We start from the raw sequence: 144179 nt of genomic DNA, 5'->3' as shown, positions 1-144179 counted from the left end.
GACTTCAAACTGAAGGGTCTCTCCCAACTGGAAATGGTTGCTTGTCCGGCTGAGTTTTCCCTATATGGGACGGATTAATCCGGCCAGTTAAAAATATCTGATATATTATTTCGCTGCAAGACCGCCCAACTGAGGCCATCGCTTGTTATTGTGATATCTAACGCCACCCAGTGAATCTTCAGACTCTGAGTCCAGTGTGATTTGCAGGATTGATTCCCTTTAACGTTGTCATAAATGTGAAACAGATCAGTGTAAGATAACGGCGGACTTTCCAGTTATACAGCCATTATTAAATCGTTTAATTTGAACGAGTCAAACATAACAGCACCCATGCTCCCCCAATGTACATCCCCAGAATCAGGCCATTCGGCCCACATGCTCCCCCAATGTACATCCCCAGAATCAGGCCATTCGGCCCACATGCTCCCCCAATGTTCATCCCCAGAATCAGGCCATTCGGCCCACATGCTCCCCCAATGTACATCCCCAGAATCAGGCCATTCGGCCCACATGCACCCCCAATGTACATCCCCAGAATCAGGCCATTCGGCCCACATGCTCCCCCAATGCACATCCCCAGAATCAGGCCATTCGGCCCACATGCTCCCCCAATGTACATCCCCAGAATCAGGCCATTCGGCCCACATGCTCCCCCAATGTACATCCCCAGAATCAGGCCAATTCGGCCCACATTGCTCTTGGTGATCCAGTACCAATTCTATATTATGATATCACTGCTGGTTCTTTATAAGGATAAAACACCGAATGAAACAATATGCCCAATGTACACAAGTACTTTCCGCCCAATGCACTGGACGAGCAATACTTTCGCCCCCAGCCCAATATCGACAGAGAATAGTGCGTCAAATTAGATTGCGTCAGATCGGCCCATTTTCTCGACAAAGGGGAGATGGTTAAAAGTAAATCTAAAGCCACATCTTGTAAGATTATTGTGATGTGATCCGGATCTTCTCCGTTCCACACTTTGCTTTCTGCATTTTGCTTTCTGCTTGCTCAGCGGAATATCTCCTTCTTCCCCTGAGCTGATTTGCTGTTGGAGAAAGCCGACGTCGACGAGTTTACTAAGGTAAATTTACAGAGCAAGTAACATTAACATTGTTGCTGCTGTCGAGGTCAGAAGTGGAGGTTGTCCACAAATAAAAGCCGAGGTAAGAAAATGCATTGTTCCTTAATTACAGCAAAATCAGGGATTGGAATGAATAATGTGGACATGCTTTATTTCCAAACTTTATCGACGAAATGTGCACATTTGATGTTCTTTTCTCAGCACTTGAAAATTGCAGTAAGCCAACTCGTCCTTTGGTCAGATAAGCAATAGATCTCCTGGGCCTATTCCGAAGCCAAAATGGGAAAGCCTTATAATGTATTGGGGATTGATAGGCGAATTCGCAGACGTTTGTCGGATGTGCAGTTTGCGTAGGCAAAATGATTGGCGAGAAACCCCGAGTTTCAATCAGTTCAACAATTTCTCCGTTTTGAAACGGGGGAAAAAGTAGTTTATTTCAAGTGGAATTTACATTCAATAAATGTCTTAGCAGTATGAAGATGTAACTTTGTTCACATACCGAGACTCTGACATCCGTAATTCAGTTAACCACCAAAACTATTGTCTGATAAGGTCGTTAGTTCACTTGCACAGTTCTTTAGTGGTTTGTCTACATTTTCAAAAAATCAAATCAGCACATTTTTGTTTGGTAAAAGTCTTGAGAGGTAGGAAATAAAACGGTTAATCAGAATTGAAGTACAAATCGGTCGGTTTATTTGGACTGAAGGGACAGGCTTTGGGACTAGATATGGAACACCCTGTTCCTTTATTTATCCTAATCATGGAGTGCTTCAATGCTTTATTGCTCTGTTGATTTAGGGATATTTCTTTTGACAAAGGTCTCTTGGCTGTGTGTGAAATCGGAGGACCAGTGGGTCCTTGTTGTACAGGTTAAGTAAAGCTGGAAGGGATTGTTGTTTTTTTAAAGACTTGGACATTTCCACACAATGCTCTGAGAGTTTCATGTGTATCAGCGTACCACTGTCAAAATTAAGCAACTATATTAGAGGATCAGACCCAAAGGAACAACTAAAGGGAGATGGAATTAAAAAGGATGATTGTAATCAGACTCATTGGCATATGGACGGCCATCATTGTCAAGGATTCAGTGGGCCAATTATTTCAAAGGTACAACCACAGATGAATTTAACCATTTTTACTTTGAGTGATTCAATTACTGACTTTCCAAAGTCTCTCTGAGAGAAGGTATTTCAGGAATATCCCTGGAATATTGTTCATTTGCCTGGATCACTAAGAAACATTGATGCCTCCCAGAATAAAACAATCCCCTTGATTGGCAGTCCATCTCCTACCTGAGAGATCTCAGCCTCCACGTTGCCTGGTCATACAATGCAGTGGGTCAACTTGCAAAGGCTTTTTCAATAACATCTCCAAACACGTGTTTTTTTTAAAAAAATCATCCATAGGTAAATTGGAATATGCTGTATCTGCTCATATTGAATGGCTTCTTCAATTCTTAAAATGTCAAAATCCTGGAAGTAGAATGCCTTTATTGCCTTCCCACAGAAAGACACTACAAGTTGTCTAAGATAATATTCCCTAAATTAGTATTCAAATGGTTGAAGTTGATATCATTCAAGGAGCACTAGTTCAATTATTGGATTATCTTTATTCATCTTTTTTGGATATTTGAAATACTGGACCGCAAAGATTGCGAGGCCATATTCCACATGATATGGATCTTGCATTGGAATTTGGCCAAATGTAATAAAAGAAGCAGTCCAGAACTGCTGAGAACTTCTGAGAAGTTTCTGAACAGTGGAAGGAAGGATCTTTAAAAGGTTACAAGATGTAGTGCAATGTGTGTGTGCTATATTTAGTCAGAAATATTTAAGACTCTACTGCTAGAACTACCATTTATAGAAACAGATTCTTTGACTGAAGCCTATACTGGGCTAAGATAGGGCAGTGATCTAGTGGATCACGGTATTTACTGCTATGTATTGAATTTGCTTAGCAGTAAGAACCCTGATCTGACCTATACATTATCAGGCACATTAGAGTCATTAGCTTTTGGTGTATTTGAGTATATCTGGTACTGTGCAGGTCATGCAGAGGAGAATTTGCTTTTTCGAGAAAGTAGAATATCCTTCAAAATTTAAATAAGCCGGGAAAATTCACTGCAGAATGATTTAGGAACATCACATGATGTGGGGTATCACTTCCACCTTCTACTGGGTTTGAACAATGGTTAAATATTAACAGAAATCAGGGAATTAAAATAATTGACTCTGAGGTTTGAGGAGATAAAGGACATACATTCCAAATGTTAAAATAATTCATATTTAATTTCCTTCTTTGAGGAGGCAACAATGATGATTCATGAGAGGAATTACAATAAGTGCTGCATTGACTTATAGAAGATATTTCGGAAGTCCCAATGCTGGTTAGCGAAATTGGGTCCAATTGAATTAAAGATGCAATAGATTTTGGAATATGAAATCACCTCAAACTCAAAAAGCAGGGAGTAGTTGTAAATTATTTTCCAGACTGGAAGATAGGGAACAGAATTGTTCCCCAGGGGTTAATTTTAGAGCACTTATTTTCTCATACATATGAATGACTTACGGATGAATATGCAGAATAAATTTTTCAAATTTACAGACGACACAAAGATATTTTGTGGCAAACATGGAGGAAATTAGTAATATATTGTTTAGAGACACAAGAACAAAAATAATAAGAGCAGGAGTCGGTCATCTCGATTGTCGAGCCTGCTCTGCCCTTTAAAAAGATCATAGCCTATCTGGCCATGGACTCTGCTCCTTACCTGCTTTTTTCCCCACAATCTTGTGTTCCCCTATTCTTCAAAAATCAATCTATATTTGTCTTAAATACAGATAATGCTTCCGTAGGTAGAGAATTCCTTAGATTTGATACTCTCTGGCAGAAGCAGTTCCTCCTTATCTTAGTCTCAAATCTATTCATCCTGCATTTTGAAGCTACGTCCCCAAGATCTATCTCATCTACCAGTGGAAACAACCACTCTGTTTCTATCTTATCTGTTCCTTTCATAATTTTATGTGTCCCCACCCCTCCATCTTTCTGAACTCCAATGGATATGGTCTCAGGCTTCTCAAATTCTCCTCATAAGCTAAGCCCCTCACATTCTTTCTCAAGTAAGGAGACTAGAACTGTACACTGTATTCCAGTTGTGGCCTCACTAGTATCCTATACAGTTCCAGCAGTACCTCCCTGCTTTTAAGTTCAATCCCTCGAGACACTTTAACAGGGAAAATAATGAGAGTCAATATATTCTGAATATTCCACAATGGGAACAGAGAACATGGTGTTACATGCTTTACTTTTTGAAAGTTCAAGGAGGTTGATTTGAGTGGTTAGTTTTATATACGAATTCTGATATTCATACATCAAACTTGGATTAAACTTGTATTTAATCTGTATGCAAAATGGTTAGGCTTCAACCCAAGATTCTGCTCAATCTGAATACACAATGGTGCAAAAAAAAAATTAGAATGGTCCTAGCTGTCAACAAGAAAAGACATATTGGAAACACTTAATAGGTCTGGCAGCAGCTGTGGAAAGAGAAACAGGGCTTCTGGTTGTCAGTTCTAATGAAGTGTCCTCAGCCCTATAATGTCAACTGTTCCCCTTTTTATAAAAGCTGGCATTTGTTTTTGTTTCAGATTCCCAATTTCAGCCTTAAGGTTAGGTTGGGGTAGCTGGGCTTGTTCTGCTTGAAGGTGAGAGACAGTATTTGGAGGTGCATGAAGTCATGACAGGTTTAGCCTGGGCAAATAAAAAAAAAAGTTGTTCTCATTAGGAAACAATTGAAGTAATTGAGAGTACTAGAGAGATGAGTGTACTAGAGAATTGTACTACAATTGAGTAATATAACTCTTGTACCAATTGTACCACAGTTGAGTGTACTAGAGAGTTGCTGACTGAACACAGAATTCAACATTCAGATGAATCATCACTTGAAATGGAAACCCGATGAGATGTCCATCGACCATGATCTAAATGAATCTGCTTTGAAGGATTAAACTCCTGTTCTATCAATGCTGGAAGCCAGACTTTAAAAAAAAATTAAGACAATTAACTAAAACAACACATTGGCTCTCTTTAATTTCTGGAATGAATAAAACAATAGTTGAATATTTTGGGTGGAGATCAGATGAACTTTATCAGTTTTCTGCAGTGGCTTACTGTGAAGTGAAATGTGACCAGATAACTTTGCTGCTAAACAAACATTGGATGGAGATGCAGGAGATTTTTAAGTCTGGCTTCTTGCAGTCATTTATTGTATCAAAGAGGGTACACAATTAAATGGTATCAGAGTCATCTGAGCCAAAGGAGCAGAATAAAAGTCAATATGGATTTTTAATGGACATTGGATTCACTCGAGCTAAGTATAATTGTGTCTTTGTCCAAGTCATACAGCACAGAAACAACCCCTCTAAGTCTATGCCGTCCATCAACCAAGCATTTACACTAATTCTGCATTCTTTCCAGTGATTACTCATCATCTTCCCCCAGATCCTACCACTCACTTAGGCACTCATGGCAATTTACAATGACCAATTAATTTACCACCCTGCATGGTTTGGGATAGAGAGGAAACAGAGCACCTGGAGGAAACTTGCATGGTCTCAGTGACAGCATGCAAATTGCACAGAGACCACCTGAGGTCAGGACCGAACATCAATCTCCTACTCTAAGGCAGAATCTCTACTAGCTGTGCCACTGCTGAAACCATACGATGGTATCAATGGACATCTTTTTTAAAAAGTGCTCACAAGGCATCTTGCTCTTGACTATATTATAAAACATTTCAAATTCAAGTGTAAGTTTATTATTATCATGCATTTGTAAAATACATCAGGACAAAATGGCATTCTAGTGTAAAAAACACGCACACAAATATATAGACATAAAACACATAGTGATTTACAGTATATATAAATAAATATTAGAACCATAGAATATTACAGCACAGAAAAACAGGCCATTCAACCCTTCTGGTCTGAACCAACCAATAAAACTAGCTAGTCCCACTGACTTGCTCTCATTTCCATAACCCTCCAGACCTCTCCATCCATGTATTTAATTTATTTTTAAAACTCAAGATTGAATCTGCATTCACTACATCTCATTCCACACTCTTACCATTCTGAATGAAAAACTTTCCCTTGATTTTTCCCCTTGTACCTCTCCCCTTTCAGCCTAAAGATTTGACCTCTCATATTTATCTCCCTCAATCTAAGTGGAAACATTCTATTCACAGAGTAGATACTCTGTCTATACCCCCCATAATCTTATAAACCTCTATCAAGTCTCCCCTCATTATTCTTCATTCCAATGAATATAGTCCTCACCTTTTTAATCTTTCCCATTAACTCAACTCCTGAAGATTTTAGTAAATATTCTCTGCATTCCTTCAATCTTATTGATATCTTTCCTGCTGCTGGGTGACCAGATCAGAACTGCACACAATATTCTAAGTACAGCCTCACCAATGACTTGAATAAATTCAACATAAAATCCAACCTTCTATACTTGATCTACTAAGGTTAAGATGCCAAAAGCTTTCTTTACAACCCTGTCCGCATGCGACGCCACATTCAGGGAGCAATGCATATGTATCCTCAGATCCCTTTGCTCCTCCACACTCCTCAAGGGCCTAGCATTTACTGTGTATGGCCTACCCTGATTCATTCTTCCAAAGTACAACACCTCACACTTGTCTGCATTAAATTCCATTAGCCATTTATTGGCCCAATTTCCCAGCTGGACCAGATCTCTCTGCAAGCTTTAAAAATCTTCCTCACAGTCCATTACACCTCCTATCTTTGTGTCATCAGCAAACTTGCTGATCCAATTCACTACATTATCATCTAGGTCATTTATATAGATAATAAACAATAATAGTCCCAACATAGATCCCTGAGGCGCACCACTCAACACAGACCTCAAGTCTGAGAAGCAACCATCCACCACCACTCTGTTTTCTCCCACCAAGCCAATTTTGAATCCAGTTTGCAACCTCTCTCTCTCTCTCTCTATATATCTCTATACCTAGTGTCCTAACCTTCTGAACCAACTTCTCATGTGGAGCCTTGTGAAAGGCCTTGCTAAAGTCTATATAAATAACATCCACAGCCTTCCCCTCATCACCATTCTTGGCAACTTCCTCAAAATACTCTACAAGATTTGTTAAACACGACCTACCACACATAAATCCATGCTGACTGTCCTTAATCAGCTGATGATGGTCCAAATATCTATATATAATTTCGCTCAGAAATCCTTCATATTATTTACATAGTAATGTCAGGCTCACTGGCCTATATTTGCCTGGTTTACTTTTGGAGCCCTTCTTAAACTGCAGAACAACATAAGCTACCCTTCAATCCTCTGGCACCTCCCCTGTGACTAAGGGCATTTTGAATATATCCGCCAGGGGCCCTTAAATTTCAGCACTTGTCTCCCTCAAGGTGCGGGGGAATGTCCTATCCAGTCCAGGGTATTTGTCTACTTTTATTCATTGCAAGGCAGCAAGCACCTCCTTCTCCTTAAACTCCATATGTTCCATGACACTTTTATTTGTTTCCCTTCTACCCTTATTCACGATGCCAGTTTCCTGCGTAAATAGTGATGCAAAAACAAAATTGTTCAAGATCTCCTTCATTTTGTGAGGCTCCACACACAGTTGACCACTCTGATTTTCTAGGGGTCCAATTTTGTCCATTTCTATCCTTTTACTTTTAATATACTTGTAGAAACCTTGAGATTTTCTACAATATTATCTGCAAAAGCACCTTCATTTCTTCTTTTTGCCTTCCTAATTTCATTCTTAAGTATTCTCTTACATTTTCTATTCTCTGTAAGGAGCTCATTTCCTTCTTGTTGTCTATATCACATGTATAGCCCCCTCCTTTTTTTTTAACCTGCTCTCCAATATCCTTTGAAAACCAAGGTTCCCCATGTTTGTTCACTTGGTCCTTATTCCTTGTAGGTATTCCTTGTAGGTTTACCTATCTCGGCTGCACCATTTCATCAGATGCAAGGATCGACAATGAGATAGACAACAGACTCGCCAAGGCAAATAGCGCCTTTGGAAGACTACACAAAAGAGTCTGGAAAAACAACCAACTGAAAACCCTCACAAAGATAAGCGTATACAGAGCCGTTGTCATACCCACACTCCTGTTCGGCTCCGAATCATGGGTCCTCTACCGGCATCACCTACGGCTCCTAGAACGCTTCCACCAGCGTTGTCTCTGCTCCATCCTCAACATCCATTGGAGCGCTTTCATCCCTAACGTCGAAGTACTCGAGATGGCAGAGGTCGACAGCATCGAGTCCACGCTGCTGAAGATCCAGCTGCGCTGGATGGGTCACGTCTCCAGAATGGAGGACCATCGCCTTCCCAAGATCGTGTTATATGGCGAGCTCTCCACTGGCCACCGTGACAGAGGTGCACCAAAGAAGAGGTACAAGGACTGCCTAAAGAAATCTCTTGGTGCCTGCCACATTGACCGCCGCCAGTGGGCTGATCTCGCCTCAAACCGTGCATCTTGGCGCCTCACAGTTCGGCGGGCAGCAACCTCCTTTGAAGAAGACTGCAGAGCCCACCTCACTGACAAAAGGCAAAGGAGGAAAAACCCAACCCCAACCAACCAATTTTCCCCTGCAGCAGCTGCAACCGTGTCTGCCTGTCCCGCATCGGACTTGTCAGCCACAAACGAGCCTGCAGCTGACGTGGACTTTTACCCCCTCCATAAATCTTCGTCCGCGAAGCCGAGCCAAAGACAAAAGACATGCAATCTCTGCACTCTCAGAATTTTGTCCTTGAAGGCCTTCCACCTGCCAGATGCATCCTAGCCAGAAAATAACTTATTTCAATTGAGATCCTTCCTAGTTTCCTCAAAATTGTCCTTTCTCCAATTCAGAACCTCAGGTAGAGTCTTGGAGGGTTTTGTATGAGTAGTTCATCAGTCATTGGCCATTCAACAGTCTTATTGCCCATGGGAAGAAGCTGTTCCTCAGCCTGGTGGTTCTGGCTCTGAATATTCTGTATCTCTTTCCTGACAGGAGTAGCTGGAAGATGCTATGTGCAGGGTGGTAGGGGTCCTTTATGATTTTGTGAGCCCTCTTCAGACAATGATCCCATTAGATCATGTAGATGGATGGAGGGAGGGAGGGAGATTCCAGTGATCCTCTCTGCTGTGCTTATGGACCTGTGGATTGACACCTGATTCATTTCTCTGCACCAACCATTCCACACTGATGCAGCCAGACAGGATGCTCTCACTATAGCTACTGTGGAAATTTGACAGGATGGAGGCCAGTGGCATTGCCCACCTAAGTCTTCTCTGGAAGTGCAGTCGCTGTTACACCTTCCTGACAAGTGAGGAAAAGTTGTGTGACCAGGATATGTCATTACTTAAGTGGGCTCCAAAGAATTTGATGCTCTCTATCTCTCCACTGCAGAGTTGTATCTCTTCTCTTTCAGCCAATGACCGAACAACAAGCAGACGCGAGGTCTTACCTCAGCGAAGAAATGATCGCTGGTGAGTAGGAGAAATTTCAGTTGACTGAATATTTTAATAATAATTAAAGAGTACAGATTCCACTGTTAGCCACAGTAGTCACTCTATTCTATGAGAGTTGTTGGAATTTGTGCACTAATCTTTTGTCCTTTTCACTTCAGATTAAGAATAACATTCTCACTTCTGCAGATTTGAGAGTCAATGTTTATATTAGTCTCTGCAGTTCCACAAAACTCTTGTTAGACCACATTTAGAGTATCACAATCAGTTCTGATGGCCTCATTATGGGAAGGAGTGGAAACTTTAAAAAGGCTAAGAAAAGATTTACCATGATATTGCCTGGATTGGAGATCATGACTTTTGAAACAAGTTTGACTGAGCTAGAACTTTTTAATTTCAACCAACAAAGGACAAGAGATGACCTAACAGAGGTATATTATGATAGGCATAGATAGGATGGACAACCAGCATCATTTTCACAGGGTGACAATAGCCAAGATCTGAGGATATCTGTTTAAGATGAGTGGAGGAAAGTTAATGGAAGATGACAAGTATATATTTTTTTCTCGGAGAGTGATGCATGCCTGGAATGCATTGCTGGGAGTGGTAATGGAGGGTCATACAATAGAGACATTTAAAAGACTGAGATAGTCATATGGATGTAAGAAAACTAGAGGATTATGGGCTGTGAGGTAAGGAAGAATTAGATTAATGTGAAGTAGGTTTATACAGGTTGTCACAACATTGAGCCAAAAGACCAATACAGTCTCTGTTCTTACTCAAACAACATGTGAGATGCTATTTAAGAATGTATATTCTTAGAAATACCCAATAATCAGGCTTCTTTGGAAGTAAATGAAGTGAGACAAATATTTGCATTTCTTTCCATAGAGTTTAAGGCTGCATTTGATATGTTTGATGCTGATGGTGGTGGCGACATTAGCACCAAGGAGCTGGGGCAAGTGATGAAAATCCTTGGGCAAAATCCTACCAGAGAAGAATTGGATGCCATTATTGAGGAAGTGGATGAAGATGGTAAGATGCATTTGTTCATTGCACTTAGCATTTTTAACCAGGTGGCTGTTTCTCAAATGTTTACGATGAACAATGAACCAAGCTGTTATAATTTACTGTCATTTTACCTCAGGAAGTGGTACCATTGACTTTGAAGAGTTCTTGGTTATGATGGTGCGTCAGATGAAGGAGGAAGCAAAAGGAAAATCTGAAGAAGAGTTGGCAGAATTCTTTCGCGTGTTTGATCAGTGAGTTTGACCTTGTACGACCATGATAGTTGAAAGCAGCTAGTCTCTGCTCAAAGTTTCTGGGATTCCTTCCCTGTGAAGCAATCACGTTTAGTTGGTTTCTTCCATACTTCTCTCCTACCAACTGCATTAATCCATGGCTCCACATAAATGTGCGGTGTGACCCCTGGTGAGAATAGCTAAATTAAAGGTTAATCCTAATTAGGAGGATACCTCTTATTGTCTTGGTTTATATTTTTAGATTCCCACACAAGAGTTATTTGAAATCTTGGCCTATGGTTACTGTGAGAAAAGATATTTTCATCACTTGAAATAGAAATATTAGAAATAACCATATAACCATATAACCACTTACAGCACAGAAAAGGCCAGTTCGGCCCTACTAGTCCATGCCGTAATAAATTCCCACCCTCCTAGTCCCACTGACCAGCACCCGGTCCATACCCCTCCAGTCCTCTCCTCTCCATGTAACTATCTAGTCTTTCCTTAAATGTAACCAATGATCCCACCTCAACCACATCTGCTGGAAGCTCATTCCACATCCCCACCACCCTTTGTGTAAAGAAATTTCCCCTCATGTTCCCCTTATAATTTTCCCCCTTCAGTCTTAAACCATGCCCTCTAGTTTGAATCTCCCCCACTCTTAATTGAAAAAGCCTATCCACATTTACTCTGTCTGCCTTTTTAAAATCTTAAACACCTCTATCAAGTCCCGCCTCAATCTTCTACGCTCCAGAGAAAAAAAGCCCTAGTCCGCGCAACCTTTCCCTATAACTCAAACCTTCAAATCCTGTCAACATTCTCGTGAACCTTCTCTGTACTCTCTATATTTTGTTTGTATCTTTCCTATAATTTGGTGACCAAATCTGTACACAGTACTCCAAATTTGGCCTCACCAATGCCTTGTACAATTTCATCATAACCTCCCTACTCTTGAATTCAATACTCCGATTTATGAAGGCCAACATTCCAAATGCCTTCTTCACCACACCATCTACCTGAGTATTAGCCTTGAGGGTACTATTTTACCATCACTCCTAAATCCCTTTGTTGCTCTGCACATCTCAATAGCCTACCATTTAATGCATATGACCTATTTAGATTGCCTTTTCAAAATGTAACACCTCACACCTATCTGTATTAAATTCCATCAGCCATTTCTCAGCCCACACCTCCAGCCTTCCTAAATCACCTTTTAATTTACGGTAATCTTCCTCACTGTCCACAACACCACCAATCTTTGTATCATCCGCCAACTTGCTTATCCAATTCTCCACCCCTACTTCCAGATCGTTAATATATATAACAAACAATAGTGGACCCAGGACCGATCCCTGAGGAACTCCACTAGTCACCGGCCTCCAATTGGACAAACAATTTTCTACCACTACTCTCTGACACCTCCCATCCAACCATTGCTGAATCCATTTCACTACCTCCTTATTTATACCTAATGCCTCCACCTTTTCTCCTAACCTCCTGTGGGGAACTTTGTCAAAAGCTTTACTAAAGTCTAAATAGACAACATCCACAGCTTTCCCTTCATCAACCTTTTTTGTAACCCCCCTTGAAAAACTCAATAAGGTTTGTCAAGCATGATCTACCCCTGACAAAACCATGCTGATTATTCCCTATCAATCCCTGTACCTCCAAATATTTGTAAATACCATCCCTCAGAACATTTTCCATCAACTTACCAACCACAGTTGTCAGACTCACGGGCCTATAATTCCCAGGTTTACATTTGGACCCTTTCTTAAACAGTGGAACCACATGCGCCACCCTCCAATCCTTTGGCAGTACCCCCATGACCAGTGTCCACAAGCCTCCCTTAGTGTCCTTGGGAATATTTTGTCCGGTCCCGGAGATTTATCCACCTTTATCTTTTTCAACACAGCCTTCACTACCTCCTCGGTTATCCTTATATGCTTCATGTCCTCCCCACTATTTTTCTTTACTTCAACTGGTTCAATATTTTTTTTCCCTAGTGAATACCGAGGCAAAGAAATCATTCAAAATTTCCCCCATTTCCTCTGACTTCTCACTCAGCCTACCTTCGCTATCTACAAGGGGTCCAATTTTATCCCTCACTAATCTTTTACTTTTAATGTACCTATAGAAACCCTTTGGATTTATTTTTACTCTGTCTGCCAAAGCCTCTTCGTGCCTTTTCTTGGCCTTTCTAATTTCTTTCCTAAGATTCCTTCTACACTCCTTGTAGTCCTCCTTCAAACTCTCAGCTCCCTGCTCTTTATACCTCTTGTACACCTCCCTTTTTCTCCTAACCAAATTTCCAATATTCCTCAAAAACCAAGCCTCCCTATGACTTCCAGCCTTTCCTTTGATCCTCACTGGGACATATCTAGTCTGTACCCTCAAAATTTCTTTTTTGAATATCCTCCATTTTTCATTTACATCCTTACCTGAAAATATCCTGCCCCACTCAATACTCCCCAAGTCCCTTCTTATTCCTTCGAAATTTGCTCTTCTCCAATCCAGAACCTCAACTTTAGTCCCCTCCTTGCTCTTCTCTAAAACTACCCGAAAACTAACAGAGTTATGATCACTAGACCCAATTTGTTCTCCAACATTAATGTCCGATACCTGACCTAGCTCATTCCCTAACAGGAGATCTAGTATTACATCGTCCCGAGTCGGTTCTTCTACTAATTGATTTAGAAAACAATCTTGAACACATTTAACAAACTCTAGCCCATCCAGCCCTCTAACTGTATGGGTATCCCAATCAATGTGAGGGAAGTTAAAATCTCCCATGATCACTACCTTATGATTCTCACACATATACGTTATCTCCCTACAAATTTGTTCCTCTAATTTTCTTGGCCCATTTGGTGGTCTGTAATACACCCCTATTAGCACCCTCATGCCTCCTTCACCCCTCAATTCCACCCAAACAGCCTCACTGGACGATCCCTCTAGACCATCCTGCCACCTCACGGCAGTAATGTCCTTAACAAGCAGAGCAACTCCTCCCCCTTTTTTACCCCCTGCTCTATCACATCTAAAACAAATGTTTCCTGGAATATTAAGTTGCCAGTCCTGCCCCTCCTGTAGCCAGGTCTCACTAATTGCCACAATATCATGACCCCCAAGTAACTGTCCATGCTTTAAGCTCATCTACCTTGTTCACTATGCTTCTTGCATTAAAATATATGAAATAATAAATTGAGAACATACTTGTCTTATTAATAAGAAGTGGGCCCAAACTAAATTATGAGAATTGGAAGTTTACCTGGTCATTGAAAACTGGCAGGTTCTGTTCGATCTAGAAGTACCTTTTTGCATCTGACGTCCTCAAGGACAGGGTCCAATTATGGCTAAGCTTCTGTTTTTGGACTTCATGTGTGCGTGACATGCAGCTCACAGAGCCATGTATAAAACCAGACCACCATTATTTTGCAACACTGACTCAGGTTGTGAATCAAGTTGGGAAATCTACTAACAAGGCAGTAATGCTGAATGACCTTGTTTAAAAACCTTCATGTCATCAAAAATTTGATTAGAATGAAGAAGAAATAGTGACTGAAAGCAGTAATGACTTGATTGCCAGGACTTGGGTACAGCAGGAGGCCGAGGTAATTAAGATTGGCCAGAAAAGTATGTACTGTGTGAGAAAGTTGAGGGACTTGATGAGTCTTCTGCTTCCACCATGTTCAGCATTTTGTGATTTCATTTTGAATTTCCATCACTAGACATGTAGATCAAAGGTAGGGGTGATATGTACTGTCAGTATTGAAAGCCTAATGTTTTTGGATTAATCAATTTGAGTAATTTCCATCTTAATACAGCAAATGCAATGTAAGGAAGTAACATTTACTTTAAGTTTATGCCTGTAGTTCCCAAAGCACTGTACCACTGGAGTATTGTTGTGAATATGTCTAGGTCAGTTGCAGCTAACAGGTTCACAGTGTTAATATGCATGACCACTGACTATTATATGTTATATGTCAATGATCCATATTGTGACAGATTATGTTGTGTTTGTATTATATCTAGATATGTTTTTTTTTGAAGATAAATTGGGATAGGTTTTTTTTAGTGTAGATCTTATTTAAAATACTGGAACTCTGCTCAAGCCAGACAGGACAGCTCCTAGGGGCCTTTGCAAAAACTTTGGGGAGTGCCCAAAAGACTTCACTAATGGATTGTTGTTTTTAAAAGCAACAGATGAAAGAGATCGGCGGAATAGTTCAGAGCCGTAGGCTGTCTGGAGTGCAGCTTGCTGTTCTAAAAGGGTCATGTGGTTTTGCAAGCAGAGAGAGAGTAAAACAGGCTTTGTGTGTGTGTGAGAGAGAAAGAGAGAGAGAGAGAGAGATAATTCAGTTCTGTAGTTTTACAGTTCAGCAGCAGCTGGGACTGGGACAGGACAAGCTGGCAAGCCTGTGTAAAAACCCCATTTTTGAAGACTGATTGTGAGTGTTTAGTTCAGCCTGGTCAAAGCCCTTGTGGTTCATACAAGAGGAGAGGACTGGTTGCCGAATGTTTCACTTGAAGTAAGAGAAACAAAAAGGTGACCAAAAAGAAAGAGGTTATTATCTGGAAAACCCTGATGGGACAAGTTTCTTCGGCAAGACAGTGATGTGGATGATTAAAAGGGATCAGTTTGTGTCCAAAAAGAACCTTTCTGAACTTGCATACATATTACATACACGTGTGCTTAAAATTAGAAGGGGGTTAAGTTAGGTTAGTTAGGTCAATAGTGATAAATTAAAGTGTGATTCTGTTTTCATGTTTAAAGATAATTAAAAGTAACTTTTGTTTAAGTAACCATTTGTCTGGGTAAATATCTAATGCTGCTGGGTTTTGAGGTCCTCTGGGCTCGTAACAATATAATGGAATTGATGACTTTGTGGTCAAATTTGTGAATGATACAAAGATAGGAGGAAGGGTAGGTAATGTTGAGGAAATACTAAGCCTACAGAGAACTCAGATAGATTAGGAGATTGGTCTTGGAAATGGAAGATGGAAATGTAAAAAAAAAAGAGTATGATCATGCACTTTGTTGGAAGGAATAAAGATGTAAACTATTTTCTAAACAGGCAACGGGTTCAGAAATCAGAGGTACAGACGTGCAAGATCCTCTTAAGGTTAACTTGCAGTTAGAGCCAGTGGTCAAGAAAGAAAATTCATTGCTTGCATTAATTTCAAGATGGATATAACTTAAATATCAGAGATGTAATGTGGAGTCTTTATAAGACATTGGTCAGACCACACTTGGAGTATTATGAGCAGTTTTTGGCTGTTTATCTAAGAAAGGATGAAGTGACATTAGAGAGAGTCCAGGACTCCAGAGAAAGTTCAGTTGAATGATTCTTGGAATGAAGGGGTCATCATACGAGGAGTATTTGATGGTTCTGGGATCGTACTGGCTGGAGTTGAGAAGAATAAAGGGATGTCTCATTGAAACCTATTGAATAATGAAGGGAATTGAATAGAATGGATCTGAAGCAAGTTTCCAATGATGGAGAAGTCTGGGACCAGAGGGCACAGCCTCCAAATACAAAAACATTCCTTTAGAACAGAGATGAGGAGGAATGATGTATCTATGGAATTTATGACTATGGAGGTCAAATCATTGGATATATTTAAGTTTCTAGATGAGCTTGATCAGGGTTACAGAGAGAAGGCAGGAGAATGGAGTTGAAAAGGATGGTAAATCAACCACAATGGAATTCGGTGGGGGGGGGGGTGAGGGGAAAGAGGAGAAGGGGTCACACTCAATGGACCAGATCGCCTAATTCTGCTCATATGGTCATGTCACATGACAACAAAAACAAAGTAAAAGGGTGTTTTTTTTAAATCATCTAATAACATTCAAACTAAAGCAGCATTTCTGATTATGCCATTTGTCCTTTTTATGCTGGTTCAAAAGAAGAACACAAGAAAATAGGAGCAGGAGTGGGCACCTATGCCCCTTCAAACATGTCCTGCCCTTCAACACTCAAAATTCCGGAGAAATTCAGCAGATCACGCAAAATCTATCAAAGGCAATAGATAGTCAACATTTTGGGCCGAATCTCTTCATCAGGAATTAGTTTCCTTGTGGGTTTTGTCCCAAAATTAGACTATTCCAGTTTTCCATAGCTGTCAATTTCCCAGCATTTCAAAATTTGTATAGCTTCTCTTTGAATCCGTCCATTTCCCAATCCTCAAGGTTAGAGAATTCCAAAGATTATAACTTTTTTTTTAAATTTAGACATGTAGCATGGTAACAGGTCATTTTAGCCCATGAGTCCATGCTGGCCAATTTACACCCATTAACCTACATCCCCAGTATGTTTTGAATGGTAGGAGGAAACTGGAGCCCCTGGAAAAAGCCCATGCAGACATAAGGAGAATGTACAAACTCCTTACAGACAGCGCAGGATTTAAATCCCAGTCCAGTCCCAATCACTAGTGTTGCAAAGGCATTGCCCTAACCATTATGCCACCATGCATTCACTGACTTCTGCAAGGAAAACTTCCAACATAGCTCATTTTTAAATTATCACCCTCTTATCCTGTAATTGTATATTCCCTTGTTCACGATTCCTTCACTAGTGGAAACATTTCAATAGCTACCCTGTTACATCTCTTTAGAATCCTGTTTCAATAAGACCATTCCTCATTCTTTTAGATTCCAAAGATTACAAATCCAACTTTTTTAGCTGTTAGTTAAAAGTTAATCCTTTCATCCCAGGAACGAGACTGGTGAATCTCTTCTGAGATTACTTTCAATAGAAGTGTATTCTTTCTTAAATTAGGGACCAAAACTCTGTACAGTATCTTGCGTGGGGCTTCGGCAACCATTTTAACAATACTTCTCTATTTCTAAACATCCCTTGCAATAAAAGCCGTAAACATAAGTACTTCCTGTGTATATTTGGTAAAAATTTTTTGTAATTCACAAGAAATCTGGGTCGCTCTGTACCTCCTTATTTGGAATTGATAAAAGTTTGCTTTTCAATTCCTTTTACTGAAGTGCAGGGGCTCTCACTTTCTAGGATTAAACTCCATTTGTCAAGTTTTCACTCACTCCCTCAGTCTTTGAGGGTCCGAGTATTCTTGTTACAACGGGCTCTCCCATTTATTCTCTCACTTATCTTCGGAAAACTTGGATACTTTGTGCTTTGCTGCTCTTCAGTGAGCATCGGGGCACTCCACTAATTATATCCTTCAAGCCCGTAGAAAGACTCATCTATTGTGACTCTCTTTCTTTTCTGGGACAAAGTGGCTTTGAACCAATGCTAACACGTTTCTCTGTGCCTAGGAATGCTGATGGTTTCATTGAACGGGATGAACTTAAAGCGATAATCATGTGTGGTGGAGAAAAAGTTTCAGAAGAGGAAATTGATGAGCTCATGAAGGAGGGGGACAAAAACAATGATGGAAAACTGGACTTTGATGGTTTGTATACAAATAACAACATGATTACAATTCTGATTGAAATATTTTTTTTCTGTCAAGTCAGTGGAGTACTTTTCAGTCAAGCCTCTTTTCTTTGATTCCTTTCTTCTTTCCAGAATGGGTGAAGATGATGGAAAATGTCCAGTAAATGACCAACATTCCTCAAAAACTGTCAACATCTAATTTCTTAAGCAACCTGTTCAAGTACCATCTTCTTTCTTTGGTGCAAAGTACATTACTCCTTTTGGCTCTTGGCTCGTTCTTGCCTCAAGATTACAAACATTAATCTTTGAAATAAATGATGACAAATATTTCATTGTGCTGCATCTCCTATCACATTTTTCATGCCCTTTGCAACTAACTGATCAAAATCCTGACAGGATTGTGGTTGCTGCAGAGAATTGCATAATCTACTCAACAGGACTGATACTGGCTAGCATGGTTGCTGCAGTTTAGTCAAACAAAGGAAAGAACACAATTCTATGTATGAAACTCTTAGTGATTTTGCCAGCAGTATGGAAAGCTGCACCATATATTCCAAACCTTTCCTAATAAAGTTAATGTAATTTTTTCAGCCAGTTGTTGTCACATTTATCAAGTGCATGACATGCTTAACATGTTCCAGATTAATATTCTCAATAGGTTCCAAAGTTCAATTACAATAATATAAAGGTCTCCTCTGTCTTAGTATTTCACAGACTTCAGTGTTTGTGAAAGTTTATTCAAGTATTTGTTATAAAATACTGGGCAATTCAATTTAATTTTAACGTAACCAAACAGATGCTTCAAAGTTGTGTTTACTGAAAATGTTCAAATGGAAGTTCTAAATATGAATATATTCACTAAGATTAAATTCACCTGCAGTTCTATGGGTGTCAAATTTTGCTTGGAATAACTGACCTTCTGCTCCACTGCTGGACACATCAATAACTGGCTAAGATGAGAATTTGCAATACAAAGTGTCAGAGCTGGCGGGGTTAAGATCTGCATTCCCCTTTCACCTGGTCCTGTGAAAAAGATGTGAATGTAAGTTTTTAAAATTTTACTTCTTAAAATCATTTGCTATCATTTTACGATGGTTTTAATTAAAACTTTTTTTGGATTTATTAACTAACTTCATTCATTACTTGAAATTTAAAAATAGTTCCAAAGGCTACTCCCAGCAGGGAATTTGTGGACAGGGCAATGGCATACACTGCTGGAGGCTATCCCTAAATTAATAGCACTGGAGGATGCCTCTCTGCTAGAAAATGAATGCAGTCATCTCCATCCTCCATATCTGAAAGAGATTGGTGTGGGAGCAGGATCTGTGGGTACTGACTTTGGTTAGTGGGTTGCATCCAGCCTGATATGGTACACTCAGGACTTGTTTGGAATCTGATTTAGCAAAAATGTAATATTCATTTCCTGAAGTATCATTTCATCATGTCTGAATTAATTAATAACTCCTAATCCTTGCACTCTTGAAAAGACAAACTTCAATAGTCAGGTTCATTCCAATATTAATTCAAGCAAGTGTCATTGCTGGAATATCCCAGGAACATTGAATGTTCTGTCAAGTACATTCAAGTTGGTACATTCAAATACAAGATGGCAACAGCATTTCCTGATGTAATTTTGAATTTATGTGCTGCAGTAATGTTATAGAGTTTAGCAAAGTTACAGATGCATCCTGAAGACTGATTAAGTTGCCAACAATTGTTTCTATTAGGCGGTAAATCAAATAATCTTGCTTCTGATCATCATCCATTGGCTCACACTGCTAAAAAAAAATCCGATTAAGTGGAAATCAGATATGAATAGGAGAAGCTTGTCCAAAAAGTGGCTGACATTCATTGTACAAATTTGTTTATTATTATCTGTGTATATATAACCTGATGAAACAGTGTCTCTCCAGATTATAGTAAAAGTGTAATGCTGGAGAAACTCTGGTTAAACAGTGCACTTTATATAGCAAAGATACATAACCAACATTTCAGGCTTGAGCTCTTCATCAGGGCTCATGACCAAATGTACACTTGCGGTATCGGAATATCTTTATGCTTAGCCTGGTGAGTTTCTCCACCATTATGTTTTTACTGCAATCATGATGTCTGCAGACTCTTCTTTCCAGACTATGGAGCACACACAAAAACACACAATACACTGTACATAATGATCACATAAAAATCAAAATAAATATATATAGATATTTGGGATGATTTCCAGTTATAGCATACTGTTCATCAGCCTCACAGCCTGTGGGAAGAAGCTATTCTCCAGTCAGGCAGTCATGATGTTGATGCTCTTGTGCCACCTTCTTGATGTTAGAGGGTTGCTGGATGGAAATAGCCCTCTGTTTTTCCTTGAAACATATTTAGACAACATCCCCATAAATGTTGTCTATAAAAGACACTCCCAATAGTGCTCCTGTAGAGGATTGTTAAGGTAAGAGCTGGCAGCCTTGTCCTCCTCAGTCTGCTTAGAAAGTGTAGGCGCTGTTGCACGTCTCTGACTAATGAAGAGGTGTTATGAATCTAGGATAGGTTGGCCCTTCCTTACATGCTCGTCAAGGAACTTTGGACTCTCCACTCTCTCCATTACAGAACTGTGGGTGTAGTAGAGAATGTTCGACCTTTGTCCTCCTGAAGCCAGCATTCATCTGTCTTATCCACATTAATACCCAAGTTGTTGTTCTCGAACTATTTTATGAACCTTTCAACTTCCTCTCTGTAATGTCACTCGTGTCGCTATTGAGGCCAACTATCATTTGGAAATGTTATGATTCTGTTGGAACTGAATGCGGGATTGCAGTCGTGAGTCAGCAGCGTGAACAGTAGTGGGCTGAGCTCACAGCCCTGAGGTGCACCAACTGAGGTTCACACATGAAATGGGATTTTCTTATCAATTCATAGATAGGTTGTGCGTATCAGTGGCAAGGGTAGTTAATTGCCCCCAGAAGGTAGTGAAAACTATTTTCTTCAACTGGTTCAGAGCATTTGGTGAAAGTATTCTGACAGTGGTTTCATTCCAGAATTTAGATCCACCATGGAGAGAAGGATGGTAAATTTTCAAGCAATTATGACATTTGTCTTTGGTTGGATGGAATGTGGTGGGAAGCTGAAAGTGGTGGTGTTCTCATACACTTGTTATCTTTTTTCTTTGTGAGAGAGGGCCTGTATTTACTAGGATCTTTGAAAATACTTTGTAGATAAGTCACTTTTCGACTCTTCAAAACCTCAACATACCATTCTGCAAGAAACCCAGCATTAAACTTGACCCTGTAGCCACAGCATTAATGTATTTGTTCTCAATAACATGACATGAGAATGTCTTCCCATATTCATCTTAAGCCATCAATCAATTTTTTTGTTCAATTTGGTTACCTCTAAACTTGTAAAAAGATGCAGTATGACACTCAGTTTCCTAAGAATCAGTCAAGTGAAAATTTGTTGTGCTCTGTTACTGATCATTCACCCACTCACCTGATGTATTCTCTTGAAGCCTCTTCACACTTTCATCACCATTCACAATCTACTTAGCTTTGTTTTATTATCAAACTTGCAAATGCCTCCGCCAAATCAAATACTTGGGCTCCAAGCACTAGTCGCTGTGATATTGGTTGTAACTTTTCATCTGAAGAAATAGACAATTATTCCTTATTCTGACTCTATTTAAACAACTATCAGTCCATGTAATGTCACCTACAATTCCAGGAACTCTAACATTATTCAGCAACCCATTGTGTGGGGCCTGCGAAGATTCAAATGCAACAGATCCATTGCTTTCCCTTATCTACTTGAAATACCCTCAAAGAACTCCAACAGATCAATCAAATACTAGCTCCCTTTTTAAAATTAATGTTTTCATTGCTCAACCATATTGTTAGTTTCTAAGGATCTTAACATCACTTCCTTCTGTTTATAACAGGGGTGTCAAACTCAAATTCACCGAGGGCCAAAATTAAAAACTTGGACTAAGTCAAGGGCCGAACTAAATATTTATTGAAAATTTTCAACAACATCTGCATGTTTTCTCTTCTTTCAACATATGTAATGTTAAACTTTTTCTTATTAAAATAAATGTTTAATAATAGTTTTGGATAAACTCTTTCCAGAAGCATTAACAAATGAGAAATAAAATATTCAATAAATAATATTTCTCTATAGAGGATTTGTCAAATATTGCTAATGTGCTGTCAAATAGTAAAATCTGAGGGCTATTGAGAATGTGGGAGAATAACATGATTCCTTAAACAATCAAATGGGTGACTGATTGTGGGCATGAACTCTAGCAGGGTTATTTGCCATGCCCTTTTTCCATTGGTACAGATATCCTTTGATTTACACACTTTTCAAGTTTTATGCCTAATGAGCTTGTATCCAGGTGCAGGACCATTTTTAAACCAGGAATATATTTATCACTGTGACATGAAACTATTGGAAGATTGTTTTATCCTGAGATTAAAGTTCATAATACTTACTCAGGCCTGTGTGCGGGAGGGCGGGGTTTGCGGGCGATCGGGTTGGACAACGATAGTGCGGGGGCATCGGCTCTCGCTGCAGGGCGGTATCTCGGCGGATCAGCGGCCCCGTCACCGTGAGACGCGGGTCGGCCTGCGGCAGGGAGGGGGAGTGGGCAATGGTTCTGGCGAGGTCAGGCCCAAGGCCTCTGGTTCCGGGTGCTGGGAAGCGGCCTTGGCTTCCCCTGACACTGGCCAGGCCGCGCTGCGGTGGGGGAGCGGGCGGGGGAACACGACAGTGCGGGGACATCGGCTCTCGCTGCAGGGCGGCATCTCGGCGGATCAGCGGCCCCGTCACCGTGAGTCGCGGGTCGGCCAGCGGCAGGGAGGGGGAGTGGGCAACGGTCCTGGCAAGGTCAGGCCCGAGGCCTCCGGTTCCGGGCACTGGGAAGCGGCCTTGGCTTCCCCTGACACTGGCCAGGCCGCACTGCGGTGGGGGTGCGGGCGGGGGGACACGACAGTGCGGGGGCATCAGCTCTCACTGCAGGGTGGCATCTCGGCGGATCAGCGGCCCCGTCACCGTGAGTCGCGGGTCGGCCTGCGGCAGGGAGGGGGAGTGGGCAACGGTCCTGGCGAGGTCAGGCCGGAGGCCTCCGGTTCCGGGCGCTGGGAAGCGGCCTTGGCTTCCCCTGACACAGGCCAGGCCCCAAAACCAGAGTCCACAGTGAGACCCTGCAACATAAACAGAGGAGGTGGGGGCGATTAGTGGGCTGACGCCAATGCATTCTGGGATTTATAGTATTAGCTGTGCATGCGCTATACTGGCACGGCGGCCAGCGGGCCACCCCTTTCGAAACTTTAAGATCTAGGTCATCAGCTCCTTAGGATTTATTAATGTTTATTATCATTAACATTTCTATTGATATTTCTTTGCCACTTTATTTTACTTCCTCTTTTTCATTGGATCCTTGGTTCACCATGTTCCATTATGTTGTTAAGTCTCCTCTAATTTTCTCATTTATACTTGCTCCTACATCACTCTTCTCCAATTGTAACACCTCCTTCAATAATGTTGTCTGCCCACTGCTGCTTTTGAGCTCTGCCCGGGCTCATTCCAACACCACACTACCTTCCTAACTACCGTTCTAATTTTTATTAAAAAATAAAAAAAAAAACAGTAAATAGTGAAAAGCTGCAGCACTTATGGAAAGAGAAGCAGAACTAATTTTTTAGGGCTCTCTTTCTGCAGATGCTGCATGACCAACTTAGTGTTTCCAGTACTTTCTATTTTTTTTGGATTTCTATTACCCTGAACTACTTGTTTCAAGTCAAACTGTTCCAATAGGAACAGTGGCATCTACCCAATTATGTGGAAAATTACATGGTTATATTCTGTTTATAGAATGATTCTGATACATTCCAGATAGCACCAATTGAAATTAGCCTAGAGAGTGTTATATTTAAAATAATATTTTAAATCATTAAGAATAATATAACAACTTAACTAAACTTATCCCCCCCAACTATGCATGAATGTGCTTGCGGAATGCCCTTGTCACTACAGCACAGGCCTAATTCTAGAAGGGAGTTCAAAGTTCAGTCTCAGAAAATCCAATGTTGACAAGCAGGCTTTAGAGCAATGCAAATAAGTTCCAAAAGTAGGAGGGAGAGACTGGGGATGACTGCGTATTAACTCATAAATCCTTGTTGATTGCTTCCAGAGAAATGTCCTTTTCAGTCAAGTGACAACCAAAACTCCTGTTTTCCTTGGCATAGGGACCACAAAGCAAGTGATTTTCACTAAGCTTCCACAAACTCTTTCATGGGTCAGCCATTCCAAATGAACCTCACAATGGTCACAATCCAAATGCAGTATTTTCCTGCTTCCAGAAACCCTTTCTGTGGATCAGCTGTTCACAGTGACCTTCACCCTTTTGATCACAGTGATATTCTCATTCCTCTCTAACATGGAAAAATCAGACAAATTGTCCATTACCGCACGAGGCCACATTCAGCATAGTATCCCTTCAAAGAATTTTTCTGCAGTGTTGTCTTCTTAGAATGGCCTATAACATGGAGAAATCAAATTGTCTATAACCACACACGAGGCCACTTTATGGAGCAGAGCTCTTGGAACTAATAGCACTGCTTCCTTAAAATGGCCACTGAGCAAACTGAGTATTGGCTTGAATCTGTTGGTCACGTGGTCTCTGCTCCTAGGTTTTCCAGGGCCCTTTCTCTTCAGATTTAACCAATTTCAGAACATGTTGTCCTCAGCTTGACTGTCAGCTCACAGTCAAACTCCAAAGTCTGCAGGGTTTTGTTAAATTTGTTCTCTTAAAATGACAGTCCCACTCAAATGAAAATGAACTGAAAATGGGAGCACACAATACAGGATACAGGCAATCCATTTAATTACCACCCAGTCTGTCAAAAGAAAAATGATGGGAGATATTGTTGACAGTGTATCAAGCAGCATTTACTTGCTCACCATTGCTCAATTTGATCAGAATTGCTCAGTTCTCGTCTGCATCAGTGTTAATCCAAATATGGACTAAAGAGCTGAATTTCACAGGTGAGATATGAATAGCTGTCATCGACATCAAGAAGCTTAAGTAAAACTGGAATTCATGGAAATCCAAAAATTGGACTCCTAACTTGCACAAAGGCAAATGTATGTGCTTGTTAGAAGCCAAAATTCCTCTAGTAGCTCATTCAGTACCTATCATCCACTGCGTAAAACATAAATTTCCCCTCGTATCTTTCCCCTCTCACCTTAAAACTATGCCCTCAAGTTTTAGACTTCCCTATCTCCAAAAATGGTATATGACTATACACCTTGTATGCGAACATCAGGTTACACTTCAGTCTCCTACGCTCCAGTGAAAAATAGTCACAGTCCATCCAGTCACCAGTCCTTGTAGTATCCTTGTGAATATTCAATGCAACCTTTTCAGTTTAATGATATTCTTCCATGGTGAGGTGACCAGAACTGCATATAATACTTACAACCATAGAAAATTACAGCACAGAAACAGGCCCCTTTGGCCCTTCCAAACGGCACCAAACCATTTTTTTGCCTAGTTCCGCTGACCTGCACCCAGTCTATAGCCCTCCTTACATTTGCCATCCAATGTACCTGTCCAAATTCTTCTTAAATGTTAAAATTGATCCCACTTTCACCACTTCAGTTGGCAGCTCATTCCATGCTCTAACCACTCTCTGTGAAGAGGTTCCCCCTTCATGTTCCCCCTAAACATTTCCCCTTTAACCCTTAATCCATGTCCTCTGGTTTATATCTCACCTACCCTTGTGGAAAAATTCTACCTACATTTACTCTGTCTATCCATCTTATAATTTTAAATACTTCTATCAAATCTCCCCTCATTCTTCTACTCTCCAGGGAAGAAAATCCTAACCTGTTTAACCTTTCCCTATAACTCAGTTCCTAAAACAACATCCTAGTAAATCTTCTCTAGATCATATTGATATCTTTCCTGTAGTTCGGTGATCAAAACTGCACATAATACTCCAAATCTGGCCTCACCAATGTCTTTACAACTTTACTATAACATCCCAACTCCTGTACTCAATACTTTGATTTATGAAGGCCAATATGCCAAAAGCCCTCTTTACAACCCTATCCATCTATGATGACATTTTCAGGGAACCTACCATTTACTGCATATGTCCTTTCTAGGTTTGCCCTTCCAAAATGCAACACCTCACACTTATCTGCATTAAATTGCATCTGCCATTTTTCAGCCCATTTTCCAGCTGGTCCAGATCCCTTTGCAAGCTTTGAAAATCTTCTTCACTGTCCACAATGCCTCCAGTCTTGGTATCATTTGCAAACTTGCTGATCTAATTAGCTACATATCATCCAGATCATTGATATAGATGGCAATCAGCAATATCCCAGCACTGATCCCTGAGGCACACCACTAGTCACAGGCCTCCAGTCTGAGAAGCAATCAGCCACCACTACTCTCTAGCTTCTCCTGTCCAGCCATTGTCGAATCCAGTTCAGTACTTCACCAAGAATACCTAGCATCTGAACCTTCCTGACTAACCTCCCATATTGGACCTTGTCAAATGCCTTTTATTAAAGTCCATGTAGACAACATTCACAGCCTTTCCTTTGTCAACTTTCCTGGTAACCTCCTTGAAAAACTCTATAAGTTTGGTTAAACATGACTTACCATGTACAAAGCCATGTTGATTATCTCTAATCAGTTCCTGGCTATCCAAATAATTATATATCCAATCTCTTAGAATACCTGTACTGTTGTCAGGCTCACTGTCTTATTTCCAGTGTTACTTTTGGAGCCTTTTTTAAACAAAGAACGATGTGAGCTACCCTCCAATCCTCTGGCACCACACCCGTGGCTAAGGACATTTTAAATATTTCTGGTAGAGCCCCTGCAAATTCTACACTAGCGTTCCTCAAAGTCCAAGGGAATATCTTGTCAGGCCCTGAGGATTTATCCACCGTTATTTGGTTTAAGACAGGAAGCACTTCCTCTTCTTTAGTCTGTACAGGTTCCATGACCTCATTGCTTGTTTTCCTTACTTCCCATGACTCTACCTGTTTCCCGAGTGAATACTAAAGAAACAAAAAGTTTACGATCTTCCTCATCTCTTTTGGCTTCAAACAAAGCTGACCACTCTAATCTTCAAGAGGACCAATTCTGTCCCTTGCTATCCTTTTGCATTAATATACTGTACTTGTAGAAACCCTTAGGTTTTTTCTTCATAGTGTCTGTCAAAGCAACCTCGTATCTTCTTGCATCCTTTCTGATTTCTTGAGGTTTTTCTTGTATTTTTTGTACTCCTCAAATACCTCATATGCTCCATGTTGCCTAAACCTGCTATACACCTCTCTCTTCTTCCAAACCACATCCCAATATCCCGTGAAAAACAAGGTTCACTAAGCCTGCCTTTAATCCTGGTAGGAATATACAACTCTGTACTCTCAAAATGACCCCTTTGAAGGTCTTCCACATCTTTGCCTGAAAACAGTTTATCCCAGTTCATGCATTCGAGATCCTTTTTCATTTCCTCAAAAGTGGCCTTTCTCCAATTTCTCAACCTGAGGCCCAGACCTATCCTTCTCCATAATTAACGTGGAACTAATGGCATTATGATTACTGGCCCAAAATGTCTCGCTATGCATACTTCTGTCACCTGTCCTGTCTCGTTTCCATTAGGAGATTGCACTCTCTCTTGTTGGTCCCTCTATATATTGATTTAGAAAACTTTCTTGAACACATTTGACAACTCCAAGCCTTCCAGTCCTTTTACAGTATGGGAAGCGCAGTCAATGTGGAAATTTAAAATCTCCTACTATCACAACCTAGTGTTTCCTGCAGCTGTCTGCTATTTCTCCACAAATTTGCTTCTGCAATTCTCATTGACTATTGGGTGGTCTACAATACAACCCCATGAGTGTGGTCATACCTTTCCTTTTCCTCAGCTCCACCCATTTAACTTCAGTAGGAGAGCCCTCTGGTCTGTCCTGCTGAAGACAGCTGTGATGTTTTCCCTGATGAGCAATGCCACTCCTCCCCCTTTCATTTCCCTTCCCTCCCCCCTCCCCGTTCTATCACATGTAAAGCAATGTAAGCCTGGAACACTGAGCTGCCAGTCCTGTCCCTCCTGAAACCAAATTTCACTAATGGTCATAATGTCAGAGTTCCACGTGTCAATCCATGCTCTAAGTTTGTCTGCATTTCCTAGAATACTTCTTGCATTGAAATAGATGCACCTGAGAATATTTCCATCACATATACCTGTTGACTTCTAATGGTGCATGCAATTTTCACATCATCATTTCCTTCCTCCACTCCTCTATCTGCTCTGGCACTTGAGTTGCCACCCCCCCCCCCCCCCTGCAAATCTAGTTTAAACCTGCCTGAGCAGCACTAGCAAACCTTCCCACAAGGATATTAGTTCCCCCTCCAGATGCAAACCATGTGCAATCTCACTAATGTCATGTGCGGTAGTAATGCGATAGCCCAGGTCAGTGCCCTCAGTGTGCAAATGCATTTTTTCACTTGCATATCTACCCATGTTGCTACTTTCTGTGTATCTATACCTCAAGACTTCTACAGCATTCACCAGGGCCCTGCCATTTATGGATGCCCTGGTTTAATTTATCAAAATATAACACCTTGCACTTCTCCAAGAGTCAATGCCCCATCCACTTTCTAGATCTGCTATAATCTTAGACTGCTAGACCACCAAATCTTCATGCCATCTGCAAATTTTCTAATAATGCCATCTATATTCTCATCCAAATCGTTAATATATGTGACAAATAAAAGTGGATCCAGCACTCATTCTGTGGCATATTATTAGTCGCAAGTCTCTAATCTAATAAACAACCTTCTCACTCCAATCACTAAGCCAATTTTGTATCCAATTGGGTAGCTTACCCTGGATCCCATGCAATGTTCCCTCTAATTTTTAGTCATCAGTGTGGGCAAAAAATTTGTTGGGCAAATATTTTTCCTGTGACAAAAATATGTGCACACTGAATATTTATACAAATCTAAACTTGAAATTTTTTCAAGATCATTTTGGCACAGGCTATCTCATAGCTAATAAAACTGTATTGGCATGTTTTAATATAATAGAAGTATGATTGCATTTTATAAAATAACATGTTTAGTTAAGATCTTATTCTTTTTAAAATATTTTTATTAATATTGATTATAACACAAAAAAAAGCAAAAGTACTAAAAGCAATTGAGTGTTAAATATAAATAACAGATTAAATCATTAAAAAATACAGAATCATAGGTCATAGCCAGAATTCATAAACATATTAATAATTTTATTCCAATTAAAGAGAAATCCATATCATATCCCTACTTTATCAATGTTGTATGATAATAAACATACTTAATTCTTAAAATTAAAATAGAGTAAAAAATAAAGATCAAGCATGTGAAAGACTAAGAAAATGACTCATAAATGGCCTCCACATCTTGAACCTGAATTATGAATTGAATAATGAGCATGAGTTGGTGGGGCAGCATCCTTCCATCTAAGTAATATTGGTCCCCTAGCCAAAAGAGAACCAAAGGATAGAGTTTGACATTTAATTGAAGTTAAAAGAATATCATCCTTTCCTGTTGTTCCAAAAAGAGCAACCAAAGGATTCGGTTCTAAATTTCTGTTAAGAGTTAAAGATAAAGTATGAGAGACATCCATCCAGTATTTTTGCAGACTAGAGCAAGCCCAGAACATATGAATTAAAGAAGCTTCTACTCTCTTACATCTATCATAGCAATAATTTATCTGAATTAAAAATGAGATAATTTATCTTTGGACATGTGTGCCCTATGTACAACTTTAAATTGTAGTAAATACCTGTAATGACATGCACATAATGATGCGTTATTGACCATCTTTCTTAAAATTTAAATCCCCAAAAAAACTTCATATGATATTGAAAGGTTTAAATCCTGTTCCCAGGCATTTTTAATTTTAAATAATGGAACCAATCTTAAACATAGTAACTTATCATAAATAATAGATATTAAACCTTTATGATAAGGCTGCAAACTTAAAAAAAAAAAAAACCTCATCCACAAAGTTCGCATCAGGAGCTCCATAGAAATCAGAAATAAGAGATTTGAAAATGCCTAATTTGCAAATATCTGAAGAAATGAGTTTGGGTAAATTAAACTTTTCAGAGAGTTGCTTGAATGGATACAAAGCTGTTGTCAATAAAAATATATTTAAAACATTGAATGCCCACTCTGTGCCATCCTCAAAGACAAAGTCATGTAAAGAAGGTTGGAAAAAAAATGATTATATAAAGTAGGACTTGAAAGAGAAAAATTGTGAAATCCAAAATGTTTTCTAAACTATATCCATATTCTTACAGAATGCTTAACAATAGGATGATCAATTAACTTAGTTGAAAGAAGTGAAAGTGAAAATCCAAGAAGTGCTAACTTGGAAATATTTTTAGCAGAATTCAATTCCATTGCTACCTATAATGGATGGTCATTATGATTATAAAACCTAGATATTTGCTCCATTTTGCAACTGTTTGTAAGATGTGCATTCAAATGCTGCCTCTTTGCCCATTTCTGAGGCCCACTCCTGAAATGGTGGTCCCCCCAAATTCTTCCAACCTCCAAATATAATTTGTCTTCCTGCAATGATACTTGTCTGAACTTAATTTCGAGAGAATTTATCCCCAAATAACTCGTGTGTCTCCCAAGACAAAGAGTTTGGGGCCACATAAATCTGTCCACCATGAGCCTTTGTCACCTGGATATAAGGGTGAGCCAAACCATGTATGGCGTCTAATACCTTATGTTGCCAGGTAGTTGGGACAATTGGCTTCGATTGTCCAGTGGACACATAAAAAAGCAGCGTGGAATTTGCTAGTTCAAACTTCACATCTTCTAATTTCAGGCCCAAGATGGCAGTGCGATATGCAGCCATTTCATCGTCTTCTTGTTGTGCCGCTGCCAAAGCCATATGGTCTATTCCCGGAACCGGAGAATGGACTTACACGGTAGTTGTGTGAGATAACATGTCAGCAAACAGATTGTCTCTCCCTGCGATGTGCCATTTAGAAGTTGTGCACTTCGAGATGTTGTTGCTCTTGGGTTGACCATGAATCTGACACCTTGGTGAAAGCGAACGTGAGCAGCTTGTAGTCTGTAAAAACTGTGAAATCTCTGCCTTCCAGAAAGTAATGAAAATGTCGTATGGTAAGGTAGAGAGCGAGGAGTTCTCTGTCAAAAGTGCTGTACTTTTGTTCAGGCTGCCTCAGGTGGTGATTGAAAAAGGCGAGGGGTTTCCAGGTGCCATTCACCAGCTGCTCCAGTATCCTACCTACAGCCGTGCTTGATGCATCAACTGTGAGAACTGTCAGCACGTTGATGCATGGATCCTGTATAGTTGCTTTCGCCAGTGCTACTTAGGCTTTTTCAAACACAACCATGACCTCTTTGTCCCATTTAAGCTCTTTAGGTTGTTCAGACAAGAGCTTGAAAAGCAGCCACATGATTCTGGTGGCTGCCAGCACGAAACGGTGGTAGAAACTCCTGCAGCCCCTCAGCTGGTAGACAGCTTGGGGAACTTACAGATGGCCTCGACCTTAAATAGTAGTGGGACTGCCCTGTGTTGATCAATGTGATAACCGAGGAAGTTAATGGACATTAGACCAAACTGGCATTAGGCAAGATTAATTGCTAAGCCATTGATCCACTGACAGAGCTGATGAAGATATGCCCGGTGTTTCTGACGGGAGTGGCTGGTGACAAGGATGTCATCCATATATATAAACACAAAGTCCAGGCCCTGGCCTACTGTGTCCATGAGTCGTTGAAAGGTTTGGACTGCATTCTTCAAACTGAATGGCATACAGAGGAACTTGAAAAGCCTGAATGGGGTGATAAGGGTTGTTTTTGGAATGTCATCCGGATGAACTGGGATTTGATGGTAACCGTGCACCAGGTCAATCTTGGAAAAGATCTTAGCGCTGTGCAGATTCACTGTAAAGTCCTGTATGTGTGTAACTGTGTATCGATCTGCTGTTGTAATCTTGTTAGGGTGATGATAGTCCCCACAAGCTCTCCAGCCACCAGATGCTTTGGGAACCATATGAAGTGGGGTAGCCCATGGGCTATTGGAGTGCTGCATTATGCCCATCTCTTCCATTCTCTTGAATTCCTCCTTGGCCAACTGCAGTTTGTCTGGAGGCAGTCTGCGCACTTGTGCTTGAAGAGGGTATCTATTTGTTAGGAAATGGTGCTGTACTCCATGCTGGGCTGCTGTGAACTGCAGAGTGACAATGCTTGGAAAGTCGGCCAGGATTTTAGTGTATTAATTCTTCAAGAGGGTCACAGAGTCAAGGTGTGGCATGGGTAATACAGCAGGTCATAAAGTGAGTGACTCAAACGTCTTGGAATTAACCAGATGGTGACCCATTAGATACACTAGGAGGCAGTGTGCTCATAGAAAATTGGTGCCCAGTAGCGGCTGAGACACATCGGCAAGGCTAAAGGACCATCTGAATCGGGAAGAGCTGAAATAGAGTGGTATTGTCCCCTATGTTCTGATGCTGCTGTTGTTGGCGGCTGTCAGTGAAGGCCCCTTCTTTCCAGTATGTGTATCTGGGCCGGGAAAAGTGGGGGGGGGGGGGGGGCAGCAATACACTGACTTCTGCTCCAGTGTCAATGAGAAAACACTAACCTAAATGCCGATTCCACAGGTAGAAGAGGCTGTCTTTGTGGCCGGCCATCATTGCTGATACCGATAGCTGGCCTCAGCGTTTCCTGGGTGTGTGCTAGGGGGTCGGCACTGGTGGACCGCAGCTCCCCACCTTTGGTGATAATATTACCACTGGTCTCTCGCGTAGCCTCTTGCCACTGAGTCTGACCCTGCACCTCTGTCAGGGATAGGTATAGTTTGCACTTTTGGTGTGGCACCGTCACATGACCAACAGTCACTTCCCCATGCTATTTGGCATTCCATAGATCATCTGCACAGGCAGCCAATTGATGGGGATCACTGATATCATCATCTGCAAGGAGCAGACGGATGCTCTCCTGGAAAATCTGCTTGAAAAGTAAACAGGGCCTGTGCTCGTCCCTGGGTGCCAGCATCTCATTCATCAGTGCAGAAGGTATGCAGTCTCCTAGGCCTTCCATATGAAGGAGCTTTGCTGCCCTTTTACTGTGGGAAATTCCGAAAGTACAAATAAGAAGAGCTTTGATATCTTAGTACTTATTGTTGTCTGAAGGCTGGTGTAAGAAGTCAACAATGCTATGACATAGCAATATTTAGTATTATCAGTGGTAATCTGACGAAGGTAAAACTGGGCCTTGGCCTGCTCAAACCAAACTTGTGGTTGCGAGGTCCAAAAAACCGGTAGCTTGACTGCAATAGTGTTCTGCGTATCCATAGCTAGCTCCAAAAAATTGTTTTGGTCTGTTGGGGGTCACCACTGTAGCGAGTGATACAGGGAACAAAACACAACAGAAGTCATCTGTGAGCTGAACCAACAGAATTGTTTAATGGAACCTTTGACATGCTATTACCATCACCTGACCCCGGAAGTCATGCACCTCCCAGAATTCTTTGCATCCCCCTAGTCACTGGGAACTCCCGATCCTGCGGGGCCAGCAAGTATGGGTGCTGGTTCGATAATGGAGTGGCGCAGTTCACCACAAGTGACGATTAAATGCCCGCTTTGCCTGTAATGTCCATGTGCTTAAAAATTAACAACACAAGGGTAATTGGATTCTTTTCCAGCCACTCTAAATTTCTAAACTGCCCAATGATAAATCCTTGATCTTGGCACCAAATAGCATACCCAACTTTTGGGATTTGACCTTCTGATTACTAAGAGAATGCAACTGCTGGAATCTGAATCAAAAAGAACAGGCCAAGCAGCATCTTGAGATGGGGGAGCGTGGGTGGGGAGGGGTAAGAGAATTGTTAACTTTTTGGGTTTATACACTTCAAGACTCAGTCAATAACTCCTTTTCCCCACTGATGATACTCAACCTGCTGAGTTGTGGCAGCAATTTGTTTAATGCCAATACGATTGTTTATCCTTGACTAACATTCCCAAATCATAATAAGAAATACAAAGAAACAATCCCTTAGATCACATTCCACCTTAATATTGGGGATCTGGTTCAGAAGAGAGAAGTGTAAAGCAGGTATATGCAACATGGAGCAAATGAGGTACAGGTACTTGCCACAGGTGCACTGTGATTAGTAAGGGATTGCTTAAGGTGGTATGTGGGTGTAAAGAAAAAGTTTGAAAACTACTGTTTTAATCGTACTTAATTGACTCATTATGTGCCTGGTTTCATCACTCCAAAGGAAATGGGCCAATGACAATTTTTCTCAAGCCAAATATTTCAGTAACAATTGGGTCTAGAGCAGTGGTTCTCAACCTGCCTTTCCCACTCACATACCACCTTAAGCAATCTCTTACTAATCACAGAGCACTTATGGGTACAGGGATTGCTTAAGGTGGAATGTGAGTTTAGGGGGCAGTTTGAAAACCACTGCCTTAGATCATTTAGATTATTGGGGATTTTCAATCAAGGATTGGGCAATTGAGGTCAGGTGACCCAAGAATCACTTTAAAAGTGAGGTGGTGGTGACAGCAGCGGATCATCATCATCCCAATTGAAGATCAACAAGGATTCAGCAGGTGAGCACAGGTAAGGGCAGATTTTATTGATCTAAAATGGTTTTCCTATAGTCATACAGTGGGAATGGCAGCCAGGGCAGAGGAATGCTCCTCTTTCAGAATCTGGGTTGTCAGGGAAGCTAATAGTATCCTTGATTATTTCATCTGCAAGAAGTACATCCAGGTGCAGCTCCTGACAAACTGCAGTTGGAGGAACTCTGGATCATTCGGGAGGCTGAGAGGGTGATAGACAATAGTTAAAGGGATGCTATCACACCTAGGAAGCAGGAGGAAGATAGCTGCGTAACAGGCGGGCATTGCTGGGCCCCTCTGTGGTTGTTCCTCTCAATAACAAGTATACAATAGACAATAGGAGCTGCAGTAGGCCCTTTGGCCCGTCGAGCCAGCACCGCCATTTTACAGATCATGGCTGATACCTTTTTGGATACTGTTGTGGGGGTGACTTACCAGGGACAAGCCACAGAGATCAGGTCTCTGCCACTGAGTCTGGTCTGGTGGCTAAGAAGGGATGGGAGGAGAAGAGGTTAGCTGTCGTGATAGGGGATTCCTTAGGTTGGAGGATAGATAAGAGGTTTAAAATTTATAAATTTAGACTTACAGCACAGTAACAGGCCTCTTCAGCACACAAATCCTTGTTGCCCAATTTACACCCAATTAACCTACACCCCTGGTATACTTTGAACAGTTGGAGAAAACGAACCCCTGGGGAAAACCCACGCAGACACAGGGAGAATGTAAAAGCTCCTTACAGACAGTGTGGGTTTTGAATCCTGGTCTTGACTCCTGTAAAGGTGTTGCACTAACTACTATGCCAACTATGCTGCCAGGACTTGTGGAAGGGATTGAGTATTCTGGATGGTATGTTGCCTCCCTGGTGCCAGGGTCTGAGATATCTCAGATTGACTTCATGGCATTCTCAGGAAGGAGATTGAACAGCTAGATGTTGTGGTCCATATAGGGGCTAATGATGTGGGGTAGGAAGGGTGATGAGGTCCTGCAAAGAGACTTAAGGGAGTTAGGTGCAAAGTTGAAGGACAGAACCTCTAGGGTTGTGATCTCAGGCTTGTTACCCATGCCACATGCCAGTGATGTTAGAAATAGGAGGATAATGCAGTTTAACATATGGCTAAAGATATTTTTGAGTGCAGGAAGGAAGGATTCAGGTTTATGGATCAATGGGCTCTCTTTCAAGGAAGAAGGGACCTGTTCTGATAGGATGGTTTGGATCTGAACTGGAGGGGAACTAACATCCTTGATGAAGGTTTATAGTGCTGGTCTGGGGGGGGTTTGAACTAAATTTGCAGGGGGATGGGAATCAGAGTGCCAGAACAGATAGGGGAGTGGAAGAGGGAAAAAATGATGTGAAAATTGCATGTAACATAAGAAGTCAAAGGGTTGTATGTGGTGGAAATGTTCTTGGATGCATCTAGTTCAATGCAAGAAGTAGAGGAGGAAAGGCAGCGTGGATTGGCATTGTGGTCAATAGTGAAACTTAGTTGCAGGAGGGGCAGGACTGGCAGCTCAATGTTCTGGGCTTCTGTTGTTTCAGATGTGATAAAGGGGGAGGAGTGACTATGCTTGTCGGGGAAAATATCACAGCTGTGCTCAGGCAGGACAGACCAGAAGGCTCATCTATGGAGGCTATATGAGTGGAGATGAAGAACAGGAAAGGTATAACTACATTCATGGGGTTGTATAATAACTGCCCAATAGTCAACAAGAATTGGAAGAGCAAATCTGTAAAGAGATAGCAGACAGCTGGAGGAAACATAAGGTTGTGATAATAGGTGATTTTAACTTTCCACATATTAACTGGGCTTCCCATGCTGTAAAGGGGCTGGATGGCTTGGAGTTTATCAAATGTGTTTTGGAAAGTTTTCTAAATCAAATTATAGAGGTACCAACTAGGGAGAGTGCAATACTGGATCTCCTGTTAGGGAATGAGACAGGACAGGTGACAGAAGTATGTATTGAGGAACATTATGGGTCCAGTAAAGTTCAAGTTAAGTCCTTCAAAGGTGAACTTTTGAGAGTACAGTTTGTATGTTCCTATTAAGATGAAAAATAACATTAACAGGCACAGGGAACCTTGGTTTTTGAGCAATATTGGGGATCTAGTTCAGAAGAGAGAAGTGTATAGCAGGTATATGCAACATGGAGCAAATGAGGTACAGGTACTTGAGGAGTATAAAAAATGCATGGAAAAACACAGAAATCAGCAAAGTTTAAAGAAGACATGAGGTTGTTTTGGCAGAGAATGTGAAGGAAAATCCTCAGGGTTTCTACAGGTATATTAGGAACAAAAGGATAGTAAGGGACAAAGTTGGTCACGTCGAAGATCAGAGTGCTTGGCTAGGTATTGAGCCAAAATTTAACTGGTTTTTTTGCATTTGTACTCAGGAAACTGGGACAGAGTCAAGGGAAGTTAGAAAAACAAGCAGTGAGGTCAACGAACCAATACAGATTAAAGAGGAGGAGGTCCTTGCTTTCTTAAAGCAAATAAGGATGGCTAAATCCGCAGGGCCTGACAAGACATTCCTTCAGTCCTTGAAGGAGGCTTGTGTAGAAATTGTAGGAGCTTTGGCAGAAATATTTAAATAGGTTAAATTACTAGATTTGCGTCCCATGGCCACAATTCATACAAACTCACAACAGTCAAAATTTTTTCGGCTCCATCGGGTTGCCCTTTAAGCCTGTTGATTTTTGATTTGTTATTAGAACCCCTTGCTACAGCTTTATGGGGGTTTAGAGCTTTTTCAGGGTTAATTAGGAATCTCTTTATATGCAGATGATTTTTTGCTTTTATTTCAAACCCAGAGGTTTCTATACCAAATGTATTAACTCAGATGGGCCAGTTCTCAGGTTATAAAATAAATCTCTCATAAGAGTGAATTACTGTATTATCCCTAAAGGGGTTGTCTTTAAGATAATCTAATTTCCCTTTTAAGTTAATGAATGATCAATTTAGGTATCTTGGAATTACAATCACTAAGAGTTATAAGAATTTATTGAAGGAATATTTTCTTTGCAGCATTTAATCAAACTATTATTGGAATGATCACCCTCATCTATTAAAATGATAGGATGTATTAATTTGATTAGAATGAATATATTACTGACATTTTAGTATTTTTTTCCAGTTTATATCAATTTTTATCCCTAAATAATTTTTTGACTCACTGGACTCATTTATCTCTTCACATGCATTGCATCCTCAAATAAACAAAAAAAAGCAGAAATATGCTGCTTCCAAATTTCACATTCTATTATTGGGTGGTCAATATACATAATTTGCTTATTTTATTTAATTTTGATAAATTAGTTGACTGCCCTTTTTGGGTGGAAATGGAACTGAATTTTTCTAAAAGACAAATATGTTGGCAATCCTAGGGTCCTTTTATCTTTTTCTAAATTAACAAGCAAGCCAATAATGAGACATAAGTTGAGAATATTGGCACAATTTAGAAAATGTTTTAGTATCAATAATTTTTCTGTAGCCATTTCTATTAAAACTATTTTTTTTTTTACCCTTTGTCAGATGCACATTTCAGAGAGAGGTGTAGACTTTGGATTAATAATTGTCAAGATAGTTTTGAAATAATTTTGCCTCTTTTGAACAATCAAGAGAAAAATTTAAATGACCCAATAGTCATTTTTTTTCAGATATCTACAAGTCAGACATTTTGTTCAGTCCAAGCTTTCTGATTTTCCTCGGATTTTGGAAACATTCCTGATTTACTTTTTGACTTTCAATTTTCTCATAGAGGCTCAATATCATTTATTTATAGCAATATGATGGATTTAAGAACAGTTTTTCTAGATAAGATTGAGTGATTGGGAGCATGACTTGGATTTGTCACTTCCAGATGAGAGCTGGGATATTGTTCTAAATTTGATTGATGAATCCTCATTTTGTGTGTGACATTGCTTGTTGCAATTTCAGTTTGCACACAGAGCACATATTTTGAAATTGCAGGAGCTTTGGCAAAAATATTTAAAATATCCTTCACCACGGGTGTGATGCTGGAGGATTGGAGGGAAGCTCACATTGTTCCATTTTAAAAAAAAGTCACCAAAATTAACCCTGTAAATTACAGGCCAGTGAGCCTGACATTAGTAGTAGGTAAATTATTGGTAGGTGTTCTAAGAGATCAGATATGCAAGTACTTGGATAGCCAGGAATTGATTAGGGTTAGTCAACATGGCTTGGAGTGCAGTAGGTTTAATCAATCTGATACATTTTTCAAGGAGGCTACTGGGAAAGTTGATGAAGGAAAGGCTGTAGATGTTGTCTACGTGAACTTTAGTAAGGCCTTTGACAAGGTCCCACATGGGAGGTTAGTCAGGAAGTTTCAGAACCTCAGTATTCATGGTGAGGTAATAGATAAGATTCGACTTTGGCTATACAGGAGAAGCCAGCAAGTGGTGGTGGATGATTGCTTCTCAAATTGGTGGCTTGTGACTAGTGGTATGCCTTAGGGATCAGTACTGCAACCATTGTTGTTTGTCATCTGTATCAATGATCTGGACAATAATGTGGTAAAGTGGATCAGCAGGTTTGCTGATGACGCTAAGATTGGAGACATTGTCGACAGCGAGGAATGTTTTCAAAGCTTGAAGAGGGATCTGGACTACCTGCAAAATGACGGATGGGTTTTAATGCAGACAAGTGTGACGTGTTGCATTTTGAAAGGACAAACCAAGAAATGACACGCACAGTAAATGGTAGGGCACAGAGGAGTATGGTAGAACAGAGGGATCTGAGAATACAAATTCCCTGAAAGTGGCGTCACAGATAGATAGGGTTGTAAAGAGCCTTTGCCATATTAGCCTTCAAATAAAGTATAGGAATTGGGATGTCATAGTAAAAGTTGTATAAGACTTTGGGGCCAAATTTGGAGTATTGTGTGCAGTTTTGATAATCTAACTACAGGAATGATATCAATAAGATGTTGCCTGGACTTTAGGAACTGAGTTACAGGGAAAGGTTAAATAGGTTTGGACTTTATTCCCTGGAGCATAGAAGAATGAGGGGAGATTTGAAAGAGGTATTTAAAATGGGGGGGGGGGGGGGGTACAGAGAGAGTAAATATAAATAGGGTTTTTTTCACTGAGAGTAGGTGAGATATAAACTGGAGGACGTGGATTAAGTGTGAAAGTTACGGGGAACTTTTTCAGACAGAGGTGGCAGTGTGGAACAAACTGCCATCTGAAGTGGTGAATGCAGGCTCAGTTTTAACATTTAATAAGAATTTGGACTGGGCACATGGATGAGAGGGAAATAGGTGGGGGGGGGGTTATGGACTAGATGCAGGTCAGTGAGGCTAGGTAGAAAAATAGTTTGGCACAGAATAGAAGGGCCTTTTTTCTGAGGTGTACTGTCTATGGTTCTGTGCAAATATATGGATCCATTCTGCCCTACCCATAGATGCCATCAGTGCAAAGAGATCTTTAAACTTGTCATGGAAAAATGAGTAGAATGAGATTATGTACATAGTGAGGATTGCCTTTGCCCAGACATGGGTTGATAAATAAGGTCATTCTCAGCTTATCCCTATAACTTCTGCTTAGAGTTAAAGGCATAATGCTGTATACTTCAGTGATACATGTGAAAATGATTTGAACGTGTAATGACAAAGCATGACGACAACCATCTCCAGAGTGTTTAATGTCGATCCAAAAATTCACCCAAAATTACAATGAATTACATCATACCTGGACAAAATTATTTTTAAATGAAACCATGTTGTCCCAGCAACAACCGTTATTAACATCTCTAAGGCAACTAAATCTTCACAGTGTAGCAGTGGACCAGATATCATGATGGTGTGTTGTAAAGTATATCCCATTCCCTTGACCCAGCACCATTCCTTCCTCACCTGAGCACCCCTCACTCCATCTGATCCCCTTTGCCCATTATCCTCTTCTGATCACATGTTTTATCATTCTACAATGCCTGCTGAGTCTTCACCATCCCCACCAACCTGCTCCTCTCTGATGCTGAGTAATCAGTCCTCAGCAGAAGCCTCACCTTTGATTCTTGTGCCTGGACCTCAATGTGTTCAGAACTTGACAGAATTTTTCTTCTGTTGCCTCCATCCATATTTCTGTGACAAGGAGTTCTCCACTTCAGTAATGACCCCTTCCTGCCTCTCCAGCACTCTCATTCTTTTTGGAGCTCCCCTTCAGATCTTCTACTCTCTCTTGACATTTTCAGAAGCCTGGAGATAAGGGCAATACCTTTGTAGTCTGTCAGACTGGTCCTTACAGTTGGCAGATAACAACTCTTGGACACCTTATTTCTACCCGTAAACCATAATTCTACCAAGAAACATAATGTCACAGGAGAAGGGAAAGGAAAAGTTGGGAAGGAGATCCAGGATAGGGAGAGAAGTGCTAGAAATTTTGCAAGTGAATTATTGATGTAATGGAGAAGGATTTGGGGAGTAGTTCGAAATATAATGACACAGATGACATCATACAAGGAGATCGTCCCTCCACAACACTCAAACTGATAGTGCTCCAATCCTACACTTCTCACTTCTATCTCTTACCTAAGATCCACAAACAGAACTGTCCTGCTGGGCCCATTGTTTTGCTTACTTGTGCCACACTTAATATACCTCCTTTTATCTTGACTCTATCCTGTCTTCCTTTGTTCCTTTGTCCCTTCCCTTCTCACTTACAAACGAGATGCCTTGGATGTCCTCCACCATTTTTTTTACATCTTCCAGTGTTCTGCCTCTCACTGCCTCATCTTCAGTATGAATGTCCATACATCCCACCCACCCCCACCCCACCTATAAGGTCAGAACCCTCCTCTTTTTCTTCAACAAAGATCCAACCAGTTACCCTCCATTAATCCTTTCATCACCGAGCAGCACTTGTTCTTACCCTGAGTAACTTCTCTTTATATTTTTTACATTGTACAAATTACAGGTGTTGCCATGGGCATTTGCATGGGCATTTTTTGTTTCTGTTGGCAATGAGCGACAGTCCTAATTCTAAACTTCTTCTGATACTACTCCCCAAATCTTTCTCCATTACATTAATAATTCACTTACATAAATTTTGACACTTCTCTTCCTACTCTGGATCTCCTCCCCAACTTTTCCTTTCCCTTTTGACTGCTTTCCTCATCACACACCTGTCTCATCATTCCATCCCCTCTCCCTAACTCCATCTGCTCATCATCCCTCACCTCTCCTCAATGAGCCCAATTTCATCACCAATCTCCTCTTTATACCAGCTACATTCCTCTCCAGTCTGTCTTCATGCAGGGTCTCAGCCTGAAACGTCAATAATTCCTTTCCCTCCACTAATTCTGCTCAACCTGTTGAGTTCCTTAAGCAGTTTGGTTTTTGTACAGTATAAATTTTTAGACTGTGTCTTTGGACCCTATCCTTCCTTATGGTACTATACCCACCCCTTTCTATTTCAATTTTGCTGTTGACTTCATTTCCATTGGATGCAAGCTCCTTGATGTCACACTCAGTCAACTGCTGCCTTAATGTCAAGAACAGTCATTCTCACCTTACATTTGGAATTCAACTCCTTTCTATATTTTGATCTGTGGTCCGAGCAAAATGAAAATTCAGCACTGTGGGTCAAGTTACATTTGAGGAACTACCACTAGGGTGTGCTGTTGATGACACCTATCACTTTGCCAATAATTAAGAATAACATAATGAGGTAATAATTTCATGGATTAGTTTGGTTTGGGTTTTCAGTGGCAGCAGATAATAGATTTATTTTCCCACATTGTCAGGCAGATGTTAGGAGGAAAATGTGGAGTAATCCACTTTGGCCGATGATCCTACCTATACGCAGACTTTTATAGCATTGATTCAAAAAGCGCAATAATTTTCATAATGTGAAGGCTCAAACATTGTGCCCTTATTTTAAAAATTTTATGTTTTTTTTTTCCAATGGTACACATCCACTCATCTCCATGCATCACCGCTGCACACCCATGCTCTCCCCCATTTTCCAAGCCAACTCCAAACATCCCTTTGCCATTTTCAAGGCCATCTTTTGACTGAAAGAAGCACTTTATTTAACTTTCTGCTAATGTATCTCTGTTTTATGTCTGAATGAAGTGAATTTTGTGTTATATTGCACTTTATAACATGATAATTGAATTTTGATGAAAATCTACCGGGACCAATGCCTGAAGAGGGCACACAAAATCAGTGAACCGGTGCGGACTCAAAAGGCCAACATGGCCTGTTTCCGCTCCGTAAATGGTTATATGTTTTTAGGAAAATGATTTTCATCAAATTGTGAGAAATTGAAATGTGTTAGAGGTTGGATGAACCTGGATCTGAAAGTTAGCAGGCAAATACAGCAAACACATTGTAAGGTTCCTGTGGTAAAATTAGAGTATAATTGTAACAAGGTCCTATTAGAATCATACAGAGACCTAGTGAGACCACACTTTAGGGGTTTTTAGATGTATAAGTCCGAGGTACAAACCTCCAATCCTTGTGTCATCAGCAAACCTTTTGATCCAATTTACCATATTATCGTCCAGATCATTGATATAGATGTCAAACAACAATAGTTCCAGCACCGATTGCTGAGGCATACCCCTAGTCTCAGGCTGCCAGTCTGAGAAGCAATCATCCACCACAACTCTCTGACTTCTCCCGTCCATCCACTGACGAATCCAGTTCACTACTTCACCATGAATAGCTAGCACCTGAACCTTCCTAACTTCTCATGTGGAACCTTGTCAAAAGCCTTACTAAAGTCCATATAGACAATATCCACAAACTTTCCAGGTAACCTCCTCTAAAAACTCTATAAGATTGGTTAAACACGGCCTACCATGCACAAAGCCACGTTGACTTACCCTAATAAATCTATCCTGTGACAGATTGTTATATTTTATATTGTACACAGATGTTTTATAGGAGATATATTGTGGTAGGTTTTTTTAGTTTAGGTCACAGATACAAACACTTCAAAACAGATCTCATTTAAAATGCTGGAGCTCTGCTCAAGCCAGACAGTTCAGGCTCTGAGTGCTTTTGCACAAACTTTGAAGAATGCTTACAAGGACTTAACAAGCAGGTGTTAATTGGACATGCTGTGGAGTAATGGATTACTGTTTTTGAAAGCAACAGATGAATGAATTCGGAAGATTAGTTGCAGAGCCACAGACTGTCTGAGTGCTGTTTGCTGTTCTAAGAGGGTCATGTGGTTTTCTCTGTATGAGAGAGAGAAAGAATTCTGTTCTACAGTTCAGCAGCAGCATCTGGGTCTGGAACAGGACAGGCTGGTAAGCTTGTGGAAAAACCCTATTTTGAAGATGGGTTGTGAGTTCTTAATTCAGCCTGGTCAAAGCCCAAGAGGAGATGGCTGGCTGTATAATGTTTCACTTGAAATAAGGGAAACAGAAAAGGAACTCTGTGGTGACCTGAAAGAAAGAGGTTATCTTCTGGAAAACCCTGATGGGGGTAAGTTTATTCAGCAAGACACTGACGTGGGTGATCTAAAGGAATCAGTTTGTGTCCAACAAGCAACAAATTTCTCTCTGAAAATCGATAAGAACCTTCCTGAGCAGTAACCATTTACCTTTTAAGCACCAAAGCCTGGTGAAATTCATAAATGTTAAATTCTGTGCACAGTATAAGAATTACCTGATACCAGTGAACTTGGAGGAGTGAGAAGTGAGATTGGACTGTGAATCAAAAAACTTTTATGAATTTATATACACATTACATATATGTGCACTTAGAATTAGAAGGGGGTTGTTAGCTTAAGAAAATTAATAGTAATAAGTTAAAGTGTGATCCTGTTTTCATGTTTAAAGATAATTAAAAACAACTTTTATTTAAGTAACCATTTGTCTTGGTGAATTTCTATTGCTGCTGGGTTTTGGGGTCCTCTGGGCTCATAACAATCCAAATAATTGTATATCTGATATCTTTAAACATCTTCCAATAATTTACCTACTACTAACATCAGGCTCACTCTCCTATAATTTCCAAGTTACTTTTGGAGCATTTTTTAAACAATGGAACAATGTGATCTACCCTCCATCCTCTGGCACCACACCTGTGGCTAAGGACATTTTAAATAATTCTGCCAGAGCCCCTGCAATTTCTACACTAGCCTCCCTCAAGGTCTGAAAGAGTATCTTGTCAGGCCCTGGAAATTTAAAACAGAAAGCACTCCATCTTCTTTAATCTATACAGTTTCCATGACCTCACTACTTATTTTCTTACTTCCCATGACTCTGTGCCTGTTTTGTGAATGAAAACTGATGAAAAAAACATTTAAGATCTCCCCATGTCTTTTGGCTGCATACAAAGCCGTCTACTCTGATCTTCAAGGAACTTATTTTGTTCCTTACTATCCTTTTGCTCTTAATATACCTATATATTAAGAAACCCTTCACGTTATCTACTAAAGCCACCTCATGTCTATTTTTAGCCTTTCTGATCTCTTTGAGATTTTTCTTGCATTTTTCATATGCTTCAAGTACCTCATTTGCTCCATGTCGCCTATACCTGCTTGTCTTGGGTAAACTTATACCTCTCATTTTGTTCATTTTAGATTGGTCACAGTGTTTTAGCTACCGAAAGAAAATAGACACACACACCGAGAGCAGTTCAGTTTATACAAATGTTTATTACTAATTCAAAAGCTGATTTCACACTACAATATGCAAGCCCTTCCCAACTATACTTATCAACGCTTGGACTGGTCCCAACTGCTGAAGCGAGGCAACAACTGCACACTTGTAGTAGGTTGTCAGGGCGCTGGTAGCAGCTTCTCCACCTCCCCCGACCGGGACGTTGCTCGGACTCTGGCTGTTCTTCCTTCTTGACAAGGGGTGTTCCCACCCCTCGGAGAGTCTAAACTTCAGCAGCAGGACCACAGACTTTTATACCCCAAAAACAATTAATCATGCACCCACTCCCTCTAACATTTGTCAGTCAAAATCAAAGCTGAGCATACTATTCTACAATTTAGAAGATTAATTATTATGGAGCAGGATGCTATGATATCCTGGTTTATCTCGTAGATACAAGGACTCATTAAAACTTCTTGAGCAAGACAGGTTGTGACCAATACGTCAATTTCAGAGTGTCGTATTTGACAACTGCTTTCCCTGGGCCTCACGGTGGAATTCCATTTCAAAGTGTATCTTCAGATAAGTCCCCATGGCTGAGTTTAATTACATCTGCTAGTTCTGAAAGTAAGGTGACCTGTGTGTGGACCCAGTGTCGTCAGTTCCACATAAGCAAAAAGCATCTGAGTACATGGTTTTAATCCTCCATTACACTGCTATACACCTGAACCAGATCCCAAATATCACTCAAAAACCAAGGTTCTCTATGCCTACAAACCTTGCCTTAAATCCTGATGGGAACATACAAACTCTATACTCTCAAAGTTTCACCTTTGTAGGTCCTCCATTTACCTTGCACATCCTTGTCTGAAAACAACTTATCCTAATCCATGCATTCTAGATCCTTTGTCATTTCCTCAAAATTAGCCTTTCTCCAATTTAGAATCTCAACCTGAGGCCCAGACCCATCCTTCTCCATAATTAACTTGAAACTAATGGCATTATGATCACTGGATCCAAAAAATGATGCCTAATCTTTAAGTTCCTGAAATCTATCCTATTTAGCATGATGGTTGTGCCACATATCAAAGAAAAGCAGAAAAATATGTAGGTAAAATTGAGTCTATTTTGCCTCTAAATTATGGCTGTCCTAATCTTGGCTTCAACACTACTTTCTTGCATTTTGTCTTGAACCCTGGACTATTCTGTGGTTCAAATGTCTCTCAGTTTCTGCCCTGATTTTATCCAATAGCTATCTGGGATGGAAAATTTCAAAGATTCACAACCACCTGAATGAAGACATTCTTCTTCCTCATCTCCACAAATAAGCCACTAAAAAATGATGTTACTTGGTTCTGTGCATTTGTTTGGGAAAGCATACTTTCACTATTCATGCACAAAAGTGCTGGAGAAATTCTGCAGGTCATGCAGCCTCCATGGGAGGCAAAGATATTTAAAAAAAGACTTTATTCACAATAAATTATTTACAAAAGGAAAATTGCTCAATGTCTCTTCCTACCCTTAGTTTCAAATCTATACATTTCTGATCATTGTACATTGTTTCATTCATCTGGAACCTGCTGGAAAAAACTTCACAGGCTTTTAAGTCTGGATCAGTAGAAGCAGGAATGAGCTATGGAAAGCCAGCTCCCGGGGGAAGTGGGAGTTTTGGATTAAAATGGAAACAGTGAACCGGAATGGCAGGGCCTAAATTAACCTGCTACAAAACCAAATTTAGTGCAGGAGGCAGCAAAGCTTCCAACTTCGGATGAACTCGATACCTTCTACGTTTGATTTAACCACAAGTTCAAGAAAGGACCACCTCTGGACACCCCTATGTCCCCGATGATCCTCTCCTGAATGTATCTGAAGATGATATGCAGGTTGCCTTCAGGACAGTGAATCTGATGAAAGCATCTGGTCCGGAAGGAGTACCCAGCCGAGTACTGTATTAAAAATCTGTGCTAACCAACTTACAGATGTATTCACAGAAATCTTCAACATCTCACTCTGGCAGGGCATGGTACCCATCTGTTTCAAATATGTCAAGAGTTAACCTGTAATATTGACTATTAACCAGTGGGAGTCACATCAACAGGGATGAAGTGTTTTGAAAGGTTGGTGTTGAAGCATATCAGCTCCTGTCTGAGTAGTGACATTGATCCATTCCAATTCACTTATCATAGCAACAGCTCTATGGCAGATGCCATCTCATTGGCTCGACACATAACCCTGTAACACCTGGACAGCAGAGATGTATACATCAGGATGCTATTTATTGACTACGGTTCAGCATGTAAAATCATCATCCCCTTATAATCAATCAGCAAACTCCAAGACCTGGGACTCAACATCCCACTCTGTAATTGGAACCCTGATTTCCTCACCTCCAGACCACAACAGTTGAGGATGGGTAAGAACATCTCTCCACAATCTCCAACAGCACCAGGGGGCAGCATTGTTATCCCCCTGCTCTACTCACTATACACCTCTGATTATGTGGCTCAGTATGACAACACCATCTACAAATTCACTGAAGATGCCATGGTAGTAGGTTCTATGGAGAGAGATTGAAAATTTGGCTTAATGGTGCATCAAAACCAAGGAGCTGATAGTTGATTTCAGGAAGGGAAAACCAGGGATATACAATTGGGGGATTAGAGGTGGAGAGAGTGAGAAAATTTAAATTCTTGGGAGACACCATCTCAGAGGATCTTTCCTGGACTCCACACCCAAATGGCATTTTGAAGAGAGCAGATCAGTATCTCCACTTCCTCAGGAGTTTGTGGAAGTTTATTATGAAGTGGATGGGGGGGGGGGGAAATAAATCCCCAGGGCCTGGCAAGATATTCTTTCAGACCTTGAGGGAGGCTAGTGTAGAAATTGCAAGGGCTCTGGCAGATGTATGGTGCAATGTGTGCTGACTGACGACCTGTTATGGGGACACTGATACCCTTGAGCATAAAATCCAACAATAGTGGACACAACTCAGGCAAAACCCTCCCAACCATTGAGAACATCTACAGGGAATGCCATTGAAGAACAGCAGCAATCATTAAGGATCCACACTACCCAGCACACACTGCTACCATCAATGATGAGTTATAGGTCCCACAAGTTCACCACCAGGTTCAGGAACAGCTGCTACCCCTCCACCATCAGATTCCTCATCAATAAACTCAATCAAGGACTCACTTAAGGACTCTTACTTTGCACTTTATTGATTTTTTTTCCTCTGTATTGCAGTCAGTTTATTTATATTTCTTTATTTGATCACATGTGTACATTGTGTTTTTTTTGCACTACCACTAAGTGGTAATTCTACCTGACGTGTAGGAAAAAGAATCTCAGGGTTTTATGTACTCTGTCAATAAATCTGAAATTTGAATCACTTCTATTTACACCATTGCCACCACTGTGGCAACTTGTCATTACTCGCTCCTCTGTTCATTGAAGAGCTTCCCCTCACTCTTAACCATATAACCATATACGGAGCAGAAACACTGATTTTGTGCGCCCTCTTCAGGTATTGGTCCCGGTAGATGTTCATCAAAATTCAAATATCATGTTATAAAGTGCAATATTACACAAAATTCACTTCATTCAGACATAAAACAGAGATACATTAGCAGAAAGTTAAATGAAGTGCTTCTTTCAGTCAAAAGCTTGAGTCTTTCATCAAGATTTGAAAAAAAAATAGACTAGACCAGTGGTTTTCCAACTTTTTTTTCTCCACTCACAACCCACCTTAAGTAATCCTAGGACATAGATGCTTTGTTATTAATAAGGGATTACTTAAGGTGGGATGTGAGTGGGAAGGGAAAAAAGGTTGAGAACCACTGCCCTAGCCCCAATTGTTCCTGAAATATTTTGCTCGAGAAAAATTGTCATTGGCCCATTTCCTTTGGCATTGTGAAACCCTGTGCATAACGAGTCAATTAGGGACGATTAAAATAGTGGTTTTTAAACTTTTCGCATCACTTGTTGCAGGTACTGCATCATCTACACTTCTTGATGGTTTAGCTGGCATACAAGTAGTCTTCTTCACGAAGATATCAATTTTTGACAACAGTTTGTTTCTTTTTTCATTGTAAATTTCTCTGTAGCAAGCAATAGCATTCTGTATCTGTCAGCTTGTGCGAATCTTTCATAATTGACGTCCATTTCTTCAAACATCCGTACACCGCTACTGATAGCAGCAAATGCCTCAGCCAGTTTCTTTGCTGTGAACTTTGGTGCCTCTGGTAGAAATTCTGCTTCTGCTTTTCTTGATTCCTCTAGTTCGATCAGCTCTTCATTGGAAAGCCTTTCAGCCTCAGTGCCAACAAGCTGATGAACTCCCTTCTCATCCATTTCCAATTCTAGCTGTTTCCCAAGCACCATTGTCATAAACCTCGATAGCAGTATTTCTGTTAATCTGTTATATTACTTACAAATGGCTTCAAAACTTTCAGCCAAATGTTGTTCATACATTTCTTGTCACTTCTTCCCATACTACATCGATGTTCCAGATGGCATTTAGAATGTTAAAATCTTTCCAAAACTCTCGGGTGCGCTCGGCCAGATTCAGTTGCTTGAACAGTTTGGGCATACACTGATGTAAATAGTATGCTTTGAACATAGCTATTGAACCTTGGTCCATTGGTTGAATGAGTGAGGTTGTGTTCTAAGGGAAAAACACAACTTTCACGTAAGGATTCAAGTCTGTGAGATGCTGACTGTAGAATCTTGAATGGGACGTTGTTCTGCGGACAGTATTCCTTTGCCTGGGGTGTAAAACAGTTCAGAAACCAGTCTTCAAATAACACCACTGTCATCCAGGCTTCCTTGTTATGGCGATTTAAAAAAAAAATTTTTTTTGAATGCTCTAGGGTTCTCAGAATAGTAGATCAGGAACGGCTTCAATTTGAACTCTACAACATTTCCACCCAAAAGCAGAGTAACACCGTCTTTGAATCATGGCCTCGTGATGAATGTAGGTGTACTCACACAGACACTTCCAGAACAAGCCGATTTCATCAACATTAAATATTTGTTCTGGTAAATAATTGTTATCAATGATAATTCTATTCAGCTCTTCCTTTAAAAACTTCTGCAGCTTCTGCATTTGCCCTTGCTGCCCTCAGCACTATGAAAATTATTGCACTTTTTGAATCAACGCTATAAAATCTGTGTATAGGTAGGATCATCCGCACATTCTTTAATGAATTTAAAAAGACTTCTGGTCTTGGACAGTAGGCTAAGAGGAATCCGCTTTTGTATTTGATCCTCCATCCATGTGACAAGTAATCTTTCCAAATCATCAATTGCCCAGCTCTTTTCTTCGAGGTGATAGTGGATTTCACAGCTTCACTAGCCGCTTTCAGGTGGCCACAATACCCAACTGTAAATCCGCCTATTGTACTCCAATGCGGCCATCGGGTGGCCACCTAAAAGTGGAGATCCCGGCCAGGAGGAGCACTTACCTAACCCTCATCCTGTAGATATAATCCCCGGCTCCAGGAATCCCCATTACACCTGAAAGCAACAATGGGGACTAAGGCCACGGTCCACAGGAGCCGGTGTTCGTTCGGACGTGACTCTCCTTCAGGTGATAGAAAGGCGACTTCTCCGTGGCCACCTGAACGTCCCTGCCACTGTCTAACGGCGCATTATCTGCGTCCGACCACCTGAAAGCGTCTACTGATTCGACTCTTACACTTGACGATGATCGAGATGGTCGATTGTGAGGGCCTCAAATCACGTGCTATAGCCGTTACCTGCTTGCCTCCTCCTTCATGCTCACTAAGTATCAAGAGTGATTGCTTTCCTCTTTTTTTCCCCCACAGATCCAGGAGGCTCACATTGTCGTTGAGCAGACATGCTAGGTTTTTTTTTGCATTAGAAACAGGAGAGTCGTACAGTCGTTTTGCAGACATGATGGCTGGGTTTGCTGCTGAGTGTATACCCGGGAAATAATGCGATCACGTCCTCCTTGAATCGGCCGCCGCGCCAGGAAATCTCGCACATGCGCCGTCTGGACGAGCGCCACGGACGCGGTGACATCAGCTTCCGTCAGCGTCCCGGCCGCGGGAGACGGGTCCCCAAGGACGCATGCGTGGAAGAAGCTGCTGATCGCCTCAGCGAGCCATCGAGGAAGATTCGATTGTGGCGGTCATCGTCCACGGAGACAAGCTCGCACAACAGTCAGAGCCAGATTGTCAGTTAAAGTCGCGTTGGATAACGGTAAGAGACGAGCGGATATCTTGGGCGGAGTTTCCAGTGGGAACCGGCAGCTTTTCTTTTTGACGGCTGGAATGAAAGCTGCAGTCTAATGGCTGCTTGATGCTCTCCTCCGCACAAAGGGCGGCGCGCTCAACATGGCCGACACCGAGCTCGGCGCCGCTGGGTGTCGGACGTCTGAACTCGGCGGTGCTCGGAAGAGGGAGGGGGAAGCTAATAACGAAAGGTCGTGGTTCGTGCCGGGTTCGAGAGACGGAGCCGGGCCGCGCTTGCCGAGGGTTGTGCAGAGAAACGTGTTGTGAAGGACAGGACGCCTTAAAATGGCGGCGGGACGAGGAGGTGGGGGGGGGGGAGGCGCTCTCGTCCGTCAGAACCTGTGTGTGGGGGAATATCAAACCTCTCATTCTCGCACCGAAAACAAAAAAAAAACCGATACGCTCGACCGAATTTTAAAAAAAACCCGAGCTGGGTTTTCCACTCGTATTTCATCAGGCGAACCGTGTCGCTGGTGGCTTTCCGGTGCAACGGAGCGGTTTGGGCCGAAAAAGAGTCGGCTTTGCCCCGTCGGGGCCGCGCTGAGCAGATCCGGCGACGCGCTCGGGCTCCTACATTATTTATAAGCCCTCGCTCCGACCAAACTACCACAAAAAAAAACCCATCGGTGGTTTAAAATTTCGTTTTTTTTGTGCGTGGTTTCTTGCGACTTGGTCACGGCCTCAGGAGAAAGCTCCGCGTGGGCGCGAATTTCCATCGGGCTCATGCGAAAACGCAGTAATTTTTCTTGCGCTGCCCATTTTGTGGGGTGACGTGAAAAGGTTTACGGACTGAGGCAAGTTTGGAGAAGGGAGCTCGCTCGCTCGCTCGCGTCCATTGTTCGACGTGATGGGGGGGGGGGGGGGTGGGGGGGGACGGGAGGGGTCGGCGGATCAAGCGCTTCAATTGGTGGTGAATCGGTCGTGTGGCAAGTCGACAGCAATTGACTTGTCGAGTTAAACCTGAGTTTAATCAACTTGGACCGTGCATAAATAATTCCCGAATTGTTTCTAAAGTACTGGATAGGGCCCATCCGCGGTGATCGATACACGAAAGCACTGGAGAAATTCAGCAGGTCTCGCACTGGTCCAAAATTGCAGTTTTCCCCAGATGATTCCAAACCGAGAACGCGAATAAACACAAGGATATTATCTTCCCGCCGTTTACAAGTTGTTTTAAAGGCATTTTGAAACTAGTTGATGTGTTTTGTTCTATTCATCATTGAACTACCGGTACGTATGCCGTTTCTTGATCGCAAAATAAGACATTCTATGTGAAAATCTCATTTCAGCTCAACCCATTGGAGAAAGACTTCTTGTACTCTGATCTCTGGTATCTTGGAAGGTTATCTTTATCCAATAAAGATTTTTTTTCTCCTTTTGGTACTTTCTGTACTTGGAATACTGTATATTTTTCTTTGGATCTTGGCTTCAATTTTGTTATCGGGTAAAGTTCGGCATTGTCAAATGTTTCCATTAATGTCCAGGTAATTAACTTGTTGCAAGTGCGAAAAATTCCAATTTTTTCAAATCAATTTCTAGTTGTGAATGATGGGATGTTGATTGTTAAGATGGTGTTTAAAACGTTCACAAGTAGTGTTGAGTCTGCGTTAGACATGCTTTCATGAATGGTGTAAATTTTCATGTTAAGCTAAAATGTTATCTTTGTAAAATCTTTTTGAAGAGCGTGCATATGTTACAACTGATCACATTCAACTAATTTAACCATTCTAAAGTACATCATATCTTCAAGTCACAATTTTTAGTTCTTTGTAAATTTTTTAATTTTGTTGCTTTTCTTTGATGGCCTACTTAGGATTTGGAATTTATCAGTTTCTGGAACAACTTGCAGATAGATGTTGGTGTGTAACTTGAATTTTATAATATATCCTGGGAAGGGTAAATTTCTACCAATACAAAATTCACATCAATGCTGCTATTTAAATACAGTCATTTGTATTTTGACATGTATGCAAAACTAATTGGAAAATTTATAGTGGATACCATTTAATGGTTATCTTGATTGTTAAGACTAGATACTTTTGCTATCCCTATTTAACATTATTTCAATTCTTTTAAATTAATTGTTTTGTAGTATTTGGTCTGAGTTTAGCAGATTATTGGGAAAAAATAAATATGGTACGTTACAGCTTGGCTCAAACACAAAAGGACTTGATTCTGTGTTTGATTTAAGTCGGGCTCAGGTTGAATTGGGTTAGGTTGAATCTGCAAATATGTTGGGTCTTGGTATTTCAGAAAATGATTGGGTTTATTCCTTGTAAATGGCTAAGAATGTATAGATAGCATGGAAAACTCACATTGTGTAGTTTTGCTGAACAGTTTTGTGTAAATTTTATACATATTACTATCAGCTCCTTTTTGTTTCAGTCAAGGGAGCTGGTGTCCTTTAGGTGATCTGAAAACAAGCTAATGCAAAGTAATTGTCAGTTTGTAAAGCCTCTTCCAACTTAATTGGTTGAGACTGTATAGAGGATGGACACTGAATTTGTGACATTAAAAGGAACAGGTATTTTGAATCTGCTTAATTTGGTTAAAATAGATTTTCCCAAGGTTTCAGAAAGGCATAATGGTCCAATTATAGAATGATGAAATGACTGAATTTTGATAATCTTATTGAATACTGAGCAAGTATAGGGGATAAATGACATACCTGTTCATCATTTGTTATATTATTTTTTGGTTGTGTACTTCAACCATGTTTAAGCTGAACTTGCCCACAGAAAAAGTATAATTGATGTGTAATTTGGAGTAGATTTCTCTTAGGAATGGATTTCTGATACAGACTTGTGAACTTAGCATGATGGGACGACTATATGTCAGGTTTGGTTATTAATACACTGCAAGTCCTTTGTATGGGTTTAATTTGGCTATGGCTGGGTATTAATTTTATAGCTGATCAAAGTATTAATAAATAGAATACATAATACATTCAGTATATTTTGGACAAGTCAGATGTCAAACACAAACTGTTTATATCATTGATGGCATCTTAAAAACAAATCTCTTAAGTGCTGTAGTGCCCCATAGCCCATGTTGCAGACATGAGCACTGAATCAATATTTTCACGTGACCAAATGTGGATAACTGATTATGATGCTTGCAAAGCTGCAACAAGTCTTGTTTGCTTGAGTTTGAATGATCAAGGAATGCCAGCAGTTGAAAATATATTAAAAGCTGTTCATTATTTTGTGAGACTAGTAATGAGGAATATTTTCATAAACTGGTTGATGGGAGATTATTTTTTTTAATGTTTTTTTTTAAACCTTAGCGGATTTCTGTATGATGGGTCATCTTTTTCTAGTGAGGCTAAAAATTAGTTAAAGAAACATTCTTACTGTTAGCTGGATTCAGCACTTCATTTTAAAGTGATCCTCTTGTACGTTTGTTTCCTTCACATTTTTCCTTAAGTCCTTGGGAGAGCAACCTCGTTCGAATCCAGGACTGTAAGGAGTTTGTACGTTCTTCCCATGTCTGAATGGGTTTCCTCCTACCTTTCAAATATATGGGGATTGTACAGTAGTTTAATTGGGATTTTGTTGACATGAGCTGGGGGCGCGAATGCCCCTATGCCTAAATTTTAAATAAAAAGTATAGAATGTTCGTGAGTCAGTGATTGTGAAAACTCCTTTTGCCATCAATATAGATGAAGATGTGTAGAATTTAAAAAACAAGATAAGGTATTTTTGGGAATATTTTTTATGGAATTTACATTAGCAAACATTCGTTTTCAGACATGCATAATGCACCCAACATGCTGATAATTATTTTATAATTTTTTTGTTCTGTTATGATCTGGTGACAGGCCATCATTTGGAATTGATGATTATTTTTTTCATCTAATTTTTAAGAGAAAATAGGTAGAACTGGAAGGAGAAAAATTTTTGCTCAGGTAATATGTTGCAAAAAATGATTAATTGTGGTTTATGTAAAATAGGTCCAATTTAAAATCTAATACTAGGGAATCTGTCAGCCAACTGCTGCACTGTACACCATCTAATTGCCTTATAGTCGTGGCCTTAAATCTTATTTCACGTAACATCTGATGTAACTTACAGGGCACTTTTTGCTAAGAGCCTCCTCAAATTTGTAATTAATGCAAATGGAAATTTTCTCTTTTTTGTTTCACGTGGTAAAGCCCGTAATAGGATTCTAAATGATGTCCAGGAGAAGAAGCAGAAGCCCATCCCGAGAACATAGAATGCGTGGTGACCGGGGTGCAAGTAACAAGACTGACAGTGCTGATCCTCGAGATCTTGAGAGGCGTGTTTTTGTTGGAAATTTGCCCACGGACTCCATGGTGAGGAAGGATTTGGAGGATATGTTCCTTAAATATGGCAAGATAAATGGTTAGTATCCGGAAACATTAGACTTTCCAAATGAATCTGGTACTTGATTCTAATGTTCTACCTTTTACCACTTGAAAGGTATGTTACCACAATTTCAGAATTGAACTGTATTTTCCTCGGGCATTTCAGTGCCATTTGTGACTCTGATTCTAAATAAATTGCAGCTCGAAAGTACCAAAACTGGAAGTTTCTCACCTGAAGTAGTTCTTCATTAGGTGGAGCAACATGATAAATTCATATGAATCATTAATTTGTCCATCTTTGCACAGCTCTAAATTTCTATTGCTTACAATGGATAGCCCTAAATCTTGTGAAGGGATGGGGGTTGAACTTACTTGAGGTAAGTTTGATTCTTTGAATTCGTATGGTCAATGAGGATCAATATGCATGAAATGGTGTTTTAAAAGACTAGTTTAAAGATGAACGTCCACACATAGGGAAAGAAGTCCCAAGATTTTGAGAGGGGATTCAGAAAACTTTCAAATGGGTGCCTAATTTAATTCACTTTCTATTCTGAAGGTGAGTCTAGCACTATATCCAGACACACAATGTCAAAAGAACAGGAAAAATAATCGTATCTCATCAGCAAACTTCAGAGTGCCATGTTCCAAGTACTGCCATCAAAATTTTAGGCATCTTTCATCTTGTACAATTCTTCCTTTTGGTTCAACTTGGAAATATGAAAGCCTGTTGAGATTAAACTAGTTGTCCTTTGGAAAGCCAACAGTCTTCTGTGACTTACAGCGTGGAACCCATCATCAGTTCAAGTTCAATTTTGGTATTATACTTCTGCCTGGCTGCAGTTAAAAAAAATCAGGGTTCTATGTGATGTCATGTATATACTCTGAGAATAAATCTGCACTTTGAACCATTTGATAAATTCATTCACAAATGATGTTGCACCTTTTGCATAATTTTGACGGTTTGAATCTGTTTTCATTGAGCTTATGAAAATATGGGCTGCAAGATCTTCCAATGAAAGATTATTTCACTTAAGAATCTCATAACTGTATCTGATCAGAACTAGAGCCTTGCCTTGGCTGTAAACCTCACAGAATTTCATTGGATGTACATCATTATAATTGACAGCTTCCTGACTGATCTTAAATTTAATAATTAGTATGCGCTGATCTATTTTCTGAAAGATTATTTGAACTGTTTGATCTCATACAATACAAATCCGATTATCCGAAATTGGATTCTCCGAAATCCTCAATTATCCAAAATGTTAAAACTTTGGATAAATGAGGATATCCTAAGCAAATCAGAAATCTTTAATTTAGCTGAAATTTTTATGGAGCTGAACTGACCGGAGACCTAGGGCTCCCGGCGGTGGCGGTGGACTTCGGGCTCCCGGCGGTGGCGGTGGACTTCGGGCTCCCGGCGGTGGCGGCGGACTTCGGGCTCCCGGCGGCGGCGGCGGACTTCGGGCTCCCGGCGGCGGCGGCGGACTTCGGGCTCCCGGCGGCGGCGGCGGACTTCGGGCTCCCGGCGGCGGCGGCGGACTTCGGGCTCCCGGCGGCGGCGGCGGACTTCGGGCTCCCGGCGGCGGACTTCGGGCTCCCGGCGGCGGAGGCCCTCGGGCTCCCGGCGGCGGCGGCCCTCGGGCTCCCGGCGGCGGCGGCCCTCGGGCTCCCGGCGGCGGCGGCCCTCGGGCTCCCGGCGGCGGCGGCCCTCGGGCTCCCGGCGGCGGCGGCCCTCGGGCTCCCGGCGGCGGCGGCCCTCGGGCTCCCGGCGGCGGCGGCCCTCGGGCTCCCGGCGGCGGCGGCCCTCGGGCTCCCGGCGGCGGCGGCCCTCGGGCTCTTGGGAGTAGTGGCGGACCTCTGGCTCCCAGTGGGTCCTCGGTGTGGAGGTGTTGGTGATCGGCGGTGGCCAGCATTTTTGAAATGAGAATTAAACGTATTAATGCTTGAAAAACCTTCCCTTGTTTGTTTCTTTGTTTGTTGTATAAACACTATAACAAGTGATTTGCTGTTGCTACTGGGCTGTTTTAAAACAAAATGACCAGTACTCCAAAAAAAAGTTTATCTAAGATAGGCCTGGTCCTGACTATTTTGAATAATCGGAGTTGTACTGTACTTTGACTATACACAAAATTGGGTTGTTAAGTTGGAAAAATGTGATTTTTTTTTTTGCCATGGAGTTCTCTTATCCCCTTGGGGATGGTTCACTATGAAGCATGTGTAAAGAATAACTGAACCTTCTTTGATTATGTACAAGTCCCCTTTTTTTTTGGTTTAATTTGTTGGGAAATAAGATTTTTGAATTGCTCAAACAGAGCAGACTAGTGGTGACCAATTGTGGTATGACTAAACGCTGTACTTGATTCTAAAGTAAAGCATGACAATCTGTAGACACTGGTTGAAGTAAATGCTGGAGAAACTCACCTGATTAAAGTGTCCTTTATATAACCAAGTTAAAAATACATAACCAACGTTTCAGGCTTGAGCCTTCATCAAGGTGAATGTTCATTGGGTAGATGTGTAGAGATTTTAAATTTCTGTCTGGATTGGTGAATTGAAATCTAATCTGCTTTTCTGCAAATCATTGGTCATCAGGGTTGTGTAATTGTGTGGCTGTTTCTCTGCATTGGTATTAGTTGACATAGATATGTTTCTATTTGAGTTTGTAAAGAGAGAAACTGGACATAGCCTTGCAACTGAAGATTTTTGTACTATTTTCCTTGCATTTTAACTAGTTTAAGATTGTCTAATATTATGTATATCTTGGAAAATTTGCTCTCAATTATTGTAATATTTGAGAAGACTGAATAGGCCATCAATATGTGAGAAAATGTATTGATGTTTAAGAAGCTATTTTGTAAATCCACATGAAGAAAATACAGAGAACAGTTTAAATTTGGTATTTCAGAAGAAAAATATACCTTGCATTGTTCATTGGAGAAGTTTTGGGGTTTTACTGTATGGAGTAGATTTTAAAATGTTTCAGAAACTAAGCAAGTGATGCAAATTCCTTTGAGTCATTTAGTTATTTCATCTGATTTCTTTTTTTTTTAAAAAAAGCTTGTCCCAGTAGCTAAGATTACTTCTCAAGACTTGGTCAGATGTTTCCAGAAACTTGTTGTTTTCATCACAGACCCATCAGACAATTTGACATAGTTTTAGGATCAATAAGCAAATGCTTCTGGGATGGGGGTAAAAAGAAAGAATGAAAATCTATGTGAAAGTGCATACATCTGGTATACCTTTTCAGATGGCTTGTTCCATCTTTTTGTGTAACCCTTGTAATGAAGGCTGATTAGTATTTCTTCCATTTGTTTTGGAATTCATAAAATATTTTAAGACTTAAGTACACTAGCCAGTTAAAGATGAACCAACTGGATTCCTAAGATCACTATAAAGATTGAGCAGTATTCTCAATACCAGGTTATGTTTGATTGTCAATTCTATTAAATCTCTGGGACTCAGCGGGTATGATAGTTTCTACTGATTGGTCACACAGCCAGCTCAAAAGAATTCTGGAGATAATTGTTTCTTAGAATACTGATATTGGAGTGTACATATAATTAAGGAAGTGGAAACCTAATTTTAAAATACCAGGGAATTAAAATGAGTATACTGGTTTAACTTTTGCAGGCCAGTTCATATTTAAGATCAGCAGTGTGATTAAATCCTGTAAGGTTTTCAAGTGATATTTTTAGAATTGACATGGATTTCAGGTAATCTGAAATGATGCTTTCATTTGATTCTGTTGCAGAGGGTGCAGCCTGAGAACATTCCCTCAAATACTTTTGGATTTCTACTTTAAAATCCAGAAATTAATGCCAGTTTTAAAGTGTAATGATGATGAAAATTGGTAATTTCATCATCAGTAGAAAATGAAGATTTGATGTATAGTTTCAAAATTGCTCAAATTAATACTTTTTTATATCTCGGGCAGCAAAGTTTAATTTCAGTTAAGCAGGTTGTGAACATGCTGTTTTTTTTCTACTCAATTTGAACAAATCTGAAAATATTACACTTGATGGTATGTTGCATGCAAAAAATATTGATGCATTGAGCAAGATAATTTTAGTCATCTGGCACAACAATGAACTTCAGTTTCTGTGTTTTAATACTGAAGGGCTGTGCTTTCATCAACACTGCAGTTTTAGCAAAAAAGGTAAAATAGAATTGTTGATTTATCTGTAGGTTTCTAGTTCGGAAATCAATTCTGGAATTTCATTTTCTCTGAAGGATTGTCAATAACGGAGACAAGATTTTACCATGCATATTTTGAAATTGTGGCTTTAAAATTAATGTTGAATTGTTGATGGCCCCCATATAATATTCTTATGAATTTAGAAGGGAAGAGATACTGTAATTGTTATTAGGTGATTGGTCACACTTGTCCATTTATAATGTATTGGTTTAGCAATGATCTATGAACTGAAGTTATCAGTGTAAATTACAATTTGATTTTGTTTAGATTGACATAATTATGGCATAACATCACAAACTGATTAAAAGTTATTCTGAAAATGATGAACAGATTAAATGGCACCAGGCAGAATTTATTATCTATTACTAGCATATGTGGAAAATCTAAAGCTACTTTTTTTAAACAAGGTAGTTGCTCTCTGCTCGACACTGTTGATTTTATGGCTTTCAAAAAAGATTTTCACAACTTTTGGTCCATTATGTTAGATTTTAGTGTAGGGCACTGTTAACATAAATCAGTATTTAAGTCTATGTAAAATATGGAAGTTTTTTTGACTTGTTATTTGTTCTCTTCAGATTTGCATTTGTTTGGTGAAGATTTTGGTGATTTCCGTTTCAGTGAATGCTATAGAGGTTAAATGCTTTGACAATATCGCTTAAAGAATGCTTTGTTCCAGCTTCAGATTTGTCCTTGTGATAGTTGAACCATCTTTAATATTAGTACAGACAACAAGCTGGGAGTTTTGTGTCCTTGGCTTACCCAATGTCTGTAGAAGTCAACTTTAAGTATGCACAGCTGCACTAGTACATAGTTGGGTGATGGGCTTCAAGGGGATGTGACAAGTGGATAGTTGAGAACATGCTGATAAAATGTGGAAAACTTTAGGAGGAAAAAATGGGAAAAGTACTTTTTAATATGCTGAGAGTTTGAAAAATGTGCCCAGTGAAACTTGGAGTGTGCTTGTACATGAATCAGTTACATTGCAATGCAATTTAGTTTGGGATTGGGATGGCCTTTTTAGTAAGAAAATTTGAGTCCAGAAGAAGCATAATGCCACAATTAGCACAGGCTTGTAATGTTGCACTTGGAATATTATGCAAGGTCAGGCTGTTCTGAGAGGAAAAGAATCTGTGAAAGGAAGGGTGAAACAAAGGCTCTGGACGCTCATGAATTTCTCTTTGAAGCACATGAAATTCTTGTTGAGTTGACAGGATAGATGCTGAAATGCTGCATGCTAGTCTCAGCGGAAGGGGTCAACCAATCAGCATTTGGATGAGAATAAAATTCTCTGAATAAATACATGTTTGCAATTCTCTAACACTGAATAATGCTCAAGCTCTGTAAATCCTCAGTGATCAGACATTTTTATTGCACTTCAACATGGAGAGTCTGGAAGAGAAATAGGTAATTTTTCACAAACCTTTTTGCAAGATAAAAGCTTTACTGTGATATTTTTTAAAATATTTTTGTTTAACAAAAATGCTTTACCCAAGGTATACTAATGATAACATAAATCAAATTCTATCCTATACAAATCACACATCAGCTTTTCTTTGATCTTGCTTAATTTTTTTCATTATTGAGTCACAGTGAATTAAATTTCTTGTTGGGCTGGGGGGGGTGGGGGTGAAAGCTTAACCAGACTATACTTGATGGCTGTGTTGGGAATGGCTGCTGTAATACTACTATAAGCTTCCCTACTGTTGATTTTGCCACATACATGATGTTGGTTTTTGATTTTACAGGTTTTGAATCATATTACAGCTTCAGTAGTTTTTACTTTGGGAAGGACTCGGGTGTCCTAACCTCCAGTATAGGCCTGAACAACAAAGGGACATGGTTACTAATTGGTTATCTAAAACATACAAATAGAACTATTGCTTCAAAGCTTTACTGCAATTGATCAGACTGGCTCCACATCTCCCTCTCCCAACACCACTGGACTTTTATTTTCCTGGTGTGAATTAGCAATGCTGTGAACTAGCAACACTGGTCATAGTCTTCAATTCGTATGATGGAGTGGTGACAGATTGAGAGAGATGAAATCTTGTATATAAAATGCATTCCCTATTTTCTCTGACATCAGTTTAATAGCTGATTGCTGGTGGCTCCAATTTGAACCATTGGCAAAAGGGTGAATGTGTGCAGTAGTACACAGGCCTTTTTAACCAATATGCTTTATATTACCTTTGCACGCTTGTCGTCCTAAACCTAATTCATAAAATAAAATGTGCTGGATGAAGGAACTCTGAAGTAAGCTAGTATACTCACCGCAAGGATGCCATGGTTACTATGGGGTTTTTTTAAAAAAAGTTTCCAGTCAGCTTTCACCAGAACTGAAAGTTTCAAATTCACATAGTTGCATTTAAATTTAAAGCATCACTATTATAGGTTATATAATTTAAATAGCATGATGCAAGTCGTACCTGATTTGTTTAAATCTCTTTATTTCATTTAAGCTTTTTGGTTTGTAAATATGATTTATTTTCACTAATCAGTTTGAATTTTTTTTATTACCAAAGGAGCAAGAATCCTGAACCTTTCACTGTTGGCAATACTTCTTTGTGTAATTATTATAAAGAAAGTAAACATTTTGCTTAATTGAGGCTTTTACAGTACAAGTTGAACCTCTATTTGGGCCTCTGTGGTCTGGCACATTTAAAATCTGCTGCTGTTAGTACAAACTCCTTACAAACAGTGCAAGTTTCTTAAGCCAGGACTCGATTGCTGGCGCTGTAAAGGTTGAATCAGCTGTGATTGGGACTGGGGTTCGAGTCCAGTGTTGATTGTAAGGAGTTTAAATTCTAACTGTGCTGCCCCACAATATTATTTCTTGTTTTAAGCTTTGTTCTATATTTACATAGGGGATTCCCATGTCATTTTCTGTGGTGTGGCAATGGCCAGGTCCCGATGTCACCAGATTAGAGGTTCAATCTGTGGTTGGTACATTTTATTTTGCATAATACTATAATAAAACTTTGTAATAAATTTGATCTCATCTTAATCTTACTAATATTTTGTTGAGTGTGGACATTACTGTTTAGCAATTTTAATACCTGGGTCTCAATAACTGAGTAGAAGTTGAAAATAGGAATATTCTGAGCTAATGACATTTCGACAAATGAAACCAATAAAAGCACTTTAAGTGCTGTTTTTCTTGCAAGTTGTTTGATTTGCTGCAATTTACAACAGAAATTTGTATTGCCTCACATTCTCAGTCATCATTTGAAGAATTGGCTTGCAAATGAGAATTTTGGATTATGTCTTCTGTGCAGTCTTTACTTAGCATTGTGGTGGGTATGTATAAGACTATTTCTCATTTATAAATGTCCTGCACACTTCACTTTAGAGAATCTGAACAGAGCTTACTTCTTTTACATGTCATATTCCCCCCCACCCCCATCTAACTAATTAAGCATTGCTGGAAAACTTCAGTCCTTGAAATCGAACCTCGATAGAGATTAATACTGACATCATGATCCCTGTATCTTCTTGTTTGAGCACTGCCACGTAGGCTTGAATAATTTTATGCAATTTGTCATTTTAAATGTAGTTGAATATCGACATTATTAATACAATAAGTTTCCGATTATCTGAAAGTCGATCAACTGAAATTCCGAATGTCCCAAAGCTTTTTCGGGTGAGATATGATGTCACAATTTGGGGGGAGAAAAGGGGAAAAAAATTTGCCCACTATGCTCAAGTGGGGCTAAAGGGAATTAATTTTACATAGGAGACATTTGTTCACAGATTACACATTGAAGGAAAGGATAGCACTAATTATTTACAAATGGTCATTTCTTTTGCCATGAATTAGTGCAACTATGTGATAAATTGCATTGCAGCATTCTCGCAATTTGAATTGAATACTGCACTGTCACCCTGCCTGAGCTGCGCTCTGTCCCTGCTTTCCTGCCTGAACAGCTCTCTCTGTCAAATACCCTTTCAGCAGGGGGTTGCTCAAATTCTGCTGTAGGACAATCCCTTTGCAATCTCCTACCACTTGCAGGTGAAGTGAGACCTTGGGTTCTCGGGCAGGATTGGCGACAGTGGTGGGAAGGTGTCAGGGATTGGTGACGGACCATAAAAGTATTCTGATGCTACTGGGCTGCTTTAGAGAAAATTCCCCAATATCTGAAAAATTGTTTAACCAAGATAGGTCTGGTCCAAAGCATTTCAGATAATCAGAAGTGTATTATATTATCAATGCCCAATTTTACCATGTTTGAGCAGAGCTATTGTAAAATCTGCAACTTTGAGGCTTGAATTAACTTCGAGTATTTTACTTGGTCACACTTGAAAGTAAGGTTGATCTGAGAAACACAGTACACAGCTTTTGAATGTTTTAAAATTATTTTCACCAAATAAATTGCATGTTGATTTTGAAAGTTCGTATTTTCAAGGTAGTTATTCATACCTCTATCTTTGTATTGGGTTGGAATAATCTGCATCTGGAGATTTAGGGAACATTTAAAACTTGGGTTCTGTTGAGGTTAAAATGGCAATGTCTATCAAATAACAGTGGTATTCCCAAGGAATAAAATTTTTTCATCATTTTGACTACAAATTTACTGTCTACTTGTGTACTTGCTGTGGCATACACATTAATGTATGACTGTCATTGTTAACATAACTATATGTATTAAATAAAAAATGCCCATTTTAAGCTTTGAACCTGTCTGTTTTGTATTAAAAGTTAGCTGCTTTTGTGTCTCTGATTAAATGCAGACAAGACTGAATCTTTTCCTCTTGTCAGTGATAGAGAATGGGAGAATTGAAATTGAACTCCAGATATTGGCTAATGTTCATCATGCACATATTGGTAATTTGAGACAGATTTACTATGGAATAGTAGTGACATTGACCATGGTTTGGACTTCAAACTTCATCTTACTAACAGCAATTTTTATTATCCACTAATAGTCCAGTGTTTGAATGGAAGCATCCTTTTTTTAAAAAAAAAACATTTGTACAATGAGGAAATGAACCAAAATTTCATCCAGAGATTTTGTAGAACTGTAATGAATTTGTAAAGTTGGAATAATTTAGGGTTTGGCTAAGCAATAACAAGTGTCATAGTGGCCGTTGATGCTTTAAAACATGTTCTGTAAATATTGCAAATTATGGTACTTTCCCATGAAGTGCATCTACTGTGTACTGTTTCAAAAAGCTTTGAAAAGTTGAAGCCTTGTGCATTTTCTTAATTATGCCATTTAGTCTAATGGCTGGCTCCAGCAAATAGGTTTTACTCTGTTGCCTGGAGCTATTTTACTAAAGGATGAACTCATGGTTATTGAGATTTGCAACATTTTGGAATTCTTCCTTCTATATATTGGGAATTTTGCCTGACCAAGTGAACAGTTGGAAGAGGTAATGGACTTCGCCATCAATTCTGTGAAACCTTCTGTGAACTAGACATTGCCAGTTTAACTTGCAAGTGTCAAGGAAAGTAATTTTGCTCTATTGAATGGAGATTTTTGAACATCTGGAATTTTTCCATCCCACAGGTATGTACATTTTCATTAACAACATTAATTTTGCAGCTTTGTCAATACACCATGGATTTGGGTTTGTGCAGTTTGATCGTGTTGAGGATGCTAAAGCTGCCGTGCAAGGAGAGAACAAGCGAATGTGTAGAGGGTACAGATTAGGTAAGAACTTGTGATAACTGCAAATGTATAATATGAATGCATTGGGTTTTACAAACATTAAAAGAACATACTTATAAAGGAGTGTATCGTTTAACTGTTTGACAGTGCTCAATTTTATTCTGCTTCCCTGTGCATTAGTGCATCAGCCCATATTTTCAAATAAACGGATTTGAAAGCACGGAAGTTCATGCAACTCTAATTTCGGCATGTTTGGCATGCCAGTGTGCTAGCTGTGGTAATGCAGAGTTTATTCTGAATGAGGTAACAGAGCATCATACCATCAATCTCCAACTAATTCTATGTTTGGTATAACTCAATGATCAAGAGAGCAGAATTTTGTGTTTGAGAGATTTTCAAACTGTTCATTTATCCGAAACGTGGGTGTGAAGATCTGCAGTACCTTTTCTCTCATTTTTGACTTTGGTTGTACTGGAGCAATCTTCTTATTTAGCTCCACCTTTTCAAGCTGGTGAAAACAGTTAATATTTTCACTAAAAATTGTACAGTTTGGAGCACATAATCCAAACGTCAATTTATGATCGCTGGTCTAAAAACTATTTGCTTTACACATTAAACAAACCTTCTGGTAATAAACATTTATGTAAATCTCTGTCTTGGCAGATATGTTTGCTTTCAAGTCTATGCTATGTTTTTGTTTTGTACAAATTGGTTGATTGGTTCTTTTCAGATGTTAATATGGCAGCTGAACGAAGAAATTCGAATAAACCTGCACGGAGACAGAGTCCTCCGAGAAGGTAATAACACTTGTGCATCTTTTTATCACGAAGACAAGACTATTTGCCAATGATGGGATGAAGGTCGTCTCGTGTTAAATCAGCTTACTAAAATCCTAAAATTGGTCAATTTGTCTGGGGAGTTGTGAAGCTGCTTGATAAAGTGGCTGTTCTACATTTGCATTGAAGTAAGTTACACACAGCTTTTTTAAAGATACTTGTAAGTCTTTGGATGTCAGTTATACATTTTGTTAGCTTACAGTAAAGTATGACTAGTATTAATACTTGTGTATGTAAACAATGTACATTAGTGTTTATTCAAAATTAATAAAAATGGTGAGTTTTAAAATGAATTTCAGCTTACAATGAATTTTCCAAATGTTCTTTGGAGCGTTGACTGTGGCATGGTTTCCAGTGATTCTCATTTGCGTCCTTCCGTCACACATCACTTAGCATCTCGTTTGCCGTTTCTTCAAGTGCAATAATTTACACATTTAGGCTTCTTTTCCATGTCCAGTGAGGTAAGTATTAGAAAAAAAAGAGACAAAGGGAGCAGGAGGTTGATTCGGATTTGCTACTTGTTACTATTCCAAGTTTCTGTTGTTACACCTACAATCTTATTTCATTTCGTAGTGACTTAGATCTCTGCACCTGGAAGAGTTGAAGGCCGCTTCAAAGGCTCTGATGCCATGATTGATTCAGATTGAACTATATTTTCATCGATTTGTCTTGAATTTCAGGTCTTATTCCTAGGATCCATTTGGAAATTTATTCTCTACTTGTAGGATTGCCATCTTATGTGGCAGGACAACTCTTGGTCCATTACTTATACATACTCCATCTCTATGTAAAACTGGTCCCAACAGTGGATTATGGACTCTGGAAAGCTGGTTACTTAAGGAATGGTTTCATTTAAGCAAACCATTTCTGTAGATTGACCAATGAATTTAATCATTGAAGATTCTTGGAAAACTGTCAAAATATGTTTACGTGGATTTCGTAATCATATTGTTAAAAGAAAGTTGACTTTTAGGTACAACTTCTTTTCCTCCATTTTATCTCACTTTCTTGCTCGGTTCCTCTGCTTGTTTTAAAATAGGATAATAAATGGAAGGTAAGTAGCATTAATTAACATTATTTCAAGCAATAGGTAGGTACGTCAGTTAAATGAATTCGTCAGTGCTATTGGAAAATGTGCTGTCTTAACGTGAAGATTATCACAACAGTATTTCATCTGCTGGTGTGTGAAAGGACTTTGTACGTTCTCCCTGTGTCTGTGAATTTCCTCCAGGTGCACCGGTTTCCTCCTACCCTTCAAAATTGTATGGGGCTTATAGGTTAATTGGGGTTTTGGGGCAGACGGGCTTGTGGGCTGGAAGGGTCTATTACTGTGCTAAAATTTAACCGTTTAATTGGATCACTGGCATGTAGGAATGCAGTTCCATTATGAATCTTCAGGCAATAACTAAATGTCAATAATTTGTTAAAAATGAAGCATTTAAAGGATTTGTGGATTTAATCTGTCGGATTATCAATAGCTTGTCATTCTAGTGAGACAGCTTGGTTAAAAAAAACATGCAATTCAGCTGGTGGCCAGTTATAATTCTTTATATTGAGACAGCATCTGAAACCATGAACTCATTGCCAGGTATTTTGTTTTCCCTTCTTCAATCCAACAACACTCTCCCTTTCTCATGTATTTAAATGTTTCAGTTCACAAAACCTGAGCATTTAAGCTATTCTGGGAAACCTGAGCAATGCCCAGAAATATAGTAACATGCACTTTTTGATTTTTTTTGGGGTACTCGGGTAGAAAGTATTGGTAAAATGTGAAGTGCATGATGTTGGGCTATGAGCAATGTTCAGTTTTTTAAAAAAATGAATGGGGATGTTACTAATACTTTGTATTAGTGACATCATGAAGTTCCTTGGATTCGAATTGACATTTTATTTCAGTAGATTGAGAATTTACAGCAAGTAGAGTTTGTAGAATATGCTTATATGGTATATCTGCTTTTGCTAGAGATCCATTTGCCTTTGGTGATGAACGTGATGTAAGACGTGACCGATCCCCACTCAGGCCCACTCGAGATGACCGGGATGCAAGGGAACCTCTGTATGATCGGTACAGGGATGCTCGGGACCCTAGGGACTCAACCTACAGGTAAAATTACTAAAATGAAAATTGCTGAAATTAACTTAGCTTGTGGAGAGGTGGACACTTCGCTGTCTTGGTGCAATTAATATTTAGCAGATGAGCCAACATTGGTTTTTAAATTTCAGCTTTGCACCTTGTACAGTCACGTATTTGATTTTCAGGTAGAATGACCACATTGACACTTGACTCTCCTGCAATACACTTAAACTAATCAAAAGAGCAGTCTGTACAAGATGATCAACCTTTTCCACTTTTAAAGTGGGTATCTACTTAAAACTATGTTAATTATTTAGATGAAGCCATTTTAAAATTGTTAATATTAAATGCTCTATTTAACTTGGCTGGAATTAGATATAATACAGGCCCTTCGGCCCTCAATATTGTACTGATCTATATATTCCTACCAAAAAAATACTAAACCCTTCCTACCTTGAAATCCTCTTTCTCTTCAATGCCTCCAATGTTTCAGCCTCCAACACCACCTCTGACTAGGTATTTCAGGCACCCACAACTTTTTTTTGAACAGATGACCACTGGTGTTAGCTACTCTTGCCCTTGTCTAGGCCTCAGAATCTTGTAGATCTCTAAATCATCTATCATCCTTCTTTGCTCCAAAGAGAAAAGTGTGAGCCCTGATAACCTTGCCTCATAAGACATGTTTCTGAAACCAGGCAACATCCTGGTAAATCTCATCTGCACCCTCTCCATAACTTACACAAACTTTCTATAATGAGGTGACCAGAACTGAACATAATACTCTCCAAATGTGGACTCATCAGAGATTTGTCAAGTTGCAACATGATCTTTCTACTGAACTCAGTCCCCCTATTAATGAAGCCCAGCATCCCATAGGCCGCCTTAACTATCCTATCAACCTGCGTGGCAACCTTGAGAGATGTATAAATTTGGACTCCAGAGTCCCTCTGTTCCTCTACACTTAAATATCCAACCATTAGCCTTGTACTCAGCTTTCTGGGTTGACCATCCAAAATGCATCACTTCACACTTAACGGATTGAACTCTATCCACCAGTTCTGAATCCTGCCTATATCCTTTCGTAACCTATACAACCTTTACCACTATTGTCAACTTCAGCCTTCGTAGTTGGCCTCATCAACAACAATGATGCATCACACTACAGAGATGAGGTAGGAAATCTTGTGAAATGGTGCAAGGACAACACCCTTAGATTCAACTTGGGCAAGATGAAGGAGATGATCATGGACTTCAGAAGGACTAGGGATGACCACCCTCCATTATTACTATAATAGCATGATAATGGCGAAAGTATAGAGGACCAGATTCCTCAGAGTTCACTTAAAGAATGACCTATCCTGGACACAAAACATCTCTTCACTAGACAGGAAGGTGCAACTTATAAGAATACTGAGATGGGCAAGGCTACTGGCCACTGTCACGTCAACTTTCTATAGAGCTTCCTGACCAGTTACATCAGTGTTGTACAGTTGCTGTAGAGCATTGGATTGGAGGACAATCCACAGGACCATAAAAGCGGCAGAGAGGATCAATAGGGTCTGCCGCACCCAACATTGATGTGATCTACCAGGATCATTGTTTGAAGTGGGCTTGCAAAATCGCTGCATGCTCATCCCCCAGCTGCTCCTGTTAGGAAAGAGTCACAGGAATATCAGAGCCAGGACCATTAGGCTGAAAAATATCTTCCCACGGACAGTGAGACTGCTGAATGATGAATGAACTGGTCATACAAATGCTCTGAGGTTCAGCTTTTTTTTATTTGTATGTATGTACATCTGAATGAGTCTTGTCTGTATGTGTGTTTGCATGTTTTTGCATTGACGACTGGAGAAAGCTGTTTCGTCAGTGCAATCGGATAAGAATAGACTAACTATAATATCGAGTGGCTGGATAAGAATAGACTAACTATAATACCGAGTGGCTGGAATACCCAAAAATTGTCCAGGCTGTAACTTGAAAATATTGGTGAAAAAATATTTTGAAGTCCAGCTTTTAATTTGGATGGCATAATCCTTTTTTGCACTGGAAGTCATGGATTTTACACGCTTAAATTTACTGATTTCCTTTCAAAAAGAACAAGAAATCTCCTATTGGTTGGTTATTGATACATTCCACAAGCTGAGCAGTATTTCCAGGGATTTAGTTGGGTGTTTGCACAGAGCAAGACTTGAATTATGTGCAATTGTAGCATAATAAAAATCATGAACAATAAGATCTTGAATTACTGAATTTTTCTTCAGTATTTCCTATAATGCCAAATTTAACTTTATCTTGTATTTATAAAGTCAAAAGGAAATCAAAGTTTGTTGCAGCTAGTTAATGTTATTTCCATCTGAAATTTTATTTATGGAGGTAAAGGTGCATTCTAACTAGAACCTTGGTTCACTGGCAAAGCTTATTTTATTCCACTTTTCTATGTATAATTCTCAAAGTAAGCTCAGCTGATTCTTTTGTCTATTTCTCATCCTTCCTGTATAAGTGCTGGAGAAACTTGGCAACTCACACCATATCCATAGGAAGCAAAGGTGTATCTAACCAATGTTTCTGGCTTAAGCCCATCATATATCTTGACTTGTTTAGCTTCTCCAGCACTTTTGTGTATTGTACTTCAATTACAGTGTAAGGACACTTTCCTGTTTATCTTCTTGGGCTAGTTTAAACAAGTACAGGTCAAGTACCCCTTATCCAAAATGTATGAGACCAGAAGTGTTTTGGATTTTGGTATACCATTTTAAAAAATGCACTTATTCACTCAGACTTAAAGATGGATTCATTCACATTACAGTACAAATTACATATGCACAAATTAACTGAAGTAGACCTGTTTTGAAAAATCTACACTCATTAATGCACTGCTTACATCTGCTACGTCACGTTCTCTGATCGAGATTTCGGAACTCTTATTACGTATTACCTTATGGGACCACGATTGAATAAAGAGAAAGTTAATCTTTCAGCTAGAAAACTCTTCTGTTTTTATTTCAAGTGGGCAGCATCTGCAGTTTTTTTAAGATTCCTTTATTACCATGTAATACAAAGGTAGAGTGCCCTTAGAAACTGCAAATTCGTAAAGCAAAGACCCATTGACTACGATTGGAGGCAATTTTCGTAAAAGCAATTTATAATTATTTTTTCGTAAAAGTGAACACTGATTTCTTTGTATAAGCGAATTTTCGTAAAGCAAGTATTGGTAAAGTGGTGTTTACCTGTAATACAGAACAAGTAATAAATGAAATTGCCTTCATCCTGCTGCAGGGTAAACAAAGAGTCGCCATTAATATTGCCTGACTCCCCTTACAGTAAGGGAAAAACAGCAGTAAAAGAGTCTCTTCAGAGTCGCCAAGTGTCTGTGGATTCACCTCCAGCCTCTGCAGCTGTACAGACTCCAGTTCAAATAATCGGCAACCCAAGTTTGAATCCAAACCTCTGCAGTCAGAAGCCTTTGGCACCCGAGGCCCTTTGGGGCTCTTTTTGTGCTCAGCACCCTCTCTAATCACTTGCGATGCAGCCAGTCTCAGCCCACAGCCCTTGCAGGTCCCCTGACCACAAGTCACCAGCAACCCGCAGCTTGTGTAGGCCCCTCAGCCACTGAACCCCTCGCAGGTCCACTGTCCTACATGGTAGTCTCTGCTTAACAGTGGATATTCTCCCTGTTTCTGATGCCCTGCACCAGTCTGCTGTTCCCTGGAGTCTGGAACCCCCTCGAGGCCACTGTTGAGCATGGGCACCTCCATCTTGAGCACAGGCCTTGTGGTTACAGAATTTTAAAATACATATTTAACAGTTTGTTTAAAGCCTGTGTGGCGCCATCAGCATTAGGACCTGGCAGTTGAACCCTTCAGAGCAGTGCTGTCTCTGCACCAGTGGTCGCAATGCTAATTTTTTTTATTTCCATTCTCTGAAGTTTATTCAGCAGAGTTGAACATAGAACATTACAGCACAGTATAGGCCCTTCAACCAAACCTCCATGTTCCATGCACAAAGTTCATCTTTATTTCTTAATGCTTCTCATGTTAATTATATACATTTAAAGCCATTACATCAACTATATTTATACACTTCACTGCCTATCATTCCTCACAGACTTAACACACATTGCATCTACCTTTTCACCAATTGCTTCATTATCTCTCATCAGTTTCCCATCCCACTTCCCAGCTATTTCAAACCCTCCCCAACGGCCCGAACCATCCTGCCCACAAAGGTATTGGTCCCTCTCCAGTTCAGGAGCAAACCCTTCCTGTTTGTATAGGTTATACTTTCCCCAAAGGGGAACCATTAAACCCTGCACCAATTTTTTGTGACCATGTGTTCATATGCCCTCACTGTCTTGTGGCACAGGCAGCAGTGTAGAGATTACCACTCTTGAAGTTCTCTTTAGCTTAACATAACCCAGTATTCAGGACCACCTTTGTTTCCTATCAATGTATTATACTAACCTATAACACATCATTTGGCTGCCCACCTCTCAAGAATTCTTTGGAGTTGACCAGAAATGTCTCTGACCCTGGCTCTGGAAGATAACCTACCATCTGAGCGTCTGCATTTTCATAGAATCTCTTGTCTGTTCCCCTAACCCATGAATCCCCTTTCACTATTGCTCTCTTCCCCTCTACCCTTCTTCTGAGAAACAGAATGAGATGTGAAGGGGTAGTAGGGGACCAATGTATTTTAATGATGGTCTACTGTAAGAATGTTGTTTTATTATTTCTGTATTTTATAATATAAATAACGTTTAAATTTTTTAAAATCATGTCATCAGTCTGGAAGAGCAAGGGGGGGAGCAGACTGCATGGAACATTTATTTTCATTGGACTACTATTTTGTCATTTTATAATCATTGTCAAAATGATAGGATGTGTTACCTAAATGCTGTGAGACAGTTCTTCACTCTGTTAAGGCTTTGAATAATAAGGATTTTAATTAAATGTTTTTTAAATATAACTGGAATGATTGCCCATTCAGTGAGCAATGTCAATTACATGGTAGTAATTTCATCAAAGTGAAAGACTTGCATTGTGACACTGCTCAGTGGGTTATCTTGTAAACAAATACTGGTATTTACAACGTAAACTTGGTGGCAGTGATATTTTAAGTTTTAATTGGGATTTGGATGTACTTCCTATCACTGAATGATGTCTCCGTGCTGCAGGAGGGAGGAAGTCTATGATCGTTATTATCGCTACGATGACATTTTGCGCAGGAAGGAGGAGCCGTATGTGGACAGATTCCGTGAACCCTGGGATCCCAGAGCATCTCGTGAAGTTGATGGTAATTAAAGGGATAAATCTCGATAGTGTCATGTGCCAAGAACAAATGAACTGAATCTTGATTGATTATGCTTGGCTCTGGTAAATGGGTTGGATATTCAAAGAGTTTAAGTTAACGCATTAAAAGTTTTTTGTGTTTTTAATGAAATCTGATAGGTTTCTACTCCATCTTGGACTTTACACTTCATTCTCAACTTGGATCTTAATACTTTTAAAAAGTTGACAATATTTGCCAGCAAATTTTGTAATCCTCCCACTTATTTGCTTGACAACTTTGATGGGTTTCTAAGGACTGACTTATTTGTTGTTTCTGAAAAGGTGATGATATTTGGTTAAGTCCAATTCCATGTGATTACTGTAAGCAGTATTTCTGTCAGGCTTGGTTTTAGCATCCATAAAGATTTATGTTTGTGTTGATTAGCAGAATTCATAAAGCGCTTGTGTACTTATGTACACTGGGTAATCACTCATGAATTTTATAAAAGATACTTGCCCAGAGGATGGTTTTGTAATTTTGATAATTGATTCATCTGAAGGGAGTGAAATGAAGTGAAATCTATGCAGGCAGGATGGCTACAAGTTGGCACTCGCTGATCTATCTTGATACGTTTCAAAATTGCCTAATCTCATCTTCAACCAGAAGTTACAATCCTATGTGCAAGCGGATAGGTGGTGACTCGAAAGAATGTTTTTTTTTAAACCCAGCCTCCCAAGCAACAGAAAAAAGTTGGTTCTCTCCAAGGGTTGAAATTACTATACTTGCAGCCTTTCCATTAAAAGAAGCTGTGAGTTACTTCACACATTATTGTGTAAATTCACTTAATTTCCCTGAATCAGAAAATGTTAAGTGATGTAGGAAAAAAGAGTTTAATGTGCAGTGTGAAATTTTGGGTCCATAGAGTTGGCAAGAGTCAGTGAATGCTCAATAGGAATTTGGAGGACCAGGAAATGGGTGTTAGGTAAGTTAGTTGTTGGGAGAGCTGAATGGCTGCATTTTTGAGATGAATGGTGAAGAAAAGTTTTCCTATGGCACAGTAGTGCAGCTAGTAGAGCTACTGCTCTACAGAGCTAGAAATCTGGGTGCTGGTGTGAGGTTTACACTTTTCCTGTGATAGTGTAGGTTTCATTTGGCTGCTCTGGTTTCATGTCACAAACTAAAGATGAGTTGGTTGGTTGGCCACTAAATTGAGCAGATGAGTTGTAGAATCTGGGGGAAATAAGAGTATGGGGAGAATTTATTTTAAAAAAAAGAACTAAGGTAGCATTTGGTGTAAGTGGGTGTCTGATGGTCAGTATGAACCAAACAGCCTACTTCTAGGCTGAATTTTGCTCTTTAAGTCTTGAAAGGCTCAATCAGAACTAGTATCATTAGATCCCGATGATCCAGGAATGTGCCCTGACTAGTTGTTATTGCCGTAGAGCTGCCAACAGACTCTTTGCAAATCCCTATCACTTCATTGATCAGCACTTGCACATGGAGAGCTCTTGTTCAGCAGTTGCTGAATGTAACCTAGTCTTTTGCTTTGTGGCAATACCAGCATATCAAAATCTCCCAATTAGAACATCAGAATTAGAACAAAAATTGCTGGGCACTCATTTCTTTGTTCAAGATTTTAGCATAGGCAGCTTTTGTGTGTTCACGTCAGAATTAGAATCAGGATGGCAGTAAACTTAAATCTTGTTGGCAAAGCTTTTTAATTGGATAAAATCAGAAGGTATGCTGGAGATGACTACTGCAGATTAATCCCAAAATGTTTAGTACATCAGTGATTGTTCTTGGAAGGTACTGGACCAATTGTTTCTTCTTTATGAGGTATTCCTTGCGCCAGTGATGAATTTTCACATAATGCATACAGATTCACCACAAGTTTTAGCATGTTCCAGATGGTTAGTCTCTGGGAAAACTAATTTTTATGTGCTGTCTGCTAGTTTATGTAAAAAAACCTCACTTGTAATCTGTTTTACTTTTACCATTTTGCGTTAAGTGAATCTAAATGACTGCTCCCTGTTGTATGTTTTTTTTTGCAGTAAATGCTTTCTGTCATCACAAATATTGTATTTGATAGTCAGCTCTTTTCCCAGGGTAGTGGAGACCAAAACTAGAAGGTATGGGTGTAACAGAAGGATGCAAATATTTGAAAGGTACCCCAGGGTTAACTGTATTGCTAGAGGCAGTGGTAGAGGTGGGTATAGTTATGACCTTTATAAAATGGACAAGTATAGATAGGAAGTTAATCGGGTATTGCAGTTGGCATGGATAAACTGAATAGTAGGAGCTGTTTCCATGCAGTATAGCTTTCATGACTGACTTTTCTTTGGTACAAAGGCATTGCTTGCTTTTTCTTTGTTTCAATAATACAAAAAAAATAGAAGCCATATTTATCTAAATACAGAGATAATATGAAAAAGGAAATATACAAAAGAGAGACGTATAAGAAAATCTATTATGTATAAACTAGATATTATAACAAAAAAGGGAAATAATCAAGTAATCATTTAATCAGTTATAACAAGTGTCTGATTTTTAAAAAAAAAGTATATGGGCATTGGTCAAAGATCCAGCATTAATAATTTTGGATCCTGGATGGTGTCAACTTTGATTGTTGTTGGAGTGGCACTCTGACAGTAGCTGCATAGTGGTGGAAAGTCTTTGCCAGGAGGTCTTTGGGTAGTGAAGGAGATTTTCAAAGCTTGCAGACTCTATATGGGTCAGGGAATGGGCCAAAAAATGACAGATGGAGTTTAATTCAGAGAAGTGTGAGGTGATGCATTTTGGAAGGGCAAACCAAGATAGGACATAAACAGTTAATGATCGGGCACTGAGGAGTGTGGAGGAGCAGAGAGATCTGGGAATACAGATACATTGTTCCCTGAAGGTGGTGTTGCAGGTGGACAGGGTTGTAAAGAAAGCTTTTGGCATCTTAGCCTTTTTAAATCAAAGTACGTGAATATAGGAGAAGGATGTTAGGTTGAAGTTGTTTAATACATTGGCAAGGCTAAATTTGGAATATTGTGTGCAGTTCTGGGCACCTAACTACAAGAAGGATATCAATCAAATTGAAAGACTGCAGAGATGATTTACTGGGCTGTGTGTGATGCTGGGTCTTCAGGAGTTGAAAGATTAAACAGGTTAGGACTTTATTCCTTGGAGCGAAGAGGAAAGAGGGGTGATTTGATAGAGGTTTACAAGATTATGAGGGGTATAGACAGTGGATGTGTATAGGCTTTTTCCACTTAGATTGGGGGAGATAAATATGAGATAGTTTTAAGCTGAAAGGGGCAAGGTTTAGGGGGAACTTGGGGGAAAGCTGTAGTGTTCTATGGTTCTAATTATGAAATTCTGCAGGATACCTAGCTGTTTACCTGCTCTTACTTCTATTTGTATGGTTGGTGAAGTTTAACTTCTGGTTAGAAGTGACCAGGATGGTGGTCATGGGTGATTTATTGAATGTAATACTGTAGAATATCAAGGTTATGTCGACTCACTTCCTTTATGAAACTTTGCCTGAACTTCCAGTGGCACCGCCCATGTTATTTAGCAATTTTCAGACCAGGTTTGTGCGCAGTTTCCACTTAGCTGCTTGCAGATTTGGTCTGTTTCATTTGTTGAGAAATTAGGAATTGTGTAATCAGTGAAAATTCCTACCAGACATAATGGAAGGAGGACATTGAAACAGCTGAAGGAAGATGTGTTGGGATTGTGAGCGTCTGTTGTGGTCTTGTAGATAACTGAGATCATAGCACCCTTGTTGATCAAAACTGCTTTCTCAACTAATTTCAACTAGTTTTTAGTGTGCTTTGAACATTGTATCCTTTCAGATGTGAGCATCTTTCAGTGTTCCCATACCTGGGAAGTTTCTTCCCACTTTTTGAACTTACAGAGGATTGTATGTTAATTAGATGTAATTGGGCGCCATGGGCTCATGGGCTGAAATGGCCTGTTACCGTACTGTCTAAATTTAAAATGTCATTACTCTGAGTTCTGCAGTCCAATTTGCGAATGAGCAATGTTGAACACTGCATCATAAATGGTTACTGTGCCTTCTGGTACTTGCTGTTGAAATCCCACCAAGGAACCAATTTGGTGAAGTGCAAGACTACACACTGTGTCTTGGGAAAAGATTAGGGACTAAAAATGCTCGTATGTAAAGGTGATGATTACCTCTGTACTTCTTTATTAGTTTGCAGCAATTTTTAATCTGGATGGAGAAAGCAGATAAATTTTAAATCTTGATTTGCTCTACTTTTTCTCCTAAGATCCCATGAGAAGAGAGCGGAGAAGAGAAGAATTGTATCGTCAGTATTATGATGAAATCCAAAGACGTTATGATGCTGAAAGACCTGTGGATTGTTCAGTTATTGTAGTCAACAAGCAGCAAAAGTAAGTTAAAAGAGTGTTTCTGTTCATATTTCTTATCCTGTTCCCTTTTGTCTCATCAACAATCATCCAGTGTATGCTGCACTGGTTGATTGCAGGAGTTTGTCCATGATTGGGCCTCAGAAGTTTCTCATCAGTGACAACCAGGAGGTTGGTGATGGTTATGCCTGGGTCAGAGGATACATTGCCTTGTAGGAGAGATTCATTATTTGGCAAGAACTTTTCACTTGTTATCCCATAACGATAAAGATTCAATTATTGTCACTTACTCCTACATTTAGAATGTAGCATACATGGAATTCTTTAACTTTATCTACTGTAAGGAAGATAAAGTTGCCATTGTCAAGCGCTCCTCATTGTATGCAGTCATTGACTACTTTCATTTGTCATGAATGGAAGTTAATATTGTGAATAATATTCCATTTCTGATCTAAATGAAACAAGATCATTAATGAAGCTATTAAAGATAGCTAGACCTAGGGCATAGCTGGTGAATTCCTGAGGCAATATTTTTAAATGGAGATGAAAATGTACAACCCCATCCTCCTTTGTAAAATGTATGACTTAATCCTCAATTCCCCACATTCAGGGCTTTATGATGAAATGTCTTTCCCCAAAATTCCCTTTTGTCAATATTTGGACTAAGGAAATATAACCATCTTTAGCTCTTGTGTTATTTCAGTAAATACAAGGATACTATTGGCAGGTGCCACTCAACAGTATTATTAACAACTTGCTTATTTTCTGGAATTAGACAGAGGGAGTAGTTAATTAGCTAAGATGAACTTGCCCTCATTGGAAGAATTTCCCACATTTATTAAGTACTGCTTTGCAGGTATACTGCAACAACTTGGCTTCAGGCACTGATGGCTCTGAAAGACATCTTCACCTGGTTGAAGATTGGTGTTGATGAGGACATTTGCAAGACCATCACTGTTGTCTTGGAATAACTTGATAGCTTTTGGATCTGATGAAAATGGTTGTTGGCCTCCACAAAGTCTGTGGAGAGGCCACTCATTTCAATACTGTAATAGACATGGGTTTCTGCAGTTTTATCACTTTTCCCCCATAAAAATCAAAATGAGATTTTAAGAAAAATTTGTTTTAGTGTACTTAACCTCATTCAATTTGCTCAGGGGTTCCAGCACACCCTTCCCGCCGGGGGCCCGCTCTGCCCCACCCTCCTGTCGGGGGCCCCCCTCCCTCCAATTGTTCTCTTTGTTTTGAGTGGAATGCTAGGCCTCGATGATCAGGCTTTGCTCAAAGCAACTGGGGTTAGAATTTAAATTTTATAAGCTATGGGAATTGCCTGATTTAAAGTGCCAACAATAACTGATTATTTTTACATTTTGTACTGTTTGTCTTTTAAAATGTTTATTCTTAATGTGGGTATATTGGGCATTGTAAGAAAGAGTATGTCTCAGGCAACTGTAAAATTAATATATCTAGAATCCTATAGGTGCCGGATACTGGGGATTTTACAGTAGAATAACTAAGATCATATTCTTTCACTTTTGCTTCTTAATATTTTCTCTTAAAGGAAGCCATTTAGCCCTGAGTATTTCCATTGATCCCATTTTGGTGCAACCTATTTTCTCTTGAACCAATAATCATCTTGATTATGCTGTGAGTAATTCACAGAAATGGTTTAAACTACCAGCCAACATATCGTGGCATGCAGGGAAAAAACTGGACAGCATTGAAACCCATGTTCAGGCAGAACATGCAAACTCCATGCAGGTCATAATCAAACCCAAGTTGCTGAGCTGTGTGTAGCAACACCAGCTGCTGCACCATTAGAAGTAAAGAATCTGTCCTACTATTGAATGAGATCGTGTCAGATCCATCTCTCCTTCAAGATCTTTTTCCTGTAATTTTTGATTCCCTTTCCAATTAAGAAACTATTTGTCATTTTTTTAATTCATTCCAGGATTCAACTTTCCAGAGCAAGCAATTTGAGGCATTTGCCTCTTGAGTTAAACTACCTTATCTATATCCGAAGTGGGTGCTACCTTATTTCGAGACTAAACCCTCTGGTTCTGGACCCTCCATGGGAGGAAACGTCCTCCCACCAGTTCTGCCATACCTGCTAAAAATCTTTTGTTTCAATGAATTTGCCTTTCATTCCTCCAAACTTCCTAACCTGTTCAACCTTGCCTCAAGGCAACCACTCCGTAACTGGGTTCATCCGAGTGAACTTTCTCAAAAATGATCCAATGGTGATATCTTTCATTAAATTCAGAGACCTAAACTATACACATTTCCAAGAAGAGGTCTTACTAGTAGAGTTGTGGCATGGTAGATTAAAACATATCTTTTTATATTCCAACCCCCCCCCCCCCTCTCCTTGAAATAAAAATATTCTTTTAGGCTTCCCAGTAAATTGCAATAGTTATATTCATCTGTTTCATGTGCAAGGACTTCCAAATCTCATGATACTGCAGATTTCTGTGGTTTTTGTATTTAATTACAGGTATACTCCGCTTTATGAATACTTCAATTACAAAAATTCACTTTTACAAAAGGATTTGAATGGGTCTTTGCTTTATGCCATTTTGGCTAATGAAAGGTTTCATACAAACACTTTAGTTTTGTAAACCCATTTGTGTTATCATTCTTCATTGCAAAGTAAATACTTTGCTAACCTGAACAAAATGATTCCTCCTTCCCTCTTCCTGCAATGAGTCAAACTGTCATTCATGATAATATGCTACTCCCCAGTATCCTGAGCTTTTATTTTAAGAAAGCTTTATGGTGTTTTGAACATCTTTGGGGGGAAAACACAAATGTTTGCTATGTTTCCTTTACATGGTGATTCTGTTTGCAAATGTTCTGCAAACTTCCTTACCAGCAACATGCCTTCTGAACATATAGTGGAAAAAATGCTTTGTTTATTTGACAGCATCTCAATTTGTGTGAGCTTTGCTACCAAGGAGGACAAATGTAATTGGTGAATGGTAATGCAAGGACTTGCAGGCCTCCCTTCAATATGTGTACTATTCTGATGTTGAAATGTGTTCCCCTTCCCTTCAGCGTTAATGAATCTAAACCTACCTAATAGTACTGGGGCTACATTCACCAGAAGAACTGCAGCAATTCAAATACTGTTAATTTCCTTGCCTTCGAATTGATGTGTTGCAGATGTGAGATCGAATTTTTCCATACATTTACATCTGACAAATTGAGATGTGTAGTTTTTTAAAAAAAAAATTTTGTGTGCAGAAGTATTTGGAAGCCTTTTAACAAATGAATGACAAAGCAGGCCATTGGGAAGGCAAATTTTATATTAATCTTTATTTGTAGGGATTGAATGTCAATTAAATTTTATTTTAATTATATAGGACTGAGTAGGTACAGCATTTTTACTTTGCACAAGGATCTACATTAGAAGGAAGTGTCATACTGGATTAGTTCCAAGGGAAGAATCAGCGGTCATCCATCAACAGTGCTACTATTTCGTTACAAAGCTATAAGAAATGTTTTGTGATCTTGCACTCTTCAGCTATGTGCTCATTTATGTTTCAAATTATCAGACTTTATTTGGCATATCCTTCAGAGACTAAAGAGGTCATAGAGAAACTTCACTATTTTATTATTTAATTGAATGCTTATGAAATACTGGCTGGAACTGGTCTAATCCAGGCTGTTATAACTTGGGAAGCTTCTGTTACAAGCAAGTGGTCCCATTTAACAGACTTAGCAGTTTTAAATCTTTTTGCATCAGTATTTCAGAAAATATTGGGATTTTTAGAGCACATGTTCTTGTCCAGTACTAGGAATGATGTTGGGTTCTACCCATCCATTCCAATGGAAAACCCAAATCCAAACATTGGGTTTAGTTTTAATTGACATAATTGTTGACTGTTCGCTATCTGCTCTGGTAGAATGCTTATGGCACTCAAATGTGGGAAGCACCATTGCAGACATCTGAGCTCAAGTGGGGAAATCTGATTCAAGGATGCAAATTTCCATTTGAGTATTTGTATAACTTGTTTCTGGAAGAAATCTAAGTATTCAGATTAGTTTCAGTGATTTTAAAATTGTGTTTTGGTATCTAGATTTGCTTTTGAATTGGAAGAAATGTTTAAGATGTTTCAAGGACTAGCAGTTTTAATGGTCTGTTGAGAAGGTGGTGTTGAGCACTATCTTGATTTAAATTTTTTTCATTTTTTAATTAGGGAATATGCAGAATCTGTTGGTCGAAAGGTTCGTGACCTCGGTATGGTGGTCGACTTGATATTCCTGAATACTGAAGTGTCGCTTACTCAAGCTCTTGAAGATGTCAGCAGAGGAGGAACAGCATTTGCGATTGTTATTACTCAACAGCATGAAATACACAGATCGTGTACTGTCAATATCTTGTTTGGGACACCACAGGGTGAGTTTTTTTTCCCTGTAAGCAACGTTTAGCTTTTTTTCTGCTTCCATCTCCAGTGGCTAAACTTGTACATTTTAATTTAAACAGCTTGTTATGTCTGAAATAATTAAGGATAGTGAATGACAGCAAATTAAAATTATTCTCATCTTGTTGAATGTTTTTTAACTTTTTGTTATCAGAGAATAACTTTCTTGATCAATGCGCATTGATGTGAAAAGAACATTGAGTATTTTTTGTAAAGTTGGGTCTATTTCTCTTCTGCTGTCTAATATTCAGAAACTCTGTAAATTAATTTTGTTTGTTTGGTCTGGTGGCATTTATTGGCATCCCTTGAAGTCACTATTTTAATTGTTGGGGAGGGAAGTGTTTCCTTGGTTTTGGCGCAGCAGTGCAATGAGCAGAACTGGTGACTCTGGTTCAGCTACCTGAATTCAATCCTGACCTTAAAAAAAACAAACGCTGTGTGTGTGAATTATTTAGGAAGAATAAAATGGGATTCGTTAAAAGTCAGTAAAAATTCACCATGATTTCCTTGCTGAAAGACTCGTTTTTGTGCGGTATGATTCTGTCTGATGAAAATAGTAAATTTCCAAGTCAGGTTTATAACCTGGACACCTGCTGCCCTTGTTCTTCTTGGTACATATTTTGAGTATAGCTGTTGGAGTTATGAGGGGAAGTACAGGTGCCTAACGTTTTATCCGGGATTGTCGGGACCAGATACCTTCTGTGATTCGGAATCTTCTGGATTTCAGAATCATTTTAAAAATTGTGGTCCTTTTAAGCAAATGCGATGTTTCATTCCACAAAATCGCACAAAACAGGGGGTGCGGGGTGTTAAATGAATTTAAATAAATAAAGATATCCCAGACATCTCAAACAGTGCAAATGCAATGCAGATTACAACTTAAACATTGCGTCAGAATGAATATTTTTAAGACTTCTTCCATGGGAGACTGCAGATCTCTTTGCCTGAAAATTGCCTCCAAATATAAAGTTTTAAAAATGTTGTGCAGATATTCTCCATTTTCAGAGGGAGACCATCCTCCCCATCCATTCCCCCATGGCACCCTCTAACCTTCAGTGGAAAGGTGACTCCTGGCCCCAATATCTGGTGGGAGAGAAGCAGACTGCAGCTGGCTCAATATGGGATCGATTGCTCTTGCATTGAGCTGTCACCGCGAGCTGGTGCTGGTGCAGTGTTCTGGTGAACTCTGGGCTTGGCAGCACTGCATCCCTGCTGTCATGTCAGAAGTTAGATGGAAGGGGGAGACTGACAGATTGCTGGGGTGGGGGGGGGGGGGGGAGAGGAGAGACAGTGAGATAGTCAGGTGTATTCATTAGCTTATTGTGGATAGCCTTCAGTTCAGTTTAGGCTGGCCGCAAAAATGTCTAGGGTTGCCGCAGCTAAAATTCCGGATGGAAATTAGTTTCACACCCAGCATTGCAGGAATTTTCTGAGAAATTTCCGTTTATGTAGCGACCGTGTAAAAAGCATATTTGATGAGCAAATTCCATCTACCAAAAAAGTTTCCAGGTGTTCGGAATCCTGGATAAAAAGTTAGGCACCTGAAACTGTGTTTCAATTTGTAAATGCAGTGTTGTTTGAGGGAATAAAGTATGGATGACTGGAGCTTATCAAGTGGAATGTTTTGTCTGTTTGGAGGTGTCCTTGTATGTCATTAAATGTTTTTAATTTTGTGAAATATCTATGGTTGTTTTGTAGTAAATAGTTTTTCATTAGAGTGAGTTTCTGGTAATCTTTTTAGTTGCATCTATTGAAGGTTTGTAGAGGTTGCTCAGCTGGATAAAGTAATGTGTTTTAGATAATTGGATTATCAAGCTGATTAGTTTAAATTTTGATTCTAGTTTTGCAACTATTTAGCTGAATATTGCAAAATGTATAAAGGAAATCTTTTTTCCACCTAATACTGTTCTCAAGTCAGTCAGAATTATTGCTTTTAAGGGAATTAGAGAACATTTCCAGAGTAGACATTTTTTGATGTAGATCCTCTTAGTATCGTTGTATACAAAGGAGAGAGGGCAGCGGGTATACATTTCAGCACCTGCAGTTTCTTGTCTTGCCAAGCTTAAAATTGGTCACCGAAATTAGCTTCATTTTTATTGCATCTCTTCTGATGAGATTTTCCATAAGATTACTGACATATTTTGTTACTGTGGCTCTCTTACCATGGTTGGTAAGGGGCCAAGCAAGTTTTCCCCTCCACTAATTTTCATGTTCAATGGTACACTTTGTAATTTCTATCCCCTTCTACCCTCCAACTAAGATTGGGTGGTCACTTTGAGTTCAGTGTGATGAGGGACTACTTGCTCAACTGTCTCTCCTTGTGTGTTTGTGTGACTAGCCATCCGCCCATGTGTGTGTATTTGTCTCCCCATCTTTTCATCCTCTTTTGAATGTATAATAAAACTGATACTCTTGAGAGCCCACTGTTCAGAAATCCAGATATTGTGTAGTCTGCTTCACTCTGGTTTGTGAGCTGGTTCAAAGAACAAGGTCCAGAAGTAGGCCTGTGTGTGGTGGGAGCAGAAGATGGAGTGAATTCAATGCAAATAACATCCAGTGGTCTAGAAAATATAGTTTGCATTACCAAAGTATTGTTTTCTCGCTTTTCCAGTTCTGATAAAAGGTCTTTGACCTCAAATGTTTCTCTTCTTTCATAGGCTGCCTGAGTGTTTCCAGCACCTCCTATTTTTATTTCAAACTTAAAAGAACAATATTTTCTTCCAGATTTACAATAATGATGAACTTTTAATTGTAAATGGAGAATGCAAAAGTTATTTGATTCAGGAATTTATGCTTTGATTGGAAGCAATTTAATGTGAGATATTTTTGGCTAATTTGTAACATACTAGAAATCAGAATTGAAACCAGAAAATCCTCAGTACTCAGTAGATCAGGCAGCATCTTTGAAGGAGAAGAAGAGTGAACATTTCAGGTTAATGACCATTTTGGGTCTGATCGTCATCCTGAAATATGAGTGTTTTATTTCTACAGTTGCTGGTTGGTGAAAATAATTTTATACCTTTCATTTCTGAAATTGTGTAATGCCATGACACAAAAAAATGAGCTTTAATGTTTTTCTAGATTTGTAAAATTTAAGTTTAAATTTCTGTTAATCTTGTTAAAAGGAACCAGAGTATTTTTGAAAACTATTTTCTTTTGCATTTTTCATATCCAGAGCACCGTAACATGCCAATGGCTGATGCTATGATCTTGGTTGCACGTAATTACGAAAGGTACAAGAGAGAAACACGTGAGAAGGAGCGAGAAGAGGTTGCAAGAAAGGCAGCAAAAATGGCAGATGAACTGGTCATGCGTGATCGGGAGCCTACCCAAGGAGGGCTCGAAGAACGAGGGAATCCCCCCAGCATCCAGCCATTATTGAACCTACTCGCAGATGGAAGATATCTTGCTATAGAAGAAATTGATAAAGTCATAGAGTACCTGAGAGAGAAAAAGGAACGATTTCTTCGGGGAGGAGATTCGTTGCATGGTAACATGAATAACTTGTATATGCAAATTCTGTGAATTGGTGTGACTACAAAAATAATTTGTAAGTGGAGGAGCTAGTTTGTTTTCTCTGCTGTAAACCTTATGGTGAAATGAGTCTTTGAAACTTTGAAATTGCAATAATTTACTTTCCCATAGATGCTTTGTTTGGTAATATAAGAACAGAGAATATAGTCTGTTCAAACTGTTGCCAGATCAGAGGCATGCTCCGTTATGAATTAGGACACCACATGGACTCCAATATAATTGCCTGTTTCTTGAGAACATTTAGGTGTGGTATTTTAAATGGGGTCTATATCCAATGAATACAATATTTAAATTTATAACAGGATTTTTATATTGAACTGCAAAATTATACTTTATTGGAGAAAGATGCTTGGGTGAATAAATAGTTGTTCAATTCCTTTTTGTAAGAATTTTACACATTTGTACCACCATTTTTGTGGTGTTTTGTGTCTACACTCCTGAATAGTCTGATTTTAGTATTATGTTAACCTATCCTAAACTCTACCACTGGTTAAATATTCTTCCATTTACAAATTCTTTTCAGAATTCAAGAAAATTATCTTGTCTTGCCTGGGTCATATATTCCACAGACTAAGTCTAGTTTATGTAATCTATCCTTGGAGGTTTGGCAACTTTCTCTTAAATCTTTGCATTCCATATATTCAAAGTCACGATTAAATATAGTGATTGTGGTGCTCAGTGTAGATCTTATCAATAGCATTAATTATTTTCAATTAGACTGCAATACCGATATCTCTTGTTCTCTAATTGTTTAATCTGGTCTTCAAAGAGTAAAAGTAACATTTTAATTGCTTGCGTCCATTGTAATAGTGCAAATTAAGGTATGTGTAGTTATAAGGATATCTTTTGTACTATTTTTCTTGACAGGATCTGTTCACAATCCAGCTCCCATGCCTAGACCTAACATGGGTTCAGTAGGAATGAATCCACTTGATCCACAACAATCTTTGCCAAATGCTCAGTCTTTGAAGGGGGGTCCACAGGATGCACAAGCAACACAACAGCAAGAGCTGCAAGCCAAGATCCTAAGCCTCTTCAACAGTGGAGCATCTGGCACCAATACTAATACTGCAGGAGCACAAGGCCCAGCATATGGAAGTGCTCTGAACACTCAGCCTCAAAATCGTTCTAGCCAACTTGGTCTCAGTAATTCCTCATATCTCTCTCAAGCTCAGCAGCGCATGGCAGGCCCTAATTCACAACTTCCACCTTTAATGGTTCAAGCAGTTGCACCAAGAGCCACTGCAATTCGCTCACCTCTGCCTCAAAATCAAGGTCTGTGTGGCCAGCAGCAACCTAGAGGTCCAAACCCCAATCAGTCAAGTGCTATGTCTCAGGCCCAGAGATCTGGTGTTGCAACCGGTATAAACTTTGATAACCCTAGTGTGCAGAAAGCATTGGATACCCTTATTCAGAGTGGCCCATCTCTTTCCCACTTGGTAAACCAAGCTTCTGTCCAGGTGCAACGTCCTGGACAACCAATGAACCAGGCTTCTATGGTGTCTTACCAACGCCACTACTGAGCCTGTGGAATGGGTAGAGTGTTATTGGAAGAGTAGTCAGTGCATCTGTTGAACCCCTTTAAGGCTACCTGTATAGGTTTCATGAACAAATGTAGGTTATTAAGAGAGTGCTTGATTAAATTCTGGTTATTTTTGGGCTTGGACGTGATTTTAAGAAGTCTATTATGATTTTATGATAGCCAAGTAATGAAAACTTTTATAAAGGCACTCAATTTGTGTTGTAATTGTATATATTAAAAACTACGTTTGTTAATGAAATAGGCCTTAATTGCAATCACTCGGTTCATGTTGACTTTGATCTTTTATCATATATAAAAAAAAAATTGAAATGTTAACCAGATGATTCTGTATGAAAGCATGATGCTGCAGCCTAAATCCAGTGTTTTTAAATGGATATTTCTAAAAATGTGACTAAAACCCAGGAAAACTGATCTCTTACGAAAGAAAACATTTTTTTTTACATTTTAATGTTTTGCCATTTTTTTTTAAATATAATGATTAGATCCTAATTCAAATGGGTTGTCATTGCATTATGGTTCTGTAAAATTGACTTTTGTAAGTTTTATGGTTTTCTGTTCTATTTGTGATCCCTTCCCTTGCGTTCATTCTCTGCAGCTATGAGCAGTTGGTTTTTGTGCTTCATTTGTAGACAGAACCATTTTCAGTTGTGGAATGGTGGCTGTTATATATTTCTTAGTAGTTTAATGTTGGAGTCATAATTTTCATCTGGTTTGTAAAGAATAAAAGTTTCTCTTCCATTTCCCCCTTTTTATTGTGTATTTGTGGTGTGTATGTGTGTGTCGAAATGCTTGGGACTGGATCTATCTCGGATATTCAGGAATTTTCTCTGCTGCTGATCTCCAACACTTCCCTATGCAGACACCAATCCCCGACACCTCTCCACCACAGTCGCAATCCTGTCCTGGGGCCTGAAATCTCACCTCGTGTGAAAGCTCTCTCCCCGCTGGAGGACAATCAGAATTTCAGCGACCCCGCTGAAAGTGTATTTGACAGACAAAGCGGCTCGGGCGAGCAGCGGTGCAGGGCAGGGGAGCGGGGAGAGAGCAGCAGTGTGATTATTTATGATGCATTTATCCTGAGAATAATCACCTTCAACATTTTGTGTAAATTGTATTCACAAGGTTAATATTAGGTCGATTAGAACCAATTTTTCAGAAGCTGATGCTGGGGGTATGCACATGCTAAAGAAGGAACTAAGGTATAATAATGAGTGGATAGATTTCATCTTGACTGAGAATAATGTTATGATTTGAAAGGGAATGGACCAGGGTGGTCCTTAAAACAAAAAAAAAATTCAACTTTTTTTCAAATTGTGACATCATATCACACCCAAAAAAAACTTGGATATTTGGAATTCCAGTTGATTGGCTTTCAGTTAATTGGAAGTGTGTATATATACGCATTTTGGATGGGCAAGAGATGGCCTGCGTCTGAAATCTGGGTAGTGATGGATGAGAAATCCATTGTTAGCATATTTGATTCTAAATAATTTGTATGCTCCAGTGCCATATGAGCAAGGGATGTTGAAGAGTGAATGTTTTTAGTAATGAACAGCCAGACGATTACAGCAACAGAAGTGTTGAAATGGAATTTTTCTGCACATCTTTGAAATGTTGCTGCAATTGACAAGTTGTCATGATTTTCCATTGTAGGAAAACGAGATGGCATTTCAGGGCAAGTTGTGAACTCTGGTTAAGGTCAATCCCGAATGTTTGCATGAGCTAGATCCTTGTAAGATGGAATCAAAGTTAAGGTGTAATGGTAAACATGGCTTAAGTAAATTGGAATGCTCAAATAAGCCCTTTGATTAAAAACATTCAAAAGCTGCAGTTGAGAAATATTCAAAACTACATTGATAACCTGATGTAAATAATCTGCTGTTTGATATCACTTCAGATTAGTTTGATTCAGTTAAATCTATTGCCCATCTCTACTTACTTTGTGTAGTAGATTTTTAAACCCTTTGGCATTTTAGTCAAAAGCAGGAGTTTCATAGCACAGAGGATTACCAATGTAATGCCCTGATTTTCCCAAATACAAAATCTTTGAATGGTACCGCCAGATGCTTTTTTTGTCACCAGAAATTCTTGAACTTTGTTGTGCATACTTCCTTTCTCCTGTTGCTTGCCCCCATTGAACAATGTGGTCAGTTAGCTTGCATTGCTGGAAGTAAAATGCAGCTGCAGTCATGTGACTTTTTCCAAGGTTTTTTTCATGCTTTTCCAGAACTAGCTTTCAGCTGAATCTAAAGTGGCCTGGAGAGGAAAAAGAAACAATGAATTTGGGGGATTGGTGTAATGGTGGTGTATTTTGAAGAACCCCTAATATAGTGTATGCATTGTTATTTCTATCTCGTCTAGATGTGCCTCAATCCTAAAATGAGAAATGTTTGCTCTATAGGAATTAAGTATATGTTAGTTCTGGACCTAATTTACATTATTTGTATTTCTTTTGGGTTGGCTGTTAATCTTGGTTTGTGTGAGGATTGATAGGTAATTGTTCTGAAGTTGAATATTTGGGCTAGGTAGCAGACATTTCCTGTGCTTTGTTTAATTCTTCAAGATCAGGTGAGAAGGATGCTGTGATGGCGTAGAGTTTGGATGGGATAAATGTTAATATCAGGTGCCCTTTAATTCGTATTGTTTGATGCAAAGGGGCAAAACCACTTGAGTTTGCTGCTGATTTAAAGATTAACGATTTCCAACCAAGTTGGATTAATCTTGATTGTGTACATTGCGAGATGAATATCAAGTGCATTGGTCTACTGCAAGTAATGTTCAAAACAGATAAAATTGGTGCCCATAATCTTGTATCCCCATTGATTAAGCAGTAAGACTCCTTTTTTTCCCCCATTCTGGCTCAACTGGGTCTTGTTTGTTTCCAAAGTCCAGAATACTGTGGATAGCAGGACAAGTGACCATCAGCCAGGCATGTGACAGCAGCCACCAAACCATAGGGAATCAGTTTTGGCTTTGGTAAGCATGGTTTTGCAGTTCATTGGCTGAGCATACCTGACCTGAAATGGTGGTAGCTCCATCAAATCCAGCCTCCAAGGGCTGGAAATTAGGTTATATCCAGGCTAGTGATTTTATACAAGTCAAAGGAAATGTTGGGACCTCTGGAAGGCCTACTACCAAAATGCCTCTGCATCCTTAGTGGGCTTTTTAGCCTGGTGCTCCAATTGAGCACACAAGGAAAACTATAAATGGAATAATAAAACAATACAAGGGGCAAAGATTAGAGCATCCTTATTTTTGACATTGATGAGCTCTTTATGTTGGTGTAGATTTCTTATCTGATATTGGTTTACATTTATTTAATAATTTTTTGATGGATAGCCTGAAGTACTATTTAAGAGATTAATGCACACTATTTAATGCTGCTTCTCTATTGATCCCAGCTGTTCCCTATTGCTTCCAAACCTGGGTAGTTGCTGCAGTATTGGGTAACTACAAAAAGTTCACTCATTAATGTGGGGAGTTTGTGAAATGGTAATCTTGTGCAGCCACTGGTAGACGAACTATAATAATGGCACAAGTACAGACATTTTGACAAAATGAAACAAAAATGGGGTGCAGTGAAATGGCATTATGTATATTAGTTTGAGTTTATGAACAAGATGAAAAAAATCATGCCTGTTTTAATGCACTCTTATTTGTAATAAATGTGGGCTGAATAGCCTTTTATTGTTGAGTAGTGTTTTTAATTTTAAAAGTTATTATCTTTCAGAAGTTGGGCTGGTACCACAATATAGTCAAAGTAGTGTTGCCTCAGTGAACTCTTAATGGCGATACTGTACGTGGAAGTGCTTTTTTTTTTGCATTGAACAGCACTTAATGATGAGGGTTGTTGGTGGGGGTGCTATCTTTGTTCTAGGAAATGACAAGAAAAAATGGTATAGAGTGCCATATAAATTATTGTGCTTTTTCTTTGAGGGTGGTAGGAATTAACCTACCAATGTGCATATCTTTTGACAGTGGTGGACCAGGTTTGCTCTTGACCTGTAATGCCTCATGAAGTTTGTGTGCTCTCCCTGTGCCTTTATTTCTACAGTGGTGGTGTAATTGGCCCCTGTAAGTTAAGCTTAGTATTGGATGGCAGAATAGTCAGGAGAGTTGATGTGCAAGTGAGAGTTGATGGGAAAGGTTAAAAGGGAATTGGATCAGTAGAGATGCTTTGCATGGATACATTGGACTGAATGGTCTTTAGGTTAATGACTGTTACTGTTCTATTATATATCTTTAAATTTACCAACAGTTTTGTTTTTCACTCATTTTTGATGTTCCTCTCTGCAATATAATAATCAAAACAAAAGAATTCAGGGATGGAACCATTGTTCTTGTATCCTATCAGTACAGTACTGTAATAATATGCCCAATATTGCTGCAACAGAAGATAAATAAATCCCTGGAAACTGGAGAACAGTACCAAGTTTAACATGAGTAGAAATCACTATTGGAAAAAATTGTACTGAATGCTGATTAAATCTTGAGCACCCAATGACCTGGATTTAATTTTAGAAATGGTGGACTGGAGATGTTGGTTGTTGTAGATGTCAACTTCCATGATGGTTTAGACTTGTGGTTTAATTGGAACTTCAATATTAAGGAAAGGGGAGTAAATGTAACAGAAAATATGGAGTAATAATAGTTGCTGTACTTGGAAATGAGTAAATAGGCAGTAAAAAAGGAAGCTGTGTGTGATAAATGTTCTTGAGAGATTACTGGTACAGGCAAATTAGATTAGTGGGGGAACAATGGGTGTGATGCTGTTGAAATTTTAGGAGAACCTTCAGTAAGGTGCTACAGGAGGTTATTAAATAACATTAATGCATATCGAATAGTAGATTCAGGCTTTGTTAAACTGAGAGTGGACCCAGAAAAGACTAATTATTAACAGTTTATTTTACTAAGGTGGGATGCTGTTCATCCATTCTCAGCCTTTGGCTTTGCCATCCTTGGGACTCTGTTTAAAGTTTATGGGCCCACTTACCTATGAATTAGTTGAATTTTGGTTTCTTCTACCCCTTCTCTCCTACTGGCTACATAACAAAACAAAAAAATTGTTATGTGAGGTCAAAATAAGATTAAGCTTTTAAATATAGGGCTCCTATATACACACACCATACTCAGAAGCTTAAACAAGCAGGCAATGATCTGGTTAAGCCACTGGGGTCCCAGAACACTTGATCACTGCTACTTGTTCAAGGACTCAGCTGAGCATCTGAATGATAACACCAGGGCTGTCACAGACTTTATCAAAATAACTGGTTAATAAGTGTGTACCCACCAAATCATTCAGGGTTTTCCCCAACCAGAAGCCCTGGATGAACAACAAAATTGGGCAGGCTGAGAGCCAGATCACAGCCATTCAAATTTGGAGATCCAGATCGCCACAGAAAGGGCTGGTATGAGCAGCCTTGGAGCACCTGGACGGCAAAGATTCATACATTAGGATGGTCTTTTTTGACTACAGTTGGCTTTCAACCATCCTCCCCTCAAAACTCCCAAGATTTGGTACTTTTGTATTTGGATCCTTGATTTCCTCACCTACAGACCACAATCAGCAAGGATTGGCAAGAACATCTCCATAATCTCCCAGTACTGGAGCACCACAGGTCTGTGTTCTTAGCCCTCTGCTCGACATGCTTTACACCTATGACTCTGGCTTGGTATAACTACACCATCAACAAATTTACTAATGATACCTCTGTAGCGGGTTGTGTGGAAATAAAAGTGATTAGTCAGCATACAGGTGGGAGATGAAAACTTGGTTGAATGGTGCACCAACAACAACCTCTGTCCCCCAAAGCTAAGGAGCCGATAGTTGACTTTGTAAAGGGAAAACTAGATGTGTTCATGATCATTGGGGGGTCAGAGGTGGAGAGGGCGACCAAATTAAAGTTATTAGGAGTCACTATCTCAGGATCTTTCCTGGAGTCAACACACTAATGGAATTGTGAAGAAAGCATGTCAGTGTCTCTACTTCCTCAACAGTTTGCAGAGGCTTGGTATGACATTGCTACTGCTTTGCGACAGGATTTCCACCACCCAGCACACACAATGTTCTCGCTGCTGCCGTCAGGAAAGAGGAACAGGTGCCACAAGATTCGCACCACCAAGTTCAGGAATAGCTGCTACCCCTCTACCATTAGAATCAACAACAAACTCAGAGACTCATTTGAGTACTCTGACATTTGCACTTCATTTTTTCATTGTTTACATTTATTTGTTTACTTGTGTACATTTTTGCACTTCCATTAAGTGGTAATTCCACCTAGCCCACAGGAAATAACAGTTGTCTATGATGTAGACTGACAAAAATCTGACCAATGGAAAGCCATCTTTCGGGCAAAGTGGAGTCTCCAGATGAAAATGGAAACTTGGAAGGATATCTGACAGCTGTTGGAGGGCCAAAGTGATATAACCTGCAACAACAGCAAATCCCATGGAGTAGGAGATGGAAAAGCTTCACTCCCAGACGAACTCGATGTCTTTGTTCCCAATTCAACAAGATCAAGACAAACTACCACTGTGCATTCCCATGTCCCCTGATGATCCTCTGCTGTGCATCTGAGGATGATGTGCGGGATGCCTTCAGGAGAGTAAATCTGAGGAAAGCATCTGGTCTGGATGGAGAAACCAGCTGAGCATTAAAAATCTCTCCTGACGGATATCTTCAACATCTCTGGCAGGGCGTAATACCCATCAATCACCCAAGAAGAGTGGTAACCTGCTGAAATGACCAGTGGCACTTGAAAGGCTGGTGAAGCACATCAGCTCTTGTCTGAGCGTCAACATAGATGTGTTTAAATTTGCCTTTCAGCAACAGGTCTACAGTATATTCCATCTCACTAACTGCACAAACTACTAGAACACCTAAACAGCAAACATCTGGATTCTCTTTATCGACTACAGTTTGGCATTTAACATCATTATCCCCTCAAAACTCCAAGACCTGGACTCAATCAATACCTGACTGTGTAATTGGATCCTGGATTTCCTCACCTCCAGACCGCAATCTGTGAGAATTGATAACAACATCTCCACAATCTCCATCAGTACTGAGCACCACAGGGCTGCGTTCTTGACCCCCTGCCCTACCTGTGACTGTGGCTCAGTACGACAACACCACCATCTACAAATTTGCTGATGTTACCACAGTAGTGGGTTGTGTAAATAAAAGGCAAGTCAGCACACAGGAGGGAGATTGGAAAACTTGGCCAACAACAACCTTGCATCAATGTCACCAAAACCAAGGAGCTGATTGTTGACACCAGGAAGGGAGAACTAGAGGTGTATGATCCAGTGATAACTGAGGGATCAGAAGTGGAGAAGGAGGTCACCATCTTGGAGGATATTTCCTTGACCCAACACACAAATGGCATTGTGAAGAAAGCACATCAGCATCTCTACTTCCTCAGGAGTTTGTAGAGGTTTAGTATGACATTGGAAATTTTGGCAAATTTCTACAGGTGTGCGGAAAGTGCGGTGATCAGCTGTATCATGGTCTGGTATGGGGACACCAATACCCCTGAGTGTAAATCTCTGCAAAACCTTCCTCACCATTGAGAACATCTTCAGAGAATGCTGCTGTTGGAGAGCAGCAGGAATGATCAGGGATTCACATCATCCTGCTCATGCTCTATTCTCGCTGCTACCATCAGGAAAGAGATAAAGGTGCCACAAAACTTGCATCACCAGGTTCAGGAACAGCTGCTACCCCTCCACTATCAGGCTGTACAACAACAAACTTAATCAGGGACTCATTTAAGGACTCTTCTGTACTTTATTGATTTTTTTTTCTCTCTTCCAGTTTGTTTCCATGTGTACTTTGAACAAAGTCTTTTTTGCACTACCAACAAGTCATAATTCTGCCTCACCTGCAGGAGAAAGAATTTCCAGTTGTATATACTCTGACAATAAATCTGAAACTGAAGGATATGGGTGGGCAACATGGATGATTTGGATTGAAGGGCCTGTTTGCCTACTGTATTACCCTGAATATCTGAATTACTTCCACTCATTGAATAAATGTAATGAGGCAGAGGTTTTTTTTTTGTTCGGTGGTTTTTTTGCATGGTTTATGAGGGGTATTACATTGAGCCTTGTACAATGAATTGATAGTCATTTCAACATAAATGTTAGAAATAGGTGGTTCAGATGTGAAATAAACCTAATTTTTTGGATACAAAGCACGTCCTATCCCATCCTACAGAAAAATTTTGACCTCACTTATGAAAATAATGTAACTATTTGCAACTGATTGTTCAGTGTGAGAAATACTCCATCCCCAGCAGATTCTAATTGAGAAATCTACCGTGTATTGAATTTTTTATTCAAATTCCAAATATCCCATTAGAAATATCCACATTGCTGCAGCTGTTTAGGATTGATGGCTAATTTACAAGGAAGGATCCTCCTATTGTGGAAATATCAGATAATGGATGATGATGAACATTGAGGCTCCATAATATCTGGTGCACATTGCTGGATGCAAGTGCCCTTTCTAATAACATCCTAATTATTTGACCTTCTTTAAAATGTGGGCATCAATTTTGTCTCTGCTACTTTTCTTACGTGGCAAACTTTGCACAGCACGATGAACCACAGCACATGAATACACACCAGTCAATACACAGGCATCTGGAATAAGTACACAGACATCCAAACTCAGCAAATTAATTCTAGAATGCTAAAACAAAGGAAGAATGCACAAGGATGTTCCTAAATATATGTTTTGTTCCTTAATAATTAAATGCATTTTTGTGTGGATTAATAAAACTCCTGTTATAATGAGAGAACATTTAAAGTTTGTTTTAACTATAGTTCATACTTCTCCCTTTTTAAAGTGGTGGATGCTAGGACCATCTCGGTCTGAGTCACTGCTCTCCGATCGATTTGACAAGTAGCGGCCAGCAACTTCCTTCCAGGGCATGGGGTGCGTCGGGTGGGCGATTGGGTATGTGCCCATGTTGTCCCATTGATGTGCAGTCAGGGCCGGGCTGACTACCTTTTAGCCAAGTGTACAGCCTCTCAATCAGGCTTCAGAGTAAAGGATGATTGGAGGGAAATTATCAAAATAATTCTTAAAGGGCCATATAGAATGCACAATATTTTGAGGTACTGATGCCATGAAATATATTTTATTCCAGAGAATAGTCCATCATTAATTGTTGTAATTAGCCAATTGTATTAATTGGTCTGTAGGTTCACTAGTGCAATTCTAGTATCCAGAAAAAACCCTGAACATATGCTGGCATATTTTAACAATCTTAAGAGATACAAACTTAACTGTTGAGTCTAAAGAACCACCATCACTTGTTATTTGTATAATTATGAAAATAAATGTTTCCAAAAAATTAATATTGAACCTTTTATGACACACTACTATCCATTAAAACTAGAGAATATCAATAGCCTTCTAATGCTACAGCACACAGTTGAAAGTAATTAGATACAATATGTTTCAAGAACCATTCCAGGAGCAATTAATCTTATTTATTCATCTATCAACTTCAGATTAGAACCTATTACAATTACTTATAAGATTAATTAGCTAACTCAACAGTTAGACTTTTTAATCTTGCAACAAGGAATGTCTTCAGAGCACTTTGTTTAATAAAGTTAAGCACACAAAAATAGTACATTTAAATTTTAATGAATTGTTTCTAATCTGTAGCTTTTCCAACATGGTTCCCATTGTATGCCTGATCAAATTGCTGCTTAAAATAATTTCTGGGAGGTAGGAAATGATAATATTTTTAGTTTGTTTCGGCACTTATGTTAACCAACTCTACAATATATTCTTTGGTTTGGCTTCGTGGACGAAGATTTATGGAGGGGTATGTCCATGTCTGCTGCAGGCTCATTGGTGACTGACAAGTCCGATGCGGGACAGGCAGGCACAGTTGCAGCGGTTGCAAGGGAAAATTGGTTGGTTGGGTGTTGGGTTTTTCCTCCTTTGTCTTTTGTCAGTGAGGTGGGCTCTGCGGTCTTCAAAGGAGGTTGCTGCCCGCCGAACTGTGAGGCACCAAGATGCACGGTTGGAGGCGAGATCTGCCCACTGGCGGTGGTCAATGTGGCAGGCACCAAGAGATTTCTTTAAGCAGTCCTTGTACCTCTTCTTTGGTGCACTTCTGTCTCGGTCGCCAGTGGAGAGCTCGCCATAGAACACGATCTTTCTCCATCTGGAGAAGTGACCCACCCGGCGCAGTTGGGTCTTCAGCAGCATGGATTCGATGCTTGCGGTCTCTGCCAGCTCTAGTACTTCGATGTTGGTGATGAAGTCATTCCAATGAATGTTGAGGATGGAGCAGAGACAGCGCTGATGGAAGCGTTCTAGGAGCCGTAGGTGATGCCGGTAGAGGACCCCTGATTCGGAGCCAAACAGGAGCGTGGGTATGACAACGGCTCTGTACACGCTGATCTTTGTGTGTTTCTTCAGGTGGTTGTTTTTCCAGACTCTTTTGTGTAGTCTTCCAAAGGCGCTATTTGCCTTGGCGAGTCAGACTCGCCAACAACAGATACAATATATTAATTCGTACTTAAATGTCAAGTGGGGAATAAAACCTAGAACTACTGCAATCTAACATTTTCAGGGAATTTGAAATAGTGGTGCCACTAAATACCAAATTCTAATTTTTAGGAACAAAAATATTGACAATTGAAAAAGTGGGTGACAATTTTCTTTATTCTTCACTCATTCGACATCATAGCATTTTGATCAACACCAGTCATTAGACTTCAGTTCACTGAACTGAGATTCAATTAACTTACAGAGTCAACTTTGTCAATGCAGACAAGGGGAATGGATTGAAGTTGATCCTGACTACTTGCAGAAGAATATGTCAACCGCATTTCAGCAAAAGATGTGATAATAAAACCAGAGTGAAATGATAGAGCATCATTAACATGTAAACTGCATCAATTCATATTTTACTTTTAAATGGTGCATCAACACTTTTATAAAAGTGACAGGATAAAGTCCTTTATGAATGAAATTTAAAGCAATCAGATTTGTATATTACAAATTACTTTTTTTGCATTTATTTAAAACTGCAAACCAGCAGCATTATTTAAGAGAATTTGAACTGAGTTGCTGGTAGTATTGGTACAAATAGAAACCCCACTGCTAGCAGTTCATTGTTATTCCCCTTCCCCCAGCCCCCAAGTACATATATAATGATGGCCAAAACCTGTCTTGTTGCTACAGAATGAAATATCCCAACTCTCTTTAGTAATCCTTTCAACTGAAATGATGTTGAAGAGATCAAAAAGGTGTAACACCACCAACATTGATTAAAGAAGGCAGAAATATACAGTATACTTAAGACAATTCTACAACTGTTTCTCTTTCTCGCTCTCTTCCCTATGAAAATTGTATTTGAGGGTATAAATTTAAGTACGTTTTCTGGTAATAATCTGACCATGAACATTCAGGGGTGGATCTCTCAGTGCAAACCCAATGGTGTATGCATGAGATCACATTGCAGCATTGCATAAAAGGATTTTATTTGCACCTAATTAAATCAAAGCAGTGGAACAAATTGATCGAGAAAGCAACAGCCTAGTATCATTTGCATTTAAATAAATGTCTGAATGTCCATAGTGGAAGGTTTGTTTTGTCAGCATTACTGCATTTCAGAGGTTTCTTCTTTGGCTTATTTTATAAATCTGTGCCATTTGGAGAATGACCTGTTTAACAAAGGTTACCAATCATGTGAACATAAGAATGTATTTATAAAGATGTAGAGTTTTCACTATACTGGATACTCTTGTGCAGGAAAGATACTGGAAGCACAAAGCATATAAAAGCATTGCTAGAAACCATCCGGAGAAACATGGAGGTATCATGAGAAATGGTTAAGTAAATGCCCATGGAACTCAATTTATAATTGTCCATTAAGTACCTATGGATACACACACATTTGCTGACTATCCAGTAAATAAATATTCATGGTTATCAATGGAAACTTCAGTCAATGAAATATTCAGGTTTAATTGGAAATAATATTGGCATTGCAGTTAGCACAACCCCTTTACAGCACCAGCGATCGGAATCGGACCTGGGTTTGAATCCCATGCTGTCTCTAAGGAGTTTATATGTTCTCCCTGTGTTTGCATAGGTTTCCTCCCACCCTTCAAAAATGTACCAGAATATAGGTTAATGGGGTGTAAATTGGGCAGCACGGACTCTAATTGGCTTGTAACAGTTCTGTATGTCTACATTAAATTAAAATAATTAAACTTGAAAATAAAGGAACTGTCCAATAAATAGATGTATCTGTGTTTAATAGAACTATATAGATATGTTTAAAGCTGCCTGAAAAACAAGCACCCACAGGTAGTATGAGAACTCCATCCCATAGAGAAATACCTTAGGAAATCAATAAAAGCTGTCTGGTAAATAAACTTTATCAATGTGTGTGTGTGAGAGAGAGAGAGAGAGACAGATTACTAATTTTGGTTCTTTAAGTGATAATATGCTTTACCCAGTAAATAAACCAGGTACTTATTGAAGCTACCTAGTATATTGATATCTACAGCAGCTATTCTCAAAATTTTTTGGCTATGGTCTCCTTCCCTTGAAGCAGTCAAATTTTTTCCTTACTTCTCTGCTACAGACTGCATAAAAAAAGCATGAATGATATTTGTTATGTGTGGTGAAAATAAAACAAGGCCTTTACTTCAATGTGATGTGGCCTCCTGTTGAGAATGACTGAGCTACAAAAATCAAAGAAATAAACTGAAAAACAAATATCTATGGTCTGGTTAGAAATTGACAACCAGTTTGCAGGGGTACAAATAGAATGCCTCCAGTAAACAGTTATGAATTTTCTATGTTGGCAAAATGCTAACGTAGCACAATTTGTATGTTACATTTCTATAATCACATTGAATCTATCCTATGAATATCTTAGGTTAAAAATAGAAAATAATTTTTAAGCATTGAGAAACTAACCAATAAATTGCATTTATAGACTTAGTTACAGTCTAGCACATGTAATCAGGATTAGAGAAGGTAAATGAAACACCTGTTAGTACCCTTGTCGAGTTAACGGGTCCCCAAACTTTTTTGTCCATCAATCCCTTCATGGAATCATTGATACTTCATAGACCCCCCCCCCCCCACCCAGGCATGGAATCCTTGGGGAGGGGGGTGGTGGTGCTGGATGTGGGGCTGGCACTGGGAGTGTGGGAGGGAGGTGGCGCTGGATAGGGTGGAAGCAGCAGCATTGGATACATACCTCCTTCTCCGCTCTGTCAGTCCTTTGCTCTACTTACTAAGAGGCCAAATACAACATGGAAGCCACCAAGGCCAAGTCTTACAAGAGGTTGCCCACCCCTGCCATCAGCATTATTTTTCATAGACACACCCCTGCTTTCGACCTCCTTGGCATTTATCGACTCCTTGGATTGGCCCAACTTGTCCTCAACGAACAAGTTGTCTACTAAAGTTAGTCCCATTTGCTTGCCTTCAGCTCATATGCCTCTATACCTTTCCTATCCATGTACCTGTCTATTTTTTTTTAAATTATGATTGTACTAGCATTTACTACTTTCTTTTATCAGCTTGTTCCATATACCCACCACCCTCTGCTTGAAAAAAAGGTACCCCTCGAGTCTCTTTTAAATCTTTCCTCTCACCTTAAATTTATGCCCTCTAGTTTAACACTCTGGGAAAAGGACTACGATTATTTGCCTTATGTCCCTCCTTTTATAAACCACTATAAGATTTCCCCTCAACCTCCTATGGACTAGGGAGAATAATTCAAGCCTATCCAACCTCTCCTCATAATTCAAACCCTCCTGTCCTAGTAACATTCTTGTGAATCTCTTCTACACCCTTTCCAGCTTAATGATATCTTTCCTTTAACTAGACAACCAGAACTGCACAATATGGCACGTGGTCTCATCAATAACTTGTACAGCTATAGAATAATGTCCTAACTCATGTACTCAATGCCCTGACTAAAGGCCAATGTGCCAAATGCTTTCTTCACCACCCTATCCACCTGTTTCAATACTTTCATGAAATATGTACACACACATTAAGTCTATTCTACAACACATTCCAGGGCCCTATCTCATTCATTACATATCCTGCCAATTTTGGTATCAACTACAAACTTCCTAATCATGCTTATCTACAATGTCATCTAAGTCATTAATAAAGATGACAAACAGGGGTGGACTCAACACAAATCCCTGTATCACACCACTGTTAACTATTCAAGGCCTCTAATCTGAATAATAACACTTCAGTACCACCCTCTGATTCCTCCATTGAGCCAATTCTGTATTCAAAAGGCCACCTCATCCTTATTCCTATGTTATCTGACAATATGGAGCTGCTATGCAGGACTTTAACAATGTTTGCCACCCTGCCCTCTTCGATCTTCTTGGCTACCTCTTCAGACAATTCATGCACATTCATGAGGCATGATTTCCCACATGCAAAGATATGCTGAACCTAAATAGTCCTAGCCTTTCCAAATGCAAGTAGATTCTGCTTCTCAGAATCTCCTCCAGTAATTTACTTACAACTGGCATTAAGCTCACTTAATGGTCTATGGTTTCACGGCTATGGTTCCTTGCAGCCTTTCTTAAATAAAGGCACAATATTACTCGCCTTCTAATCTTCTAGCACCTCACCCTTGCAATCATCTCTGACAACACTCCTGCAATTTTTTTCCATGGCTTCATACTATTTCCAAGAACATATTTGATTTATCTACCTTCAGACTTCCAGCATTTCCTTCTTTGTAATGTGAACTTTTATTTTCAATTCATCACTACTTATGACATTACTGTCTTTTTCCACAGTAAATACTCTCCAAGAGTTACTTTTCCCCCTGAATATATTTGTGGAATCTCTTTGGATTGTCCTTTATCTTATCTACCAAAGCCATCTCATTTCCCTTCTTTGCTCTCCTGATTTCCTTCTGAAGTGAACTCCTACATTCTCTATATTCCTCAAGGGATTCACCTGATTCCATCTGTCAATACCTTACATATGCTACAAGTTACTTCTGCAATGCCCAGCAAAACACATTGTGGAAAACCAGTGATAGTTACTGCAGCGATTATTAATGAATTTAACAGTGATCTTGTATTTTAATGATGTTACTTTATATAAAAACCACATTCATTACTGACTGAAAAATGCAATGAAAGCATGATTATTGATGTTGATGCTATTTGCGTCACCAGGAAAATGTTTGAACCCTTAAAAAAAAGTTGTGTGCTAATGCATCAAACAAAATAAACCAAAGAGCTCTGATATTTTTAAAGACAAAAACTGTTTTAATTAACTTAAAATAATTAACAATAATACGAGGGAGCCAGTAATAAATATTTGAGAGAATTTGAAACAGTGATTAAAACCTTTTGGTGACATCTTGTGGCTACAAAATGCATATCAGCATTTTTACTTCAATTCTTTATACCTTGATGAATATTTAAATGTTGCTTTTTTGCAACCCATTTCCCTGGTAAAACATTATGACAAAGATTCTAGAAATGAAGAATCACTCAAACAACAAAGTGCTTTTTTTAAAGGAAAAGATGAAGAAATTGTTATACCAATGTTCAGATCACCAAATTGTTATTCAGAATCCTAATCCTCATGTAACTGTCCTGAAATACAAATCTACAGGAGAATGTCTGAATGTTAAATATTTATATTTTGGAATTTTAAATCCAGGTACTTGCTTTGATCTAAAATGCAAGGTTGTGTTGCTAACTAGACAAGTTTCAGTTTGATAGTTTGCTTTCATGGGTCCATCTCCTTAATTTCAGAATTATGTTATCTTCTGTAAAAACTATCTATGATGAAATGGCCCTTTCCTTTTGAATAGATTGGATATAATTGATTCTGATTATTTTTCCCCCCAATATGATGCACTGAATGGTTAAAAACTAAATATTTCAGTTGTACCAATACATTAAAATGTAACAAAGGGAAATGCTCACAAGACACAGCTTTTAAATACTTACTATCAAGCTGCCAAAACCATTGTTTTCACTTTATAGTTTGTCATATAATTTTAGAAAAGGATTGCAGTTTACTTAGTGATACTTGATATCAGCTCCAAATCAAAAACAGTTTGATATGTTAAGGAACAAAAAATATATTTTTTTTTATATGTTATGATACATACTAATCATTTGCATACCAGGGTTTCTACACACTTTCCAAGTAGTGATTTTTATTTTGTGAACCTTGCGAATGACTGCTAATGTCCCCTGGATGCACACATTGCCTTGAGCAATATAGATCAGCCCTTCTCACAGATTACAATAATTTGCTATTTATAGTATGTACACAATATGCAATAACTGAATATTCTTTAGGGTCAGTGAAAATTGCTTCTTTTCTGTGAAAATATATTCATATTGCTCATAATTATTTTCCTTCTCAATTCATTACAGCCAAATAAAATGATCACAACTTTTTAAGAAGTCTAAATATGTTAAAAGAATGATAAACATATTATTTGGAAATGCAGTCTACAAAACCTAATGTATTCTGACTATGTATTACTGGAGAATTCACACCTCAGCTAATTATACTGTGTGCAAAAAGCAATGGAATGGAGCAATTTCACATCAACTGACAAATACAATCAACCCTTAGAATGAGAGGAAACTATTGCTGAAAGAAGCACAAGTATTACAGTTACTGAAACATGTTTACTGTAGTACCCGTCCAATACAACCAAAAATATATTGTCAATGAATGATAAAGCAGTTTTATTATTACATCCAACTAACCCAAGCTTCTCTTTCTTAGTTTAGGTTTTATTTTACTTTTACTTTATTCTTATCTAATATACCATATTTTATATATTTTACATCCTCCAAAAATAAATTGTTTCCTTTTCTCACCTGCCCTTAGTCGCACTTTGGAAACAGAGTCCGGCTGAACAGATTAACATTGAAATGGATGAACAGCAACCAGAGGGCCAGTTTTTCATTCATTTGTGGCCTGGATGTTTGAAGATTGACAAGGCTACATCACGGATGCAAGCAAGCCAATTTCTGGCCTTATACTGTAATGTAATTGAGATGAGTCCTGTTGACAACCTTATGCACAGTCCAACCACTGACCTGTGGAATAATCTGCCCAATGGCGTATCAAAGTTTAAACTGCGACATGAATGTTTTTTTTTTGGAAAGTTTTCTCTAGTCAAATGCATTTTTATATGTAGCCACACATCACAGAACTGGTTACTCACACCCACATGCTCATGTATTCTAATAATAGCTGTTTAATACTGCAATTGAATGACAAATTCCTTGAGAACAATTGAAGCTGAGAAAGGGCATCAATGAGCAAAGTAATTTAAGACACAAGCTGTGTAGGTGAGCATTCCCCTTCCTAGACTTTTCAGTGTAACTTCCTATCCTGTCTCCAAAAGGAAACATTTTACAAAAACCATGACCAGGAATTGGATAGAAAGGTTTGCTAGCTGCATGGCAATATTATACATTGAGAAGAGACTGTGATTTACTGATAAAAAGCTGTGATGGGTTCATTGCGTGACTGCTGGCTATAATTGATGCTCAGGAGTAAATGGTGATGACTTCTCTGCCCCCGCCTCGAACCAACAGCACCCGTTCCAAGCCTTCTGTCAAAACCTCCAGAAATTCCATGTCTGCAGTAATTGTCAAAGAAAAGAAATCCCACTTTCGCAGGCATGAACTGAGACTAAAAAGCAAAGAATGTGGACCAACTGCTCCGGTTTCCTCCAACTGTTTGAAATGAACCAGTGGTGTAGGTTAATTGCATGTAAATTGGGTAGCATGGACTCGTGGGCTGAAATGGTCTTTTGCCATGCTGTATGTCTAAATTTTTAAAAATTAAATTTAAAATTGGAGCCCCTAACTTCAGTTTGCCAATCACGCAACACAATGCATCAGGCAATTCACTTATCTGGCACCCATAGGTGCCGGATACCAGAGGTTTTACTGTATTTACTTAACAATCATCTTTTGATTTTCATCTGACAGGTCAAGGAATATAGCCTCTTACCTATAGCAGACTAAATAGACCTTTTCCACTGTACCTCAGTACATATCTTTTATTCAGACGCCTGACAAATTTTGCATTAATCTTGAGGAAGGGCCCTGGCCCAAAACGTTGGTCATCCTTCCATAGTTTCTCTAGTATGTTGGTGTATTTCACATAATGATAAATGAACTTGAACTCTGAGCCTTCATAATTACCTTTTATCTCTCTGCCTCACCTTCTCAATATCTGGGTCTGTTCATTTTTACTCACTCTTCTTTCTTTCCATGCATTATTTATCTTGGTCTTACTTGCCAATCTTTCCTTTTGCGCGGTCTACTCTACGTTGTGATATGATGTAGAGAAGAATTCAGTACCTCGTCAGTGAAATAACAGAATTAAATCAGTGTCTGAAGTAAAATTCTACATCTCTAACCTTCCTCCTCAGACGCTGCTTTTCTAATTTGAACTATTCATTGCTGAATGAAGAAGTTACAGTTGTTACGTCTCTTAAGGAAGGATACAGTTTTCATCTCCATTCCGATTTTTAGGAGGTCCAGGCATGTTCAGGAGGACCAACTTTGCATCTTGAGACTTCTTCACAATGACTTCATTCAGCTTCACTGCAGTGTGCATCCGCCGGACATTTGATTGATTTCTGATTGACAGAGGAAATCATTATCCTTTGCACTGAAAGTTGTCAAAGGCTGGTGATTATGCAAAACTTCAGCTGTAACTGGTAGCAATAAGAGAACTACATTTAAAGTGAAGCAGGGAATTAACAATGAATATTGTTTTTGTTACAGACACACAACAATACCATCAGGTGGGTCCACTGCTGGACTAGCTAAAACTAAAAAAAATCAAGTTGTGTTAAGTTTTTCCTTATAAACAACACACTACATCACTTGAGGAGTGGAATATGTCATGAACTGAGGAGTGGAGTGAAACAGTACAGCACTTTTCCCATTTGCAAGAGGGAAGTTTTGCATCATGTTTTCAGATGGTATGTCCCACTCTGTAGTTTTTGTTACCCTTTGTTCTTTTGCCAATCCTCAATTCCAGAGCACTAAATAACCCAAATGAAAAATCATCACTGCGGGCTAATAAGGCAACCTTCTCAGTAAAAAGAGTCCCTCATTAACTTTAATGTCAACATACCATAAGATGTTGCTACGTAAATGGGCAGAGAAAATGTACACCAGTAAATGCCACTGTAACAAAATCTACCAAAGGATAAAGAAGGAATAAGATGGGTAAACAATAAATTGGACTTACAGATTCTCCCACTCACTGATAGCAGATAGAAAGCGAGAGAAGGTAACAATTAAAATGGTTACTGACACTTGCAGAATATGAAAGATAAAGCAAAGTATAAAATCCTAATATTCACACAGGAATATTTCCACCAATATAAATATATCAGTTTAATTTTATTTACCAGAAGTTTAGTTATAAAGTTTAGTTATCTAACTTGCCAGTTTCTCTCTTGCCTGAACCATTTCAGATTATGCATACTCACGGTTTCATGCTGAAGAGGTCCCGAATTTCTTCTGGTGTAACGGGTCCTTTGTTTTTGTTTCTGTCTCCTGCTAATTTTTCTTTTGTCCAGGTCATGTGAACTTTCTCTCCAGGTGTGCTCACCTCATCAGCAGGTGACTGAGAGGCAATTGACTGAGTGGAAGCGGTTTTGTCAAGAATCAACTGAACCTGAAGCAAGGAAAAAGAGAATATACCAGGAACAAGTAGAGTGGCTGGTGGCATGATCTGGAATGGGGTGAATTGGAGGAGTGGAATTCTAAGCATGTGAAAATTATATTGGGTTCTTATCAAAGTCATAGTTATTGTCTATCTCTGATTTTCCTGAGAAGATGGAGTCAAACAGACTCTACTGAGAATTTCAGGATTTACAAGCATGTCAGATTTGGGGAAAATGATGTTTCTAAAGCTTTTACTACTTTTGTTTTTGATGGCAAGGACCATAGCACTGGGAGATTCAGCACACAGTCTTACATAGGAACATAGGAAGTAGGAACAGGAGTAGGCCAAAAATGGCCCATCGAGCCTGCTCCGCCATTCAATACGATCATGGCTGATCTAATTTATGACCTAACTCCACCTACCTGCCTTCTCCCCATATCCCCTAATTCCTCTCTCATGTAAAAATTTATCTAACCGAATTTTAAATATGTTTAATGAGGCAGCCTCAACCACTTCCCTGGTTAGAGAATTCCAAACATTCACTACTCTCTGGGAAAAACTATTTTTCCTCATCTCTGTCCTAAATCTACTTCCCCGAATCTTGAGACTGTGTCCTCTCGTTTTAGTTTCCCCGGCCAGTTCAAAAAACCTTCCTACATCTATCCTATCCATACCCTTCATAATCCTATATGTTTCTATAAGATCTCCTCTCATTCTTCTGAACTCGAGTGAATACAATCCTAGATGATTTAATCTTTCATCATAAGTCAATCCCTTCATCCCAGGGATCAACCTAGTAAACCTCCTCTGGACCGTCTCCAAAGCCAGTATATCCTTCCTCAAATATGGAGACCAGAACTAGACACAGTACTCCAGGTGCGGTCTCACCAGTACCTTATACAGTTGCAACATTACCTCCCTACTTCTGAATTCAATTCCTCTAGCGATGAAGGCCAACATTCCATTTGCCTTCTTAATAACCTGCTGCACCTGCAACCTAACTTTTTGCGATTCATGCACAAGCACTCCCAAGTCCCTCTGCACAACAGCATGCTGTAGTTTTTCACCCTTTAAATAATATTCAGCTCTTTTACTTTTCTTGCCAAAGTGGATAACCTCACATTTACTAACATTGTACTCCATCTGCCGGACCTTTGCCCACTCATCCAGCTTAACTATATCCCTCTGCAGACTCTCCACATCCTCATTACAATTTGCTCTTCCACTCAATTTGGTGTCATCCGCAAACTTGGCTACACCACATTTTGTCCCCTCCTCCAAGTCATCAATGTAAATGATGAACAGTTGTGGGCCTAACACTGACCCCTGTGGCACCCCACTTAGCACTCTCTGCCAACCTGAAAAACTCCCACTTATCCCGACTCTCTGCCTCCTGTCAGACAACCAATTTTCAATCCAGGCCAATATGCTTCCCTGGACTCCACTTTCCTGTAACTTACTGATAGGTCTCTTGTGCGGCACCTTATCAAACGCTTTCTGGAAATCCAAATATACAACATCAACCTCTATCCACCGCACCCATTATATCCTCAAAGAATCCTAACAAGTTTGTCAAACAAGATCTTCCCTTTCTAAAACCATGCTGTGTCTGCCTGATTGAATCCTTACGTTCCAAAAGTTTCACTATTTCATCTTTAATGACGGCTTCAAGCATTTTTCCAACTACAGACGTCAAGTGCAGGTAGTTCAGCCATCTCACAGCTGCAGCGATCCAAGGTCAACCCAGACTATGGTCCTGCTTTGTGGGATATGGAACATAGTCCAGCACAGGGACAGGACATTCAGCACATGACGCTTGTGTAGAACAGGATGCCAAATTAAACAAAGTCACTTCTGCCAGCTTATGGTCCATAGCCCTCCATTCTCTGCATATTTATCTGTCTAGTGGGAAACGTCTTAAACAGTACTATCATATCTACCTCTGGCAGCTCATTCTATCCAACACTGAGTAAAATATTTGCCCCACACACCACCTTCAAACTTTCCCCCCTCTCACCTTAAATGGATATCATTAATTATTTGAAATCTTCACCCTTGTAAAAAAGATTCTGAGTATTTACCCTATCTATGCCTCTATTTTATAAACTCTTATGAGGTCTTACCCCAATCTCCAATGCTTCTGAGAAAACAACTCGCATTTGACCAACCTCCCTTTAAATACCATACCCTCTCAGCCACGCAGTGTTCTGCTAAGTCTATTTGCCAAAGCCTCCCCATCCTTCCTGTAATGGAACAACCAGAATTACAACCGATACGCCAGATGCAGTCTAACCAGCTGCAACAGACTTCCCTACTCAATGGCTTGACCTTTGAAGGCAGGCAAGCCACACCTTTCATTAACACTCAGTTTAGCTGCACAGTCACTTTCAGGGAGCTATAGACTTTGACTCTGTGCATCACTGCTGTTCAGAATCCTGACAAGTACTGTGATTTCTCTCCTTACATTTGAACTCTCAAAGTGCAACTCTGCCATTTCTCTGCTTATATCTGGAACTGCTCTATATCCTGTCATATCCTCTGCACTATCCACTTACATATTCAGCAGACTTTCTCGTCTACCCATTCCCCTTTTCATCCAAGTTATTCAGATATAATGACAAACAGCAGTCCCAATACAGATTCCTGCAAAACACCACTACTCATGGACTGCCAGCCAGAATGATCCTTCCGCCACTACCCTTTGTCTTCTATGGGCAAGCCAATGTTGAATACAAACTATCAATTCACCCTGGATCCCAATGCATCTTTACCTCCAGCATCAGTCAATCATGAGGGAGCTTGTCAAATGCCTCACTAAAGTCTATACAGACAACATCCACTGTCCTACCCTAAACAACCACCTTTATCAGCTCCTCAAAAAACTCATATCAAATTTGTAAGACATGACTTGGCATGCACGATTGTACCTAACTGGCCATGCCTTTCCAAATCCTATCTCCAGTAGCTTCCATGGCACTAATGTGAACTATGGTTTCCTGGATTATCCCTTCTTCAACAAAAGGAACAACATTGGCTCATTTCTAGTCCTTTATGACCTGTCCTGTTGCTGGCAAAGATATAAAAATATTTGTCAAGGCCCCAGTAATGCTCTCTGTTGCTTCTTTTAATGGTCTGAGATTTAGCTCATTGATTTAAATGATCTCTAGTCCCACCTACCTGCTCCCTGACCATAACCTTTCAATCCCCTCATATCCACGCACTTATCCAACCTACTCTTAATGACAAAATATACCCTGCTGCAACCACCTCTTCCGGAAGGTCATTCCACTCAGCCACCACTCTCTGAGTGAAGAAGCTCCCTCTCATGTTACTTCTGAACTTTTGCCCCCTAACCCTTAACTTATGTCCCTTCATTCCAATCTCGCCTACCCTCAAGGGGAAGAGTCTATTCACATCTACTCTATCTATCCCCCTCATAATTTTAAATACTTCTATCAAATACCCCCTCAACCTTCTATGCTCCAATGAATGAAGACCCAGTCTACTCAATCTTTCTTTGTATTATAGATACTGCAAACTAGGCAACATTTTAGTAAATCTTCTCTGCACCCTCTCTATCTTATTGATATCCTTTGGGGGCCAGAAATGCACTAAGTATTCTAAATTTGGCCTCACCAATGCCTTGAACAGTCTCAACATCACCTCCCAGCTCCTATATTCTATGCTTTGATTTATAAAGGCCAGCATACCAAAAGTCTTCTTTATCACTCTATCCACATGAGAATTCACTTTCAAAGAATAATGAACCGTTATTCCAAGATCTCTGTCCCTCTGCATTCCTCAACACCCTCCCCTTCACTGCATACATTGTGTTTTGATTATTCTTCCCAAAATGAAGCACTTCACACATCCTCATTAAACTTCATCTGCCATCTCTCAGCCCACTCTCCTAAGCAGTCCAAATCCTTCTGCAGTCTCTGAAAACAATCTTTACTATCCACTGCTCTCCCTATTTTTGTATCGTCTGCATATTTACTAACCCAATTTACCACTCCATCATCCAAATCATTAATGTAAATGACAAACAACAAGGCACCCGACACCGATCCCTGAGGCGCACCACTCGTCACTGGCCTCCATCCTGACAGACAGTTATCCACCATGACTCTCTGGCATCTACCTTCTATCCATGGTTGAACCCAGTGCCTGAACCTTCCTTACCAACCTTCCATGTGGAACCTTATCGAGGCCTTACTGAAATCCATATAGACTACATCTACTGCACTACGCTCATCACCTTCAATAAGATTTGTCAAACATGACCTTCCCCGCACAAACCCATGTTGGGTGTCCCTGCCCCTCTAGGTACTTATACATATTATCTTTAAGAATATTTTCTATCAGTTTACCGACTACCGATGTCAAACTTACTGGCCTATAATTGCTGGGTCTACATCTGGAGCCCTTTTTAAAAATGAGGAACCATGTTTGCAATTTGCCAATCCTGTGGCACCATGCCCCCCTCTAGTGACGGTTTAAAAATCACTGTCAGTGCCTTCACTATTTCCTCCCTGACTTCCCTCAAGGTCCTAGGGAAAATCCCATTGGGGCCTGAAGACTTATCCATCTTTATATGCCTCAAAAGTTCCAATACCCCCTCTTTCATAATCCCTACATTTTCCACATTCATCCCTTTTGCTTCTCTTATCTTACATGATTCCATATCCTTTTCCCTAGTGAATACCGAAGAGAAGAACTCATTCAATATCTCCCTCATCTCATTCGGCTCCGTTCACATTTGATCGCTCGGATTCTCTAAGGGACCAATTTTATCCTTCACTCTCCTTTTGCTATTTACATATTTGTAAACTCTTCTGATTTACTTTCACCCTGTTCAGTATAGCCTCCTCGTACCTCCTTTTCACTATCCTAATTTCTTTCTTAAGCTTCTTTTTACCATCCATGTACTTTCCAAGCATCACATCTATATCTTGATTCTTGTATTTAATGTAGGCCTCCCTTTCATTTCAAATCAACTTTCTAATCTCCCTTGAAAACCATGGCTCTCTCAAACTTTTGACTCTGCCTTTTATCCTAACATGAACATAAAGATTCTGCACCCTCAAAATCTCACTTTTAGAAGACCGCCAATTCTCCTCTACCTCCTTCCCATAAAACAAATCAGCCCAAACCTCTCCTTTCAAATCCCTTCCCATTTCTTCAAATCTGGCTCTCCCCCACTCAAAAAGTTTAATCTTTGGACCAGACCTATCCCTTTCCATAATTATATTGAAATTAATGGTGCCATGATCACAGGATCTGAAGTGCTCCCCAATACACACCTCAGTCACCTGCCCTATCTCATTCCCCAACAATACCTCAATGTATTGCTGCAAAAAAAACTATCCGGTACACATTTTACAAATTCTAATCCATCCAGCCCCTCACTGAATGTGTTTCCCAATCTATATTAGGAAAATTAAAATCCTCCACTAACACAACCCTGTGCTTATTACAAATCTCAGCTATTTCCTTACACATTTTCTCCTCTATTTCTCGCTCTATAATACACCCCTATAATTGTAACTTCTCCTTTTCCATTTTTTAATTCCACCCATGAGCCCTCCAATCTATCTCACATCAGCACTGCTGTAATATTTTCCCTGACAAGCAATGATACACATTTTCCATAATCACCCCTTTTGCTTCTCTGAGCCTACATGATTCCATATCCTTTTCCCTAGAGAAGAACTCATTCAATATCTCCTCCATCTCTATCACACCCCTCCAATTCTATCACACCTAAAGCAGCAAAATCCCAGCTGCCAGTCACATCCCTCCTGCAACCATGTCTCACTAATTGTCACCATGTCATACTGCCAAGTGTCTATCCACACCTTCAGCTCTGTAACTATGTGAGCTTTTCCCAGATGTTTGACTTTCATTCCACACCCAAAAACGTTAATTATTAGGTGAATTTTCAACTGTGTCTTGTCTGAAGGGGGTGGAAAGAAAACAAAAGTGGATGTCTGAGGTTTAATGAGCATGTGTGAGAGAATAGGTTACAAGGAAATAATGGAAGGATGGGATTCATGAGATCCAGCATGGAGTTTATGGCCTGAAGAGTCTATTTCTATGTTGAAAATAAAAATTAAAAAAAACAAGAGTAGTGTTTGCTGCAAAATGTCTTGTACACAGTAAGCACAGCAACATTAAGTCCACCAGTAGTGGATGGGGTTTCAAAGTAAGGACAAGAATGTAATAGAGAAACTGTGAAAAGAAGACAAATGGTAAAATGACTTAGAGAAAGAATGTCGATAAAACATTGCCCAAGTTGTCAAGAGGTTGCTTTCCTTATCTGTTCAAGATGAACTGTCATTTCACTAGACTCTTTCTGTGGGACAAAACATATTTTCAAAGAATCTCATGTTATGGCTATATACTAAGGGTTACTTGGTAAATAAGAAAATGATGCTACATAATAGGTCTTCACTATCCTTAAGTAATCTGTAACGGAACCAAAAGGAGCATGAGAGGCTTATTATTAAGGTTAATAAAGCACTACAAGAGTATTGTGCACAGGACCACTGAGCAACCAGGGTACTAAAGCGTTTTTTGATGTTGCAGAGGTATTATTCAATCAAAGCATGTTCATTGTGCAGTCAACCAAGGACAGTGAGACTCTCTTTGGATGCATGCAAAGCACTAGTATGTGGCAATTATCTTTGCAAAATCTCTCTCCAATATTTCCCTTCATTCTCGATGGTATACAAAAAAAGGTAAGGCTCTGCATTATCCTATCATCTTGCTGTTCGAGAGCGAGTCATGGGTTGGGTGAGGAGAGTGAAGGCGTTTAGTTGTGAAGCTCTTGCCACTGTATTATGTGGAGGGTTGATGAATCATGGGTTAATTTTCTTGCCCATATATTTCTTATGTCCTTTTCCACTTTCAAATTCCAGTTCCAAATTGATGCACAATTTCATCATTTTGTTTCTGTCAACCCCTGTATCTGTTGCTCATAGATCCTTCAGTCTGAACCATTAATGAGGATGGAATGACCATTTGGAACCACTAATCGTTTGCAACAATCAGAATACCTCTTCTTCGGGTTTCTCTTCGGTACTTCCCTCCTGCTCATCCTGAGAGCTCAGGCGCAGCTTGGCTTTCGCTGGGTGTTTACGACGAATGGAGCCACGTGACTCATCAGTGATGCTTTGAATCTGGGAAACAGAGAAAGAGACAATGGGGTAGATCTTCCACAGAACAGTGGTTTCTTTTGTTGAGGACACGGGAGACATCATTGATCCTCGATGATTGATTTTGTTTTGTGTTAAGATATGTCATATTTTCTCCTCTTTAATAACTTCCACTCGAGGAAGATGTGAGGGAATCCCAATTTTGTTCCCAGGTCATTCATTGGATGGACCACCAATGTGCCCAAGATCCCAAGGCACGATGTTTAAACCTATTGTTTGTTGCTGCTCAGCCTTTCTTAACGGTCAGTAATTTGAGTGAATTTGCATTCTGTTTGTAAAGATATCATGCCATTAAATGCATGTTGAGTGCTTTTCCTTGAGATACTACCTCATATTTTTGAAATTTAGGGGTAAATGTTATTGTTTTGGAAATTATTTTCTTTGATGCATATTTCCTGTGTCTTGTTTCTGTTAAAATCAAGACTCAGTATCCACATTCTTTTCCAAGACCTCAGTATTGGGAGGAATCTTGTTTACTTTATGACAGCGGCAACACTTAAAAAAAAAACACTTCAAACATTACCTGCACAACTTTGGGCAGACAGATGATTAAAAAAAAACATTTAATAAATGAAAGTTTTCTTTGAATCCAATTTCCTCTAATTTTAAATCTGAATCAGCAACAATACTGCACGTGACTTCATATTTTCTCTTCTGCATGTTCACTCCATGAGTGAATATAAAATATCACAGCTGAACTAATTTATAAGGTTGCAGTACAGTTAAACAGCAATTGGTTAATTACCCATGTCTTATCTCTGACGTTTATTCCCTACAGTTAGTTATCTCTTATTGGAGAGAATATAGGTCAGAGAGAAGAAGTTAGAAATCTGTAGCCCAAATCTTTTATAATATTTTTGAGAACTTGGTAAAGGGCTGCATTTAAAAATGTGGTCACAAAAACCTTTAAAATAATCACATACCAATATTAGAGCACCAGATTAGAGAAGACACCATGACCAAGAAGGAGAAACTTAGGTGAAAACTCTCCAGGGTAGGAGCAACAGCAGCAGACATCACCTAGGCAACGGGTTGCTGGAGCCAGGCTTGTGGGCAGCAGGTGTTGAGACTGGGATTTGTGAGGGTGTTGACGGCGAGCAGGGCTCTCGAAGAGCTTCGGGTACTGGCAGCTTTTTAATTGTGTTGGGTGTTTGGAACCTGGGGTTGACTTGTATGACTAGAGCTCAGGTTCACCGCTGGACCGGACAGGAGGACGAAGGGCTACAGAGGTTATGGGATCACAGGAGGTAGCGATATTGGAGAACGTGATGGGATCCATAGACATTTGATATCTCTGAACCATAGAACACTACAGCACAGAAACAAGCCCTTCAACCCATCGAATCTGTGCTGAACAATTATTGTGTCTAGACCTACTGACTTGCACCCAGAGCATAGGCTGCGATACCTCTCCCATCCATATGCCTATACAATCTTCTTTTAAATGTTGAAATCACCTCCTCTTGGAGCCTGTTCTGCCTCTTACCAACCTCTGAGTGAAGAAGTCACCTCTAATGTGCTCCTTAAATCGTTCACCCTTAATCCAAGCCCTCAAGCTCTTGTCTCATCCATCCTCAGTGGTAAAATCCTTTTTGCATTAACTGTATGTATATCTTCTATGAAGAGACTCTCTTTTGGTTCTTGATAAGGCACACAAAGAGACTAATGGAACCTCCTTGTTCTTTCCAGGCAAACAAAAGTAAACACATTTTGTGTATTTGTGTACATGACAATATAGGAACCTTGATCTTGAACATTCCAGGATCTTGGAATCTGACTGTGGGCCAGTTTGTCAAATGGTATACTTCAAGGGCACCCTTTTATCTGTATTCAGGTAGGTTAACAAGAGTTTGACAAAATAAGTTCTACATTTAGCATTTTAAGATTTTATAATTCAAACCATTAACTGGAACAAGAGTGGACTTGAGACAAAGTAACGTACCTCACGTTCCCTCTCATTCTTCGTCAGGTGCATTTCCTTCAGAATTTGTGACCGTTGCTCCATCATCAGGGTTCGCTCATACGTGTACGCTGAAATGTCACTATCGTGCTGTGCAGCAGAACAATGCAGGGATAAGAAAAATGACATCTACTTCAACTGATCACTTTCATTTCCAATGAGTAATATTTCAATACGGGGGGAGCAGGAGAAAGAAGAGAGGAGTTGGGGTGGGTGTGGTGGTATGAACAGGAGATGGGGTGAGTGTTGGGAATGTTAGAGCCTAGGAGAGATGGGATGGATGTAGGGAATGATAGAGAGACTTCCAGTTGGCAACAGTATGATCTAGAAGCAAAGATCAAGAGCTCCTGCCTTCTTTCTATTTTTTCACTCCTCCACTTCTTTATTCACAATTAAAGTGATACAGATTTTGCATCTTGTTCTTCTTTTATTTGTGTTTGCCTCAAAATGGCTACAAGAAGTGGGAAATATGGAAAAAAGAAGAAATGGCAACTAGCCTAACAATGGAGGCTATTTCAATGCTACTGAACTAACTCAGACAGGCACCAGCAGCTGGTATCAAAGCTTATTTTAACTTGCTCCAAATTTGATCAAGTCCATTAATTCAATTAGTGGATGAACATGGCCAACGACTATCATCTCTGGAGCTTGCCTCAGATGACCTGAGTTAGTGCGTTAATGATTTAAAGGATGTTTTCTCCAGGTTACGAGAAAGTAATTCAAAGCTAACAGCTAAAGTCATTGACCTGGAAGGTCAGGATACTTGCGTATCCTGAGTTTGGTGGAATCTATTGAAGGAGGACACACTACTGTGATAGTACAGACCTATCACCAATGTATATAGTTACAGTATCTAGTGTGTAATGACTGTGCTTACAGCGATTGGCTGAGAGCTTTGCCACGCCTACTGTCTGGGCCTTAAAGGGTTGTGTCCCTAGCCAGGTTGGATCATTCTGGACTGGTCGGCCACCTGTGAAGAGCTCCTGTATTTTGCTAATAAAAGTCTTGGTTTGGATCAACAAGTCTTTGGTTCTTTCGACGAGCTCTACAACTACAGAATTCTTTTCTAATTTGCTATGCAAGATTTTTGGGAAGAAAACGCTCCCATCTCTGCTGGGGATCAACAGCTGACTACTAAACCAATAGCAGCAGAGAGGCAAGTTAATACCATGAGATAGCAATGGGGTGCGGACACTCGTCGATGCCGCCCACCCTGCAGGTTTTTGGTAAACACCCCAGCCAACTATTGTTGATGTCTGTGGCAGCTGGCCTACATGATAGCCTCCTCTACATCTGGGACTCTTTGTCGGGCAGGCATTTCCTGGTCAACACCAGAGCTGAGATAAGTGCCTTGCCTCGACACTTCCAATGGCAAGCAGGGCCTAGAACTGAAGGCAGCCAACAGGGTCTCCACCCAAACCTTTGGTACCTGCACCATCTCCCTTCAATTTGGTAACAGCCACTTTACATGGACCTTCACCCTTGAGACAGTGGCGCAACCACTTCTGGGGACTGACTTCCTTTGTGTCCACTGCCTGGTTGTAGACCTCAAGGGGCGGCACTTGCTGCATGCCAGAACCTTCCAAGTTCTACCTCTGGGGGAAGCCAAGCTACCTGCCCCCATTTTAACTCTATAATACTTTCTGACAACGAATTCACCTGCATACTGACAGAGTTCCCCTTGATAGTGGTGCCACAATTCTCTGTGGTCAAGCCAAAGTATGGGGTAAGGCACCATATTTTAACTGAGGGCCCCTCGCATCAAGCCAGGGCACACTGACTCCTTCCCAAAAAGATCAGCTTCACGAAGAAGGAGTTCAAGAAAATGGAGGAGCAAAGGAGAGTGCGGTGCTCCGACAGTCCCTGGGCCTCCCCCCTTCCAAATAGTCCCAAAAACAGCAGAGGGGATGGTGGAAGCCATGTGGCGATTGCCTCCACCTCAATGAGGCCACCACGCCTGACAGATATCCCGTGCCGCATGGATATTCTCCAAAGTGGACTTCATCTGGGGGTATCATCAAATCCCAATTCACCCCCTGGATGTCCCCAAGACTGCAATCATAACCCACTTTGACCTGTTCTAATTCCTACACATCCCCTTTGGGCTGAAAAATGCGATACAAACTTTGCAGCAGCTGATAGATGCAGTGGACTGGGACCTCCCATTTTCATTCATCTATTTAGACAATATCCTTATCGCCAGCCGCAAGGACGAAACTGCTCACCTGAGACAATTGTACACTTGGTTGAGTGAATTTGGCTTAACAATTAACCCCACAAAGTGCCAATTCTGCCTGGACACTATTGATTTCCTGGGGCATAGAATAAACAAACACAGGGCAACACCCCTCCCCGAAAAATTTGAGGTGGGCTGGCACTTTGCCAAGCCATGAACAGTGAAGGGGCTGTAGGAATTTGCAGTATGATAAACCATAGATTCATACTGGCAGCAGCCCACATCATGTGCTAATGGCGGGCAAGTCAAAGGACATTATCTGGGACATTGTATCTTCGAGGGCATTCTAGAATGCCAAAGATGCGCTGGCCAATGCCACCCCCCGGTATACCCCAGACCAGAGGCACCTACCACTCTGACAGTCAACACCTCCAGCGCAGTAGTAGAAGGCATACTGGAACAGTTCATTGAAGGCCAGAGGCAACCCCTGGCCTTTTTAGCAGACATCTCTGCTTCCCAGAGCTCAAACACAGTGTCTTTGATTGAGAGCTATTGGCATTGTGCCTGGCGGTAAGGCACTTTCGTTACTTTTTGTAAAGGCAGCAATTTAAGGTCTTCACCAATCACAAGCCATTGACCTTCGCCTTCCATAAGTTATCAGACCCGTGGTCAGCCCATCAGCAGAGACACTTGTTGTTTGTGTTCAAATTTACCATGGACATTCACCACATTGCGGGGAAAAGCAATGTGGCAGCTGATGCTCTGTCACGTCCCCGATCAAGGTCCACACCCTGTCCCAGGGATCGACTACATGGCCCTTGCCAAAGCACAGCAGCAGGACCCTGAGATCTCTGCATATCGGACAGCCCTCTCTGGTCTCATGGTGGAAGATGTCCCCAGGTAACTTGACACTGGTGTGCGATGTCCCTGGTGGGTCAAATTAACTCTATCAAAATGAATTTTTTGTCTAAATTTTTATATTTTCTTCAGTCTATACTGACTTTCATTCCTAATTTTCTTTGACTCCTCAGATACTGTTACATTGTCTTATATATGGAAGGGTAAGCACCTGCAACTAAATAAAGTTCATCCTCAAGAATCTAAAAGGGATGGAGGCATTACCCATTTTACTATTGGGTGACCAATATATGCAACCTTATGTTTTGGTTATACTTTCATGACCGAGTTTACTGTCCATTATGGGTAGAAATGGGGATGAATTTTGTTAAAAACTTTTCCATTCCAGCACATTTTGGATCCTCACTTCCTCTTTCCTTAAATAAATCAATTGATAATCTGGTTATCAGGCATACTGTGAGAGTATGGGCTCAGTTCTCTTTCAAGTACTATCCTCTCCAATCATCTCTTCCAACCTTCTATACATGATTCTGCATTTTAAAGCCTGGTAATAGAATGGGTATTGAGCATTTTAAAGTTCTTTTTTTATCTATAACATTTTTGCATCATTTGAATAACTTTCTGAAAAATTAAACCTGCCAAATAGTCATTTTTTCAGACATCTGCAAATCAGGCATTTTCTCCACTCTCAGGGTTACCAAATTTCCTTGGGATATTTGGTACAAATACTGTTGATGTGTTTCTTAGTTTATGACCCTCATGCAGAGGTTTAACATCTGATATCCATGATAAGTTGGCAGGTTTAAGACATGTCCCTCTTGATAAAATCAAAACTACCTGGGAACAGGATTTAAATCTTTCACTGTCGGATGAGGTTTGGAATTCAATTTTTAAGGTGGTTAATTCTTCTTCTCTCTGTGCCCATCCCTGTCTGTTGCAATTTAAAGACGTTCATAGGGTTCACATGTCCAAAGTCAAATGATCTCATATTTATTCAAATGTAGAGTTTTGTTGTGACGAGGCTTCCTGATTCAGATGTTCTGGATGTGTCCTAGCTTCGAAAAATACTGGAATGATGAGCCTCAAACATTGTCCCAAGTTCCCCTTTTTGGTACCACTGGAGAAGATGACATTTGTTTAACTTCAGCCAAATGTTGCACTCTGTCCTTCATCTCTCTTTTGGCTAGATGTGCAATATTAATAAGATGAAGGGATGCTGCCTGCCTACCCAAGCTCAGTGGCTGAGAGATATTATGTCTTGTTTAAATATAGAAAAGATTCACTATTCAATCAGTAATACAAACAAAAAGTTACAATTGATGTGGGGACCTTTCCTGAATTATTTTCAGAACCTGAGTTAAACTAAGGACTACTTTTTTCCCATTCATTTTTTCTTTTTGTTCTTTTCTTTTCTCTTTTTTTAAATATAAAACCTGACTTCCAGAAACTTATTGTGTTACTCCAAGAACAAAATATATTTTAAATATAAAAGACTGGTGTATAGATGGGGCCAGAGTAAAGGGCTTTTTGGGATAAACTTATAAATTGTGCTTGTATAATGTGGATGTACTTTTAAGTTTGACAATTTTGTCATGTTCTTTAATTTTTGACATCTATGTTGTGGACTTTATAAATTTTCTGTATATGCTTTGTTTATCCTTGTAAAATTCAATAAAAATATTATTAAAAGGAAAGGGAATGTTAGAGCCTGGGGTATAAATAAGATGAGACAGCTATAGGGAACCTTAGAGTGAGGGGTATGAACAGGAGGGTGTAGGCAATGCAAGATCTTGGAGGAGTTGCATAGTCCATTGGCATAAATGATAGGAAAAAATATTTATCCAGATAATTCCATATTTCACCAGCAATCATACCATCTCTACAACTTCCACTTCAGCTACAATTCGCAGGTGATAGAGGAAAACTGTAAGGTCCTTCTTCATTTGGATGCTGTTATCTTCCATCTGGGCCACAGTAAAAATGCGCATCTTGCACTTCTTCCACACCTATCAGTCAATGGAAGGCCAGAAAGATAATCAGCATTGCCTTGCAGAACACAGCTATACAATGGCAATTTTCCAATGAGAATATGTAGTGAGACTGAGTACTTTCCTTGAGGCCTTGGTATAATGTCTACAATGTCACATCTGAAAGATTGGGTTGTCCTTTTCCTTCAAAGAATGCCAGATCTTACAATTCTACATTCAAAATTTTCAAAAAATAAATAATGTACAAGAACTGAAGAACCATAGAACACTATATCACAGAATCAGGCCATTCAGTCTGTGTCAAACTGTTATTCTGCTTAGTCACATTGACTTTCACACAGTCCAAGATCCTCCATACCCCTCCCATCCATGTACCTATCCAATTTTTTAAAAATGTCAAAATGGAATCATAGAACACATCAGCCCTGGTAGTATGACCATGCAATTTCTTTGGGAAGAATGCTCAATTCTTGGGTTTCTGCTGTATCAGAGTTTTCTTTTTAGATTGCAACAGGGAAGAACCTCTGCTTATTGCAATTTTGAGTTCATGTAACCTTGGCTCATTCAGTTTTTGGTTGAGGATGTTTTGCTAAGCCAGATGACATGTCCCATTCCATGATGGAGACAGATGAGGAAGGATGAGGTGGACGAGGGTTCTAGTGCTGACAGGCTTGGAAGTAGCATTCTACTTCATCTCGGGAATGGACGGCAAGTTCTCTTGGCTAAATGTAATGGATCTTTCAACTATAAGGGGTAAGTGAGCAGCTTAAATACCATCATAGTGTCTTGGTGCTCAATTGTATCGTGCTGTTGATACAGCAACTGCAGCCTATCAGTTGTGGGCTTGTGGTGCATTCATTGAAACGGTGGTCTGTGAGGAATCCCGTGTTTTGATTCAGCTGAATATCTTGATGTACCAGAAACACTTCCTTTGTGAAGATTAATGATTGTGGTCTCTCAAGTGCATATATGAATGTTTGACAGACAGGCAGCATACATTATCAGCACCTAATCTTCAGGACATGCTGAAATACAAATGCATTGTTGATGATAAGATAAACACCATTTGTCAATGTTTTACTCATCCTGGTGTGTACTACAGGATAGTAATATGTTCTAGCATTAATTCCAAATTTAATTTCTAAAGTAATTTTTGAAAAATAGAGTAAGTTATTCCTCTATTATCAAAATATCTCTTAGGATGGGTGCTAGAGCAGGTTCTTGTGCAAAGAAAGTGGCTCAAAATATGCATGCACTTTCCTCATTCATTTTTACTTATCCACCTGCATGTCTTCAACTTTGCATAAAGAAAAAAAACTCAAGTGGTGAAAGGGAAAGAGCTGTCCAACTGATGATAAATCAACTGATGATAAATGTATCCAATTACAGGCAAATACAAAACCCTTATCCATAAGACATTCTGACTCAGCAATTTTTAAACCCAGCTCAGTTTCAATACTAATTCAGATTAGTAGCGGCTTCTTGTTGGAAGTTACTGTTGTGTTAACCATTAGTGTGCAACTGTCCATTAAGAGATTTGTCATGAACTGTTTATCCTCAGAATTTGTAAGCCAATTTCTGGCAAGATATCATTTTTGTCCTTGTCTTACACAGCTGGCATTTTGCACTGTTTATATACAATTACCAAATAAGCATAATGTGGAAGTCAGAGACACTAACTTATTAAAAGAGGAGATAACCCAGGCAGGTAACATATTTAGGGGTGGCACAGTAGCATAAATAGTGGAACTACCATGTCACAGCTCCAGCATCCCAGGTTCCACCCTGACTCCAAATGCTGTCTGTGTAGAGTTTGCATGTTCTCCCTATCACCCTGTATTCCAGTTATCTCCCACAGCTCAGAGAATTGATGGCTTAAATGGTCATGAGATATGGAAGTCGACTTTTTCCCTCTTTGATTTTGTGGGTTATGAGGTGGCCAAGGTGGGCAGAGCATCCTTACCTGGGAGAGATAAGTTTGGCTGACGTACTGACCTACTCAGGGCTTCTGCGTGTTCCTGATGTATGGCCTCAAGGATCCAAATACCACCCTGAATGCATCTTCTTTAACAGCTGTCACAGGCCATAGATTCTAGGTGATATTTGGGATGTTATATTTCTTCAAGGATGTTCGGAATATTCTATCAGGCTGTGGAATGGAGTTTTGAGTGTTTGGTGTTGGACATGTGAATGGCATTGCTGGCCCTATATAACATGTTGAATATAACTAGAGCATTCTAGAGAAACTAGGGTGGTGGGCATGTTGGTTTGGGAAAGGACACTAATATTGATTCACTTCTTCTTCCTCCAGTGAAGTTAAACAATTTTGTTGAGATGATAATGAGTTTAATGTCACACACATAAGCATAAATTACATATGCACCAACATTCTTACTTGCCACAACCAAACAAGTACTTTTTTGAGAAAAACAACTACAATAGTATACACGTTGCATGGTATTTTTTCCAGAGGTCTGCTGGAGGTAGGCCAAGTTTCAGAAGAATGTGGTCACTGCAGCCTAGAGGACCATAAGTTTTGCAACATGTGATATCACATCTTCAAATATCCTTCTCAATCAACCAATGCTTGTACATTGATGGAGATGGAGAAATTCATCATCAATGTTTCTCTTCACCAAAATGTTGCTTCTGAGTTTTCTGGGGACTCATCATTAAGATTTAGTGTGGTGTAGTGGAGACATTTTGGTAGAGGACCTTGGTTGAGTGATATTAATGCTAAACCCATCCTCTCATTTGCTTTGATGAAGGGCATGTGTTTCCCCCTCTTTTATGTCTTCCTTTGTGAAGCACACTAAGATGCTTTCAAAGACCTTATTGGCCTCATCTGAAGCTTGCAGGTTTTGGATACATGTGAGGACTGTGGAGTGTTGGTTCTGTGTTAGAATTAGTCAGATGGTCATTAATTCTGCAGTGCTATCAGCTCATACTTGATGAGTAAACTCTCTGCAGGAAGGTGACATTCCTCTTCTTCTTGGCCCCATCCAGAAGAAGGTATATCACGATCTTACTGTTAGAACTGCCTACCTCCTGCCTAATATGTAGCACTCAGGACAATGATGTTGAAGTGAATGTGCCTGGACTTCTGAGCTATGATGGTGGAATGGTGTTCAGGTTTGTTGCTGTTGACATTATCCACAAGGATACTAATATTCTGGGTCCCGACCTTCATTATGAGGGGTAGGTGATGCCTGTGTATAACTTCTTTGAACATGGAGGTGGCTGCATTCCAGCTTTCACAGGGAGTTCACCGAGCAAGGTCTTTATCCAGTGCCAAAGGGTGAGGGAGCAAGACAACTGGAGACAAGGCTCTGCTCCCTGGGCATTAATGCTCACAAGTAAATATGGGTTCACACACGGGAGCCACTCGGCATGTGAGGACTTGTTTACACATAGGCACTTACACACTCTTGTGTGAGCTTGGTACAGAAGTCCTTGCTCACTGCTTTTTTCCTCTCTTCTCACCATGTCACCAGCTTGTGAGTTTAGCCCTATGTCAGACTGCATTCCTGGTCACCAGCTCCAGATGCAAATCTACCCCTTGTTTCCCAAATGTGGCTGGATCCAAGGATGGCAAACAAGCATGGTTAGCGTAGCAGTTGGCACAATGCCGTTACAGTGCCAGTGACCCAGGTTTGAATCTAGTGCAGTCTGTAAGGAGTTTGTACATTCTCCCTGTGTCTGTGCGTGTTTCCTCTGTGTGTTACGGTTTCCTCCCACCCTCGGGGTTTGTAAGTTCATTGGTGTATTTGGGGGATGGACTCGTGGGCTGGAAGGGCTGGTCTATATCTAAAAAAAAGCCAAGTATGCAATCAGAATATCTATTGAACTACTTGATGTTCTTTGCCTGCAATACCTACTGTCCTGGCTCTCTTGTACATACAATCTCGTGTATTTACTTGCATTGTTATTCATTGGCACCTACAGTCCTGCAATTTAAACTCTGGTATCACAATCAGAGACATACAGCATGAAACAGGCCCTTTGGCCCAACTCATTCATGCCAACCAAATTAGACCAATTTTCTTTCATTTGGCCTCTATCCCTCTAAATCTTTCCCAGTCACGTCACTTTCAGAATGTTTTTTAAAACATGGTAATTGCTTCTGTCTCAACCATTGTTGCCTGAAGACATATTTCTAAGAGAGCTATTGTTAAGAGAGCACTTATTTGTAGTCTTGTTGTCTTCATCTCAAATCCTAGAATTATTATTCTGTTCCTCCAGTTCTACATTAACAATCCTATTGTGATAGAGTATATAGATAGGTTTTTGGGAGATAAATTGGGGAAGGTTTGTTAGTGTAGGTCATATACAAACCTTTCCCAATTTATCTCCTAAAAACCTATCTATATACTCTGTGTCATACTATACTTTTTGTCCTATGTCTGCAGTCCTAGAGTTGTCTGCATTGCTGTTTGTACCTACAGACTTGTATCCCCTGGCCTTTATGGACAGTCCTATTTTCCTTGACTTACTGCCCTGCTTCACAGCCATGTTACTGGAGTTGTGCATCTGCTTTCTTTCCCATAATTTAGTCAATTTGAGAGATAGGAGTAAGATTTACTGTATTTGTGGCTGTTGGTGTAAATTCTGCATGAAAATTGGGGAACATTGATACCACGAGACAAACAGAACTGAGCAAATAATACAGCTGCCTGGTAAATGGATTAACAGAACCTCTCCACTTTACCTTGTGCTGCCTGAGGAGGAAAGGCAACAGCATTAGCATTCCTCCATCATGGACGATCCACCAGACATCGATGTAACCCTCAGTGTATCTCTCCTGACTGGATGGGAAGGCAGCGATATTTTTAGCTACCAGCAGGGCCAAACGGCCAGCAGTTGTTTCTCGAACCACTTCTACAAAAGGAGAGGGTATAAAGTGATTAGTTGTTGTTCTGAGTGGCTCTTATTTTCATTCACACAGTCTTTCATTAACTTATTCAGAAGATGTATATTTCAATAGGATTGGATCAAAAACAAGAGAATACAAATTTAGCGCTTTGCAAATCAATTTTCCACATAAATGATATCAGAGATCAGGGACAATATTGAATCCAGATGCTGCAAGGTGTATCCTGACAGAACACAGTTTCTCAAGCATAAATTGGGCCTCATTATAACAGTGCAGCAGGTCAAATAATGTATTGAGACAGAGTCATAGAGAGTCATAAAGCGTAGAAATATTCAGCACAACTTGCCCATGATGACCATAGTAGTCCCACTGCCTGCAATTAGTCTATATCTCTCTCAACCTATCCTATCCATTTATCCATCCAAATGTTTCTTAAATACTACCTCAACCACCTCATTCAGTAGTTTGTTCCATACACCCACGACTCTCTGAGTTTGGATATTGGTTCTGTTTTGCTCCCTCTATTAGCACAGCCTCTCCTGCTGGGTACGTCTCACAATCTTACATTGCAGGTAAACATGGAGTCTGCAGATGCTGGATAACTGGAACAGTACACAAAAGTGCTGGAGGGTCTCAGCAGTTGACGTGAGGCTGAGGCGTGAAACTTTGACTGCCTATTGCTTTCCATCGATGCTCCATGACCTCCAACACTTTTGTGTATTACCCTAATTGGATAATTCAGACCTCTGTTCTCATTCTCCATATCCCCTAAGGTCCATGCTGCCCCTCTCACCTTGTCCCGATTATATCATCAAGTTGATAATTTCATTTACAGTTAATCCCCAGAGAAATCCTAGTCTCCCCCATCAGAGAGATTCATTTTGATTTGTCCATCCATACCCACACCCTTCCTGTAGTTTGATATTAATTTATTTTCTCTACTTCCTAATTCTGACAAAAGACTTTTAACCTGATACTTTGTTAAACAAGAAAATCTGCAGATGCTGGGGATGAGCGCAATACACAAAAGTTCCAGAGAAACTCAGCAGGTCACGCAGCATCCATAGGAAGTAAAAGACAATTAACATCTTGAACCCGAGTCTTTCATCAAGAATCTGAAAAAGTCAGGTAGACACCAGCATCTTCCAGTTTTCCCAGATTCCTGACAAAGGGCTCAGGCCAATAACTGACTGCCGTTTACTTCCTATGGCTGCTGCATGACTTACTGAGTTTCTCCAGCACTATAGCATATGGCACCTGAAACTTTAATCCTGGTTCCCTTTCCACAGATACCCTCTGGCCACTGAGTATTTCCACTATCTGCAGCCTTGTGAATTTCAGAAATCAAGAATCCTCTTCTTAAGATTGCTGGTGCTAGAGATGACTCAGTGTGAGGTTGATAGATTTTCATTAGACATGGTTTCCAGGAGCGTGGAAGGCAAATGTGGCAGGTGTCACCCATGATATATCTGACTGCTGATCCAGGTAGGGGAGGCTGAATGGTCTTCTATGCTTCCAACATGTAACTCTGAAAATTTAAGAGCTTAAAACATTCTAAGAAATGGTCATATTTGATTTAGCTTACAAGAGCTTGCAAGCAAATCTGAAACACCAGATACTAAATACATTAATTTCTAAATAACAATCAGAACCACATGCATGGAAACCCTTCATTTTACTGAGCCCATGCTGATTATGAAGCACACATTTACACTTATTCCATTTATTGTTCCCACATTCCAATCAGATCCTTTCAAATTTTACCCCTCACTTCCACACTATGGGCAATTTACAGTGGGCAACTAAAGGATTGACCCAGATACAGTTAGGATGTAGGAGGAAGCCTGAGCACCTGGAGAAGACTCATATAGTCATGACAAGAACATGCAAACTCCATACAGAGATGACCCAATGTCAGGAATGAACCCACATCTCCAGAGCTATAAGGCAGCAGATTTACCAGCTAGTCGTCACCCTTTGATGTATTTACATAGCTAAGGCAATTTCAAGAATGATTTACTAACCCATTTACACTACCAGATAGTTTCATTCTTTCCAATAAGACACTAATAAGTATATTGTAGAAGGTTCCTTATGATCTCCGGGCAAATAATTCTTATTCACATTTTTTTCCTCCCCTCTTATTACTGACTCTGACTGCAAAGTCACCATCTGACAGGTTGACACGAGAGAGCAGAAAATTTAAAATGCAATGACCTTTTTTGATGAGTTATCTGTTCTTAACTCAATGACTGTGAATGGTTGTGAACTCAAATTCCATTAACCTGAGTTACCAGCATAATCTTCCTGTGGAAGTTTTGAAAGAAAATCACTGTAATTATTCTACTCTTAACTTCTTTCATTTAATTTTCAATGAGGTCCCTATGCTTTTTTTTCCTAAAAAAAATGGTACTTTGTCATTTGTTTCAGAATGAAAAAAAACCTCTTAGAAGTTCTGTGATTATCAAAGTTAAACATACCGATGATATTTTTCCATGTTTTGGGATCATCGGATTGCCTCCAGGCTCTTGGCCAACCCATCAGGACAGTGTTGTGCTGCATTCCTCCGAGACCACATGACTGGATGAGGTGGGACATGCCATCGCGCTGGTTGGATGACACTACTGCCTGACAGAACCCCTTCACCTTCTCCACTTCCATGAGACGTTTAATCGACTTTCCAGAGAGACACAGAGGGGGCAAAGCAGGAAAGAGAATAGTGTGGACAGATTGTCAAAGACATCAACATTTGTGAAACTGGTTGAAGGAATGGGCTGCAATGGTTGGAAAGAGCGTGATTAGTTAAGAGGAGTAATTTGAAATCTTTATTTACAGGTCTTTACAACTTTTCATTCTCTTCCCAACTCCGGCTTGAGCCATTGGGTGGCAATTTGTAAATTTCTGTAAAATTGAACCAGTAAAGAATTTAAATTATAGAATGTTTTCAGAAATTGTGAAGTTCTTTGGTTTGTGTTATCATAGGCAGAATCTTGTACCTCATCATATATTGGAAAGAAAACCAAAAAAATAACCTGACAAATACTATGAGTATTTCCAGAATTCTCTGTTTTTTTTAAAAAAATTTCAGACTTCTAGCATTTATTGTTTTTGAGTTTCCAGGACAACCTGCTTGTGTGATGTTAATCATGTCCCTTTGTTCCCCATTCTGTGCTTCAACATTGATTGTTTTTTTAAAACTATAATTCTTGATGCCTTTGAGAAAATGCACTTTTGCTACATAAAGAACGCTGCATGACTTGCTGAGTTTCTCCACCATTTTTGTGTAAACTACAATCTCAACGTTTGCAGATTTTCTTGTTTAAAATGTTTTAAATAAAAATTGTCATTGGAAACACCTTACTTCTGAAAAGATGAACAGAAGAATCAGCAATCAAATGAACTGAAGTTAAGCTATTGTTGAACCTTCTGGTTCAATGGGAACATTACCTTGGATCAGAAAGATATTATCTATTTACTGCTCCAGTGATCTATTGAAACTGTGCAACGTAGAATGAAGTCATTTAAACACAAATAATTTATAGAAACAAAGGTATATTATTTTGAGCCAAACTGGCATGTTACTTTCCTGCAGGGCATAAAAACAGAATGGCAAATATTTCTACAGGATTAGGACTTAGAAATGAGGTCTTGTATACTTTTAATGCATGGTCTGGACAAGAATCAGTTTTACTATGAGTGTATAGCTTTCATGATTATTTTCAGGTGAAACTTTGACAATTGTGAATTCTCTCAGTGCAATCCATGTTGGAGCACCTAGTGTTTTATCGAAATCAGACCTATACCCAATGATGTTATTCATGGTACCTGTATCACATCTGCATTATTAAAAATTGGAGCTCTGAGCTCCAATATCAAAGTGTCAGGTGAATTAGAAGACCATTGTATTAACACCTAGCCTCTCAAGTGTTAATAGTGTTTGAGAGCTTTGCACTGCTGCATAGCATCAGTAATAGCTATTAATAATGTGTAGCTGACAGTAAAGCACAATTCACTGTATATGCCATTTGCCTTCTAATTGCCCATGTGTTAGCTTTCAGTGATTTACGTACAAGGAAACCTGTCCCTTGAACATCAATGTCTCCCAGCCTTTCAGATATATAAAGTACTCAATATTCTACCAATATGGATAACCATGCATTTTTTCATGCTACCCTCCACTTTGTTGCCCTACTCACTCTGCTTGTTGAAATCCCCTTGAAGCCTCTGCATCTTTGTTGCTACCCACATTCCCAATTAGTTATGGAAAATAAAGTTTTCAAAAATCCTCTTGTTAACTCCTTGTTATTTTTACAAAATGAGGATATATTTGAATATTGTCTTGAGAATATTTCAGAACAAAGCAAAATCAAGCAATACATCAACAGTTAACCTACATTTATGGATGTGTTAGATCAGGCATCTGCAACACACACTCTTCTGGAAACATTTTAAATGACAGTTATTACCATGATACCAAAAAAAGGTAGGGATCCACTGAAACCATAATCTTATAGACCTATTTAATTATTACATTCAGATTATAAAATCATTGAAAAAGCCTTGGCAAATAGATTGGCAAAATTCTTGCAGAAACTGATAAATATGGATCAAATAGGCTTTGTGAAAAAAAAGCAATCTGTGGATAATGTAAGTAGATTAATTAGTATAATCAATTTGCAACAAGAGGGGTGATCTAAGTGTTGCTGTAGCATTAGATGCAGAAAAAGTATTTGATAGACTAGAGTGGGACTTTTTGTTTAAAGTATTGGAAAGATTTGGATTTTTATAAATTGGATCAAGGCATTATATAATGAACCAAAAGCTAAAGAGGTTAAAATTGCTCAAATCTCTTCATCCTTTCAGCTCTTGAGATCTAGCTGATAAGGATGTCTATTATCTCCAGCTCTATTTATTTTAGCTATAGAACCTCTTGCAGAAGTAATTTGTCGAGATTTGCATATCAAGGGATTTAGGATTAACCAGGAGGAATATAAAATTAGTTAATTTGCTGAAGATATATTGATACATTTGACAGAGCCACTAACTTGGTAAGAGAAATTGTACTCAAGATTGGATTATGGGAAAGTTTCAGGTTATAAAATAAATTGGGATAAGAGTGAAATTATGCCTCTTACAATAGGAGATTATACTCAGTGTTAGAGTATAATTATTTACTTTTCCTTTAAAAGATTGAAGAAGATTTAATTTGATCAATGTAAGATATAGATTAGTACAATATAATTTTTTTGCATCAATTATATCTCACACCACAAATTAAATTCAAACTTTTCAGATCAATGTTTTAAATGTGGTGAGGATGTAGGAACTTTTTTTTTTACATTCAACCTGGCCATGTTCTAAAGTAAAATCTTTTTGGGTAGATTTTGGACATTTTTTAGAACAAATTATAGGAATTCAATTTTGTTATTACAGGGATAAGACCCAAATTGAAACTGTCCAAATATCAAATAGAATTTGTTGAAATTGCGCTGGCAGTGGCCAGAAAATGTACAACTGTTGCATGGAAGTCTGATTCACATATAGGTGTGGCCCTTTGGAACACAGAGATACATAGCTATATTTCACTGGATAGGATTGGCTACAACTTAAGAAATAAGTAGGACATAGTTGACAAATTTGGCAACCATATTTACAAATGTCAGGTGTAAATTCTTCCCAACCTTTAAGACCAATGTTGATCTTCTCAAGGAATATTAAATAAATATAAATTTGGGATCTGCGCAGTTTGTCACTTTTCAGCAATCCAATTTGTTTTCTTTTTCTTTCTTTACCATCTTATTTTTTTTTCTTGCTTTTCTATACTTTCATTTGGAGTCCTTTTGAGAGGGGTGGGGGTTGGGGGGACAGAGTTAATGTCAGCATGAAGTACATGTTGAATGTACTTTTATACTTATATTTTTAACTTTGTAATTTACTCCATGTTTGGTATTTTTTAAAAACATTAAACATTAAAACATTACAGCACTGTACAGGCCCTTCAGCCCTCCATGTTGTGCTGAATCATATAAAAGTACTAAACCCTCCCTACCCTATAATGCTCTACTTTCCTTTTGTCCACATGCCTATCTAAAGGTCCCTGATGTTTCAGCTTCTACCACCACTCCTGGCAAGGCATTCCAAGCCTCAACAACTTTTTCTCCCAAAGGTTAACTTTTACCATTTGACATCTCTGCAGGACGTGTAAGTGTCCTTGAAATTGATCAGAAGCCTTCTGTACGTCTGTAAAGTGGTTGCTGGCTGGCTGCACTCTGTCCCTTTGCGCCTATTCAGGCTGGAAGATCTTGCCTCAATGAGCTAACTTCAGTCTGCAACTTAGAGCCAATTGAAAAGTTGCAATCCGGTGTGACAGACTGTGGGGCACAGGGGAGAATGCCTCCTGAGAGACAAGGAGGTGAGTTGAGGATGATTAATATCCTGAACCTGCACACTGGACCATTTCTCATGGTAGACATTAGTGTACCAGATAGAACTATCACTGCTTCAACCTGGAGCTGAGCCAGCTGACCCCTTTCTCTTCAGAGTCAGCTCTTTGTACAAACTGAGCAGCACTCTGCTCAAAAGGAAGAGTAAGGGCAGAAGCGAATTCTCATGAGCCATGTCTCTGCTCTATTAAACTAACTCATGATCAAGCATGACTACAGGTTAATCACATGTAGAATCCCTTTGGAGGAATGAAAGAATATAGAACAATACAGGACAGGGCAGGCCCTTTGGCCCACGGTGTTGGACTGAATAATATATACCTGCTCCACAATAATATAATCCTTCCCTACCTCACAGCCCTAATCCTCTATTTTTCTCACATCCATGTGAGCCTTTGAATCTTTTTGAGTCTAAGAGTCTTTTGAATGTTTCTATTTTATCACACCCCACCCCCCCCCCCCCATTACCCCATCACCACCCTGGCAATGCATTCCAGACATCCACTACTCAGAGTAAAAAAAAATTACATCTGATATCTCCTTGAATCTTTCTCCACTTACTTTAGAACCATAGAATATTACATCATAGTAAACAGGCCCTTTGGCCCTTCTAGTCTATGCCAAACTATTTTTCTGCCTAGCCCCACTTACCTGTACCTAGTCCATAGCACTCCATACTCTCCCATCCATGTACCTGTCCAAATTCTTCTTAAATGTTAAAATTGAGCCCACATTCACCACTTCAGCTGGCAGCTTATTCCACACTCCCACTGCTCACTGTGTGAAGAAGTTCCTCCTAAACTTTTCACCTTTCACCCATAACCCTTGCCCTCTGGTTTGTATTTCATCTACTCTCAGTGGAAAAAAGCCTATCTATGTCTATTCCCCTCAGAACATTAAATGCCTTTATCAAATCTCCCCTCATTCTCCAGGGAATAAAGTCCTAACCTCAGTTCCTGAAGTTCAGTCAACATCTTAGTAAATCTTCATTGCACTCTTTCTATCTTATTGATACTTTTCCTCATTATTAATCTCTATTAAGTTACTTCTCATTCTTTGTCTCTCCAAAGTAGCTACCTCTGTTCAACAAGACATCAAGCCACTTCCAGGTGAGACATTGCCATTTCAGATGCCAATGCCAGATTCTATTCCTCCTGTCATAGCAGCACGAGCAAAAAAGATATTTTGTGCCTCTGCCCAGAGCAAGAGAGAATGATGTGTGGCCTGGAGGGAAACCTCCATGTGCACATCTCATTACGACATATCAGTCAAGTCATGAAATTTCTACCTGATGTTGGTCAGTGTTGCAGAAATTCTTGGTTCTGAAAATGAAATCTTAACACACCCCTGTCTGAGTCTCCTTATGGAAGTCATCTGAATTTGTTGGGGTACAAGACCTCCCACCTAGCATTGCCATAAAATGACAATCCTCTGACCTGCTCTTGTAGTCACACCAATTGAGTTTTTGGTCATTGATAGCAGCATTAGTAATGCCAGGATCAAGGATCACTGGCTGGAAACCCTCTGGCTGGAGATGGTCATGGCCTAGCACTTTTGTGGTGAATTGTTCCTTTCCACTTACCAGCCCATCCCTGAAAGTTGTCTCAGTCCTTGCTGAATGCATTTGTGGGCTGCTTCATTTGTTGAATGGGATCCAATATTGTGCAATCATTCATGAACACCCTGGCTTCTGATCTTCTGATGGAAGGATGGCATGGATGAAGCAGCTGAAGATGGTTGGATCTATTTTAAAGTAAAAGCAACTGCGTGCCCTTTAAATTGGATATCCTGCTTCTCTCTGTGCTCATAGACCAAGAACTGAGGTGAACCAACTTTCCTCAAGGAGGCAATAAATCCCCGAACACTAATCTCATGTAACACTTCCCTTAAAAAAAGGTAGGCTGGAGATTACTTGGAAACACATCTAAATGATCATATAAACTTGTGCAATTCAAACTTGTATATGAAAGCAATTTATTTCTTATATGTAGTAACTCTCTTGACAATATGACACATCTCAGGATATTGCTGTCATAGTTAAATTGTGTTTGATGATTGGAATTTCTTCGACAAATACACGCTCTTGAACAAACAGAATTTTGTTCTTCAAATCTTTACAACAAACTATCATTGACAATTTAGTGAAGAAATAGATTAAAACACAGCTGTTTCACATTTATATCTCCTTTCACCTCCCCAACCTACAACATTTATCACCCAGAAGGCAGCCATTCAGTCCATCAACTCCATGGCAGCTCATAGAGCAATCACACTTCCCTGCACATTCTTACCTCTACTCATCTGATTACACACCAGAAACTGGGGCATCGAGAGGAAATCAGGCAGTACAAGAGACCATAATTGAACCCTCCCTTAATTTTGTACCTATGACCTCTGGTTTTTGCTGATCCTGTCCTAGGAAACAAGTGCTGGTTGTCCACCCTGTCCATGCCTCTCATAATCTTGTAGACCTCTATCAAGTCTCTTCTCATCCTTCTATGCCCCAAAGTGAAAAGTCCCAGCTCTGGTAACCTTGCCTCATAAGACTTATTTCCCAATCCAGGCAACATCCTGATAAATCTCCTTTGCACCCTCTTCATGGCTTCTGCATACTTCCTATAATGAGATGATAAGAATGAAACACACTCCTAAGTAAGTGACTATTAATTCTGGTTAGTCCTCCTAAAATGCAACACCTCACATTTATCCGGATTGAACTCCATCTGCCACTTTTATGCCCAAATCTGCATCCTGTCTAATATCGTCTTGTAACCCTTGACAACCTTCAGCTCCAACCACAACTCCTCTAACCTTCATGTCATCCGCAAACTTACTGCTTCTTCATTCAGGTCATTTATAAAAATCACAAAGAGCAGGGGTCCCAGACATATCCCTGCAGAACTCTACTAGTCACCAACTTCCAGGCAGAATACTTTCCTTCCACTACTATTCTCTGATTTCTTCCTACAAGACAATTTTTTATCCCACAGCTAATTTTCCACTGATCCCGTGACTCATGACTTTCTGGATGACTCTCCTGTGGGGGACCTTGTCAAATGCCTTTCTAAAATCCATGTAGACCACATCTACCATCCTGTTCTCATCAATTTCTTTTGTTACCTCCTTAAAAAAACTCAATTAGACACATGAGGCATGACCTTCCCTTCCTAAAGCTATCCCTGAGTAGACTGTACTTCTCCAAATGCTCAAAGATTGCATCCTTATGAATCTTCTCCATTAGTTTACACACCACTGACGCAAGACTCCTATAATTCACAGTATTATCCCTATTTTAAACAATGGGACTATATTTGCCATTCTCAAATCCTCTGGCAGCTCCCCTGTGGCCAAAGAGGATTCAAAGATCATAGCTATTGTCCAAGCTAACTGTTCTCTTACTTCCCACAGAATCCCAGAGTATATCGCATCCAGCTCTGGGGATTTATCAATCATGATGTTTTTAGGAAGATCCAACACTTCCACTTCCTTAATCTCCAAACTGTCCAGCATACAGGCCTGTTCAATTTTGACCTTGCCGTGATCAAAATCTTTTTCTCTTGTGAATACTGATGCAAAGTATTCATTTAGGACCTCCCCAACCTGCTTCACCTCAAGGCATATGTTGCCTCCCTTATCCTTTAGTGGCCCCACCTTCATTCCCATCATCCTTCCGTTCTTCACATATGCATAGAACACCTTGGGGTTCTCCTTAGTCCTACAGGCCGAGGCCTTCTCATTCCCTCTTCGAGCTCTCCTAAGTCCTTTCTTAAGCTCCTTCCTGGCTACCATATACTTCTCATGAGCCCTTCCTGTTTCCTATATCTAATGTATGCTTCTTTCTTCCTCTTGACATGCCTGGCCTGTTTTGTCAGCCATGGTTCCTTTTTCCTACCATATTTTCCTTGTTGCAGAGGGATAAACCTATCTTGAACCCTGCTCAAGTGGTCCCTAATCTTCCTCTACATTATTTCTGTGCTTTCACCCTTAAACATATGTCTCCAATTTATTCTCGCTAGTTCCTGCCTCATCACTTGATAATTAGCTCTTCCCCAGTTAAGCATCTCCCTTTTCCATGGCTATGTGGAAGCTAAGAGAGTTGTGGTCATTCTCACCAAAATGCTCCCCCACTGAGGGGTCTGCCACCTGACCATGTTCATTCCCCAGAACCAGACCCAATATGGCCTCTCCTCTAGTCAGTCAATCCACATACTGTGTCAGGAATCTTTCTTAAACACACTTAACAAACTCAGCCCTATTTATCCCTCTTGGAGTCAGTAGGTGCCAGTTAACATTAGGGAAGTTGAAATCACCCATAACTACAACCCTGTATTTCCCACATCATTTCAAAATCTGCCTGCTTATCAGGGGGCCTATAAAACTACTCCCAGCACAGTAATAGCTCCCTTCTTATTTCTGACTTCCACCCATACTGACTCAGTGGGCACACCCTCTGCAGCGTCCTCCCTTTCTATAGCCGTGATATTATCCCATACCAGTAATGCTACTCCCCCTCCCCACCATTTTTACTCCTCCCATCCTATTCTTTTTACTTCCTATATATGCTACGTGACCTGCTGAATTTCTTCAGCACTTTTATCATTGACACTACAATCACAGCATCTACAAACTTCCCTGTTTAACTGCTGGGGCTTTGTGACAGCAGCTCTACTAGCGGTGCCACTGTACAGTTGTATTAGCTCTTTCATCTCAAATCATTGGTTGAAAAATAGAGGCACCCAGGAATATAGATAAACTTTTGAAGGTGGTGGATTGCAGGGCAGAATGACAATGTCATTAAAATATAACATATCTCATCATTAGCCTTATCCATGAGACTTCCCTGTGAGGCCCTTTGAGAAAAGTGAGTTAACAATGTCAGCTGAGCAAAGATTGCTCACTGCAGGTAAGTCCTGCAACTGTTCACTGGTCGGAACAAACATCAATCTATAACCTCTGCAGCTCTACCTTTGTGTATAGGCTGGCAGCACGGCATTGAAGGAAGCAACAACAATGTATATTTAATGTAAAACATGAAAGTCTGCAGACACTGTGGTTGAAGTAAAAACACAATGCTGGAGAAACTCAACAAGTCAGTGTCCTTTATATAGCAAAGATAAAAATACACAAAGATAAAAATACAATTTATATTTATCCTTCATGCTCATTGGAACTAGCTTAATAAGCTTGTCATTTCTTCACTGCACACTAATTATTTTCATCAAACATCAACCAGGAATCATCTGGTTGATGATGAGACAACCCCTACTGCACATGTTGAATGAATGAATGGGCTTTTGTATTTGATGCTTGGTCAAATCACATTATATTAATGGAGCAAACATCTGATTAAATCTACCCCAAATATTAGACTTTGCTTGAAATCAGCAATGATTCTAATGCCAGCAGACTCTGACCCGAACAGGATGAGTAGCTCATTTCAGATTGCATGTAATTGATCCCCTTGGCAATGGCAAATGATTAGTACCATTTGCTCAATCATTTATTATATAACTGACAAAGGGCCCAGGCCCAAATATTGGTTGCTCTTTACTTCTGATGGATGCTCATTTCTCCAGAATGTTTATGTATTGCACTCAACCCCAGCATCTGCAGATTTTCTTGTTTAACTTCATATGCCCAATAGGTTTAGATGTTGGTAATAATGTGGTGGGGAGTGACTGTATGTCACCTGCTTGATGTCACTTCACAAAACTTGAAAATTTTCCACCTTATTACATACAATTAGGGATATGCAAAGCAAGAAACTGCAAACTGCAATGTAAAACCCTCTGCACAACCACAGACATCAGATAGAAGTGAAAGTCGCCTTTTATTTTGACCCAGGACCTGAGACAAAGGAATTGGATTCCAATTATTTTCCATTGGCAAAAGTTGAGAGCCAAAATTAATCTATTGTTGCTGCCAGCCATATTATATTTTCAATACTTTGAGGCCGATATATTGAGATGAGAAATTTAGAGTGTGTAGCTCAACTATTAATCAGAAATAGATTTTTGACTGATATCTGTTAAAGCACAATACATGTTCCCAATTTAAATTCTGACATGTCCTTCGCAGCAGCTTCAATGAGCTGACCTTTTTGAATAGCCAAAAATAAGCATTTAAAATGTCTGGGTGATTTTTAAAGACAGCTTGCAGACCAGACCTGTAGTTCCGAAAAATACCAATGCATTCATCCCAGCAACATGGTGACAATATGATTTAATCCAAGAAAGGCACAGAACTCCAAACCATCATTCTTTATAAATTCTCAAATACTCTGGGCCCAGGAAGTAAGCTCTTTAAAGGATGTTCTCAATAAATTAGGTGTAGCTACTCTGGGCATATTTTCCCACACATCTAAGATACATAAAGTTCATGTTATGATTTGGAATTGAATAACACCTGACTCAGATACAAACTATTGACTACATTTATGATGCTATCTTATATTTGCCAAAGCATTTCACACAATAGGCATAGAATGGATCTGGCTTTTCCTTTGGGTTAACTAGATTAAGTGAACTGAATACAGAAAATCCTTGATGTAATACTCAGAAACATATTGACATATTGATTGTGCATTTGTACCAGAGTTAAAATGAGTTATAATAATTTCTATTCTCAATTCTATATCTGTGAATTTATCTCAATGAGTTACCTGTTATTACTGTCAGTTTAATAATGTTTCCAGTGGGAATGAGTTTAGTGGTGCACATCTCTTGTGCACCTCCTAAGCTCTCCCTTCCTGTTGCTCACACTGCTGTTACCTTGCTAAAGGTAAGTGGGGGAGAAGATTGCTAATGGACTATTTTAAATGTTTTCCTTGGAAAATGAATTGGTTATGTCATCAATCTTAATTTATATTTTTCATTACTAATATTATTATGCTTTACAGTTGGTTTTTATATTAATGTAAGTTTTATGGATTTTTAAAAATCTCAGTCCATTGTTACAAGCCCAGAGGACCCCAAAACCCAGCAGCAATAGATATTCACCAAGACAAATAGTTACTTAAACAAAAGTTGCTTTTAATTGTCTTTAAACATGAAAACAAGATCAAACTTTATCTTATTACTATAAACTTAACTAACCTAACTTAACCCCCTTCTCATTCTAAGCACGTGTATGTAACGTGTGTGCGAGTTTAGAAAAGTTCTTTAATTCACAGTCCAATCTCACTTCTCATTCCTCCAAGTTCACTGATTGTAGGCAATTCTAAAGTGTGCACAGAATTTAACATTTAAGAAGTTCACCAGGCTTTGGTGCTTGAAAGATAAATGGTTACCGGTCAGGAAGGTTCTTGTCGGTTTTCAGAGAGAGATTTGTGTGTTCCTGGACACAAACGGATCCCTTTTAATCAGCTACGTCAGTGTCTTGCCAAAGAAACCTGCCCCATTAGGGTTTTCCAAATGATAACCTCTTGCTTTCAGATCACCACAGAGTTCTTTTTTGTTTCAAGTGAAACATTAGGGAACCAGTCCTCTCCTCTTATATGGACAACAAGGGCTTTGACCAGGCTGAACTAAGCACTCACAACCTGTCTTCAAAATGGGGTTTTTCCACAAGCTTGCCAGCTTGTCCCGTTCCAGTCCCAGCTGCTGCTGCTGACTGCAGAACTGATCTGTGTCTGTTTTTCTCTCTCTCTCACTCACTCTCTGCTTGCAAAACCACATGACCCTCTTAGAACAGCAAACTGTACTCCAGACAGCCTGCAGCTCTTTCATCTGTTGCTTTTCAAAACAACAATCCATTTGTGAAGTCTCTTGGGCACTCTTCAAAGTTTTTTCAAAGGCCCCAGGAGCTGCCCTGTCTGGCTTGAGCAGAGCTCCAGTATTTTAAATGAGATCTGTTTTGAAGAGTTTGCATGTGACCTACATTAAAAAAACCCCCACCCCAATTTAACTCCCAGTAACATATCTACATATAATACAAACACAACATAATCTGTCACACCATTACCACGTTCTAGTCATGTGATCAATGTCACTTTGTTGAGATTCCAGAGTGTAAATTCTGTTATTTTGCATGCTTAGGAGCAAAGGGGAAAAAAAGAAAACTCAGAAGACAATGAAGGTTGTATTATTTTGTCTTCTAAAGGTACAGAATTTTCTTGCTAAATGTATGATACTAGCAAGTTAATTCTTCTATGCAGTTTTTAACTCGCCCACCAAGTACCACTGTTTTCACCTTATAAATATAATTCTTTTTAAATAGTTTGAACATATTTTAAAATGCAAAATGTTTTCTTGGGCAATGTATACTGAGTTGAGTACATATTGAAATGTTAAAATAAAGTATGTCTGTGTGGCGAAATATATTTACATAGATGTATGGACTGGCCAGTCCAAACCTACCTGACCTTCCCTAACCCCTCCCTTGGCTCCTCCCTGGATTTCCCAATAAAGGATGTCTGGACTTGCCCCCTCTTGTTCCTGTACCTGGAACCTGGCCAAGACGTGTATCAGAAATGCTCAGGTTTTGGTAATTCATGCTGATGAGATTATTGTGTGCACCAGAATCTGTAGTTGAGGAAAAGGATGAATGGGATAGACACTGCTGTTACCTTGCTAAAGGAGCAAGGAGGTTAAAAAAAAAGGAAGAAAACCCAAAAGACAATTATGGTCGTATTATTTTGTCTTCTAAAGGGAGCAAATAAATGCTAGAAAACAATTCTTTTATGCCCTATGCAACCCCATTACATATTATTTAAACTAATGTCCATGAAAATGCATGGCTGTTGTATTTATATGTAAATCTACTGGAGGATAATGATTTGATTCCATTAAAATGTTAATTCTTGAATAAACTGCAGAATGTACATTGAAAAGATGATATTAGAAGTCTAGAGTCAGTAGAATCTTTAGATGCTGGAATCTTGTGCAAAGAAAGAGAAGTTGGAGGGACTCAGGTATGACCTTGGAGAGAAATGGCCAATGTTTTGAGGGTTGGAACCCTTTCTTGAGACTAGAAAAAGGTTCCTACTCCAAAATCTTGACCGTCCATTTCTCTCCAAGGATTCTGCCTGACTTGCTAAGTGTCGCAACTTTTCTTTGTTTGATATTGGAAGTTTCTTCATAGATAAATATTTGTTCATTCCCAGGTTGAAATTGAAAGGCAGGATCAGGTATGATCCTGGACTTTCCTGACTGAATTAATTTCAACTGGGGAAATGGCTGATGCCTGATTATTGCATTTTTCAACTTTAGACTGGGGCGAGGAGCAGATAGAAGATAAACACTAGAGTTACCTGGGTGTGAACATTAGTTGATGATGCAATTCAGACTTTGCAATAATGTCCCACGACCCCTTCACCCAACATGAGAGGCTCAGTATCAGGGTACAAGATACAAAGTTTTAGGGGTCCTCCAGATCAGCCATTTTCAATCATTTTATGTCTATGCCCCCCCACCCCCCCAAGGTCAAGGACTCTGCTCTGTTTATGGGCCCTCTTCTCTGTGAAGCAGTCAAATTTAGGTTTCTTCTATACTTCTCTCCTACCGACTACATAAAAAAAAATTTAAAAACGTTGTTATGTGAAGCGAAAAGAAAAAGTCTTTGACTTAATGAGTTGTGGACTGCCTTTGAGAATGGCTGGTCTAGATGATGGTTGATCCTTCTGCCTGAAAAGCTTGTTAAATATGGAAATTAGTTTCTCAAGCCAGCTTTGAGTAATTTATTTCACAATTCAAATGGGTGGAAGATAAACCTCTTCCAGTTGTCATCCCATTTGCCCACTGTGTGGAAAAAAAAAAACCCTGCTCCTCAGGTCGCTGTTTAGATCTTTCCTCTCTCACCTTGAACCTATGCCCACTAAGTTTTGGACTTTGCCATTCATCTTATCTATGGTTCTTACAGTGACATTATAAGTTTCTCTAAGGTCATTTCTCAGCCTCCTTTCCTCCAGGAAAGACATTCCTAGCCTATTCAATTTCTCCTTAAAAACTCAACCCCATCCCAATTCTGGAAACACCTTATGATTTCTTTCTTCACCCTGTGTAACTCAATCACACATTGTTACTAACACATGGTAACAATGTGCAGGTCACAATGTACCAAGTCTTGCACCCAGTACCTGACTGATGAAGGCAAGTGTGCCATTTGTCTTCTTCAATGCCCCATCTAACTGTCCTGCCAGCTTCAGAGAACTATGTACTTGGTACCTCAAGCTCTACAATATTCCCCAGGGCCCAGTCAATCACAATGCAAATGCTGCCCTTTTTGAACTTCCTAAAATGCACTCCTTTGCAGCAGTCTGAGTTAAACTTCATTGTCCATTTGTCTGCCCACTTTCTCAGTTGTGACCTTAGACAACTTCTTCGTTGTCACATTTTCACCATAATTTTTTGGTGTCATCCACATACTTTCTAATTATGCCACCTACATCTAAATTGTTAATAGATGTGAAAAACGCCAGAGGATCCAACACCAATCGCTTTGGCACACCACTGGTCACTGGCGTCCAATCTCAAATAAAATCCCTTCATGACCACCTACCACTAATTGGCCAGCTCACCCTGAATCCCACATAATCTAACCTAGCAGACAAAGCTGTAACCCCAGATTCTGGGGAGTAGAGTATCCGTACATTGTTTCTTTCAGCCAACTTATCAAAATCAATGATTTCAATGAGGACTGGATTTGAATGTTACTTCCTTCAGATAATGCCACAGAAGGGAACAATGCACACAGAAACAAATACAAAAAATTCTGGAAATATTCGCAGGTGTGTCAGCCTCCATGGAGTTAATGTTTCAGGTCAATCATCTTGTATCATAGATATGCTGAGTGTTCCTAGGTTTTTGTTTCTGGTTTCCAGTAACAGCAGTTTATTTCTAAAAGTGTTTTGCTTAGATCTGGTTTGTCAGTCAATACCAGAATCACAACAACTACTGGGTCAAAGATTTCAAATCATAAGATCTGGTATCAGGCTCTTCTCTTCAGGGGTTATGAACATTAGAGAACTCTCCCTTTCCCCATTAAGCATTGGATTTGTGAGT

General features: G+C 39.6%; 3 protein-coding genes across 8 annotated transcripts in view; 2 read left to right on the top strand and 1 right to left on the bottom strand.

Moving 5' to 3' along the window:
* Positions 1–18846, top strand: part of LOC138735960 (troponin C, skeletal muscle-like) — a 20148-nt gene extending 1302 nt beyond the window's left edge. Inside the window, exons 1-6 of one of the 2 annotated variants that reach the window (XM_069884664.1) lie at positions 1062–1169; positions 9567–9624; positions 10495–10638; positions 10751–10865; positions 18136–18272; positions 18389–18846. In XM_069884664.1, the coding sequence (XP_069740765.1) occupies positions 9570–9624; positions 10495–10638; positions 10751–10865; positions 18136–18272; positions 18389–18420 (483 nt within the window). In that variant the 5' untranslated portion in view covers positions 1062–1169; positions 9567–9569 and the 3' untranslated portion in view covers positions 18421–18846. Of the gene's footprint in view, positions 1–1061; positions 1170–9566; positions 9625–10494; positions 10639–10750; positions 10866–18135; positions 18273–18388 lie in introns of those variants that run through there. The other variant, XM_069884663.1, reaches the window with a different exon arrangement.
* Positions 18847–51522: 32676 nt separating this feature from the next.
* Positions 51523–88689, top strand: ncoa5 (nuclear receptor coactivator 5). Of its 5 annotated transcripts, none has more exons than XM_069884658.1 (10): positions 51566–51722; positions 55908–56118; positions 65823–65930; positions 66619–66685; positions 68688–68828; positions 73972–74090; positions 78347–78470; positions 82646–82845; positions 86046–86360; positions 87272–88689. In XM_069884658.1, the coding sequence occupies exons 2-10, from the start codon at positions 55926–55928 to the stop codon at positions 87925–87927; spliced, it is 1923 nt and encodes a 640-aa protein (XP_069740759.1). In that variant the 5' UTR covers positions 51566–51722; positions 55908–55925; the 3' UTR covers positions 87928–88689. The 5 variants fall into 5 exon arrangements, with proteins under 5 accessions (XP_069740762.1, XP_069740763.1, XP_069740759.1 ...); XM_069884659.1 differs by lacking the exon at positions 51566–51722 and adding an exon at positions 52691–52984; XM_069884661.1 differs by lacking the exon at positions 55908–56118 and having other exon boundaries at positions 51523–51722.
* Positions 88690–103292: 14603 nt separating this feature from the next.
* The window catches only part of slc12a5a (solute carrier family 12 member 5a), a 715472-nt gene continuing 674585 nt past the window's right edge, over positions 103293–144179 (bottom strand). Inside the window, exons 18-25 of the mRNA XM_069884657.1 lie at positions 129217–129412; positions 126572–126741; positions 121750–121881; positions 116824–116931; positions 114723–114845; positions 107486–107673; positions 106488–106621; positions 103293–105610 (exon numbers count right to left, since the gene is read on the bottom strand). Of these exons, the coding sequence (XP_069740758.1) occupies positions 105519–105610; positions 106488–106621; positions 107486–107673; positions 114723–114845; positions 116824–116931; positions 121750–121881; positions 126572–126741; positions 129217–129412 (1143 nt within the window). The 3' untranslated portion in view covers positions 103293–105518. The remainder of the gene's footprint in view (positions 105611–106487; positions 106622–107485; positions 107674–114722; positions 114846–116823; positions 116932–121749; positions 121882–126571; positions 126742–129216; positions 129413–144179) is intronic.

The sequence above is a fragment of the Narcine bancroftii genome, chromosome 6 (genome assembly GCF_036971445.1).
Source record: "Narcine bancroftii isolate sNarBan1 chromosome 6, sNarBan1.hap1, whole genome shotgun sequence".
Classification (NCBI taxonomy): Eukaryota; Metazoa; Chordata; class Chondrichthyes; order Torpediniformes; family Narcinidae; genus Narcine; species Narcine bancroftii.
The sequence above is the reverse complement of the archived record's forward strand: the minus strand, read 5'-3'. Positions and strand labels throughout refer to the sequence as shown.

Coding starts and splice junctions, on each gene's coding strand:
- ncoa5 (XM_069884658.1), top strand. CDS start 55,926: ATGATGTCCAGGAGAAGAAGCAGAAGCCCATCCCGAGAACATAGAATG. Junction 65,931..66,618: donor GTGTAGAGGGTACAGATTAG/GTAAGAACTTGT, acceptor GGTTCTTTTCAG/ATGTTAATATGGCAGCTGAA. Junction 66,686..68,687: donor AGACAGAGTCCTCCGAGAAG/GTAATAACACTT, acceptor TGCTTTTGCTAG/AGATCCATTTGCCTTTGGTG.